Here is a 135,054-nt window from a genome sequence, read left to right as displayed (position 1 = left end):
TGGATTCAGTCTGTAGAGTGCTGGTTTATTTAGTAAAGCGTTGTCATGGTTTGTAGCGCCAAATAGCGCAGTGAAGAAGTAGCAAAGTGATCGTTCTGTACGGTTGACTTATTTACTCTTGTGTCATTTTCAACAGGCCGTAAAGAACGGACTATTCCTTTCCGTTCCTTCCAAACAGGCTATGAACAACGAAGATAGGTCAATGACTACGATTTTAACATTCACCTTTGGCAAGATATCCCGTAGGCTGGAGCGATAGAGCCGTTGGAGGTGTGTTATATAGCGAAGAATTGCGCGTAACCATTATTGCGACTCCCTGAGAGCAAATTTTTGCGTCAGCGGACTGCATAAGAGGAAAGCAAAATTTGGCGGTGGGTAACGACGCACTCGAGAGATACGAATATCGTGGCAGCCGCGTCGGAAGCTTCATTTTCGTTTGCGGTTATTCATGCGTTCGGATCCCACGCGACATGTAATCATCATCATCATCATCAGCCTATATTTAATGTCCACTGCAGGACGAAGGCCTTACCCTGCGATCTCCAATTACCCCTGTCTTGCTCTAGCGTATTCCAACTTGCGCCTGCAAATTTCCTAATTTCATCATCGCATCTGGTTTTCTGCCGACCTCGACTGCGCTTCCCTTCTCTTGGTACCCATTCTGTAACCCTAATGGTCCACCGGTTCTCCATCCAACGCATTACATGGCCTGCCCAGCTCCATTTCTTCCGCTTAATGTCAACTAGAATATCGGCTATCCCCGTTTGTTCTCTGATCCACACCGCTCTCTTCCTGTCTCTTAACGTTACTCCTAAGATTTTTCGTTCCATCGCCCTTTGTGCGGTCCTTAACTTGTTCTCGAGCTTCTTTGTTAACCTCCAAGTTTCTGCCCAATATGTTAGCACCGGTAGAATGCAATGATTGTACACTTTTATTTTCAACGACAGTGGTAAGCTCCCAGTCAGGATTTGACAATGCCTGCCGTATGCACTCCAACCAAATTTTATTCTTCTGTAAATTTCTTTCTCGTGATCAGGGTCCCCTGTGAGTAATTGACCTAGATAAACGTACTCCTTTACAGACTCTAGAGGCTGACTGGCGATCCTGAATTCTTGTTTCCTTGTGAGGCTATTGAACATTATATGTTTGTCTTCTGCATATTCATCTTCAACCCAATTCTTACACTTTCTCGATTAAGGTCCTCAATCATTTGCTGTAATTTGTCTCCATTGTTGCTGAATAGGACAGTGTCATCTGCAAACCGAAGGTTGCTGAGATATTCGCCGTTGATCCTCACTCCTAAGCCTTCGTAGTCTAAGAGCCTGAATACTTCTAAGCATGCAATGAATAGCATCGGAGAGATTGTGTCCCCAACACTCTTAACGTATCTTGCTTATATCGACTGCTTATCGGTTGATGTTTCCATGCACTATAAATTCAAGCGTTCTGGAAGGTGTACGTTTCCTAAGGGTCTGACTGGGTAATCCCTTCGCGTTCCATTAGGATCTGCTTAGTGATCTCCGGGTTTTTGCTGCAACATACACATGCCTCGTGTTGTGGTGAATATTTGCTCCGGTATGTTTTTGTCTTTATGCAACCAGCTCGAGCCTCAAATAACAAGGCAATGCTCTTTCTGTTATCGCACAGATTGCCTCTTTCTAATTTCTTTTTTCTCATTCTTGTTAGACTCCATGGTCCTTCTTGCTTCCATTTTTTGCATCCAATTTGCCGTTTCGGTTTCTCTCACTTTATTTATTATGACTCCTAGTCGACTATTTACACTTTCAATTACCCTGTACTTAGTTGCCACCTTTCTTGACCTCTTCCAACATTCTGTGTCGACGCTTTTCAGTTACAGATACTTGTGCACTTTAGCCGCTTCCATACATGTTCCCGAGACTTCCTTCAACATTACTTTCGCTCTTCGCTTCGCTGACATTAAAAGAGGCCCAACCCACGTAACCATGCACTGCCTCGTTTGTGGTTTCATCCTGGGCTCCCAAAGCCAGCCGGGCTACCAATCTTTGGTTAATTTCAAACCCTGACAAGACATCTGATTTGAAGCACAGAATGGCATTTGCGAATGCTAGCGCTGGCACCATTACCTCTTTCCAGATTCCACGCACCACCTCATATTTTTTTGGTGGCGCCAAAGTGTTTCATGTTTGATTATTGCTGCAATCCGCTTCCGCGTTATTTTCAGATTATTTTGGTGGGTGCTTGAGTAAGTCTTTCGTTTGTTTACGTATACACAGATGTATTTATATTGCTTCACTTTGGGAATGACTTGCTGCTGTATTGACACCACGTAATCACTCGTCTCTTCCGTAAATATCATAATTCCCCACCTCTCCGTGCTAAACTTAAGACCAAGCTTTCTCGCTCTGTTACCACAGATATTCGCAAGTATTCCTAAACATCTTGCATTGTCTGCCAGTAGGTGTGTGTCGTCCGCATAAATCAGCTCCGGGACTTTCTATTGCACCATTTGTTCATTACGAATGTAGGATAAATCAAACTCAAATTCACTCTTTTGCAGTCGTCTTTCTATGCACTTAACATAAAGCGTGAACAAGAATGGAGAAAATCCTTGCTTCAGTCCTTGCTGAACTCCCACCCCTTAATTAAATTTTCTGCCTTCCAATACAATTTGTACGCAGTTGGCTCTACATACAGCGTGTGTCAGCGAACACTTTCAAAAATTTGAAAGGTTGCCTGTGGCAGGTACTACAATTCTAGTTCATGAGTTGGTCTATTCTAAGAGACGGCCATTACTTGCACAGAAATTGAAAGGCATAATGAATTAAGAAAAATTCACTAATTAAATTTTTAGCTAATCACCCTACGGCGCATATGGCAATTTAGAAATTCTAGTCATAAATTCGCAAGGCTGATGCACTTGGAACGAATACTCAGGATGAAACTAGTTTCAAGATATTAATTCCCAACTTGTCGGAGAAATGCGTTGGCGCGTCTTGTGTTGGGCAATAACTTGGAACACTTGGGAGCCGGTGAAAAACAGTCACTGGGAAGGATAAACATGAACACATGATAATACCGATAAGAAAATACTGGGAAATTTAGCTTACAAAGGTAAGCGGCCACAAAACAAGATTTCTCCGAGCTTGAACTACCTGACATTGCGCCAACGTCACCTAATTTCCTGAGTATCTTCAGGACAGCTGCACAATTTGAAGTGGTAATTCAATGTACTTACGTGTAATAATAGTACGAAAAATTGAAATAGAAAGGAATGTAATTGAATGCGAGATAATGTACAAGTGGTAGGTTTCAGAGTCAAAGCGTTTCTCTCGCAATACCAGTTATTTCTACCCTTTCTAATGTCGTTTGTTTCATGGCTCACTTTATTCCTGGCGCGCTGTGAGGTATAAATTGGGTGATCTAATGACTCTTTTTTGTATTCAGGCTGGAGTAGGCCAACACATGAACTGAGCAGACGATGGGGGGAAAATCCCAAAGGTGAGTTAACGTGGTGCAGGGTGAAAATATGGCATGGCAACAGAACAAGGACGAAAGATGAAACTTATTTCGCAAAAAAGTACCTCAGGAGAAAAAACAATACCATGGTATCAATTCTTGAATTTAGATATGCAATAGATGTAATGGTATTTTTCAATTAGGATTATTATTGCATATTTGCTCATTTCTGGAAATAAAGCTGCACGGCAGCAAGCGATTTCCTTCTGGCTTATTCGTCACATCATTTCTATATTTCACGCTGTAGATATGTTAAAGTAATGAATACTGCCTAAAAAGTGAGCTAAGAGCATGACACTTTGTTAGTTGAACTTGTGCGCGTTAAAAAAAACACTCATATCACAATGACAGCGAAGTGCGCAGTCTTTAGCTGTCGACTCGGAATTAATTTACGGACCGAGTTCATCCTCTATTTGTACATGGATCACCACACATGTTAGAGAATTCGCTGGCGTTCGCATACATTTAAAATGTGGAGCATTCGCGCCGCGCACAGAATATGGTTTAGACAAGACTTTCACTGTAGAATCGACGACAACATTCCCGAGGTTCCCAACATTCCAGAAATCAGATGAAATAAGACCATTTGGAGAAAAAAATAACGTGCGATAATATCGCGCATATTGGCTGATCTTTGGTAACTTTATCATGACAGAAATATTACTCTTATAGCACCTAACAATGGACCCATTTCTTCTCGCAGCCTCTGGAAAATGACGGTAGAATTACAAAAACCTGCCGGTACATTCCAAGGGGACGACATTGGCAAATAAGGAACCAACCAGACGGAACACGCTGCAACGAAGCAGTAAGTAACCATAAACTTCTTTTCTCAACATGGCAAACCTCCTCTTTAAAAACAACATTTGCCTTGCAACGTAAGATATGCTTGCTCGTTGTATCTGTTTCTAGTTGCGTCCGACGTCCATTGTAGGCGAAGAAAGATAGGTTTATATATGGTAGTGTTAGAGATGCACACACACATATGGCGCTGGTGACACGGAACCAGGTTACCAACGCGTGTTTACATAAACAGCTAATACAGCTCTCATTCTTTGAAACATAAAACAAACCACAAAAGTTAAACTGACTACTTCAATTGTTCATCATAATGCAGCCGTAGAGGTCCCTTGATAACTCGACCAGATTTTTTCGCAGCACAAGGCACTAGTCTTCTTGTAAGCTCCTCGGTATAGGGTATATCAGTGCGCTTGGAGAGTTGTCCTCTTCTGCAGACTTAAACCTTGGCACTTCCAGGTTGGTGTCGGTAGATTAGGTAGCTGGCTTATCCTTTCTTGTTCCAACCTCTGCATTACCGGCCGCTACACGGGGAGTTTTGTCCGAGCAGTTCATACTTCGGTAAATAGTACTCTAAGGTCACTTTGCACTGGGAAAATATGTGGTCTATTCCGCCTAATTTTTCTGCCATCTTCCGCAAGAATTTTTGATAATGGAGGAGCTACATTCATCAGCAATGAATGTAGGGTGAATGTTCTGGCTTATCAGGCTCGTCCTTTTGCGCCCTATGTACCTTGCACCCGAAATCGCACCATATCACCTTCCTGCAGGACACGTAGCTGTCTTCCTGTTCTTCTTTGCTTACGCTTCCTAGGTGGCATAGGGTCCTGTAGCGCGACGTCGCGAAGGCGGGAGCGGATCCGACGTTCCATGAGCAGTTCACTGGCAGACCGATAGCCTAACAGCCCTGGCCAGAAGGCTTCGTTGACTTCGAAAGTCTTCTTGGGGATACACTTGACCACCTGAACGCCCTTTTCAGCCAACAAATTTAAACGGGAACGTGCGTGCTTGAATTCATCATACCTCTTAGCAAACTGTGAAAACTGAGTGATTTGAACTTTGGTCCATTGTCACTGGATACTTCCATGGGAGTTCCATGTTTTACAAACACGCTGCTTAATGCCGAAATGACAGTTTCTGCTCTAGTTTTTTCAATTCTTTCCACCTCGGGAAAACTGGAATATGCCCCATATGCAACTATGTATGACTTGCCTGCATACTCAAACAGGTCAGCGCCAATCCGGGTCCATGGAAACTTTCGGGCACTTATCATCATTTTTGGTTTCTGTAGTTGTTGGTAGGCAAATTGCTGACAAATGTGGCAATATAGGGCCATTGTTGTTATGTCAGAGTTGATGCCTGGCTAAAACACAAGCTACCTCGCCTTGGCTTTACACTTGCTGATTCCAACGTGGCCGTCATGTACGGGCCGAAGAAATTGCTTGAGCATGCTGCGTGGTATAGCGACCTTGGATCTCTTACACAACAGTCCGTCCCCTTCCGTCAACTCCCCAGCATATGGCTTGTATTATTCCTCCACTTGGCGGCCCTCTTTCAGACAGTTGATAACTTCAGCGAGGTTGGAGTCAAGGGCCGTTTCACGAACAAGTCATGCCATTGTTGGTTCGCTGATTAAGTTTTGCTTTAGTTCTCTAGTGTGAACGTCCATGTCACAAAGTTCTGGGTGATCAGTCTGGTCCCTGGGCAAGGCTCTTGAGAGTACATCAGGAACCACCAGCTCCTGACGAGGAACATACTGCAATTGGAAATCATTCTTCATTAGCCTGATCAAGAATTTCTGCAGTCTAAGAGGCATGTCACCAATATTCTTCTTGGCTATCGCAATAAGGGGCTTATGGTCAGTTTCTGCAGCCACATGTTTCCCATAAACGAAGTGGTGAAATTTTTCCACACCGAACGTCACCCTCAGGGCCTCCTTCCCAATCTGCGAGCCCCGCACTTCAGCACCAGACAGTAATATAGAGGCGTACGCAAGCGGCTGCCATCCAGGAGCATGCTTTTGCAGCAGAGCCACTTTAATACCGTGCTGTGAGGCATCCGAGGACACTTTTTTGGCTTTTCTGGGTCAAATAGAGCCAGTAGGGGACTCGAGCATTGCATGTTTTTATTGTGTTTCACTCGGCTTCATGGGCTCTGCTTGTGACAGCAGCATTTGTAAGCTAAATTTCCCAGTATTTTCTTATCGGTATTATCACGTGTCCACTCATAGAGGGCATTGTCATGAGTGACATCACGCATCAAGACTGTCTTGGCAGACAAACTAGGCACAAACTTGCCAATATAGTTGATAAACCCCAGCCGCCTTTGTTCATCATCCTTGGAGGTTGGTATGGGAAATACACACCTCAAGACGAGTGGGCGAGGCAACAGCAGTGACGACAGTATGCTCATCCGCACTCTGCTTTTTGCGCAGTCTTTCCTCTGCCTTGCTGATCGAGCCATCTACTGCACTGCGCTGGATGTGGAACCCTGCGACCTACAACCTGGCCTACAAGCTTCACGGAAACGCGTTCAGCACGTGGACAGCTTCTGCTTGCGCCTGGACAGCCCTATCTCCCTGGTGGAGGATAGTCATGGCTTGTCTACTTGCGCTCTAAGCGATCCGTATGCCTACGTCATCGATGACATTGTTGTGGATGTTTCTGATACCCGTCAGCATGGTCCCGTGACATCTTCGAGCCAGGATATAAAACCCGCACCATCCGCTTCTGGCTTCAGTGGGCGAGGCAGCAGCAGTGACGACAGTATGCTCATCCGCATTATGCTTTTTGCGCAGGTATGTTATCTTGAAGGAGCTACCACTGTTCGCTCAGATGATCGTTGTATGCTGTTGTTTCCTCGCCCACATGGTCATGGTTTTTCGCGTATTTCTTTGCACTCTTATGTCATGTATTGCTTCAGCACACTGCTTCTGAGCGGTGACGTTGAGTTGAATCCAGGCCCTCCTAAACCTTGTAAAGATAACTCCGAAAAGGCCACTCGTTCTAGAGGTACTTGTACTGCAGACTTAACATACTCTGGATCTTCAGACGGCAAATCTGGCGATATGGCTTCTGTCGGTGTAGATCCTAACATAGCCAATATGCTTGCTAAGCTGTTTGAAGGACAAAATAGAATGGCACAAGATATAAGCGACATTAAGCAGTTTCAACATACAGTTAACTCTCGCTTTGATGCACTTGAAAAACGTGTATGCGATCTTGAGTCCTTGTCTTCTGCTTCTCAAATTAGTACATCGAGTGATAATTCTACCCGTGTTGAAATCCAATCATTGAATGATGCAGTAAACAAACTTTTGTCTTGGAGCGATGATCTCGATAACCGGTCACGTAGAAATAATCTTATTTTGCATGGAGTTTCTCAACTGGCAGAAGAAACTAACGAAGCTTTGCTAAGTCAGGTCTCACAATTATTTACAGGACAGCTTAAAATTGAATGCCCCCCCAATCGAGCGCTGTCATAGGATAGGTAAAAGGAATGGCGATCGACCGCGCCCCATCATCATTAGGCTTCTGGACTACCGCACAAAATTGGTTGTTCTTAAGAATGAATTTAGACTGAAAGGCACTGATATTCACATAGCTGAAGATTTCTCGGCTCGCGTACGTTCTATCAGAAAAAAGTCTGTGGGAAGCTACCACTTCCTACAGGAATAATGGTCCCATAGTCCGTTTGCGCTATGATCATGCCTTCATTGACAATGTGAAATACACCTGGGACGACAGTACAAAAACCTTGATAAATACTTCTACTACTTCTTCAAAGAGTCACTCAACTGTTAAACGAGCTGGTTCACACTGACTTTTCCAAGATTCTCACGACAACCTTCGGCTTTTGAATACTAATGCCAGAAGTTTAATAAATAAGTTTTCTGATTTCGTATCCTTAACAACTACTTACTCGCCTCATATTGTCGGAGTCACTGAAACGTGGCTACATGATGAAATCTGTGACTCGGAAATATCTCCACCCGGTTTTAATGTAGTTCGGAGCGATCGTAAAGATGGAAGAAGAGGCGGTGGTGTCGCATTGTTTCTGAGGTCTGACCTCAACTTCTCTGTGCTTGAGGGGCCTCGTGAGCTTGAGACAGTTTGGTGTAAGGTTAACCTTCATAAGAAAACTCTTTTAATTGGTGTTTTCTATCGCCCTCCTGGATCAGCCGCTACAGATCTTCATACGTTAAGCAATTTCATGAACGCACATAATGCTTCTTCTGCTAATGTTATATTAATGGGCGACTTCAATGCTCCTGGTATAACATGGCCAAGCTTATCCGTATCTGGTCACGATGTCCTATTGTGCAAAGAGCTTGTCGACCTTTCACTTTCATTTGGTATAAAGCAGATCGTTGATTGCAGTACCTGAGGGGCAGCCGTTTTGGACCTTGTGTTCGTCAGTGCGTGTTTTCCTGACGACCAGTATGAGTGTGAAGTAGTAGATGGTCTGTCGGATCACAAAGCCGTACTAGTGTCAATTTCCTTAAGTGTCCCTGCATTTAATTATATTTATACTACTTTTCACGATTTCAATCGGGCTGATGATGACTCAATTACTGATGTGTTATGTAATTCTTTCGAGCAGTTCGAACAACTTAACGCGTCCTGCGATTTTAATGCATTAGTCTCGTTTTTTCAAGACACTGTCCTCAGGTGCATCCGAAGCTTTGTTCCTCTGAAAACTAAGAAACAAAACCCAACGGTCCCTTGGATGACTAGAGAATTACTTCACATGTGCCGCCGCATTTCGAGACTGAGACGCCTAAAGCGTGCGGGTGACATCCATGCTACAGCACAGTTTCTTCTTCTTAAGGATGAATATCACACCAAGGCAAAGAAAGCCAGCGATTTTTACTATAATGTTACCTTAACTAACTTATTGCACAGTAACCCTAGAAAATTCTGGACCGCAATTTTTCCTAACGTAAGTTCTAGCAATACTTTTATGGTTAACAATGTGTCCTCTAGTGATCCTAAGGTAATCGCCACCGCATTTAACGCGCATTTTCAATCTGTTTTCGCGATAGACAACCTCGAAATTCCTCCTTACAGCAGTGATGTGTATCCTCCTATTGAAGATGCCTTTGTCTCTGAGGAAGGTGTTCTTAACATGATCTTGAACCTTGACATGAAAAAGAGCTGCGGCCCAGATGGGATTCCCAATACTTTTCTGCGTCGTTATTCTCTTTGGTGTTGTCGCTACCTAACGCTTATATTCAAGAAATCACTATCAACTAGCACAGTTCCTTCGTCGTGGAAAACAGCAATAGTTATTCCGTTATATAAATCTGGCGACAAACAGTGTCTGTCAAATTACAGGGCTATCTCTCTAACATCGTACTCCTGCAAAATGTTGGAGCACATACTACACAGGCATATTTCTGACTACCTTGCTAATAACAATATTTTATCTAACTTTCAACACGGTTTTCGGCGTGGTTACAGTACTATTACTCAGTTGATAGAATTTAGTCACGACATTGTCAGTACACTTGATTTAGGTTACCAAATTGATTCTATCTTTATCGACCTCTCAAAAGCTTTTGATACAGTTACCCACTCCAAACTTTTATGCAAGCTTGACTCGATATTTAACAATTCCTCTCTTGTTAATTGGATCACTAGTTTTCTCAGTGACCGTTCACAAAGCGTTCGTTTCAGGAACACCAACTCTGCCGCTGTTGACGTAACTTCCGGTGTGCCGCAGGGTTCTGTCCTGGGACCCTTACTCTTTTTGCTGTATATTAATGATTTAGCTTCCAGCATACCTGTCAACATACGCTTATACGCGGACGACTGCGTGCTGTATCAAACTATAAACTCACCTAAAGATCATATTCTTCTTAATGATTCTTTTGACTATTTCTGCCAATGGTGTAAAACCTGGCAAATGACTATAAATTTCAAGAAATCCGTGTACATGTCATTCTGTAGGCGTTTGTTTCCATCCACATTTTCTTATGCATTTAACGGTTGCGCACTGGAAAGAGTGTCTGAATATAAATACTTGGGTCTTTTTTTTACTAATAACATGTCATGGTCTCATCATATAAATTATATTTGCAACAAAGCACTTAAGAAGCAGGGCTACTTACGGCGTACTTTGCGCACAGCTCCTTTAAATACTAAAGTAGTCGCATACAAATCAGTTATCCGGCCACTTATGGAGTATGCTTGTGTGGTATGGAATCCGCATAAGAAATCAGACACCATGAAATTGAAAATGGTCCAGAAAAAAGCTATCCGGTTTATCTACCGCCGTTATGACAGCAACTTTTCTCCGTCTTCTAAACTTTCAGAGTTAAATCTAACAACTCTCAGCACCCGTCGCAACATAGAATCCCTAAAGCTATTGCATTCACTAATTCACTCATCGAACAATTCTTGCCTTAGCAAATACATAAAATTTGTGGAACCTTCCTCATCTAGGAGATATCACCATCTTAATATTGTACCTTATCGGTCACGAACAGATGTGTTTAAATATATCTTCTTTCCTTTAACCATTGATTATTGGAACTCTCTGCCTGGTGCCATTCGCTCCCTTCCTCTGGACGATTTCTTGCTCAAGCTTGACTGTTATTGATTTATCTTTTGTGTTGTTTGTTCTTGCTTCGTGCTGCTTATATTTGCAATTTGTGTACGCTCTACAACTGTATAATTCCCCACTCCTGCCATAGCCCTAACAGGGCTGCAGTATGTAAAAAATAAATAAAATAAATAAACATGCTGCACGGTTACCGATGGTGCCACCGTTATGATGCACAAAAAATCTCTTTGTTTAGAGGCTGCGCGCACTTGCATTGACCCGGACTAGCATTTATTCAGGCGGTACACACACCGGCATATATGCACTTCTCACTAGTGCATCAACGTTGGGACGTGTGAAATTGGTTTTCTATATATCTTATGAATATTTACCGCATCCTATATGAACTCCGCGAGAGCGCATGGCTGAAAATTTGGTAGGACCTTACAAACAAGCAAATATCACTGGGACCGGGCTAGTTGCTTAAACAATGGAGCACGGGGACCAAGCGCAATGCCTTATACTCACAAAAAATATTTGTGACTACTTTCCATTTTCCTATGGCACTCAGAGGCCGCAGATATTGTGGTGACCTACTTTGGATCAGAAATCAAATAGTCGTAAAAAGTTTTTAACACCTCTACACCAGTGAGGGAGAGGATTGCTTTATATCCATGGAATTTTAACACATATTACTTTTCGTTAAAGAGAACCAGTTCTTTCCGTAGTTTTCCTTATCCTCTACTTCATTAGGTTCCTATTATTATTCTGCCTCTTCCACATTTCGGTGAATGAGGCACCTTTGTTAGATGCAAGCGACCTCGAAAGGCAGTGAGTAGCACGACTCGTAAGCGAGGATGGGAGGAGCTCGACCAAGCCCAGCGAGCCACAATAGCTAGTGGGACCCATGACTGAGAGCCCTACTCACTTGATCCTCAATCACCAGGCACGAAATAAAGTTTACGGTCACTCACTCACTCTACCTCATTAAAAGATCGGCTATAAAATCGGGAATACGTATGGCGGGTGTCCCCGAAGCTAAATAAGCACAAAGCAAAAGCGTGCACTGTTATTTATAAGGTAGAACCGAAAGTGCGTTGACAGCGTCGTAACACTTACTTTGTCTATAACATCGGACAAAGTAGTCGTCTAAACGCACCATCTTACTACATCGTCTCATGGTAATTACTCTAGCTTTCACTGCATCCCGGCGTCTTGAGCGACGCGCGCTTCGCCATGGAGGAGCAACTATACATAACATTACATACATTCCGAATGTCGCACTCATTAAACTTGTAGTATTTCTTGTTGAAGTAATATTCCTATAAGTTCTCATTACTCACATTTGACTCTAATACACCTTATTTATTTTTGGTGAAATAATTCCTTAAATTTATTGTTGATATGAATGTATTCAAGTTTAATGTTATTTACGCGTTCCACTATTGACACATTTAGTATGTATGTGAAATAATGCTATCATGAATATGTTCTTTTGGTAGAAGGTCCCTTGTAGGAATGTATGTCAGTACATTTTTGTATGCGTTGCTCACCTGTATTCAATATGTTCAATGTATAATTGTATGCTTTGCTTGTTATCCTGTATGCCAGGGCAGAAACATCGCCAACCTACGTTGCTGTAGCGTTTTGTTCCTGTCCAAGCATTTGCCCCCTTTTCTTTGCAAGAGGAACAAATGTGAAATAAAGAAGTTGTAGTTGTATCTTCTGGTTTGGCAAGGCTTCATGTCTCTGTGGAAGCTGTGTTTCAGAGCACTACCAGTTACTGAAGGATATACGTATATGTCACATGCGTTGTTACGGAGAAATGAAGCGCGAACGCGAACACTTATGTCAAAGTAGCAAATATCGAAAATTGTGCTTGAAGCAAACGCGTTTAAACCTTTACGTGCCTATGGAAACCTTCGTTAAGTAGCTCTATGGCGATAAGAATTATAGGGACTCTGCAGCAAATTTCCGCAGTCACCGTCACCGCGACGTTTAGCTGCGGCACCAAATGCGTATTTATGTAAAAAATTTACACCATCTTCACGTAGGGAAACCCTGAGTAGTATGCCAAGCAGCCATGGGGTCGACTCAAGTTCCCATTAGTTTTCAGATCGGCCTGTCGCCGCTGCCATTTCGTGGCAGCGGCTCGAGCCCTCTTTTCCGCGGCGCTGTCCACGGCGCTAACACTGGCGTTGACGCTGGCGCTCTCCGTGGCACTCATCGCGGCGTTTCGGGAGGAGAATGAGAGGAGCGAGGCGCGCGCGTCATTATACCGCGAGCTACAGTGGCGCCCCCCAGCGGAGTATGCAGCGCCGGAGCACCGGGGGATCATTCGGGTAAAACGCCGGAAGCGTTCTCCTGAAGCCGGAAGCTGGCTTCCGGAACCGGAAGCGGAACCGGAAGCAGAAGTCAGCTTCCGGTTCCGGCTTCCGAAAGCCGGAGCTTGGCCTACATATACTATACATATACATACAAGGAGAGGAGGGGGAGGAGGATGCCCAGTGCGGGTGTGGATGCCGCACGGCGGAGGGAGGGAGGGAGTGACATAGCCCCGACCGTTAGCTGCTTCTCTTCTAAAACGCTGCGAGGCGAGAAGGTGGTAAAGACCTCCGACGCTACTCGACGAGTTTCCCGTTCTCATCTCGCCGAAAACCTCTCGAGCCACCCCCAGAGGCCCTGGCAGTAGTCACCAACATTGCGCGCATTCGGCGCGAACGCGGGCGAAACGGCGACGGCGTCGACCACAGTTCCGCGCGTTGCTGGTGCTGCTGCATGTCATAGTTTATACAGCTGATAAAACTACTATCCTTACTCCGTATAGTTCTCTACTAAGTTGCTATCGCAATTGATGCTTCGCCTTTCGGGTGAAACTGCGACAATTATTTATCTTGCAGGTAATCGGCGGCGAGTACAAACGCTGGGTGTGACGAGATTTCAGAAGGCTTCGTATGCGCGGTTTCCTCGCGAGCCTAGTGATAGAGGCCACGTAATTTCAAATTTCTCAGACGCGTTAATTGATGCTATCGATGCACCAAGAAGGTTTCACTCGCCGCTGGAGCCGCTCTTCATCACGCCCCCATCTTCACAGCGAGTGGCCGCGGTCATTGTGTGAGATGTGTTCTTGTTTTCCTGTGCCCGCGTGGCACCATTCTTGGTAATTTAGTTTCTGCAAACAGAATGATGCTCCTTCTTCCTTCTTATCGTCTTATTTGTCCACGTTTGACGCAAAAAAAGTTAAATTCTCAATAAAGAAATGAAGCAGTGAAGACGCAACATCCAACAGAATTGAACACAATCTCCTCTTACGAGAGCAGTGAAAATATGCGATGTTAGACAAAACGCATTTACAAAATTCTTTAAATAGGTGTTGCCTATTAGGATCCACAGCAGTAGATGTGCCGTGGACGCACTGCGTTAGCCACATAATAGAAATCCTGTTCCCTAACTGATTACTGCTCTCGCAGCAAGGTTACCAGAATGTTACACTGCTCTATTTGCAATGCATGTTGGAAAAGTATTGCACTGCTGAATAACTCCATCATATTCTGCCACAATGCAGGGAGGCCATCCTGTATCAGACTGCGCCTTTGATGCAAGGAAGGGGAAGCTCTATTCGTGGTTCAGGAGCAGAAATGGCTTCCATGCGCGGTAAGTATACAATGATGTACTTACCCCTCGCCAGCGCCCATGCCTCTTTCACACGTGTCGCGATACTCGGCGGCGGCACGTCCCACCAATCGTTGTGCCCCTTTGTTTCGTGACTTAGAGATCACACTGGTACTGTTATTATCAGCTGCCCCCTGGACTCACTGTGGGACGGACGCTCCTTTAACCACATCTTCCAGGATCTTGACGCCAGGATCCTGAAGACGCCATGCGGTGTCCCGCGGCTACCAACACTCTGGCTCATATGCTAGTCTATGACGATGGGCATACTTGGCGCAGCAAACGCACTACTTGGCCATCGCGTCAGGCTAAAACAAGACGCCGGTGTCAAGACGCCCGTGCCTGAACATGCCGAAGACGCTCAATATAGTCAATAATGATAATATTTACATTCACTCTAGCAATATTCAGCATAGCAGACCCACCATAGTCACAGCTTCGCTGGCTTCCACCTTCATAGTAGTGGAAGGGCTCTGAATTTTTAATGCGAAAGCATTACATGGCCGGTATTTTGTAGCGATGCCTTTCCGGCACTAATGCCTTTTCGCGCTTATCGCACTTTGTCAGTGGTCAGAGCGACGGTCCGCTCGCGTTATCAACGGGATCAGCCGGCCGTGAGCGGTGGATGATAAGACTAGCATAGAATAAGTCAAAAGGCATCGTTACAAAATTGCGGCCCATGTCTCATGAGGCGGAAAATTCAGCGTAGTAGGCGTTGGCATGACCACCGATGGTTCAAAATATAATCAGAACCTCGACCTTCGGTGGAAGTCGAACCCATGACCATGGTTGGGAGTTGAAACCATGAAATTTGGTGTTAATTAAAGCGAAGTTAACTAAGGCACAGCTAATCAAGATAGAGCGAAGCAATGAATGCGAAGCAACACAGCAATGTCATACGAAGTAAGGTGAGCGGCTTTGGTAGCAATATGAATTGTAGTAAACATGAGCTGATTAAGTATGCAGGTGTGCTGCGGCGTAAGTAGACTGACATGAAGAGAGACTCGATGACCACGAGAAGGCGCGTGTGAAACGGTGGTGTTGATGAGAAGCGCTGCCCTTGGGCAGCGCGTGCGAAGGGACACACCTGTAGCGCTGCACTGCCGATCCGGGCAGCATTGCATGTGTAGCGTGCGTTGGAAAATGTGGCCCGACTATTACTAACTGTGGTGTGAGCGCGCACAAACAAACATGAATAGATCACACTGAATGACTGCAGACAACGACTGTCAAAACGCTGGCAGCAAGCGCATATACGCCACAGCGGGCGAAGGTATGTGCGGTCTATCGCTCCAACGGAAACTGAGCGGCGAATGCACAGCGCATAAAGGTCAGAGCCGTGTGGAGATAAGAGACGGTGCGAGCGAGCGACGAGCGCGGTTGTTGGCAGAGCAGAAATGCGCCCCCCCCCCCCCCCGCTCCCTCCGGCGCTCGCTTCCCGCTTCCTTGCTTGCGCGTGGAAGATTGAGTGCGTTCGCTCTCCGTGACAGCGTGCGTCCCCGCACGCTTCCGCTCGGGCATACGGCGCGCGGCGAAGATTTTATCTATACGGAACCTCACGGCGACAGCGACGACGACGGCGACGCCGACGGCAGAAATTCGGTGGAAGTGTCCATATAATTGCTATCGCAATAAAAGTCGCAAAAAGAACTGCCACAACGAGAGCCCCATACGTTATATTTACTCATTTCGCCGAAAAGCTTTCGGCGGCGTCAAGGGCGTTAGTAAAACCGACGCGGTATAGACATGCGAACCTCGTCAGATTTCATCGACGAAATAAATGATTGTTCAATGGTGTGTCGTCACCTTTACTGACAGTATACTGGTTATACGGCACTGAATATAGCCATTGTCAGATCGTAGTGGCCACTGCGGATGCGCTACCAGCATATAAGGCAGCCTCGTATTAAGTTTCGCCACCCGACTCAGGAATCTGACACAAAGGCAGACTCACACATACCATTTGTAGTAATTTGTAATAATTATGTTCAATATGCGTTTTTTTACACGTAAGCTGTTATGGGCCGTTTCGGTTCCGTTTCGTCAGCTGTTTCGGTTCGCGACGATACCGCCGTCGCCGGTGTATGGCGCCGTAACCGCTATCGCCGGAAATGCGAAAAAAGTACCCGATTTCCACCGGGATCGAACACGTGTCCGCTGCGTGGGAGCCAGATACTCTACCACTGAGTCACGCAAGCGGTTGCTCTCGGGCAGCAGAAAAATGCCCTATAAGGCAAGCGCGCAGGGGCCGACGACCCGAGCCTCCGCCAGTATGGTGGCGCGATCCAGAATTGGCGCTTGCAAACGCAGCGTGTGCAGGCGCAGACGACGATATACGATTCAGACGAGGCGCGCAATCAACGCGATCCTGAGCTGCCCGAGCTACCGAGCCTCCTCCAGTACGGTGGCGCCATCTAGTTAAGGTGCCTGCAAAAGCAGCGTGACCAACATGTAATTTGCAGTTGTAAGGCTTGATCGGGCTCAGAAGACTGCTGTGCAGAGAGAATTACAAGCCGCAGCTCGCCGTCGACGCCGCGCGGACAGTTCAGATCGTTCTCGTCTAAACGAGGCAAACAGATTGCGGCGAAGACCCTGCTGTGCGTGGTGCTCAAATTGGAGCTACTCTTGAGCCGCTCCACCAGCTTACGCTGTGACTGTTCTGCGTGTGCCGCGCAGGCCTGTGACGTTTTAGCCCTGCTTCACTGACTCGTAGTCGTACACGGTAGAATAGGCTACCCAGCGCTTGCCGGATGGTGGTGGGGCTGTTAATGCTACCTACGAGATCTCCCGACACCACCCGCTTGAGCTACGAGGGAGAGAGAGAGACGTTTATTAAATCATAAAGAAAATTGTACATGTATGAAAAGGCAACCCCAGTGGTCTTTTCGGTGAGGTGCCTAGATTAGGTCAATGCTTTTGCTTCTTACAAGATAGATGAGCGAGCTGTCATATATAGCTTTGCGGTGTTGAGGGGTCCTTCTTGGAAGGATCGAGTCATTGAGTGTGACGACTAAGCTCTGCAGCCCAGCAAGGCAGATTCTTCACTGTGAGGATAGGCAAGGACATGTCCATAGCAAGTGGTGTGCTGTGGATGGCGCGCCCGTGGTGCAAGTTTCACAGGTGGGGTCAAGCGACTTGTCAATGTATTGGGCTTTGAACGCAGGCTTGACTGCCGTGCCGGTGCGTAGACGGCGGAGTGCCACGCGTTCCCGGCGTGAAAGCCCAGGAGGAAGGGGGTCATGGCCTTCGCGCAGAAGCGCTTGTAGAGCAAGCTTATCTGAGCTACGAGGGAAATGAGACAATATTCAGAACAGCAGCGTACGCGCGCCTAATTAATGCCATGCTTGAACCACAGAGAAACATATTCAGGAACAGCGAAACAGCATTTGCGTTTGCTTCTACAGCTCAACCGCACGTTTCTTGGTGCAGAATAGTTTTATTTATTAGTAAAACAAGTAGGATTGCGAGTGATCTTTACAGGGGTTCATCAAAGCTATCCTCTGTGCAGCGTGCAATTTCCTAAAATAGATGAAAGACGCATTGTGAAATAAGGAAATCTTTATTTTCATCTATGTAAAGGCTTGTACCGGGCTTCTTGCGCTTTCTTTCATTGCTATGGCACCATGTAAGCAGCATTAGTTCCCGTACAAAGCTCTAGCAGACGGCATAAGCATAAAAAAAGTACCAGCATGTGTCACGTTTCAGATCTTAGGGCGCGGGCTCAGTGTACAGAAACAATGGAAACGCCAGCGCACCGAGTCAACGTCTGATTTATTTCCAGGCATTACAGGAAATGATCGCAAAGCTCTGTGCCAGGCTGCACAGTACACGAGGCGGTGGCGCCTACCGAGTGCATTACCTTGCTGATGTAGCGAGCGGCCATCGTTTCTGTGCATTACAGCAAGTGTCATTTTGCTAATTAAACCTTATTAAAAACTGCGTGTACAGCCGAAACATGCGGAATTGGTAAATGGGCAACACTATATTCAAACAAACGCTATTCGCTTTTACAAACATGGGGTAGACAACACACGACGCATCTCACATACCTTACATACAATACGACGAAGATATCTGATTTCACAGCGTTTCCCTGTAGAAACTTCTTCCTCGCTCACTGGCTATCATCATCGTAATCGTGACTGTTCCATAAAAACGCCATGTTTGCTCATCGACCGCTCTTCCTGTGTGATCCTTCGTGGGTTTCTACAAAATGGTGCCGAAACCCGGGAAGGACCACACAGGAGCGCGTGAGCGCGTTTGAAGAGACTAGCTGCCATCTTGGACGTTCTGGGCTGAGGTGCACCCTGATAAACGCATGTCTGAGTCTCAAGTTTTTGTCGGCTGTTCCGTGTGCCACGTACCATATATGGTGCCGTGAAACCCGGGAGCTGTATTAATCAACGACCGAACAGCCCCCAGTACCGACTGACGACGAGCCCACGCATGGATTCAGCGGGAAGAGCGGAGTCAACGCTACCGACAGCTCTCATCCATCCACCGACAGCCGCCAGCTACAAGGAGGCCGAGCTGATTATGGATAGGGCACTTATCAGAAGGACGGTAAGCCTCATTTTTGACGATATCGACACGGCGCTCAGTGAGGTCACAACGGCTCAACTGCACCTCATGAGCAGCCGGCTCGAAATGCTTCATGAGAGGCTTTGTTTCCTTGATGGAAAGATTGAAGTGCTCACTCCTGATGACGAAATATATGAAGAATATACCTTTCAGGTAGATTACATTGATAAACTCGTTACACTGAAGTCTAAAATCAGATTTGCTATTTAGATGACACAGAGTGAAACAGTGAAGACGTGTCACAGATATCTGGAAAGGGAATAATCATCGTATTACTCTTGTGCCTTGACGCGTTGCAAAACATACAACCAGTAAAAGATTGTAAGACCGAAGCTGCAAGCCATGGCTGCATTGAAGAAGGTAAACGAAAGAACGGCCTAAAGACAGGAATCTTCAATGACATGGAAGTACCTACTGAAGACAATATTGTCGTGTCTAAAACCGGTAGTAACATGGTTAGAGATTTGTATGACGGAACCGATGACAGCTATTCACTGATATCATCATCTGGGACTTCGGAGATGCGTCCAAAGCACAAGGTCGAACAAGTAACTCTTGTAGCCACAAGGATACCGAAAGAGCCTTCACACCAGTGTCCAAGACATGAGAACGGATCAAATAGCAACACGCGGTTTGACAATGTCTGTGATGAGTAGTGCAGGAGTTCACGAAGACCTCATTTGCACCGAAGAGTCACGATGCCATCCAGGAAAAGGAAAGCATACTCATTGTATTGATGACCACGAAGGCGCATGCATGAACCGAAGCGAAATGAATTCCAGCCAGTACCGACGCCGACAACAGGTGGTCCATCGTCACTGCGCAATCAACGTAGAAGAGCGTCTGCCCACAGCCCTATCTTCCGCTGTCAGAACTAAGCACTTAACTCTCAAAAACCCTACAATGCACAAACAACCAACGTGCGACCATTAAGACTACTAATGCAAGAACAACGAAATGCAAGAACAACGATGCAACCGAGATCAGATATCATCTGCGCAAAGTCAAAGAAGTGCAAAGACAGGCCAAGGTATCCATTTCGCCGAGTGATGTGCCGACGCTGGACACCTCTTGACGACGTCCACATTGTTTCAAGGTAGATCAAGCAACAACCACAGAATACTAAGCGCCAGCTACTGACGTTCAACGTTGAGCAACGTCGTCTAACACCACTACGTGTGCACGCAAGAACTGACACTACGAAACAAAGTGCAACTGTGGATTCGGTAAGACAAGGACAAGGCACAGACCCTGCTGAATACCGACCACAAAGCGAATTTACACGAACCAGTGAACAACGCCGCCCGTGCGAGGTTTCCTTTACCTTATCTGGCCTGCTGGAACTTCCCGGTTGTTCTGATATAGTGTAACCGGACTGTCTCTGTGCCAAGGGCACGAAAATAACCCTTCATGTCGCAGCGGGGAGTGTGTAGAAACTTCTTCCTCGCTCACCTGCTCTCATCATCGTCATCGTGACTGTTCTTCCATAAAAACGCCATGTTTGCTCACCGACCACTCTTCCTGTGTGGTCCTTCGCGGGTTTTTACATCCCCATTCCCAGGTCTTCTTTCCTCCTTTTTAAAAGCACAAATACACGAACGACTGCGCGTTTTCTATGCAATTTGGCCTCAGCTGAAGGACAGCAATGCCACGTACACAGAGGCGGCCACAACATAGGCTCCCTGCCAGACGCTCGCCGAGTGCCTTCTACGCACACTGAACACAAAGGCGTGGGTGCAAAGTGTGCTTCGGTCGTTCAGAAGACTTAATTTTCGAGGTACGAGTTCCTGGTTATTGAGCTCCTCGACGTTATCTTTTGTGCGTTCTTTCGGTGCAAGCAACACACTCCCGTGTTATCGCTGCTGGCCATGGCTCGTAGCGTTTTCAACAAGCGTGAGTAGCGAAAGAAGTTGAATGTAGTTGGGGGTCCATAAAAAGCGTCACAAGCTTGGCCCCGTAAGATCCAGATAACGCGAAAGAACTGTGCCACAGCGGCCAACCTTCTTTACGGTTCGACCTGTCTTTCGCTAACGGCGTCACAGTGACTGGTGCGGCCAACGTGCCCTGGAGGTCCCGAAATTGGCTCTGTATTCTGTGGGGCCATATAAAGCATCACAAACTTGTCCCAGTAAGATTCAGTACACGCCAAACTGCTCCACAGTGGCTGTTCTGTCTTTTGCTAACTGCGTCATAGCAGTCGTTGTGGCCGGCACCCCCCTAGGACTAAATTGCCTCAAATTCAGCGTAGTCTGCCTACCAAAATTTCTCACATTGCCGTTTTTAAATACCACAGGAGTGCCGCGTTGATGGACAGCAGGGACGTAAGAACGCGAGAGTACAGAGCTTGTGCGGCCTACAGAGACAAAGAAAAACAGCACGCCGAACCACCTAACGCTCACATGCGCAGCTGACCTTGCTTGCAACGCTGGCGTTCTGGCTCATGTGCAGCGTGTCATTGGCTTGTCGCTAGATAAGGAAAGAAAATTGAGTCACAAAGTATAACTTCATTTATAAGGAAAGTTTTCTCGTTTTAACGAGAAGGAATAAAAAACGCCACACCTTCAGGAAACACGCAAAGAAATGAAAAAGAAATGTCGCAGTTTCGCCCGAAAGGCGAAGCATCAATTGCGATAGCAAATTAGCAGAGAGCTATTCGGAGTAGGGATAGTAGTTTTATCTGCTGCATAAACATGGACACATTCGCTTTCCAACTGAATTTACAAGCGTGGTGTCATCGCGCACAAGCAAACATGAATAGATCACACTGAATGATCGCAGTCAACGACTGTCAAAACGCTGGCAGCAAGCACAGCCGCCGCAGCTGGCGAAGGTTCGTACGGCCTATCGCTTGAACGGAAACTCAGCGGCGAATGCACAGCGCATGCAAAGGTCAGAGCCGTGTAGAGATAAGAGGGGGTGCGGGTGACCGCCACCACAGCCAGTGCAAGCGTAGTTGTTGGCAGAGTAGATGCTGCTCCCCCCCCCCCCTCCCTCCTGCGCTGCCTTCCCAGTTTCTTGCTTTCGCGTGGGAGATTGCGTTGCCAGATCCCCTTGCGCCCGTTGCAAGACACGCATTTGGTGCCGTAGCACAGCGTCGCCCCGCCTCCCTCCCTCCCATACCCCCCCCCCCCGGCCTTGAGTGAAAGCGCGCGGGGCTTTCACTCGCGCATACGGCGCGTGGCGACAATGTTATCGCCCTTGGAGTCTATACGGAACCTCACGGTAACGGCAACGGCGACGGCGTCGCCGACGGCAGAAATCCTGTTTATGTATCCATATAATTGCTATCGCAATAAAAAATTACACCATCTTCCCGAGGGGAACCATGGGCTGATGCGGAGCATCGCGGTCGTTATAACGGCGTTAATTACGTTGTTATTACGGTGTTATTAACGTTGCTAACTTGGTGTTATTACGTTTTATTACGTGTTAACTTGCGTTGGTCACCATCACATCGCGTGAACGCCGTGCTGCTGCTCGACGTTCTCGAACCGACGCTGCTTCACGTTGCTGAAGCTCAGGAACCGCTGCTCGACGTTCACGAACCAACGCGGCTTCACGTTCTCCAAGGTCGGGTTCCGCCGCTCGCTTCGTACGTTTACGTTGAACTCAACGGTCCCGAACCTCAGGTTCTGCTGCTCGACGTTCACGAACCAACGGGGCTTCCCCTTCTCGAAGCTCAGGATCCGCTCCTCGACGTTGACGTTTCGAAGCGGCTTCGCGTTCTTGAAGTGTGGAATCCGCTACTCGACGCTGACGTTTCGAAGCGGCTTCGCGTTGGCGAACTGAATCTGGATCCGCTGCGCGTCGCCGACGTTTACGTTCTGCGTCGCGAGCTCTTCTCTGCGCAGCCTTGTCTTCAGAGGTGCTCGCGGTTCTGTTAATGAACTGGCTGCTGCTGTTCGAAGATGTGCCAGACAGTTCGTTGACAGATTCGTTGGCGTTCATTCAGCGCATCGGACGGCGCAGCGTGACTAAACCGAAGCAGCAACTGAGGCAACGGCGCATGCACCGGGTTTATATAAGCAGCTGGCGCAGAGTGGGGGCGGAGAGAGAGAGAGGCACGAATGCGCGCGCTATCGCGCAGGTGGCGGATGAAGACACGGAGGGAGAAGCGCGTTATCGAACAGATGGCGTGAAGAGGGGGAGAGGAGGAGAGGGGCGTTATCGCACAGCTAGCGTGGAGAGAATGAGGAGAGGTGCGGACGGACGCCGACGCCGACGCCAACGCTGTCGCGGGACAGGCTGCCACTAAAAGATGCTCCGCATCTAAAAGAAAATATTGACCACGCCACCACCTCTCAAGTGAGCAGCCCTATTCCGCACGACATAAAGGCTGTGCAGAGGCTTCTGCAGACCGGCTAAGTTTTGTGCCAATCTCATTAGTTTGCAGGGGTCACCAAAACGAACTTCTATATTGTAAAACGGGGAAAGGGTACAGTTTGCTTTTTTTAAGAAGCCATAATTATCTCAAAGCCAACTGTTACTTTATTTGACAGTATTATGCTTACACATTTTGGAAGACATGATCCACATGGGTTTGTTTCATTTTAGTGCTTGTCCTCACCTCACTTATTCGCACTTCAATGCTGCTGCACAACAGGGCGTCTCTAGCAATAAGTTTTTGGCACGCTTTAAGCTCAAAGATTCGCGACCTATATAGATCAACCTTGGGTCAGGCGCCTGTTGCCTTTACCGGTCTGCAGCAGTCACCTGCCCAAACGCCTGATGCGCGCTCTCCAGACTGGTCATGATACAGCATGCACATGTTTGCTATATTTGTATGTGGAAGGTGTAAATGATTTCATCGAGATAAACATTGGCTGGAGGGCATGGTGAATGCGCAATATTTCCTACAAGTTGTGATTTCTCCGCTAGCTAGGCTCTGTGATCTGGCACTGCTGTCGGTATGAAATACTAGTGCGTACTCTGCATCGGCCGCTTGACGTGACGCAAACGAAAGAATGGAAAATAAAAGGAAGCGCTCGAATACGGACACTGTAGTAGTTCTTTAGACAAACTGTGTCTGCAGAAGCAGTCTCTAAAATTAAAAATTAAATTATGGGGTTTTACGTGCCAAAACTACGATCTGATTATGAGGCACGCCGTAGTGGGTGACTCAGGAAATTTGGACCACCTGGGATTCTTTAACGTGCACCTAAATCTAAGTACACGGGTGTTTTCGCATTTCGCAGAAGCAGTATCTGGCTATCGCTTCTGACATTGAGCTCAGTTGGGTACAAGACTGCCGTGAAGACTCGCACGCCTGCTTGTCAAAGAACAGATGTGGCTGTTATCTCCCCGAGGTTAACAGCGGCTCAGTACTACTCTGATTTGACGTTTTTTCGGAAGGGAAAACGACCACGCCTGTATATTGAAAAGCTCAGGCAAGCTTGTCGAATGCACGACTATAGCACTCCTGTGGAAAGTACACATCGAATGTTGCAGCTATACCGCAATGTGCCTCATGCGTTCGGAGCTCGCCTTCCGGACAGGAGCGAAAAAAAAAATACGATTTGATTTGCACAGCTGGCTATCATTGCACTTTGTTACACGACGCATCTGCCAAACGAATCACTTTCCGGACGGTCATTTTTAGGGTGGCAATTTTTTTTGTCGTTATCGCCGTATTCTGATTAAATGGTCGCGTTATTTATTACCTAGCAACAAAGAGAAGTTGGTCAATGATTGGCCGGCTTTGCTGCAGTCCTATCCAGGGAAAACGAGCATGATTGTAATTGAAAATACTAAGTGTAAACTGTAGGTATTTATGTAAGCGTTCAAAGAAGACCTACTCCTTAAGAACGCTCCCACATTTTGTGTCACTTCGCCGCATTCATATTTGACCTTCCCCACACAGCACGTTCCAACGTGGAGGTGGCTGCTTTATGTTGATGATTCGGCTCGGCTGGCAGGCCGAGTTAAATAGTCCATTAGTGCGCAGTAAAATTCCCGGGTACAATGGGAATATTGTAGAATGCTTCCGACGTGACATAGTTTGCATCTGTTTATAATTCATCAATTACTTAAACTACGAACCACTGGTGCTGCAGTAGAGCTTCTTGAGGCAATTTCCGAGTCTTTAAAGGTGACCGACAAAAGTACGATAACCGCCTTTCATGCGAGTTTTAGCCTGACCTCAAATGTCTCTCGCTAGCAATTTGCGATAGGCTCTTATTGACTACAATGTTTTGTCCTCGCCTATATAGCCTACGTCCTGTAAATCAGAACGCGTGAACTCGTTCGAATGTGTCTTTTTTGGTCAAGCTAGATCTGACCGCGACTATGCGTTGCATGATAACGCTACATTAATAGGAGTCAAAAAGAAAGGGCGGCGCTCTCAACATCGCCGGGGAACTCGGAGCGGACGCCGACTAGTGCGGACGTCACCGCATCGAGCTCCACAGTTTTGATGCGCTTTTCTGGGTTACCTCCTCAGCACCCGGGAAAGATTGGTATCATTGCATTGACGAAATCAAGCGGCACCAGAAGACATCACAGTTTTGGACCTGGGGCTGTTTTTCACGCCGCTACGACTCTAAGAAGACTTCCACCCCGTAGAAGCACCGCTAAGCCTACCAACGAGTAGAGAAGCGGCAGCTGCAACGCGGGAACGCTGATGGCGTGCTTGCAACAGACGGTGACAACGGCGACCGCCTCGACAGCTGCGGCGGCGGCTGCTGCGGTGCAGGGGAACCAGACGAATAGCAAGACATCGATGCGGCTAGCTGACGCCTCCAATCCTGAGCGCGGCAGAATGGAATACCAAGACGCCGATACACCGGAGCAAGGTAGCCAACGCGGCCCCCGAGCGTCCATGCAAAAACGAGCCAGAAACCCAGCCGGTGACGAGGACGGCTGGCAAACAGTGCTAACGCTACGCCAGAAGAAAGCCTTGGCGCAGGGCAAGAAACTGAAGAAAAACGTCAAAGAAAGCAAAGGCAAGACCAGCCAGCCGCATCAATCAAAGCCGACACCCACCGCGAGACGGAAACCCTTTTTCCGGAAGCTACCACCGCTGCCGAGAGAGGAATTTAAAGTGGTGTTTCGTCCGCATCAAGAACTGCCAATGAAAAACCTAACAAGCCCACAACTCGCTCAAGCTGTGATCACAGCCTGCCGAGGTCAAGTAAGTGGCGACAAGTTCCTCCTGAGACTAAAACCAGGGTCCAACATATTCATTGTGTCGACGCCGGAGGAAACTACGGCAGACCACATCCGTCGCATAACGAGCCTAAACGTTAATGGAAGAATGCATGCCGTTAATGCATACGTGGCCACTGGGGAAGGCACCGGCAAAGGTGTAATACACGGCCTAGCGTACGTGGCCACTGGGGAAGGCACCGGCAAAGGTGTAATACACGGCCTAGCGTCTCACACCCCTGCCGAAACGCTGATGGCGAATCTACGAATCCGCACGCAAGGAGTACAGATACTCAGAGCACGAATGCTCGGCGATACCAAAACCGCAGTCATTACCTTTTACGGATTAATCAAACCACGATACGTATATTACATGGGTGGTGAGTTGGCGTGCTGCCCATATAAGAACACTATTCAATTTTGTAACGCGTGCCGACAGACCGGGCACCGCACAGACGTACGCCCACAGCCTGATCTGCCAGTCTGTCGCACGTGGGGCACGAAAGAACCCCAGGCGGACCACGAATGCCTCCCCATCTGTGACTCTTGTGGTGGGGAACATTTAACAAGAGACAAGGAATGTAAGAGAAGACTAAAGCACCAAGCACGTCCCCGTGCCTCCATCAAAGCACGTAGTAAGAACCCTTGGAAAGACACACCCAAGCAGCCACCACCAGGACCAAGATGGCTCAGCTCGGATGACTCGGAGGGCGAAGAGGAGAAATGGCCTTCGCTACACAGAGAACACAAGACAAAAGCCAGAGGTGAATCACGATCGAGATCCCGCACCAGTACATCAAATCCAGCCAACCCGAAGAGGTCCAAGAAGGCATCACGCTCCCAGTCCCGGTCAAGATCGAGCACAGGAGACGAGGACATAGATATCCCCCGCCCAAAACCCCACTACCCGCAGCTCAACCCTAAGCCCAGGGCTCCAGGGAACAAGTCGGAGAACACAGATCACACAAAGGTGAGCTGGACGGGGATGGTCAAATCCGGGGCTCCCATTACATCAAATCCCGAGTACCAGAGAGTCTTAGCAGAAAATAGCATGCTCAAACAAACCCTAGAAGAAGTCAAACAGGAAATGGCCGCCTTCAGAGGACAGATTAAACAAATGGCTAAAGTAGAACAACCGAAAACCACAGTAGCGGAAGAAAATATCCCGTCGTCTCAAAATCCGATAGAAGCGATGCTACAGCAAATAATGCAGCAAATGCAGGGAATGCAAAATTTCCAGAAGCAACTATACGACGATTTTAAAACATTAAAAAAGCAAGTCGACGAGCTCGCCACCAATAAAAAACACTTGAATCGTAAGCGTGCAGCAGGTAGCCCAAATGCACCTACCCTTCGAAAAGCCAAAAACGGAGTAGTCTCTGACTCCACGGATGCGGAGGGTGGCACAGGCCATGGCCACTAATCAGGCAAAAACACACGAAATCGTTGAAATTTGGCACTGGAATTGCCGCAGCTTAAAAAAAAAGGCGGCGGCCCTACAGTGCTACATCGACAAGGCGATTGTTAAGCCGGACATTATATGCCTGCAAGAAATTGGCAAATGCACGGTTAAATTGCGCGACTACTATACACTTCACAACCCGGATTATCCCAGGATCGCGACGCTGGTTAGCAAAGAGATCGCGTCGACCGTTAGGTACCTTCCTAACGCTCAAACACAACACCATATAGTGGAAGTCTTTCCAACTAAGAGAGGACGCGCCAAAACCCAAATAATCAATATCTATAGCCCACCTAAAGAGAGAGGCACGGATTTTGCGCCTATAATTACCCACGCCATGGGAAACATGGAGAGGAAAGACAGACTAGTTCTCGTGGGAGACTTTAATGCTCCACACACAAACTGGGTATCCAGAAGAGATACACCGAAGGGCAAATTACTCCTTCACGCCGTAGAAAATACAGGCCTACAGCTGGAAACGCTGCCCTCGGCACCTACTAGGACAGGGAACAGCGTAAGCGCCGACACGTACCCAGACCTCACTTTTTCGCTGAACGTTAGAGATGGTCACTGGCAAAACTTACAGGAAAACCTGGGGAGCGACCATTTCATAATAAGCTTTTCCACCACCACTCCCAAACTCAAACGCGACCTCGGTTCCGCATCTATGACGGATTGCCTGGCATATCGCCAGTACCCAGTTCCCTTAAACCCGCCGGCAAATGCGGAGCAATGGGCGCAGGGCCTTAAAGAGGCCTACGAAGCCTCTACCAAAAAATTACATTAACGACGGAAAACCCAGTGGTCGACCCGCACCTTCTACATTTGTGGGACTGCAGACAAGGACTTACCAAAAGATGGAATCGACAAAGACTAAACAGAAAATTAAGAATGAGGATCGCAGAAATCTCGGCCCAGGCGAGCGAATACGCACGTAAACTACAAGCACAAAACTGGGCCCAGTTTACTGATTCCCTTAGCAGGACCCTATCGACAGCGAAAACCTGGGCTATCCTAAGAAGTATGATAGATCCAGAAAACACAAAGACCACAACTACGCGAACCCTCAGAACACTAACCGGCACATACCAAGGCGACAACGACAGATTACTTCAGGAACTTAGGCAGCGATACTTTGGAACAAAAGACCCCGATTATGTCACGCGCGGTTACTCAGGTATAGAAAACAATGCGCTAGATGCCCCTCTAACTAAAGCAGAGCTTTTTGCTGCCGCACAAGCCCTTAGGAAAAATTGAGCACCAGGGGAAGATAGGGTCACCAATCCCATGCTCCGCAATTTAAGTGACGAGCAGCTTGAGCGCTTAGTACACTATTTCAACGAGCAGATCTGGGAGACGGGGCACCTTCCACAACAGTGGAAAGACGCCACCGTCATACTCATCCCAAAAGCAGGCAAAGCTCGAGTCTGCAGAACTTACGTCCGATATCCCTCACATCATGCCTAGGGAAACTCTGAAAAAGTAATTCACACGAGGCTCACGAATCACCTAGAAGATCGTAGCCTCCTATCAGACTACATGTACGGCTTTAGGCAACACCTATCAACTCAGGACGTATTTCTCAGGCTTAAAGAGGAGGTCCTAAGCAATATACCTACGGGAGGAGAGCACGTGGTAGTCGCGCTTGATCTCAAAAGTGCATTCGACACCATGTCGCACACGCTCATACTTGAGGAACTAGAAAGAGTAGAATATGGGGAGAAAATGTACAATTATATACGCTCCTTCCTCACAGACAGGAAAGCCATGATAGGAATAGAAGACATTAGGTCAGATAAATTCGACATGCCAGGTAAGGGTACCCCTCAAGGGGCCATCCTCTCGCCCCTTTTATTCAATTTAGGCATGAACAGACTAGCAAGACGGCTAGAGCCAATTCCAGACTTAAAATTCTCGCTGTATGCGGATGACATTACCCTGTGGGTGACAACAGGCCCTCTAGGGTATAAAGAACAAGTCTTACAAGAAGCGATACAAACTTTAAATGATTTTGCAGAACAAAGCGGCATGTCCTGCGCGCCAGAGAAATCAGAATGGGTAAGGCTACATGGCCGAAACTATCGGAAAGATCAAAGCGTTAGCCTATGGTTAGGTAACAGGGAAATCCAGCAAAAACAAAGAATCCGGATCCTAGGCCTATGGCTACAAGAAAACCGCAGAGCGGACTTCACTATCAAAACGTTAAAAACGACCACCAAAGAAATAGCTCGCATGATAAGTAGAGTAACGACGAAAGGCAGAGGTCTAACCGAGGCGGAGGCCATCCGACTAGTGCACGCGTTTGTACTAAATAGGGTCACGTATAGCCTGCCGTATCAAGAGCTCAGCCCTAGCGAAACCAAAGTGGACGTAATAATACGTATGGCGTATAAAGCGGCACTAGGACTCCCACCCAGCACATCCAACGAGAAGTTACAAGCGCTTGGACTCCATATTTCTTACGAGGAACTGAGGGCAGCGACTATGCTGGGGCAAAGGTAACGCCTCGACCGCTCTAGGGCAGGGAGACGGGTCCTTGCAGATTTAAATTTCCCAATTCGACCCCATTACTGCGAGGAAGATCTCGTTTCTGTTCCCGAAACTTTACGAGAACAGCTGATAGTTTCCCCCATTCCGAGGAACATGAGTCCACTCTACCATGGTGCAAGGCGCGCGGCTAGAGCGAGACAACTCACTAAAAAGTTCAGTGGACACCGTGATGTTTTTTAAACGGACGTCGCAAAGTCCCATCATGGTCACGTTCTAACGGCAGTAAACTACTCCACGCACTCAAACATCAAAATCTCGGTCTCAGTGCGCACCCATTGCACGAGCACAGCTGAAGCAAATGCAATAGCTGTAGCAATCAGACAAGCAGACGCAAGCGGGATCTCGATAGCGGTCCTGACAGAAACGCAAGCAGCATGCCGGATGTTCATAAACGGACGTCTACCGCGCATAACCCTCAAGCTACTAGGCGAAACACTAGGTGCATCACACGGCATTACATGGTGCCCGGGACACTCGGGAGTCCCAGGAAACGAACGGTCGAACGCACTAGCTCGCGAACTAACGAACCGAGCAGACGACGCCCCAAGTAAAATAGCAAAGGACCACACCCGCACGACATCCTGGAGCACCAGCGTCGCGAACGACAAATTTACGCGTTTCCGCATCCACGGCTCAGAGTAGGAGACGCTCAGAAGTACCGAAAAATCCAAACTCACACCTTTCCGCACTTGGGACTGTGGCACGCAATGTGGCCAGCAGTATATGCCAGTCAATGTCCCTGGTGCGTGGGGCGGCCTTCTCTTCCCCACATTATGTGGGAATGTATATGTAGGCCACCGAACCTTAACTCGCCCCTGATACTGACCTCACTAAGGGAGCCCTGGGAGGCCGTCCTCGGTCGAGCTGACTTGGAGATCCAGAAGGGTCTCTTAGACCAGGCTGAGCGTACGGCAATGGCCACTGGAGTCCTGGACTAGGGACCCACCCTACCGGCTCCCTTGCCTCTCCCTTTTTTTTATTCAATAAAGTTTTTCATCATCATCATCATCTCAACATCGCCATTTATGCCTGTAGTCGCCAGCCTTCGAAAAGAAAGACTGTGGCGTCGATGGCACTCTGCGCTAATGAAAACAATGGCGCGCGTCAGGGACCAGAAATAGGCATCATAAAGAATAGAAGAGCACAAGGGCCCGATGAAACAATGGCGACGGCGACGCCTATATTTTTATTTTTATTTATTTATAGATACTGCGATCTGAAATCAGATCATAGCAGGGTGGGTATACATAGAAATATGCAAGCATGTAAACACATACAAAATTCATCAAATATGCAGGCATTCTTCAAGCACTGGTGAACAATACATAAAAGATACAAGCGAATATACAAGCAAATAACTTACATAAATTCATAACATTTGCAAGCATTTTTCAAACATTGATACGGAATTCTGCGTAACAATCTCAGAATTAAGATTATTCCAGTCTGTTATTGTCCTAGGAAAAAAAAGAATATTGAAAAACGTTATTCCGTGCATTCAAGGGGGTTATTGATAAAGCGTGCCTTCGTCTTGTGTTATAGCCTGATGAGTAAGCAAATAATTTGGAAGTGTTAATGTTATGATGGCCGTTTGCAAGTTGAAAGAGGAACTTTAATCGGCAGATGCGGTTGCGCACAGTCATCGGGGGTAATCCACTGTGTCTTACGAGCTCACTAACAGACGCACGGCCGTATTAATTGAAAACAAACCTAACTACCTTATGCTGTACACGTTCCAGTTTTTTAATATTGGTTAAAGTGGATGGGTCCCAAGTAATTACGGCATATTCCAACAACGGACGAATGTAGGAATTGTGCGCCAATAAACGAACACTAGACGTAGATGATTTTAGTGAACGCCCCAAGAAAAACAGTTTACGCAAAGAATTTGCAATAACAGTATCAATGTGCTTCGTCCAAGAAAGCTCATTGGTTATCCATAGCCTCAAATATTTGTACTCTGTTACCTCTAATAGAGATATGTTGTCAACACTATATGCAAATTGAACAGGTTTTTTCTTATGTTTAATTCTCATAAAAACAGTTTTTCAAAATTAATAGACATTTGCCATTGTTCGCACCAAGCAATGACCTTCGCCAGGTCATTATTTAGACGCACCTGATCATCAACAGAAGATATTTTTTCATACGAAATACTATATTCTCTCAAGTTTTCAAGTAGCGCAACAGAAGAGTTTGGAGGCCTATAAAAAACGCCAAGGATGAAGTGGACCTTGTTTATCTATGCTTTGCAAAAGACAGCTTCAATATCTTGCGCATCGGGCATTCTAAAAAGTTGTGTTGCCGATTTATACAAAATGGCCACTCCTCCACCTCTTCTGTCGCGGTAACCCCGAAAAACCTTATAGCCCTTAGGAACAAATTCACTGTCAAATATTTCACTGCTCAACCACTTCTCCGTAAGCATGGCAACGTCCGCGTCATGCGATAAAAGCATGACCTCAAGTTTTGCAGCTTTATTGACGACATTACGACAATGTATGTTGAAGATTTAGAATGCCGGACTGGTCTCGTTCTGGTGTCATTTATGGTTCTTCGGGATTTTATATCGTTTGTTTTTTGCATTATCCCATCCAAACATATCACCGTTAATGTTTAACTTATCAAAAACCAGCTTAACTTTGTCACCATTTTTCTTTTCCTGTGATGCGCTTTCCTATAATTTCTTTCTGACATCCCGAATTCTTTTCGAGTAGTCCTCGCTAACTGAATATTCTGAACCTTTCAGTTTCGGGCATGCCTTCATTATTAAAGTCTTCTCTCGGTAATCGTGTAGATTTATGATGACAAGACGATTCCTGCTTGATTTCCTACCTATTCGGTGGCATCTTTGCATGCTCTCTATCGTAACTCCAAGTTTTTCGCTAAGAATGTCTTTTGTTATTTTCTCCGTAAGTTCAGCCTCCGTTTCCCCTTCTTCTTTTATGCCGTAAATAAGTAAGTTATTCCTACGGCTTCTATTTTCCAAGTCTTCGGTTTTATTAAAAGGTGCGACACAGTGGCTTCAAGTTTATTAATTGTGGACCTCATATGCTCTATTTCTGTTTTTACGGTGTTGATAGTTGCCGCCTGGTCTTCCTAACTTTTAATCCTCTCGGTCAAGCCATCTATTTTATCCTCAAAAGAGCCCTGTTTTGCAAGAATGTCACTGACAGACGACGTCAGGGAATTTTGACTCAGTAGCATCTGCTGGAGCATTTCCCTATCAGTCATGTCTGGGCCTGAGTTTGCTTCAATATCACCGCATTTTAAAAGATCGTCTTGGGAAGAAAAAAGGTATGCACTAACACTCTTTATACATAGTGGGCTGGGCAGCAGAAACAAAAAGCGGTTGCTGCTACGATAGCAGTAGGCAGATAAGTCGTTACTAACCTGCGCAATGAAGCAAAATGGGTTCTTGAGCATTGTGCCTGAGGTGCTGCTGCCAAGCCCACTGGTTGCAAGCCGTGATTGGAAGCTTCTTATATAGGCCATGATGTCCCCGTGATGTGACGTTGCTGTTGATGGCGCAGACGCAGACACGCTGACGGAAGTCATGATGAGGTCATTGATCAAGCAAAGATCAGCTCGTACAGGATGCTCGTAGCCAACGTCATTTGCTTTAATTATAAGGAGGAGATCGGCAGAATCCCTCACCGAGGTAAAACGGTTGTGCGGGCAGCAAGAAGGTCAAAACCTGCGCAATGTATACAGCTCAGAACTCTTTCGCACCGATCAGGTGGTCGCCATAGGTAATTGCTGCGCTCTATTTTGCCGATTTTCGGCAGATTGATTTGCAGAATTCAGGACGTTCATATGAGGAACCGGGACTGGCCAGGAGGCGCTACAGGAGTTAAGGTGTGCAAGTACGCTGTCGCCGTCCAGTTGAGATACCATGCAAGTTCTACAGCACTTTGAAAGATAACAGACGGGCGCCTGTATCAACATTTGCTATAACGCGTGGCGCCCAGCTAAGCTACCTCCATGGCCGCGCGCGTTACCAGGAGCGCATAAGCACATTCGTTGCAAAACGCCGGTTTTCAGTCAGGTCAGGAGCTATCCACGTGTGCCTCAAGACCAGTGGTGAACTTGCTGATGCGAAATCGCGGTGTGGTACTGGGCCTCTTCGATTATGCAATCCCGGACTGTCCGCAAACCGTCCGCGGCTTCCGGTCTGACTATCCCTGACAGAAGAGTGCGTCACAAGTCACATGATCCAGCTGTCTGGGACTGTCCGATATTTTGGTCGAAGCACCGCGACCGGAAGTCACTCTTCTGGCTGCCGTCGTCTGCTCTTTGCTACTCGTAGATAGCCATTCTCAGACAGAATTACAAGCAGCCAGCCGTGTTGTTTTCGCACGCATCTCGTTTGCAGAAATGGCGGGCGATTTAAATCTCGCTTCTGCTTTCATTGACGAGCTCGCGTTCGACTCGGACGACGCTTTTGAGTTTGAGTCTGATGAGGATGAGGAGGCAACCGACCTTTTCGTCGCCTCCGTGACATCTGCGCTCCTACCAAGAGACGAAAGGAACCGAGTGCCATTGTACGTGGAAAGCGTCGTGTCGCATTACATGGACTTTGAATTCAAGAAGCTGTTTAGGCTGTCGCGAAGTACGGCTGCAACTCTCACTGCTGAGTTTGAAGCTTCTGCGCACTACCCGGAAGGCAGTCGCGGAAGGCCGAAGATCTCGGCCGAGAAGACAATGCTTATCGCGCTAACCTACCTGGGCACTCAAGCGTCAATGTACAGCATTGCTGACAAATTAGGCGTGAGTGAGTCGACAGTGCACAGTGCAATTTGCCGCATTCTTTGGTTCCTGCTCTCCATCAGCGCGCGAGAAATTCACTGGCCGGATCACGATGAAGAAGCGCGGAACAAACGCGCATTTCAGGCCCTATATCGCCACCAAGGACGCGGAACTGGCCTTCCAGATGTAATCGGGGCCATCGACGGCTGCCATATCTGCATTGTTAGACCCACGGAGCGCGAGGAAGAAGATTACTAAAATCACAAGAAATTTCACTCCATCATCCTCCAGGGCATCTGCACTGTGGACATGGTGTTCACCGACGTGTTCGTCGGCTACCCTGGGGGAGCCCACGACGCTCGAGTGCTGGAAGAAAGCTTCTTGAGAACGCCACGGCGAAGTGTGAAGGTATGAAGTATAATATTTTATATATTCATAATTAAATTTTTGAGGTTTCATATGCCAAAGCATCTTATTGTAAGGCACGCCGTAGTGGGGCATTCCGTAATTATTTTGACCACTTGGATTTCCTTAACGTGCACCTAAATCTAAGTAGGCGAGCGCTTTTGCAAATTGGCCCTATCGAAAAGTAGCCGCCGCGGCCACTGGGCTACTACGATGGGCGTTTTGTAAATTGATACTTGTAAGGTTCTTATTACGCTGTTCGTTCAGATCTCTCTGAGAAAGAACAGCCCTGCATGACTGCTCGTTATGTCTTTCACGCGTATCGCTGGAGCCGTAAACAAGCACTAGTGCGTGCATTGGTTCTTTGTTCATAGTCAAATAGTCTATCAGTAGGCTTTTTTATGGAAACCATGTGTTGGCATATTTTCAGCATGCCTTGCACATCAGTTAGATGGCATACATATTATGCAGATATGTTGTTATGCCATTATATGAAGCATTACAGGTATTCTTGCAGGAGGCTACATCTTGGGTGATGCAGCTTATCCACTGCTGCCCTGGTTGCAGCCACCCTACCGACAGTGCACGGGAGAGTGGCAGCCTTGCATGCAGAAATTCAATGCCATTCACAGTAGGCAGAGGGCGGTTAACGAAGGCATGTTTGGGATTCTGAAGGTACGATTCCAGCGTCTGCCTACATCAATATTGCGTCAATTTAAAAGGCAGTGGAGATTGTCATGGCAGCCTGTGTATTGCACAATATCAGCATGAAATGGGCTGACGAAGTGCAGGATGTGGAAGGAGTAGATAGTGGCACAGATGTTTCACCGACAGATCCAATAAATGCGCAGCGGATGTCCTCCCTGGCAGTCAGGATACGGGACACCCTGGCACAAAGTTTGTGAGCATGTCACCTGTTCGACATGATACGGGGTCTGTTACAAAAGTAGCCGAGATTTTTTTTTTGCGAAAACCGTATGGATATGAAACAAGCGCACTTGCATCAGCTGACATTGAACCTTCCTACGCATGCGCGAATTTTTTCCCGCCTATCGATAGCGTCAGTCGCTGGGACACAGAGTATGAGTGAGGTAGTGCGCAATGCTCTCGTCGGGTTTTTTATTGCTACTAAAATGGCGGAGCGACTGGAGCAGCACTACTGCCGCACATTTTTGCCAGGAACTGGGTGACAGCCAAGTGGAAACCATTCGGGAGATTCAGACGGCTTTCGGTGACGATGCTATGAGCAGCACACAGATTAAAGAGTGGTACAACCGGTTTAAAGACGGCTACACATCGGCGGAGAGCGAGCCACGCTCCGGTCTGCCATCAACATGCCGAAATGACCAGGTCATGGCCGAAGGGAATGCTGTGGTGATGCGGAACCGTCGTGTGACTATCTGAGAAATTGCGAAAGAGGTGGGCATCAGCACTTTTGCCGCACATTCCATTATGACCGAAGATTTGGCCATGAAGAGAGTTGCAGCAAAATTCGTGGCGAAGCTGCTCACGGTGGAGCAAAAGCAACTTCTTATTGAAATTTCACAGGACATGTTGGATTCCACAAACAGTGACCCCGACTTGATGAACACCATACTCACGGGTGACGAGTCTTGGGTGTACGAGTACGACCCGGGAACCAAATCCCAGTCCTCACAGTGGCAGCATTCCACGTCACCAAGACCACAGAAGGCCCGCCAAGTGCACAGCAACGTCAAAGTTATGCTGAGTGCTTTCTTAGACTCCCACGGTGTGGTACACCACGAGTACGCACCACAGGGTCAAACAATTCCCATAGAGTACTACACGGATGTCCTCCGTCGCCTACGTCATGCTGTGTGGCGCAAGAGACCGGAGTTTTGGTCAACAGGAAATTGGCGCATCCATCACGACAATGCTCCTGTATATTCCTCGCACTTGATTTAGTCTTTTTTGGCGAAAAAACAGACTTCTGTAGTTCAACAGGCTCCTTATTGACGTGATATGGCCCCCTGCGACTTCTGGCTGTTTCCCAAGATCAAGAGGCCATAGAAAGGAGCGCGATTTCAGACAAGAGAGGACATTATGGCTGCCAAGAGAGCTGAGCTAAACTCCATTCCGAAAGAGGACTGGGAGAAGTGTGTGGAGTCCCAAGGAGACTACTTTAAGGCTGATTAGGTTTAGAATGCTCCAGTTATGCGTTTTTGTTTCTTCGGCCAAAGGTCGGACACTTATCTAACAGACCTCGTAAAAGCCCTAGCAGAAACTTGTCAAAGTGTTCACTGTAATGCTCAGAAATTTTGTTTGGCAAAAAGGGGAGGGCTAGTACAATGCTACTATCATGTACCTTTACTACGTTTCATACATAACTTGCAACACCACGAGGCACTTCTCTTGCTGCTTGCATCAGCTAATAAAAGATGTGTGATAAAGGCTGTGTGACCAGAGGCCACAGCTTATTACTTGATCCCTCAGCCAAAAAATAGTACACCGCATACTTGGAAGCACAGAGGTACACAAATTATATTTGATTTGATGTAACCTTGTGTCCACAAGTTGTAGTTCGTAGAAAGTGTAACAGATCAAAGAGAACTGCAGTGCGAGTTTTCCATGACTGCACTACTTGCGTAGCTTCTGCAGCATTGTCTGCTATGTATAAGGTGTCATTTGCATAGCATTCTCTGTTGTGAAAGAAAATGCCATGGTTATGTTATGTAGCTTTGTTCATTTGTGTACCAGTCAATCAAGTGACACCGCACCAGAATGTTTGTGAAAAATACATTTTATTATGTCCATCATATGCAACATTACTTTGAACTTGGAAGGACTGCACAGCTTCTACAAATCTTTTCCAGAGGCGCATCGTTTACCTGCAAGCATGCCACTAAGGTGTCAAGTATAGTGTACTGTGTTAATATCACCCTATGCTTCACCTGTGATGGCTATTGTATACAATTACACTCTACTTATTGCAACATCACGGTGCTCACACCCACAATAAAGCCTGTAAGCTTACATGCATACAGTAAAGAAGGTGCGCACGTTATGGAACCCCCGGTAATATAAATTCACCCGGAGCCCTCCACTACAACGTTCCTCATAATCACAACCTGTTTTGGCACGTGAAACCCTAGAAAGAAGAAGACAATGAAAAGAATGGAGCCAGCTTGTTTAACCATGAATTTCTTCATGCATATCTTAGACGATGTGTTTGATGTGTTTGCTATGTATACACCAAATGTACTTGGGCGAAAGCTGTCTATGTCAATGTTAAGCTTGTTGCAGTTCACATGCAGTATGCCACACATCTCTTAGAAATGAGTATGACTGTTCTCTATGTTGTATTGAAAGTAGCCCTGCCTGCCTTGTGATGACCATGGAAGCTTTTCAAACTAGTCATACTCCTTCCTGTATTTATGCAGCGGGTGTGGTTTTCACAGTATTCTGTTGATTGAAGTTGAAATGAACATACGGCTTGTAAAAACGAGCTGATAGAATTTTTGTTATTGCATTGCAAGAAATATGTTCACTGTAATATGCATTGCTCTAACATCGTCTTGTGTGTTTTCTGTTTTATATGCGATATAAAGTATTTATTAACAAGAGAAATAAATAAATGAAACAAAGAAATAAAATGCTGTGTACTATTATACTTCATCAGGCCTGAATGCATCCTAAATATGCATGTCAAGCAAGTATACTTTTGCCTAAAAAATATTAAGACCTCTATTTCTTTAGGAACAGTTCTTCTTTGCCTAGTCTTCGGACACACCAGGAACACATTTCTTTTCAAGAGCGGTGGCCAGCATCGAAAGAAAACTGTTGCGCTCCTGAAGGCACTTATTGCGGTTTGTTTCCGCCTCCTTTAGAGCAGCGAGGCGTTCCTCGTTCCTTCTTTGTCTATTTCTCTCTGCTGCCTCTAGGTTTGCCAGGACGCTTGACAGTAGTGCCGGGCCGTTGCTTTGGCGCCTTTTCTTGGCCTGAGGCGCTGCTTGGGGCTGCTGTTGGGATGGTGGCTCCTCCTCGATGTCGCTTTCCATCCCCTGGCTCTCCTGGGAACAATTGGCCTGCAGCTGCTCACTGACCCCACTTGTACCAGCAGCAGGCTGAACGCTAGGGGAAGCAGGATACATATTTTTTAGGATGTCTTCACAAACTCAAACTCTTATTCATGTGGCAAACCGAAATGTTTATCTGTGAAGTTTTGTTACCTTTTCTGTGCTTCATAGGTTTAATAGCTAATGAATCATGCAGTGGCAACCTCATTATGATTATAAGAGGACTAATTTCCGAGGAGCATATTTAAAAGAATTAATTGGCTAGTAATTTATACTGTCAGTTGTATTGCATCAACAACTGCCATAGCATTGTAACGCTGCAACAATGACACACATTTGAATTGTACTAAGGGTGCTGTGCTCACTTGTACCTCGAAGCGCTACAGCAACGGATCTCTCCTTCTGGATCTGACCTCTATTTCTGCATCATCCAGCAAATGTGTCTGTATGATTTATATTTCAGAATGTTCTTTAGGGGATATTACTCTATCGTAAACTAGAATGAATGGTGACTGCTCGGTGAAATGATGGCGAATTGCAATTTATGAAACATAGGGTGTCTGTTAGGTTTCCTCATAGCAGTACAGGTCTGCAAGAAGCACCTCCTGCTTTTTCGTTTTTATTTTTTAGTTTAAACACACTGTTTTTGAAGAATAAGCTTATAGTTCCTGCAGCCTGTTCAGGTGAATTACCTCAAGAGGCAGATATTACTATCACGATAAATCACATTGTCCTGGTACCACACGAAAAATATTCATATTCACCTATCTGATTATCAATTATAGTGAACATACTGCCATTGTGTGGCTGAATCCGAGGCGTAACTGAGTCATGTCCCCTTAATAAATATACTAAGACTGCAAACACTTTTGGGATACTGGTTCTTAATACGTGCCATGGAATACATTGGTATATCATTTCTGTTTGCCAGAAGCATTGCGCTAGCATTAAGGGGCAATGTGACAGAACTGCATCGTATGTCACAGTACAATTTAGGGGAGGACATCCTGAATGTCGGCAAGGCGTCACGGCGGCTGGAATTCTATTTCAAAATAGCAACATGTATAACATGAAAGAAATAATGTAAAAGTTTGTCAGTAGGTATTTTTTATTTGCTACCTTTATGACATAATTTATTATGCATGTGTGTGATGACCACTTTTCAAGGTGGTCATCACATGTAAGTCAACTTATTAATAATATTAAAAAGAAACCTACCCAATTCTGGTCCGCACCTGACCCAGGCCCAGTAGGTAGGGAGCGTTTAGCATGTGACTCTGGTCAAAAATGTCGCTCAGTTCCCTGTGCGTGGGAACCATATGCCGCAGATAAAAGCACTAAAAGTTCATTACAGCACACTGTTGGTGCATTTTGATGACACTGTGATGCAACCCCATTGAAACCTGTATGCTGTATAACGGGATATTTGGCCATGGGCAGTAATTATAGGAAAGCACAATATATTCAATTAATTATGACACAAACTATCACATTTCTATTATACGTGCATTTAGAGAAACCTGTGCTCGTAATCTATTGGTAGAATTTAGCCTCTTAACAATGCTTGTGAAGCCCAGAAAAAGTGCATTCTTTTCCTATAAATATTCTTTTTAAAGCTATAATTGATTTAAATTTATAACTTCAGCTAAGGGTCGTCATGACGTGAATTGCCAGGTATACACACTTCAATGTGCTTCGTGTTTTAGTTTATGAACAGGGCTCGCATCACTTTCATTCACTCCTTGACAATGTCTAATGGTAAAAAAAAAACATTACATATAGTCCATCACCAAATTTGTCGTTTTATGGAAAGTACCAGTTTGTACTGTAATATTTACATAAAGCATGCAAGCAGAATCGGCACACCAGACTCCGTCCAGTTAGCAGCAGAATTTATATAAACTGTTATGAAGACGAGTTACCTGTGCCTCAGCAGCATCGCCACCGGCATGAGCTCGTGCTTGCTGTCCTTGGCCGAACGCTTGTGAGTGCTACCCGTTCGCCTGCATCCGTTGCCAATAAACCTCTTAGCAAGTGGTGGAGGTGCTGGGTTTCGACCACCCTGGAACTTGGAGTCGCACTCTACCCCCCATCATGCCCGAGGACGCAAGCGGGACTCCTCCAACTCCTCCAACGGCGCCGCCCACCCTGGTTTGTGCCGGCGCCTTACGTCTGCGAGATCCCCCTATCTTCTCCGGCACAGATGAAAAAGACGTTGAAGATTGGCTCTCTTCATACGAACGAGTAAGTGACCATAACCACTGGGACGATGCTACCAAGTTGAGAACCGTAGCCTTCTATCTCTCGGGCGTTGCGAAACTGTGGTTTCTAAACCATGAAGGCGACCTCACTTCGTGGTTGGTCTTCAAAACCATGTTTACCCAAGTTTTCGGTGGGCCAGAAGTAAGAAAGCTCCGTGCAGAACAGCATGCGGAATACCGTGCAGAATATAATGCGCTACACGTACCCAACAAATGGGCAACGTGTTTTTTTTTTCGGTGCCTAGCCAGATGTAAACACCACGCAGACGGTGTCAGGAGCTTTTTTCACATTGATCAACAAGGTAGTAGTTTGTAATTGCAACAAACAAGCAAAAATAACTAAATGAAACGAACGTATGAACAATACTACACTATCCGCCTTAAGCTGTGAATAATAAGAATTAAGGAATAAACCCTACGCTGCTCGCGCTCATTAATTGAGCTCGATGTGCGTGACAACTCACTCTTCAAAGTCGCAGACGCGGTGGTCGTTGCCGGACTTGTTGTTGTGGTGCCGCACCTTGAAGAAAGCGCGTTTCAACACACGCCACTTGTTCTCAATTTGGGCTGGCATCACAGGGACACTCGGGAACTCAGCGTTGAGGATTTGGCTCAACGCTTCCCATAGCACACGCTGTGATGTCAGTCGCATTGCGTGGTCTCTTTTGAAGATTTTAAACTGTTCGATGAGCCGCAACACCTTGGCTCGAGGCCAGAGTTCCTCAGCGCCAGCACCGTCGCCTTCGCTCTGCCCACCCGCAAAATTTACGCATACGCTGATTCCTCCCGAAAAAAAAATATATCGTGGTGACACACTAATTGGGGTAAACAACGCCTTATAAGAATTGCCCTACCTTCAGTGACATAAACAGGCAGGCCTTCGGGCAACACTGGCATACCGTCGCCGTCACAGACAGGGTAAACGTTGCTCGCTTCCCCGCCAACCACTATCACTTGAGCCATTTTGCTCTTTCAAAATGGGCGCCCCACTCAGCGTCGTCTGCTAGCTAATTGCGCTTGTCTGAGCAAACATCTGCTGACAGCTCCAAAAGTCCGCGGGCAGTCCGGAACTTCCGTTCCGTGAAAAAACGAACGCGCTTCCGACAACTCTCGGACCAGTGGGCGGAGCTTCGGAAGCTGTCCGAGCAAAATCGAATGTGGGACAGCAGTCCCAAGCAGTCCGGAACTGTCAGGGACGGATAATCGAAGAGGCCCACTGAAAACAATTTCCTCTAACCACCAGGCCAGGTTTTGCGGGGATGCTGTTGACACGCGAAATTCTAGGGCTGGTGGCCCATAGGTCATACTCTGCTTGAAGCGACTGATCTAGAGGGAGTGGTAAGTAGAGTTGCATGTCTCTTAAGAAAAGACGGTGGAAAGCGTTTGCCTGAAATTTGCAAGTGGGCCAACCTGAAGTTTGGGGGTTGGAAATGAATGTAAATTACTGGAACAAGGAGGTGGCTTGTTTTCCGTTACGAAGCTGAATCATGCAGCCAACTAACGAATTTTGCGCGTAGATTTTGTCCATCACGCGCATTCGATGTAGAGATATGACAAGGGATCAATATTAAAGTGAAGCTTTCTTTGCCTAACGCCCCGGGTTTTGCGTCGGCTGGTGATTTGCGATCACCAGCGGTGATCACCAGCGTCCACCTGATATCTACTCAAACAAGGGTCTTGGACCGGCAATGTTGTATGATTGATCGGACCTCTTTTCTGCCAAACAAACCAATATATCATGACATACAAGCAGAACATAATTTGTCGGACCATTGGCTTCTCTAAAGCACACAGACCTCTCTACTTAAAAAGATTGCAGGACTTCAGCGGCTTTTCAATTTTCATAGTTTTATTATATTTAGGCTGCACGATTCTTGCGTCATTGGGCGTATGTTACACTGGGTATACGCTAAAACAAGAGGTATAGAAGTGGACACACGGAACGCCTAAATGTATTATATGTTTGTCTTTATTCTCTTACATACACATGTTGTCAACATTGTTCTTCTACGAGCATCATGTATCGCGTTCACGTCTCACAATGTGCATTCGCTTGATCGGGTAGTAGCATTTCACCAAATGTAGCTGATGAATGGAGCAATTTATAGACGTAAAACTTGCATGACATTAATGCTGTTTATTTCATTATAGTGCTTGTCCCCACCTCACCTATTCGCGCTTCAATGGTGCTGCACAACAGGGCGTCTCTGGCAATAGGTTTTTGGCACGCTTTAAGCTAAAAGATTGGCGACCTATATAGATTGACCTTGGTTCAGGCGCATACTGCCTCGGCCGGTCTGCAGCACTCATCTGCCCAAACGCCAGATGCGCGCTCCAGACTGGTCATGTTACAGCATGCACAGTTTTACTATATCTGCACTTAGAACGTGAAAATGGTTTCATCAAGATAAACATTGGCTGGAGGGCATGGTGAATGCGCAACATTTCCTACAAGTTATTATTTCTCCGCTACCATGGCTCTGTGAAAAAAGATTAACACTCAAAAACAATTGAATGGGTTCGGATTAGTTACTATGTGAAGGAAAAGGCTAAAGGTTGATGGTCTAAGTCATAGTCATGAGTATGACTAAGGCGTTCGCCTTAAGGAGTCTTAGGCGTAGCCAAATGGACTCCTGAGGACTCATAACATGAATGTCATGACATGCGCGTCATGTAGGGCATGAAGCAGCCGCCTACGTCGTGGTGCTATCATGTTCGTTACGTAAACTTGGTAGGCACCGCGCAAACAGTTTCGCATAACATAGATTTCGACAGGGCGTGGGATCTGCCGGTTTTTTATATTTTGTAGTCAGCTGGACGCTTAATTGGTCACTATGTCTTTATCAGTTTTGCTGGGGGACGGCGCGCGCACATGGTATACAAGTACGAGTGTACGAGTGTTTTAAGAAACACGGCTGCCGTTACGCTGGTTTGCCGGTAAGGTGTGGACCGTACGTTACCACCATTCCCGGCGCATGAGGGTTTGAAAGACGACGCTAGTGATGGTGGGTGATCGGCCTGTGCATTTAGTATGTAACCCTGTACGCTTTGTTTCTACTCTCAAATCGTCCAGGTCGTGAAACAGGCCGTATCAAAGGCGAGCTGCGAAGGTTGAATGGGTTTGCCGAATCACATGATCAACATTCTGAGAGATCAACCTTATTCATGGGGCTCACATACTCGAGCAGACATTCATCCCTGGGTTGGATGCGACGCCTCAAGTCGCGCCGCATGCATCGCCCATAAAGAGGATGCAGGATCTCGTGCTTGAAAAGCGTCCTAAACTGTCCGTGCTATGAGTTGCACACTGCAGACGATGAAAGTGAACACCATTGCACACATAGCTGGCAATCGTACAGTATTAACTTACAAACTCCATGAAACGCTCGATTTACGTAAATTCCAATGCGTGCGTTTGATCATCAAAATACTTTTAATCAAAATCACGATCGTGTACTTACTGTTCTGTGCTGGCAACCTTGTAATTCGTCAATGCGATTCATGAGGTGGACTTGCGTCTTTTGTTGCCAGCCTCCCTTACCCTTTGCTTAATGTTTCATTCAACTCAAGTAAAGACACACCAATGAATGTCTTTGAACGGTTCTTAGATATAGATGACACAGACGATAATTTTTAAATTGTAAGGGCAAAAAGAGATTGCGCGCACATACAGCACTGGCGATTGCCACTGTATCGATCAAGTAATGCAGTCGGATATAAATTTTGTATTTTTTTCTACACTGTATTCTACGCCAAAGAGCAGATTAGCTATTTCACATATAATGACGTTGTAACATAACACTCAAAACACCAACGCGGCGTTACAATGAAATTTTTATTGCAACAAAAATGCGAACAAAGTTTGATAACACGGTGATGTTAAAATGTTTGCGAACGTAACAATTGTACGATTCAGATGTGCGTTATAAAGCTCCCTCTACTCGGAAAATTAAAAAAATTAAATTATGGGGTTTTACGTGCCAAAACCAGTTCTGATTATGAGGCACGCCGTAGTGGGGGACTCCGGAGATTTAGACCACCTGGGGTTCTTTAACGTGCACCTAAATCTAAGTACACGGGTGTTTTCGCATTTCGCCCCCATCGAAATGCGGCCGCCGTGGCCGGGATTCGATACCGCGACCTCGTGCTCAGCAGCCCAACACCATAGCCACTGAGCAACCACGGCGGGTTCCCTCTACTCGGAAGGGCGATAGTAAGTTTTAGCTTTGATGTGTCGCAAGATTTAATTTGTTGTTCGTGAGGCGATCATTCAACAAAGGTACGACATCAAGCATTGTATTTGTAATCAAGGCAAGAAATTGCCTTGTTGACGACGTCCTTTTTTTGTTTTAGATGCTATATTATTATGTGTTCCTGTGATGACGCCGGTATACAGCGGCAGTACGCAGTGAAATTTTCGCTGGTGGACTAGAAGGCTTGCCAGGTGTTCCGCCGTAACGAGCTAAGTGATAAAGCCTGCTATCTGAAGTGCTCGTTCACACGTTGTTTCGTTTTTCCGGAACCGTCAGGGACACGGGATAACGTAGTTTCATAAATCACTCCATTTTAGTATGGCGCAGGCTTAGCGGGATAGCATGAGACCAGGTGCCTTCTCGCGAGTTTGTCCGGGTAGTACATTCCGTCGTTTAACGAAAGATGCTGGCAAGTTCGTTCGGCTTTCAATATAGTGGGCGTCTTCAAAACTGATCTCGTACATGCATAACTTTTTTTCGCTAAAAAGAACTGATAGCAAGCCGTGTGCTTTAGCTAATTTTGAAATCCTGTCTGTATCCACTGCTTATCCCGACAATTATACCAACGGTAACACAAATTGCTAGCATTTTGGTTGCTTTTAAACGATTATATTTTTTGTTGCCCTTACCAGGAAGTTACACTGGGGACGTACCAATGGAGACGAATTACAACAAATGATTCAGGACCTTAACCGAGAAAGTGTAAGAGTGGGGTTGAAGAATATTATGCAGAAGACAAAGATAATGTTGAATAGCCTGGCAAGGGAATAAGAATTCAGGATCGCCAGTCAGCCTCTAGACTCTGTGAAGGAGTACATTTATCTAGGTCAATTACTCACAGGGGAACGTGATCATGAGAAATAAATTTGCAGAAGAATAACATTGGGTTCGAGTGCGTACGGCCGGCATTCGCAAATCCTGACTGGGAGCTTACCACTGTCGCTGAAAAGAAAAGCGTACAATCATTGCATTTACAGGTGCTAAAATATGGGGCAGAAAGTTGGCGGTTAATAAAGAAGCTCTATAACAAGTTAAGGGCCGCACAATGAGCGATGGAAGGAAACATGTTAGGTCTAACGTTAAGAGCCAGGAAGAGGACGCGGTGGAGGCGTGCCTCATAATCAGAACTGGTTTTGGCACGCAAAACCCCAGAAAGAAGAAGCGCGGTGGATCAGAGAGAAAATGGGGATAGCCGATATTCTAATGGACATTAGGAGAAGGAAATGGAGCTGGACAGGCCATGTAATGCGTAGGATGAATAACCGGTAGACCATTAGAGTTACAGAATGGATACCAAGAGAACGCAAGCGCAGTCGAGGACGGCAGAAAACTAGGTGGAGTGATGTAGTTAGGAAATTTGCAGGCGCCAGTTGGAATCAGCTAGCACAAGACAGGAGTAATTGGAGATCGCAGGAAGAGGCCTTCGTCTTGCAGTCGACACAACTACATAGGCTGATGATGATGATGATGATGACCAGGAAGTTTCACTCAAACTGCTGTTTAAGTGCATCCACGAATCGGCGGCCCTTACGAGGAAGTCTCACGCTTATCGCTGTTGAAGTGCATCAACGAAGCAGCGGCCGAGAAACATTCCTATCACTACCCGTTTATCAGTTTGCCATCTGTAAACCCTTGCTCCGCCGCAAAGTTATTTACCGCCCTTCTGGGTGCGGCCCGTGTATTAGTAGCCGATAACACTCAGATACAGAGCCCTAGAGGACGATAAGTGTTTCCTTGACAACATATGTGCGATGATATGTGTGTTTCTTTCGTAAGTCGGTACACACTGGGCGATTCGTTTTGTCACACGACGGCTGCACAGGCAAGCTGCCGGTGGAATAGAAGAAGCCACGGTTACCTCCAATCAGTAGACGCTACATGGATGTAATCAAGATTACAGCCACTTTTTTGATGTTCGTCATCTGTGTGAGTGCCATACCGAAATGTAAGTGCTTGGGTCGAAGAATTAGTCAAATAGTTTGGCTTAAGCTGTACATTTCGATTTAAGACAGTGCTGTTCCACTTGTAATTAATGGCCAGGAGAACACATAAGGCTTTATTTTTATCTATCAGGTCTGGATGATATGTTCCAAACCTTGTGCTTGATGTTTAGGAATGGAGTATGTTGGCCGCCAGAGACGAGAGCATGGCAAGGGATTGTGATAAATGCTGCAGATCGCAGCATTTATCACAGTAATCTCAGGATACCGGAATAATTATGAGACGGCTGAGTAACAACTTTATTAATCGAAGGGCTGAGGAGTAAGAGAGGTTATGCTACGTAGGCGGACGGGCTGTGCTTCTCGATGAAGTCTTCAGCTCCTGACAGGACCCATGTCTGGATGTCTCGGTAGGTGCCGCTGTAGTTTCTTATAAAAAGAAATTATAGACATGTGCACAATATGTTATGAAAAAGTAATTGCAATTGTGATTATCACAAAGAGATACTGTATATACTTACACAAATTATGTGACATCGTCATCCCACAATGACACGTTAGAATGGGCAAATCTGGTGTCCATGTTTACATCGGAAGGCAACGTTTATTTAGTTCACGTAAAATAATAGTGTGTGATCTTCTCGCATGTGATAGAACATGTGCTATGGATCTGGACAGTATTCATGGTAATTTGCATAGGGACATAAAACAAGAAGGCTTGGTTAAAGTTCTTTCCCATGTTCGTGGCATACCGTGCACGATAACACTTCCACACGAGATAATTTATACATGTTCAATGACTCGTACAGACCAAAATTGCGTCGTTGTTTCTAGTCCATCCGAAACCACCACATTATTTTATTTGCCAGCGTGGTCGCCGCAAAAGCAGACAGACGCAGTTCACGTTCTCGTTGAAAAGGCGCCGCTGTAATAAATAAGTAGGCTTTCAGATTGCACTACTTTTTTCGTATAGTCGTTGAATTTCAAACAGACAGGCTATTTTAGTGTACAATGCGCTACTAAGATCAGTGCTATTTTTTACAGCTTAAGCTGTAATCATCTACGTCTAGTGTTCGTTTATTGGCGTACAATTCCTACATTCGTTCGTTGTTGAAATATGTCGTAATTATTTGGGACCCATTCACTTTAATCAATATTAAAAGACTGGAACGTGTACAGCATAAGGTAGTTAGCTCTTTTTTTTTAAATTCATATGGCCGTGCGTCTGTTGGTGAACCACTGCGTCTGTCATAAGACGCAGTGGATTACTCCCGGTGACTGTGCGCAATCGTATCTGCCAATTAAAGTTCCTCTTTGAACTTGTGATTGAGTGAGTGAGTGAACTTTATTCGGTCCACAATAGACGCGAGTAAACTCGACGTCACCTGGCTAGGTCCACGCGGGGACCATCTTTCAACTTGTACACGGCCATTGTAACGTTCACACTTCCAAGTTCTTTACATACTCGTCAAGTTATAACACGAGGCGAAAGTATGCTTTATCAATAACCCCGTTGAAAGCAACGGAATAACGGTTTCAAATATTTTTTTCCTAGTACAATAACAGCGTGGAACAATCTTATTTCTGAGATTGTTACCGAGAATTCCTTATCAATGTTTGAAAAATGCTTGAAAATGTTATGAATTTGTGTGCGTTATTTGCTTGTATATTTGTTTGTATGTTTTTATGTATTCTTCACGAATGTTTGAAAATGCCGGCATATTTGATTAATTTTGTATGTGTTTACATGCTTGCATAATACTATGTATACCCACCTTGCTATGATCTGATTTCAGATCGCAGTATCTATAAATAAAAATAAAATAAATAAGCTGTTATGGGTTCATTCCAATAGTCGTTTCGGGTCGCGATGATGCCGCCGCCAAAGGCGGATGCCGCCGTCACGATTTTGCAGGCAATGCGAAAAAAGTACCCGATTCCTGCCGGGATCGGCGGGAATCGGCACTGAGAAGGAGCCAGATACTCTACCACTGAGCCGGACAAGCACTTGCTATCGGGCAGTGGAAAATGCCCCATAAGGCAAGCGCGCAGGGGCAGACGACCCGATCCTCCGCCAGTATGGTGGCACCATATAGGTAAGGTGCCTGCAAACGCAGCGTGCGCAGGCGCAGACGATGAGATGCGATTCAGACGTGGCGCGCAATCAACGCGATCCCTGGCTGCCCGAGCTGCCGAGCCTCCGCCAGTATGGTGGCGCCATCTAGTTAGGGTACCTGCAAACACAGCATGGCCGACATGTAAGTTGCAGTTGTAAGGCTTGATCGGGCTCAGCAGACAGCTCTACAGAGAGCAGTGCAAGCCGCAGCTCGCCGTCGACGCCGGGTGGGCAGTTCAGATCGTTCTCGTCAAAACGAGGCGAACAGACTGCCGCGAAGACCCTGTTGTGCGTGATGCCCAAATTGGAGCTACTCTTGAGCCACTCCACCAGCTTACGAACTGTGACTGTGCTGCGTGTGCCGCGCAGGCCTGTGACTTTTTTACTGTTTTTTTTCAGCACTCCATGAAATCACGTCAATGACCGTACCACATTAGCAGGCTTCATTTCTGAAAAGCTTAGCATTTATGATACAGAGCGGTAGACCATTGAGCACGAACAAGTAAATTCGACACACGAAGGGCTATCTTCCAACTATATAACCTACCGGCCTACCGGCCTCCTATGCCTACCCAACGAGGAAACCCGTGTATCCGTCTGTCACCTAAGACGAATCAATACGAAGAAATTAATGTATAAAACAAAATAATTTCTAAAGGAAAACGTTAGCGATTGTGAGTTTTGAATCGTACGTCACGCTCAGACGCCGAGTGCCTCACCCACAAGGCTAAACGCCTACGCTTTCAGTAGGTTAATATGTATGAAACATATCAATGTGTTGTACTGGCGCTACAAAACAGATGTCAAAGGAGAGCAGTTTCTATGAAGGCTTTATTGAAAGATTCGGTGACGGTTGAATAAAAGCCATCGCGAGGACCACATGTAGAGCCGACATGAAGCATTGTAGACATCGGGAAGATGCCGACATTGCGTAAATTTATTTCCAAACATGCCACGGCGCCGGTGCGTTTCAGTGGTCCCGGATTGCGCTTTCCGTTGGCGCGTTCCTTCCCCGACCGTAATGCAACCGATCTCTGAGGCCTCATGCGATTCACGTCGTGCAACACACACAAATACGCAGTCAATGAGTTGATAAGAATGCTAAATAGTGATGAGGGGCTTTATGGGTCTCATAATGGCTGATAATGGTTCGAAGAGTATGGATACGTGTTTTAAAGAGCGATAATGCCGATAATGGTTAATAAGCACTGGTAACAGTTGATAAGGGTCGGATCGAGTCCGATGAGGTTTGTAAGGACCGATAATAGTTAAAGAGGGTCGGATCATGCCCTATAAGGTTGATGAGGACAGATGAGGATTGATAACGATCGGATAGATTGCGATAAGGTTGATAAGGACCGGTCAGGGGTGATAAATGTCGGATCGAGTCTGATAAGGTTCATAACAAACGATACAGGTTGATAAGAGTTGGATATAGTCCGATAAGGCTGATAACGATGGATAAGGGTTGATAACTGTTTAGACTGGTCAGATAAAGTTTGATAAGATTGATAATGACACCGGGCTACGTTGAGATGAGCAAGTGGCACAATGCTTGCATCCTGGTGCAAGCCTCCAGTGTTATATACCACGGAGAAGGTATATTCTTGCAGGCGTAAAGCCCAGCAAGCGAGTCGCCCCGTAGGGCCCTTGAGCGCGGATAGCCAGCAGAGAGCGTGGTGATCAGTGATGACACAGAATGACCGTCCGTACAAGTATGTGCGAATCTTCGCAAGTGCCAACACAAGAGCGAGGCTCTCGCGCTTTGTGATTGAATAATTTCGCTCGGTTGGTGATAGAAGTCGGCTGGCATAGACTATAACGTGATCATGTCCACGCTGCCGTTGTACTAACACTGCTCCTTGCCGTGACGACTGACATCACTTCGAACTTCCGTTGAGGCAGACAAGTCAAAGTGGGCCAGGATTGAAAGAGCGGTAAGGAGTGTAGTGGGATGAGAAAAAAATGCGGCATGATCAGGACCCCAAGAAAACGGGACGTGTTTCTTCGAGAGGTTGATAAGGTGACGTGAAATGGTCGCAAAATTATTTACAAAGTGCCGGAAATAGGAGCACAGCCCTACGAAACTACGAACGTGCTTTGTAGACTTCCGGACAGGAAAGTTCGTAACTGCGCGAATTTTGTCCGAATCAGGTCGCACGACTATGGCATCCACAAAATGTCCAAGGACAGTGATTTGACGGCGAGCGAAGTTATATTTTGAAGAGTTCAGCTGAAGATCGGGCCGGTGGAACACGTCAAGGATCGCTTAAAGACGATCGAGTTGCGTGTCGAATGTGGGTGAGAAAACAATGACGTCGTCCAGATAGCACAAACAGGTGGCCCACTTGAACCCCTGAAGCAAATAGTCCATCACTCGTTCGAAGGTGACCGGCGCGTTAGAGAGACCGGAAGGCATCCCCTTGAACTGATAAAGACCGTCAAGGGTAACAAATGCAGTCTTCTCTCGGTCCATATCGCCGACTGATATCTGCCAGTGGCCGGACCGTAAGTCGATAGAAGAAAATAGATGGCACCGTATAGGCTGTCCAGAGCGTCATCAATACGTGTCAAAGTGTAAACGTTGGTTTTTTAATGATTTTGTACAGGTGGCGATAATCTAAACAAAAGCACCACGTTCCGTTCTTCTTTCGGACAATATGACGGGAGAAGCCCAGGGACTACAGGAAGGCTCGATAATGTCCTTTTCAAGCATCGTTTTAGTTTCTGTTGGATAACTACTCGTTCCGAAGCAGATACATTATATCGACGTCGGTGAATAGGGCTCGCATCGCCAGTATTTATGCGATGGGACACGACGGAAGTTTGACCTAAGGGTCGATTGTCAAAGTAAAAAATGTCTCGATAGCCTTCAAGAAGGCGGTAGAGGGCTTCAGCTTGAGCAGGTGTAAGGTCAGAGGAAACCATCTTCTCAATGTCGACGCCCCTGCTCTGAGATGTCGTCACTGTATGGGCTGAGCTGTAGCTATCTTCAACTCTGAAGAGCTCGACCTGATCATCCTGCAGAGGGCTAATTACAACCAATGAAATCCTCTGTGGCAGGACTTGCTTGGTTAGCGCGGAATTGATCAGGGGAGGGCATGTGCGGTTGCCAGTAATTGTCAGCACACTGTGCGGAAGGGTAATACCAAGTGTAAGCATAAGGGCCGGAATTAGTGTGACCATGTAATTGCCGTCACGTACAGCTGGTGTGGAGAACAACACGACGTGGGTCACAGATTTAGGTGGTAGGCGAATAAAAGCCATGTAGCTGAACAGCTTGAAGCGGGTCCAGAGGGTCGGCAAGAAGATAGAAGTCAAGGCGAAGTGAGCCGGACGAACAGTGGATGAGGGCAAAATAACTGGCGAGAAAATCGAGACCGGGAATGAGTTCATGAGGGCAACGCTCGAAGACGGTGAACAGAAAAACAATGTGTCTCTCAGCAATGGTGAGTCGGGCCGAGCACTTTCCAACAATAGAGACAGTCCCTCCGTCGGCGACTCGTAGAGCTTGGTTCGGGGCAGGCATCAGAACTTTCTTGAGCCGACGACGAAGAGCAGCACTCATAGTGGATACATGCGGCCCGGTGTCAATCAACGCGCACACAGGAACATGGTCAACAAGAACGTCCAAGAGATTCTGGTTCGTGGGTGAGGTCAAGCGACTGTCGTCAATGCAGCTCCACCTGCGGCAGCGGTACTGTCTAGTTTTCCGGTCGGGAGTGCTGCGAATAGGTTGGAGAAGGAGCACGCTCGGAATGAGGTGAACGAGATTGACGGCGGGATGGAGATGAGCGGGCGTAGCGGGGTCGTACCAGAGGTGTGGCAGGGTCATGATGGGTCAAGCATAAAAGGAGCGAATGAAAAGGACGAACTAAAGGGACGAGGGTGGTAGCCGGAAGAATAGTGTGTCGGAGAAGCCCAGCGGCTGCGGCAGTAGCGAGCCATATGCTTAATGCGCCGGCAGTTGAAACAGATCGGCTTGTCGTCCACGGTTCACCATTCGGACGGGTTGTGCTGTCCATAAGAGGAGTAAGAAGAGCAGGGTGAGAACGTGAGTAGAGAAAGAGGTTCCGAGCGCACCGAAAAAAGGGAGTGCAGCCCGACGTTTGACAGCTCTTGACGGACGACGGCCTGGATTAAAGAGATCGTCGCCGGAGAATAATCAGGTGACGGGAATGAAGGGGCCGCCGCTTGTGCTGCTTCGACCACACGACGAATGATGCGGGTTGAGTTGTCCATCGCGAAGGGTGGTGGAGGAGGTCGTCGCAGGATGACGTAGCAGCTGTTTTGGGAAGTCGCGTGGTGAGCTGGGATACCCGGCGGCTTTTAGCATGCTCGAGACGGCGGCACTCCTTGAGCAACGCATCGATGTTGGTGACGTTGGTACACACCAGTAAATTGAAGGCGTCGTCAGCAATGCCTTTGAGGCCGTGATTAACCTTATCGTCCTCCGACATGTACGGGTCGGCCTTCGTACAAAGGCTCAAGTCGTCGAAAATGTACGACACGTAGGACTCGGTCGACGTCTGCACACGTGTGGCAAGGGACTTCTTGGCATTGTGTTGGCCAGAAAGGGCGCAAAGCTTCTCTTTCAAGAGATCCTAGCTCGAGATCTCCTGTTCGTGAGTCCATGGCAGTGCAGTGCCGTCGAGGTAGAAAAGAACGTTTGGAAGCATTAGTCGGATCCAACCAGTGATTGGTGCTGACATGTTCTTAGAAGCAGAGTCAGTCGTCAACATCATGACGGCCGAGTCCTGCGAAAACGCCAGGATCCCGAGGGGGGAAAATGATAACCCAAGTCGGGGCTGCAGGCGTAAAGGCTTACGTAGATTAAGTGCCGCCAGCAACAGCCGAGGTTGCGTCGTTGCGACCACAGCGAAGCTCCGTGCCGGGTACAAGGAACGTCCACCTCCCCCAAATAATGTTACGTGTAGCTGATGCCCAAGGTTATATACAATTTATTTACACGGAAGCCTACGGAAGCCAAGATGGCGACGCAATATCAAGCGGGAACACGTCGTCTTTCTCCTCTTCAGTGCAGCCACACCGTGGCGGCTTTTCAGTATCAGTATTCGGGTGTGCCACCTGTACTCCTTGATTACTTCGTATAGCTGTCCACTAATTTGATATCGCAATCGATTCTTCACATTTCGGGCAAAACTGCGACTTTTTTCGTTCCTTGATGTTATTCATGATTCTCCTTGTCGTGTCTTTTCATAGTAGATACGATAATGCATTTGTATTTTATTCTCTATGACCATGCAAAAGTGAGTGAGCGCATATTCTTGCCGTTCATGCCTAAGTTATCTCCTTATTATTAAGGCGGCGGTTCCACTCCGGCGGCACAAGCCCTCTGTTCTCAGTACTATTCGAGCAGCCGTGGCGGCTCTTCAACTTAGGACATAAAGTTGTGATATATTTAATAAAAACCTTAATTATTGTAGATTCCAACTACATATAATATAAAGAAATTGATTAGTGCGGTTTAGAAATATAATCTTCAAGAACAAGCATGAGATACATGGTTTTTGCGAACTGTGTCTCAGTTGTGACCATATTTAGAAGGAAATACCGTATTTACTGATGCAGCTTGTTCTGTAGCTTTACGACATATTTATCTGTTGCCTAGACGCACGAAAATAATTTAACATTTTTTCTTTTTGGATAATTTGCTTTTGAAGATTGCCAAATGTCGCAAACTTCTGTTGTAAACAGCCCGGTAACTACACGCTCAAGGAAGCTAAATTTTGTATAAATTAGAGTTCAAGCAATTTCCATTTCGGACGCTAAATTTCATTCATGTACCTTTATTAGTTTTAAACCGCAGCCTCGTAGCTTTAGTACCTTCCCGAAAAACGGGCAAAAGTAAAACCAGAATTCTAAATATTGCTTCATTTTGACCACATTATTAGGAAAACTAATAAGGTTACATGTATGAAATTTTGCGTACTAGATAGAAATTCTTTGAGCTCTAAAGTTTCGAAAATTTAGCTTCCTTGGGCGTGTAGTTGCCGGGCTGTTTGCAATAGAAATTTGCAATATTTGGCAAACTTCAAAAAGAAAATTATGCAAAAAGTAAAAATTCAAAATTATTTTGCCGCGTGTAGGAAATAGATAAATATGTCCTAAAGCTACACAGCAAGCCGCAATGCAGCAAACGCGGTAGTTTCTTCTAAATACGGTCGCAACTGAGACACAGTTCACAAAAACCATGGATCTCATACTTGTTCTTGAACATTTTATTGCGATAGCAATTATATGGACACTCAAAAGCAGATTTCTGCCGTCGCCGTCGCCGTGAGGTTCCGTATGACGTCATTTGGAGATGAAATCGTCGCCGCGCGCCGAACGCTGTATGTGCGAGTGAAAGGGCGCGAGGCGCGCGTCTTTCACGGGGAGTGAACGCACGGCGGAGAACAAACGCGCGTTCTGCGCCGTGCTCGCTTAAGGGCTGCAGAAGTAGGCGTCTCTTTTCTCCTTTACAATCACCATATATGTAGAGCAAACGCGCCTTCTTCAGACGCACGAGAGGCCGTTGGGGAGGGGGAGGGAAGGGAGGCGACGTTTAGCTGCGGCACCAAGTGCCTATTTATATCAGAGGCTCCGGCAACAGTCACCAACGCCGCACGCATTTTGAGCTAATGCGGGCAAAACGCCGATGGCGTCGACAACAGTTCTGCGTGTTGCCGATGCTGCTGCATGTCCAAGTTTATACAGCTGATAAAGCTAATATCATTACTCCGTATAGCTCTCTACAAGTTTGCTATCGCAATTGATGCTTCGCCTTTCAGGTGAAACTGCGACAACTTTTATTTCTTAATCGCATTCGTAACTTTCTTTATATAATATATAGTTGGAATCTACAAGAATTAGGCTTTTTATGGTATATACCACTACTTTATATCCTAAGTAGAAGAGCCGGCACGATTGCTCCAAAAGTACTGAAAACGGGGGGCTCGAGCGCCGGAGTGGTACCGCCACCTTAAAGGCCCGAGGCAAGAAAATTTTGCTCTGGCTAAATTTGCTATTATTTGGTAGTTTATAACGCTGAACCAATGAATGCAATACCGCAGAGCTGGTAATTGTAGTGACACTTTTCGATGCTGATCCCGTGGGCGCTGTCAAGTTTGATCACGTGGTGACTGCGTTCATTGCTTTTATTGCGATAGCAATTATATGGACACTCCAAAGCAGATTTCTGCCGTCGGCGTCGCCGTCGCCGTTGCCGTCGCCGTCGCCGTCGCCGTGAGGTTCCGTTTGACGTCAATGGAGATGAAATCGTCACCGCGCGCCGCCGAACGCTGTATGTGCGAGTGAAAGGGCGCGAGGGACGCGCGCTTTCACGGGGAGTGAACGCACGGCGGAGAACAAACGCGCGTTCTGTGCCGTGCTCCCTCAAGGGCTGCAGAAGTAGGCGTCTCTTTCCTCCTTTACAATCACCATATATGTAGAGCAAACGCGCCTTCTTCTGACGCACGAAAGGCCGTTGGGGGGGGGGGGGGGGGAGGGAGGGGACGTTTAGCTGCGGCACCAAGTACCTATTTATATCAGAGGCTCCGGCAACAGTCACCAACGCCGCACGCATTTTGTGCGAACGTGGGCAAAACGCCGACGGCGTCGACAACAGTTCTGCGTGTTGCCGGTGCTGCTGCATGTCCAAGTTTATACAGCTGATAAAGCTACTATCATTACTGCGTATAGCTCTCTACAAATTTGCTATCGCAATTGATGCTTCGCCTTTCAGGTGAAACTGCGACAACTTTTTTCTTTATCGGTCTTTGTTGCCTCTGTGTTTACAATGGATGTGTATTACGCCGGTGCAGCTTAGCAAACCTCAGTTTCGGGAGATATCATAGACGGTCACTGGGTGTACGACACGAAGCTTTGGCCACAGCTTCAGAGATCATGGAAAAGTGCTTTCGGAGCTGATTAAACTACGTCATAACGGCGCGAGCAGCGTATATGGTGCTTGCACTAAAAGCGCAAAATATGTATTCCAACCTATACAAACGTGCGGCTCATGAATTGAATCAGGATTAGCGTGTTTGGCTCGTCGTTGTTTATTTGGTAAATATATTTAACCAGCAGCTTTTCATGTTTCTGGCCTAGTCAAGTTCCCCGGTGCGTTCACTATCTGAATATTTTCTGCCTAATCGTTCGCGGGTGTGCTCAGCTCCATTACGTTTGTTCCTGCTGCGCACAACGCTTGAAACTTAGATGTTCTGTACCTTGTAATACCTTGTAGCAAAGACGTATTATCGCTACCTACTCGCTTACTCTTGTGGACCGTCACGAAACATTAAGCTTCGACCATTTTTGTGCAATCGGTGTAGTACCGTCATTTATTGTGCTATATAGTGCGCATATATTCATGTGTGAGATCATTCACTTATTCTTGACACGTTGGCGAAAGAGTGGGCGTTTCTGTGCCAGTTGGGGTAGATGTGTGTAGATACTGTGCGCGAAACCAACTATGATAGGAAGCGGCGCTACTTCCTTTATCAGTGTTTAACGAGCGGTACTCACTCTTGCCGACGTACCGGGGCTGAAGCCCTTTCCTTGAAGGTTAGCGATACCACGCTGGCGGATGCGCAAATTTTTGTATCCTCGAGGAAAGCCGTGCATCTCGAAGTGCTGGAAACACGTACGGACAGTCGCAGTAGCGGTCCGCCAACTTGGCCACACATACTCATTACATTCCTTAATATGTCAGTCACTATTTTTGCAGCCAACTGCTGCGCACGTCTTCCATCCCCATGATTCAATCCAGCATGACTGGAGCACAGTGCGTTAGCGAAAACTCAGTTGCATTTCCGACAGCTGATCGCACGGAAGCAAATTAGAAGCGATAATGGTTTCGTATTCGTGCGCGGTCGCTGAGGTGACGTACGGCGCACCGCCGAAAACGCCATCTCGTTTCTCTAGAACAAACTGCTCCGAGAAAAGGATCAATAGTTTTTTTTCTGTTAGCAGCGTTTTAACAGCACCTAAGGAGACGATGCGTGAACCTGATGGTGTGGTTACGATGCGAGCTCCAGCAGATTTTTTTTTATCCTGCCACTCGCATTTCAGACACCACATTATGGTGGTGTATATCGCTCATACATATCTACTTTGTCTTAGCCTAGGCTTTCTACGCGGTGCGAGATATTGTTGCAGTTGGCTTGGTAGCTCGATCGAGCTACCAAGTAGTAGCCGTTATTTTTCTGTGTCGCCTACTTATTGGCTGGCAAGAATGTCATGTTATAAATATGTGGAGTACGTTGAAGTGTAAATTTCATAGGCACTTGCGCAGTTTTATACTAGTAAAGAGAATCTATAACAAAAGTTGAAAGGAGTGTTATGTGACGTACAGTTCGCCATCAAGTTTATTCTCGCGTGTTGTGGTGGGATATTTTTCTTTCGCCGGAATAAAGACCATATTTCCTCTTTTACACTGAGTGGACTAGCTGCATCTCAATTATCTTTCGTGTCGCAATTACCGCAGTATCTTCAAAGACTGTCTTTTGAGATCAAAAAGGTCCCGTCGTTTCTATTTTACCCTAAACCATTCTGTCTGTTTGCAGCCTTACGGAAAATTATAAGCAGGAACAAAAGTAGCCTCTCAGAAAGTCTTAGCAGTCTCACAGTTATGATGAACATTAAAATTTCGCAATGGAATATACTGCCAACGGAAATTGTAGATCGGGGCATTACTATGTAAAGCTCGGAAACAGGCACACCACTAATATTTCTTGCATTTGAGCTATATATCCAGTTCGTATCGTACGAATGATACGAACTGACAAAGAATGAAAACATACTGTAACTTGTTTTGCTATGCATCACTCTCCGTCGCAAACGCAAGGAAATCAGCGCGAATGTGCATAAAGTGTCAAGGCCTTCAGCTTAGTTTATTGACCTTTTATTTGTGTTATTTTCGTCGTTACTTAATGCCGCGGTCACCAAAAGGAGTCCTGGTTCTTGCGTTATTCAACTCAAGGTTAGCACATATATTTTATACACATGCAAAAAGAAATAATTGTAATCAGCCTCGACCACCACAGCTTTCTAGTAACATATCGAGTGTATGTATATGTATCGGGGTCATTACAACTAGTTTCAAATTTCAGTGCTGCAGATCAACGGGATTCCGAGAATGGAAAACTGCCGACGTCACTCTGCCAATTCGGGGGTAAGTAAGCTACGCCGTATCCAGCGTTGAGGTTCGACAGAGATGAGAATTAAAGGCTAAATTTTGTTGTGATGGGAATTATATGGACACTCCAAGTAGATTTCTGCCGTCAGCGTCGTCGTCGCCGTCATTGCCGTCAGGTTCCGTATAGAGTCCAACGGCGATGAAATCGTTGCCGCGCGCCGTATACTGTATGTGCAAGTGAAAGCGCACGAGGGACGAGCGCTTTCACGGGGAGCGAACGCACGGCGGAGAGCAAACGCAACTTCTTCCGTCGCGCGAAAGGCCGTGGGGGGACGGGAGCTGCAGCACCAAGTGCATATTTTATAAAAACATTGCGAGGCGAGAATGTGTTAAAGATTTCCGACGCTGCTCGACGAGTGTCCCATTCGGATCTCGTCGAAAACCTCCGAGCCGTCCCCAGAGGCACCGGCAACAATCACCAATGCCGCGCGTGTTCTGTGCGAGCGTTAGCAAAACGCCGACGGCGTCGACAACAGTTCTGCGCGTTGCTAGTGCTGCTGCATGTCCAAGTTTACACAGTTGATAAAACTACTATCCATACTCCGTATAGCTCTCTGCTAATTTGCTGTGGCAATATATGCTTCACCTTTTATTGCGATAGCAATTATATGGACACTCAAAAGCAGATTTCTGCCGTCGGCGTCGCCGTCGCCGTGAGGTTCCGTATGACGTCAATGGAGATGAAATCGTCGCCGCGCGATGATAAGTGGTTCTTGAGGGAAAGGGAAAGGTTGGCGCTATCTTCTGCAGCATTCTGCATGATCAAAACATCGCCGCGCGCCGCCGAACGCTGTATGTGCGAGTGAAAGAGCGCAAGGGACGCGCGCTTTCACGGGGAGTGAACGCACAGCGGAGAACAAACGCGCGTTCTGCGCTGTGCTCCCTTAAGGGCTGCAGAAGTAGGCGTCTCTTTCCTCCTCTACAATCACCATTTTATTGCGATAGCAATTATATGGACACTCCAAAGCAGATTTCTGCCGTTGGCGTCGCCGTCGCCGTGAGGTTCCGTATGACGTCAATGGAGATGAAATCGTCGCCGCGCGCCGCCGAACGCTGTATGTGCGAGTGAAAGGGCGCGAGGGACGCGCGCTTTCACGGGGAGTGAACGCACGGCGGAGAACAAACGCGCGTTCTGTGCCGTGCTCCCTTAAGGGCTGCAGAAGTAAGTGTCTCTTTCCTCCTTTACAATCACCATATATGTAGAGCAAACGCGCCTTCTTTTGACGCACGAAAGGCCGTGGGGGGGGGGGGGGGGGAGCAGGGAAGGGAGGCGACGTTTAGCTGCGGCACCAAGTGCCTATTTATATCAGAGGCTCCGGCAACAGTCACCAACGCCGCACGCATTTTGAGCGAACGCGGGCAAAACGCCGACGGCGTCGACAACAGTGCTGTGTGTTGCCGATGCTGCTGCATGTCCAAGTTTATACAGCGGATAAAACTACTATCCTTACTCCGTGTAGCTCTCTACTAAGTTGCTATCGCAATTGATGCTTCGCCTTTCGGGTGAAACTGCGACAACTTTTTGTAGAGTAAACGTACCTTCTTCCGACCCGCGAAAGGCTGTGGGGGAGGGGGGGGGGGGCAGGGAAGGGAGGCGACATTTAGCTGCGGCACCAAGTGCCTATTTATATCAGAGGCTCCGGCAACAGTCACCAACGCCGCACGCATTTTGAGCGAACGCGGGCAAAACGCCGGCGGCGTCGACAACAGTTCTGCGTGTTGCCAGTGCTGCTGCATGTCCAAGTTTATACAGCTGATAAAGCTGCTATCATTACTCCGTATAGCTCTCTTCAAACTTGCTATTGCAATTGATGCTTCGCCTTTCAGGTGAAACTGCGACAACTTTTTTATATGCAGAGATTATCAGGCCCCTGTACACAAAACAGACCAATGAGGCCTCAGAAAAAAAAAACGCAGCGCGAAGCTTTCCGCTTTATATTCTCTAGGCATCATTCAGCTGAATCCCCGACTAACCTAATGATTACACAACGGGTTCGAACACTGCCGTTAGGCTGAAAAATTAAAAGGCTAAAGTTTCTCTTTGTACTTAAGAATAACCAGTTGTCACTTGATCCTCGGGAACGCATGCATCCATTGACAATGCAATTGAAGAGATAGCGAAACCGTCGAGTATTTAAACCCGTGCTTCCCTAGGACAAACCCTCTAATATTCCTTGTTTGCGAGCAAGATAAAGGAGTTGAATGCATTAACCACATCCCTTCTTACGAGCACTGAAATTGGCGGACCTGCTGACTCCAAGGCAAGCTGCGTTTCAAATTCGATTTTCTCGCTTTTTTTTTTCGCTTTGATGCCCGGTAGTTTTAAATTCTGACAGTTTCTTTTGTTGTTCTATTAGCGAGTTGCATTTTCTGTACAGCTAGTGTGTATTTTTTCTATGTACCTGTGTTATTTGCTATTTGGTACTTTTCAGCACGCCGTAGATTATTGTTCCAAGGGAAAGCCTGTCACTTCATCCCTCTCTGCCCATTCTTGAGTGCCATTAGCGTCTGCGTACCACCATTCACTCTTCTTAGGGGCATCCTTGTCATATTGTTGTATTGGGGGCGAGGACATAGCGTGGCGCCGCCACGCGGAGTCATGCGTGTGGCGTGTAAAGTTGGATTGTTCCGCGAGCCCCCTCCTGCTCAGCCTGCAGCCCTTTTCGCGTCGTCTTTTGCTTTATCCCCCCCCCCCCCTTATTGTACTTCTCTTCGACGAAATCAGTAAAATTCTGCTATGGCTTCGTCACTGACTGTACGATGTGTTAAATGTGTTCCATAAAATTAACTTCCTTAAAAGCCTTAGACATCGCCCCGATTGCCGGCGTCGTCTGCTATGGCCACCTATATTGACACCATGAAGCTTTTGCTTCATGAAGCTTTTGTCTTTTGCTTTTGTAAAACCTAAGAAACTGTTGCGTCGAATTCAAACTAAGCATCAATAGGGCTTCCGGTAAAGAAACATATTTTTGCTGCGTGAAAGGCATGCATCGTGCCCACCATGTCATTTTATTCATTGTAGGTTTGCATCGACAAAGGGGCCGCGGTTGACACGACAGGTAAATTGCGTTAGCACATTTATATTCCTGTTTAGCACCGATGGAACACGACTCAAGTGGTTTCTCTATTTGTCAGAAACAACCCAACGCTTTGAGCTGCATGCAGCCGCGACCTTTCTCACATGATTTTATGCTTACAAACGAGAGCCACATGTTCGTGCGCGCGTCATTCAGAAAGTTTAGCTTTGTTATTTTTCAAACAGGGGTTCTCTCTGTGACGTTCCACCTAAAAAACATTTCAACGCGAGAGCGTTAAGGGCCCCGTGCCACAGAAAATCCGGCGTCGGTGTAGCCTTCGGCGTAAGCATCGGCGTCCATGACATCTGTGACTGGCGGAGAAATTCATCCTGAACTACCCCGACTACTCAGGCGCTCTGCGTGGCACAAGGGGTCGGCGAAGAGAAAATGAATTTCTCAAAGTAAAATTCGTCAGAAAGTTGTGAATAACGACTTAACTACAACCTACAGACTTTATAGCGTCGCATTGTAATTTTAATGCACGAGAAAACATAATTCTGTTATGAGGAAACTCAAACACAAACCCCTTTTCCAGCATTTCTACCATAACAGCGGCGCACTCAGGCAGGATACATCCAAAACCCCTTCCAGATGGCGCTCGCCACCTTGGCAGCGTAAAACGGTAGCGGCTCGCAGAGGCGAAGGTAGAGAAAAAAGAAAGCTACAGTTGCCGAGAAGCCTGACAAGCATTCAGGGATCTTTGAACGTTATCGCGTTCCACTCTTAAAGACGAAGCTTGAGCGTCCTCCAAATTTTTACATGTTCGCCATTGTGACGACAAGCACAGGTTTGTCTGTGGTACTACTTAACTATTTATATGTTGTTTCTTATTGCTCGAATGATATACGGTTGTCATACGGTGCCTTTTCGATCGCAATTGAGCTAGATCGGGATTGAATTTTCGACGATTCACTCCCTTCCGTAACTTGCGCGGAGGGGTCAATCGCGATCGAATAATTTGGTCCCGATCGGGCTCGCTCACGCTCAAAAATGCACCCTGTGACCCGCGGCTCAGGGCGCGAGGCATCGCTTTTTCCACCCTGCCGCGAAAGAAACAAATGTTATGCTGGCAGTTCCCACCCACCGAACAGTGCCCAGCGACTGAAACGCGATACTATGAGCGCGTGGCTTCCGGCACTTCTTGCGCCACCGGTGGCCTCTGGGACACCGAGCTGATGCATTTGTGCATCGCATGAAACGAGAGTCTTCGTGATGCATTATGACTGCATTCGCCCCATCGTTGATCACCTACTGCTCACCAGCGGCGTAAAAAGCACCGGCACCGACGCGCTCTAAGTATTGCGTATGACTCACTAACACTGTACGTACGTCTGACGTCGTCTGCTACTCACTGAACATTTGCGCTCCGAGTCGGTACACAAGGTCTTCTTCGCGGAAGTTCTTGCTGCAAACAGGAGCTTGTGAGCTCGGTTCCTTACCCATTCGAAGCTTTATCAGTCATTAGTCGCGCGATTTCTTATCCTTGGTGTAAATGTGAAAGCTCACGCCCTGTTCGTTCACTTACGTAGCGCACTGCGGCACGGAGCAGTGAAGTACCATGTCGCCAATAACTTTGAGCGCACTTTCCCAGATTGTGTAGTCTCTAGGTGTCCGCGCACAAGAACGTCGTGCCAAACAATGCTATTCCAAGTGAAAAACACTAGGTAAACATGGCTAAAAAACGCGTTCCAAACATCCGCGTCCATTCGTTGGAGCAAGGTGGGATCACGTGATCCAAATTTGCACGTCAAAACGATTGCAGCGCCCGCATCTCCAGTGTTGGGCCTTGCGCCCATTACCCTGCTTGGAATACACTAATTGCATTAGGCAAATGGACGGCCTCGCGCCGCGTTTCTTTGAGCTTCCGTATCAAGTCCTAGTGCGATAAGACTATTGAGCCCTGCGCGCCGTATGCTGTTGGCGGGACGAAAAGCGGATCTTTCGAAGGCTCCCTAACGCATTTCTGTGCACAACCTTTCGGCACACAAACTCGACGATGCCGAGCTGTCCGTGTTGAGCCTAAGTCTCAACTACAACTTGGCTCCTGAGCCGGATGTAAAAAAGATAGCGTGCGCTGTGGAAAATGCAGTCATGAGTGTCGAGCCGCCACGCCGCAATGAGGCACGTACCCGTGTCGTCAGCCTGTTCTCCCAGCTACACCGGCATCAAAAACTGGATCCTCTGCTGCCAGGAGAGCGAAAATCCCTCAAAAGACTGCGTGACAATGAGGACATCGTAATAACCCCCGCGGCCAAGGGAAACCCCACAGTCGTCTTCGACAAATGGGACTATGAAAGGAAGATGCGAAGTATTAGATCCCAGGTTTATTACATCCCAGTACGACTATCGGCTAAGTGTTAGAAACATGAATTCATCCCTCCAGATCCAATCAGAGGACATCGCCGAAAAATCTCACAGTTATGCCTCTTTCAAAAGCTCTATTACAATTTCCCGCATTTACGCGACACGCTTCTTTTGCCGTCCAACGGTACTTCACGCCGTCTCTCATACAACCTCAGTCTTCAACGTCTTCACGGCTCTACTATATCCTTCAACAACTCTTTCTTGCCGGTAGCTACTACAGAATGGAATCTTTTACCTGACCACGCAGTAATCGTTTCGAAACATACTAACGAACTTTCTGAGTATTGATGCCTAACGTATTTGTCTTATTCTTACTGTATAGCACCTTTTTTTCTTTTTTTCTTTTTTTGAGTGCATTGGTTATTACTTTGTTCGTTGAGCGTCATTGCATTACACCTTCTTTACCCTTCTGAATGTTATTGTTATTGTTTTTATTTCAGTCATGACTGTTTCAACGTTTCTTTTTCTTAAGTATGCTTCCCCCGCTTATGTAATACCCCAACAGGGGTCTTTAGCGTCAGTAAATTATGATGATGATGCTCTAGGATGAGGGAACGTACATCCCCCTGAGTCGTGATCCACTTCACAGCTACAAAGGCCCTTGACAGAACAATTGTCCGACGTGTCCCACTTTGTTCCTCCACAGCACAAGTATGTTTAGTTTTACGTGCAACAATAAATCCGCGCCCGCTCTATATAGATTACCCAAGATCCAGAAAGGAGGTGTCCTGATGCCCCCAATCGCCGAATTCACCCGTTAGCCCTTGCACAGGCTGTCCAATTACCTTCATCGCATTATCTCCCCTTTGGTCGGCAAAACTTGAACGCACGTACAGAACTCGTACGTCTTGATTGGAGAAATTCGGGTGTCCATCGACGAGACATTGCTTTTCAAGAGCGTGCCAATAGTCCTTGCCGTCAAAGTTTGCACTGATGCGCTCAAGTCTGACACAACTCGACCGGAAAGAACACCAATTGACGTTCCAGACCTAAGCAGACTTCTGCAGTTCTGTCTGAGCAATACCTATTTCACGCTCCAGAAAAACATCTTCAAGCAGGTTCATGGAACGACGATGGGTGTTTCGATTTCAGTCACCGCAGCGAACTTGACAATGGACTCACTACAGTCTCACGCCCCCTCCAGCTTCACAGCATGTGGATCTTCCTTCGGTACGTGGATGATTGCTCCTCCGCGATTAAGAAAACGGCTTTGAGTTCGTTTCTTTCCCATCTCAATATAAGAGAACCAGCCATATAGTTCAGGACAGAGGAAGACGCCGACAGCCAGCTGTCTTTTCTAGACACCCTAGTAAACGCGACGGTAACAGAATGTCGTTCCCGACCAGAACTAGAGAAAATCAAAAGGCCGAATAATGAGAAGGCCGAATGCGAGAACGCTGAAAAATTGAAATGCCGAAAAATCAAAATGCGGAAAAGACATAACGTCGAAAACCACGTGATAAAGACGCGCTTTGGGACTACTACTTGTTCGTTTCCCGCCATGTCATTAATTTCCACTGACACGACCCTGTTTAACTCGTTCTGCCAAGGCGCCAGTATCAGTAGGTTAAACTGATGTAAAATTTTGTATTTTTATAGCTGTCTGTAAAGCTAGGCATGTCAGTCGGAAAGGACAGCTCTTATGGGTCAGCAGAAACAGAACAGCGTTGCCGAGTGTTCAGATTACAAGAGCAGCAGCAATGCGCTTCGTAATCATCTGATTGATTCGGAGGGAAATGGATGAAGATGCGGTGGTAGTGTGCTCCCAGAAGGGAAGAGCAAAACTTAGCTGCAAGGACGGTTATGTTTACCTGCTTGACAAGAAAGTTGGTTATAGACACTATTGGAGGTGCGAAAAGCGATGCGAATGCGGCGCTAGATTGATTACCGACCGTCTTGTAGAAGGTACTAACAAGGTCATCTCACGACCTGACCAAGCTCAACTCACGATCATGAACCACGCAAGCCATGCACCGGATTTCTTCAAAGTTACAGTTCTTCGTACTCAAGAACGAATCAAAGCTCTGGCGGCGGCCTCGGGCGAGGCACCCGTGGAGATCGTGCAGCAGGTCACGGTAGATGTACCAGCGTCTTCAAGGCAGCATCTCCCAAGGGATGAAGCCTTGCGCCAGATTGTGAGATGGAAGAGGAAAGCGGACTGCTTTCCAATATCTCCAAACAATATCTCCTATCGTCGGCGCTATGCCGACGATGGGAGATATTGGTTGGCGGACACCACGTAAGCGTCTTCCGGCTCATCACCACCATGAAAAGGGAGGAAGCAAGAGTCGAAGACGACACCGAGGGAGCGATCAGAGGACAAACCCACCGCTCACAAAGCAAGAAGCCAAAGTTACGCGAAAATCGTTTGGCAGCTGCTCTGGGCAACCGAGACAATGTGGACGTTCAAAATTTTCTACGAGGAATTGCGCACAACTTATCTCTCTGAAATGCAATAAACAAGGAATTGTTCTGCTATGGGACGAGAAATGCTGAAATATATTTTTGTCCTTTTTTGAACGCTTGAACCGTGCGAAGGGAATCTTTCATGGCTATTAGAAAAGAGGGCGAAAGCGCATGCATATGCGTAACCTTTACTTTGCCGAGATACTTTATCTTCTACTAAAGCTAGGTGATGCCGGCATTTTGATGTTTTGAGTTTTCGGCATTTTACATTTTCGATTTTTTATAATTTCGGCTTGTTGATTTTCGGTGTTTTAAAGTTCGGCATGCCGATAATTCGTCATTTTAATTTTCGGTGTTTTCAATGCTACCCTATTGAGGAAGGACACACATTTGGCGTGTACCTCAACTTCAGCTAAGAGCACGCGGCCTGTCACACGAAGTCGGCAGTTGCCTCCCTTGTACGCCGTGCAGAAAAACTTTGCTCAACCTCAAAGGACTGAGCAGCTGATCTGGCTACTACATGCCATAACCTGTCGTCTTCAGGCTGCCCCAGATCGTTTATCCAAACTATCCAAAATCGCCTAGCTTATACAACGCCACAAGAGCCCCAGTAACAACAGGAAAAGAAAACGATTCCAATACCATACGTCCCCGGCCTAAGTGAATGCCTGCTGCGAATCCTGCTGCGAAGTCGACGTCGGACATGTCCCTACGTGCAAGCTCAGACACGCAATGGTGACGGTGAAAGATACGCTCGTGAAAGAGAAGTTCCCGGAGGTCGTGTACAGGATTCCTTGCGCTGGTTGTGAACAGGTGTACATTCGTGAAACGGGCGATGTAGGGAAAACACTACAGCAGCAAATCTATGACGTCAACAACAAGCACGTGGCAACAAACGTGACAAGCGCTTTGTTTCTCAAAGCGCTGGTCTGCTGCGCGCGCTCCGCGGGGAAGAGGGAACTAGCAGAGCGTAGAGCCCGCTCCGTAAGCACACTGGCTGCCTCAGCGTACCACACATGAGCAGTGGTACCTACGCTCGCCCGCTGACCCGTTAACCCACTGAGATATAACTCTCTATAGCCTCCATCGGCACGAACAGTGGCATGCCGTCGGCGTCATATCCAAACGCGGCGCTGGTTCGCCGGCAGCCGAACAAGACTCGGAGGTGTTTCACCCCAAAAGATTACCCCTGTATACTGCGAGAGGTCGCAGCAATGAGGCCGCTTGGCGACCATTCGAAGTGGATGACCCTGATCAAAGACCTGAAGCGAGCGTGCAGATCTTTCGCAGTAACTCCAACCTTGCTCGACAGGTGGCGCGGCAATGTGCTCCGCTCTTTACTCTGCTCGTCCGAGCGAAGGATCGCTGAGATAAACCTCTTCCTTGTGTGCGGCGCTTCGCTGCCATCTCCGCTCGCCCGCTGGCCCGTAAACCCGCTGAGCTATAACTGTCGAATAAAAACGACAAGGATCGAGCAATTGCGCAGTGTAAACGATAACTGAGGTTACCAAACTGCAGAAAGTCTGCAGGCGTACTCACTGCTCGCATCAAATCGAGCCCTGCCTGACCTTGCACACAATAGGACAAAAGAAAGAGCGGCGTCTACTTCAGTTGCCCGCGCTCGAACATCGGGCAGTATGTAAAACAGGGCGAGAGCGTTCATGTGGTTTGGGGGGATGACTGGAACAAATGCAGAGTGGAGTCAGATGACAACGCCAGCAATGACCGCGTACTCACGTGCTCGGTCATTCTTATACGCATTTCAAGTGTGTGCTATCGACCCAAAAAGTTGATGGACCGAGATGTGAAAAAAATCTGAATATCTTCGCAGTCTCAAAACGCAGCCTGGTATTCACATTTCCAGCCTCTACTGGTATATGCAAACATATTGTGATGTATGCTTTTACTGGCTGCTTTTAAACCTTCTCAGATATTTAGCGTTTTCTGAGATCCCGTGGTCCGTAAACTTCTTCGGTCGATAGTACGCTGCACGCCGTTTCGCTTTACCGCTGTCACCGCGATTATAGCGATTGTTTTTCGTAAATTCATAAGCATTTATATGCCTACCCAAGGAGCAAACCCATTCGTCCGTTACGTAAGGCGCCGCTTTCAAGATAAGGCCCGCAGCAGCGAGAAAATTGAACTTCGTGTTGCCTCTCACTTCAACGCGAATTAAGTGATGTCCCCATCGCATATCGCTTTGAAGATAGGGTCCTTGCGGTTGATAGGGCCGGTGCGGTTGAGATAACCGCCGCCGGAGTACAGTACATCAGAGTTCATAGTGGTTCGATGAAGATTGATAAGGCGCTAAAGAGTGATATGAGCTTATAATGATCGGTACGTCATCAGCGCACCCAGCACTGCCACCTGCAGTAGTGTGCTTGCGTCATGATTCACCTTGCGCCACCCTCCACAGCAGTTCCTGTCGACTCAGCACTGTCGGTTTTACAGGTTTCATAACATCGATAATGACACCGGGCTGCGTGGAGATGAGCAAGTTGCACAATCATTAGGCATTCTTCCACAACTCACAGAGGATTTTCTGCGTGAACATTTTTTTTGTATTAGCCCACATCACGGAGAAAGTAAATCACCTCTTTTATAAGTAGGCGAGTAATTTTTACGCCACAATGTACCATTTGAAATGGGATTTCGGATTTGAGGTGAAATTTTTAGTATAAATTAAAGACAGAGCTTATAAACGAGAAGCCCAATGCCCTTACAGATTGTGTGTAACCTGTGCGTATCGTTACATTGAGAGTGGCATGACAAATTATCTCTTTGTTTCAGGTATTCAATATTGTACTGGTCGTGAGGAAACTGATCAATGGTGGCGGTGGAGGCAGCGTGAATTTATACAGTATTATACAAATCTAACACTACACTTCGGACGAGTAGCAACGCAACAAATCAATGTTGGATATTTCGCTCCGCCTGCTTTTTTTTTAATCGGCGCCAGTGAGTGGACTGAAACTCCTGAACACCTAATAAGAGTGGGTTGTGCCATACTCTGGGTAGATCTTTTCTTTTACACAACTTCACTTGGAGCGGAGTGTTGTGCTAGCTAAGGGTGGGCGAGAGAGTGAAAAGCACTCACGTCGTGGCGCGAGAATTATTTGTGGAACTAAACGAGCATTGTACTCCGTTTGGCACGCGAAGCTTGCATTGGAGCATAACAACTAACTCTTGCCTAATGCTCCCCCCTTTTTTTCTTTTTTTATAGCGCATAGCAGGCTTGTGTTGGTACTTATGTGATCGTAAGCCCCTAAGTTACGACTTGGAAAAGGATGGATCCCCTTGTACTGTACGTATTACGTCTGTTGCTGTTCTCAGCTTATTGTGTTTTCAGCGCCCTAAAAAAGGGACACTTGAGCGTATACTTTAAAAATATCATTATCTTAATTCAAGGAACGAAGCCCAGTGTGCAATTTGTCGCGATGTGTTCTAGCGCTTCGCTCCCAGGAACATCTAGATCCTGTCCCCAGTGGTGAGGCTCGCGTAAGATATGCCTCCTAAGCAAAACCTACCCAACTAAGCTCACTCAAGCAATTTCACTGGTAATACAGCGAAAAAATGCCCCCAGTCATTTTATAAACCTATAGGAAACAAACTATTCAGCTATTTGATATTTAAAACTCGACAAGACACAATACTTTACAAAGCAGGCAGTTTCTCACAATGATCAGTCCGTTCTTTTCTTTATGACGCGAGAGGTTGTGTTTCATATCCTCAAATTTATTCTTACTGTGTTACTGTGTTACTTACTGTGCTATCTTTGTTTAAGACGCCCGGACAGAAAATCGGCGTATGCAGCGGTGGTTTCTGCATAAGTGCTGCGCATCCTTGGACCCTGCAAGAGCCAGCAACAAATGGAAAACAGAGAACAACTCAGCAACCACTAGTTGGCGGGAAAGGTGACGTTTTTACTTTAGTCAACATTTATTACCCGTATTTTGATGGATAATTACACAAACAGAAGTGAATGACTACAGAGTAAGTATTGCAATTAGGAGAGTACGAACATCTATGACAGATACTGTCTTGGTATTAAATTTGAATGCACTTAATAAGAGATAGTGCCTTGATTACATCGAAAATAAGAAGAAGTTGTTGCAGGCTAGTTGAAAAGATAGTATTTGTCAAAAAGAAGAAAAACCCAATATATATATATATATATATATATATATATATATAAAGCAAGAAGCAAACGCCTTCAAGCTTTCGTTATGGTTATAAAAGAAATGAAAAGGCGGTAAATTCAGTGGTTTGAAAAGACCATTCACGTTATATATTGTTACGAAAAGTTGTGAAGCAAGGGTTTATTTTCCAGGAGATTGACGATGATCGGAGCATGATCGTAGTGCAGTCCGGCCTCTCAAGCTCTTCGTTCTCTTCGTCTTCCTTCCTCTCTTTTTTGTACCTGGCTTTCGTGTCCGTTGCACATCCCCCCAAGCAGACGAAGCCCGTGGGGCAAGTCAAGATGGACAAGCAGGGTAGAAAGGCTTCAGGCGAGCAATATGAGTCAGCTGAGTTCTGCTTGATCGCCGACCATTGCGCAGGACGCGATTTATTACGTAAGTGAGGTCGCTCAGGCGGTCCACAACTACAAATGGGCCTGAATATTGTGACAAAAGCTTTTGGCACAATCCACGCTTGCGTTGCGGTGTCCAAAGAAGGACCAAGTCACCTTTTTTAGAACGATACTTGTACGTGACGGTCGTCGTATCGCTCTTTCGAACGACTTTGCGAGGCCAGAGTACGAAGACGAGCTATTCGACGGGCTTCTTCGGCGAGACACAAAATCTTCGATACAGAATCGTCATTGTGCAGAACGAAGGGTAAGAAAGTGTCTAGAGGGCTTCGCGGTAACCTTGCATACAGGAGATAAAATGGGCTATAGTTCGTGGTTTCGTGTTTCGCCGTGTTGTATGCGTAAGTGATGAAGGGTAGCACGTCGTCTCAGTTATTATGATTGGAGGAGACGTACATGGCAAGCATGTTGGTCAGCGTTCTGTTTGTTCTTTCAACGAGGCCATTGGTCTGTGGATGATACGGCGTGGAATTACGGAAGTGTGAAGTGCACAAACGAAGTAACTCTTCAATGACATCAGCAGTGAACTGGTGACCACGGCGCTGATAATGACACGTGGTGGGCCATGACAAAGGACCAAGGAACGCAGCAGGAAGACCGCCACGCAAGCAGCAGTTGAAGTATGGCTGCAGTTTCTGCATACCGTGTAAGATGGTCTACGCAGACAATTATCCAACGGTTCTTGTTGTTGGATAGAAGCAAAAGACCCAAAAGGTCAATGCCTACTTGCTCAAACGGCGAACTAGGCGCTGTCAATGGACGAAGGGACCCGGGGCTGCGGTGGTCGGTCGCTTGTGACGTTGGCACGTTTCACAACTAGCGACATAGCGCTTGGTTGTTTCGTACATCTTGGGCCTGTAAAGCGCTCCTGCGTGCGGTGTAGCGTTCGTACGAAGCCGAAATGTCCGGATGTCGCATCGTCATGCATGGCGCGTAGAACGTCGGAGCGGAGACTCTCGGGGACTACAAGCAGAAAATGTGCTCCATGCCCGGAGTAATTAGTTTTGTAGAGCAACTCATCACGGACAGTAAAGCGACCGCTGCCTTGAGAAGTACGGGCGGCAACAAAATGCGGATCGAGGGTAAGATCATTCCCTTGTTCTCGCTGAAAGTCGGCCGCGTCAGGGAACGTAAAAGTAACAGCAGCGAGACAGTCGTCAAAATTCTCAGCATCGCAGTCGGTAGTTGCAAGAGGAATCCGAGAGAGGCAGTCTGCGTCAGCGTGACGACGGCCACTCTTGTACGATACCACAAAGTCGCATTCCTGGAGGCGCAGCGCCCAACGTGCGAAGCCACCAGATCACGCAAACCGACCAGCCAGCATAAAGAATGATGGTCGGTGATAATCTTGAACGCTCTACCGTAAAGTTAACACCGAAACTTCTGTACAGCGAAAACAGGTGCCAGGAATTCTTGTTCCGTAACCGTATAATTGCGTTCAGATTTGCTCAGGTAACGGCTGGCATATGCGACAACATGTTCGGCGCCACTGTGACGTTGTACAAGCACCGCTCCTATACCGATTCCACTATCATCAGTGTGAACTTCATTCAGGCAAGATGGATCGAAGTGATGCAAGAGGGGTGCTGACGTTAGTATAAACTTCAATTGAGAGAATGAAGCGTCACACTCTGGTCTCCAATTGAAGGCCGCATCTTGTCGCAAAATACTTGTTAATGGGTAAACGATGTCGGCAAACCGGGGAACGAAACGACGGAAATACGAACATAGCCCAATGAATGAGCGAAGTTCTCGTGCTGACTGCGGTGGCTTGAAGGAGCTCACCGCTTCAAGCTTACGAGGATCGGGTCTGACGCCATCGTTGTCGACTAAGTGTCCCAGGACCAGTGCTTGGCGTTCGCCAAACCAACATTTTTTTTTAGTTTAGAACCAGTCCAGCTTTTTCGATGCAGTCGAGAACAAGGCTGAGGCATTCGTTATGTTCTTCAAACGTGCGGCCAAATATTACAACATCATCGAGGTAACACATGCATATCTCCCAATGTCATCCGGACATTTCGGCATTTAGGACGAAAGACGGGAAAATACTAGCTCGCACAGATGAACAAGCTAACATACTCTATCTACGAAACACTAGTGATGTTGACAAGATTCAGTAGATTTCAAATAGCAGTGCTTAAGCAAAAAAGCCGCATCCAAAATGATGACACACTGTGATGACTTGAATAAGATTGTCGTCTCTGAGAAAGTAAAAGGTTTCACATGTTTTCACTTAAACATGCAATCCGCACGTAATAAAGAAGATGAATTAAAAGTGCTATTGCAAAATTTTCATTTGCAGTTTGAAATCATATTGTTAACTGAAACTTGGTTCGAGTCAGAAACTGATGTCATAATGGATGCAGACTACACAACATTTTTTTTTAAACCGGACAACCAGACGTGGAGGTGGTTTACTAATGCACATAAAGCGATACATTGAGTGCGAATTGCTCGACACGTTTTCTTTTATTACCGATGACACTGAAAGCCTTGTTGTGAGGTGTAAAAAATTCGCCTTTGCGGTGATGTACCGACCACCTGACGGAAGTTTATCCACCTTCTTTGATCATGTTGACAATTTACTTAATTATGGAAACCAAAATAAACTGACACTTATCCTTGGTGGTGATTTCAACATAGATATGTTAAAGGTATCAACGTCACAGCACAATTTTGAAACAATATTGCAGTCACATCGCTTCACTAATGTAATCAAAGCGGCTACACGTATAACGCCTAATTCAACCACACTACTTGATCTTCTTATTACTAACCTAGATCCAAATGACACGTTAGGAGGCGTTCTAACTGCACCCAACAGTGACCACTTGCCGATTTTTTTGCTCAACAAATCTTACCAAGCTATCAGAACAGGATCTTCTATTGATCGCAAGGTTCGAAACATCAATCAAAATACATTAGAAAATTTCCGCACTAGATTAAATAATATAGCTTGGGATATTGTATATACCTCAAAGACGTCTGACGAGGCATACGAAGCATTCCTATCGTTATTAAAGGAGGCCTATGATCAATCATTCCCTTTAGTCTTTAGTTTCAATCAGAAAAGCAAACCGGTCACGAAAACCTTGGATAACAAACCACTGCCTCAAAATGATAAAAAAGAAAGATAACCTTTTCAAAAATTTTTGACCACACGTAATCCGGCTGACTGGGAAAACTTAAACTCCACAGGAACGAAGCTAACTCTCTGCTACGTAATGCAAAGCGCAATTACCTGTTCAATTTTTTCCACAATGATCATAATGTAAAAGGAGATGTTGTATGGAGGAAAATCAACGAACTTTTAAACCGGCCCTGTGCACTTCAAAAGACGACTGAAGTAATGTTAAATGACAAGCCTATTTGTGGTTGCAACCTTGCAGAAGCCTTTAATGACTTTTTTGTAAATATGGTCCATAGCTCTTACCATCCTGATGCTACAAAAACGGTCCCCAGAAGCATAAACAGCTTGTATCTTAAACCAACTAATGAAGTAGAGTTTCAGGCGATATTCGCTTCATTAAGCAATACCACGTCATGCGATATAGATGGCATACAAATAAAACCTATTAAATACTCACTTGACCTAATCTCAGCACCACTTACTCATATCTTTAATTTGACTATTTCTACGGGAGACTACCCTAAAAAGATGCAAGTGTCCAAAGTGATTGTGATTTTTAAAGGGGGGGGGGGGGACTAACACAACTTATCGAACTACCGCCTAATTTCTATTCTGCCCGTATTTTCTAAGGGCTTGGAGAAGATAATGCATGCCCGAATTTCAAACTTTACTACAAAATTCAATCTAATAAACACCGCTCAATATGGCTTTCACAAGAGGAGGTCCACTGAACAAGCGCTCTTAACTCAAAAAGAAATCATTCTAAGAGCCTTTGAAGGAAAGGAACTGATAGCTGGCTTGTACATCGATTTTTCAAAAGCATTCGACCGTCTAAACCACAGAACATTGCTAAATAAACTGCAACTTTATGGAATACGAGGCTTGCCTTTAACACTCATAACTTCCTATCTATCATACCGCATGCAAAGTGTTGCTATAGATGATACTTTATCTACACTTAAAGCGATAAACACTGGGGTTCCCCAAGGGAGTATTCTTGGGCCATTGTTGTTCAATTTTTATGTCAATGATATCACTTGCATAAACCGGAAACCAACATACATTATGTATGCAGATGACACAACATTTATTTCGTCATACTGATTGCAAATTGCTTCAACTTGACATAAATGAATGCCTTGAAAATTTGAGCACATGGAGCATTCTCAACTCATTGGAAATAAATGTTAACAAAACCAAAGTCGTTCTTTTCCCTCCAAGACAATCGACCAACGTGCTAACAGGAAATCTTGTTTTTAACAATTCTGCTGTGGAGGTGGTTGACTCAATTAAAACACTTGGAGTATACTTTCATAAAAACATGTCTTGGGATACCCACATCAATCATATAATTACTCGGGTATCAAAAGTTGTCGGCATATTAGCAAAATTCCATTTCTTTCTACCGTCTAGTGTTAAATTGTTGATCTACTACGCGCTGTTTGCCTCTCACTTGAATTATTGCTTGCTTGTTTGGGGTAAAACAACCTTAACAAACATATACCGCCTGCATACGCTTCAAAAGAAAGCCGTTCGACACATAGCTGGTGAGCCTTTCTACGCCCATACAAAACCCCTTTTCAAGCGCTTTAACCTTATCTCCGTTCCAAGTCTTTACGCATATACGCTGGCAATAAAGTGCACACAAAATATTATGACCCCTGACAAGATGCTAGAGTCTATTGCTCAGTTAACATTGAGGGCACGCATTTACCCTACACGTAATACAGATATATGGAGCGTGCCGTATTCTCGAACATCTTATGGTACGCAGATGCTTCGACACACTCTTCCTGTTCTCCTGAATTCTCTGCATGAGAACAAGATTAACATAGAAAATGTAAATAAAAAAGTTTACGTGCTTTTTTTATTATGCAACCGTAGGACACCTTGAATTTATATTATCTATATTTTGTATAATTGTCTCAAATCACATTGATTTACATTACGTGCTTTGCATTTTCTTTTGCATCCCATTAATATCACGGTAATATTATTATATTACAGTGATATATTACAATATATTACTGTGTTATTCTGTCTTGCATCTCATTATATTCCTATCACACTTGTATAATTGCAACTAAAATTGTATAACTATGTGCTTTTTTACCTATGTGCATTTTTTTTCTCTTTTTTCTTCTTCTGGTCATGACTGCTGTCTGCCATGTAAAAGGGGGCCTGAGCCTTTGTCAAGTGAACTAGTTTTCACCACATTGTTTAAGAAAATCTATACCAAGAATAACATCGTGCGAACAACGAGAAAGAACAAGGAATTCTAACACAAACACTTTCCCAGCCAACAAAGCACTCACAGCACAAACACCAAGGGGATGAAGCCACTCGCCGCCTACTCCACGAAACGTAATACCATCGTTCCAAAAAACATAACTTTGTGGCCTAGACGGTTTATGAAAGCGAGGCTCATCACAGACACACTTGCCCCAGTATCAACTAACGCCATGGTCGGTATTCCGTCAATCAACACATTCACTTTGTTTTTGTGCATCACAACAGGCAGAGGTATTTCTTGCAAAGACCGTCCGGCGACCTCACCTCCATTGCCCACGGATGCTTGTTTCCCGGTGGTGGTGAGGAAGAACGGCGCCGAGGGGACGGTGAGCGACGGGGACGGTTACTTGGTGGCGTCAAACTGCGCTCAGATGCTGGCGAATCGCTGCGTCTGGTCGCGTTCGAGAAGCGGTCCGTTGGAAGCATATCGGTCGTGCGCAAGTCATATGAAGTACGGGTTCCGGGTGGCGAGAACATCGGTGGTGTCCTTCGTGATTGACGGCCTTGGCGACAATACCGAGCTATACGGCCTGTGGAACCACAGTTGTAGCACACGGGAGGGTCACGGTTGACATCTTCCTCGAAGTGAATGCTAGCCTGCTGCGGCCGGCGAGAAAGTTCGTTGTCATGTGGATAACGTGTCTCTGCTGCTCGCTGAAATCCGTTATATCTGTTATAAGCCACGTCGTGGTAGTAGGGTCGGTGCTGTTCTTGGCGCGGCCTGACAGAAGTCACAGGGCCTCGGGGGTAAAAAAGCGGCTGTTCTCGTTGTGGCTGAGCGTCATAAGTAGGGCGTCTGTCGTAGAGACGTGGCTGCTGTCGGGGCGCGAGTTCATAATCCTCGATGCCCCTCGTCGCAGGATACGAGGAGAAGGATGCCACGTTTGGCTCTAAATCTGTTTGTAGGCGGACGCTATGAGTGCCTGGGTGTCTCACTTGCGCGTGCAGGCTGAGTTCGTCCCGAACTATTTTTTGGATCGTTGATGCAAGATCGAGGGGCTGGTTGCTCTCTATGCTTGCAACTGTCGTCACATTGGCTAGCTTCCCAAACTTCGGCGTGATGCGCCTCGTCTTCAGTTGCTCGAAAATGCGACAGTGCCGAATGATGTCAGCGACGGAAGCCAAGGTGTCTTTTGCGATGAGGAAACTGTAAACATCCCCAGCAATTCCTTTTAGGATGTGCCTGACTTTGTCTTCCTCAGACATTCCAGCATCTACCATCCTACACAGTTTTATTATTGCCTCAATGTAGGTCGTGCAGGTATCGCCTGGCACTTGCGCGCGTTGCAGTAGCGTCTGTTCCGCCCTTTTCTTTTTCGTCGCGGAGTCGCCGAATCGTTCTTTGATTTCCGCAACAAATCTGCCCTATGTTGTTAACGTTTCCTCGTGATTGTCGAACCACACCAACGCAGTATCTGTCAGAAAGAACGCGACCTTCGAAATCTGAAAAGCGCTGTTCCACTTGTTGGCGGCACTCACCCGGTGATAATGGATGAGCCATTCCTCGACGTCTTCGTCCGGTCTTCCGGCGAAGGGACGCGCATCTCTCAGTTGCTGAACAGAACTGGTCGGCGCAGCAGTTGGAATGGGCCGTTGCTTGTCTGCATCGTAGGACATATTCAACTCCGGTGTATTCGGTGCGAGTCCACCAAGGCGACGGCTCCATCGAAGAACTTGTGGTTCAGCCTCCGTATTCGGGTGTAGATTACCCAGCACCTTCCATCACAACTGTTACGACGAGTTGTGAAGAAATGGGTTTATTTTACAGGAGATGGACGATGATAGGAGTGTGATCGTAGTGCAGTCCGGCTTCTCAAGCTCTTCGTTCTCTTCGTCTTCCTCTCTTTATGTACCTGCCTTTCGTATCCGTTACATTATATATATATATATATATATATATATATATATATATATATATATATATATATAACGTGAATGGCTCTTGGGAAACGGCGACCACTTCGGTCCACCGCTTCCCAAGTGCCCGTGAACAATTCATTGCACACTGCCTTCAACCTTGTTTCGAAATTCTCGCGGCGGTGATTAAGCAAAATATTCATTCGGGGCATCAAATACAGTGCATGTGCCACGGTAAATAAGCCGTTTCCTCATATTCTTTTCATCCCCTTTCTAGGAATTTGACACTAAATTGTTCTATACATCTGTGTCGTCCCAGACAGCTGAAAGCAACCTTGAGGTGTGTTTGAAATCACTAATACGTGACAATACCAACGCGCCACCAACATGGCAATGCACTACACGCACTACCATCTTCATCTCTGCGTTTAAACACAGAAATGCATTGTGTTTACCATAGCAAACAAGAGTAGATGATGAAGATATTAATCTTCTTGCAGGTACACGGAGACGTAGTTTTTCGCATATAACCGTGGTATTTAAATTTAAAAATTCTTTTCAAGTTCATAACATGACAGTAAACCATCACAAACCACCTTGAAAACCGATTGTATCCCATAGTTGTGGTCGGGTCTCAGGAACATATATATTGTTATGGTAGGCAAGCAGACAATGTCGACGACGGAGAAGAGGACGAAGTGCCGTTCGTGGAAACAGCCTCTCTGTAATTTCAGCTGCTGTTTATCTATCGCCTGTAAATACACCTTGTAAATACTTTATACTCGTGACATTTTTGGTGAGAGGTGCTGGGTACGCGTCTTCGCCACGGAGCGCCGCAGCGGACGTCTCGCCCAGCCTGGGAACATGCATCCAGTGGCAGGCACCGCGTCTGCAGCTACATCGCCGACTACGCAGATCCAGTACGTTGCTCTACCTCAGCCGCAAGACCCCGCTAAGTTCAACGGCCTCAATGGTGTTGACGCAGAAGAATGGTTGAAGATGTATGAGCGCATCAGCAAGGTGAGCAGGTGGGATCCCACCATAATGCTGGCCAATGTCGTGTTCTACCTCGACGGAACACCGCGAACGTGGTATTACACACACGAGGAAGAGCTAACCAGCTGGGAGTTGTTTAAAGGGAAGCTGTCCGACGTTTTTGGCAATCCAACCGGTCGACAGCTAGCCGCCAAGCAACAACTCGCCACGCGTGCCCAAACTGCCACCGAGTCGTATGTCTCCTACATTCAGGACGTCTTCGCCCTCTGTCATAAGATCGACATGTCAATGCCAGAGGCGGACAAGGTTGGGCACATTATGAAGGGCATCGCGGACGACGCATTCAACATGCTGGTCTTTAGAAACATATCGACTTTCGACGCCATCATGAATGAATGCCGCCGTTTAGAGGAGGCGAAGAGCCGCCATATACATAATCAGTTTACACTGCTTCCAAATACTGCAGTGACCTTTTCTTGCACCGACCCAACCGACCAATCTTGCTTGCCACCACCAAGTAAAAATGTGAGCCGCATTGTGCGCCGCGAACTCGAAGCAGCGTTTCCAGTCTCGCCTCAACAGACGTCTTTGACCAATACCGCTGAGACAATATCGCTGATCCAGTCCGTGGTTCGCCAGGAGATCGCTAATATGGGTCTCCCCTGCGCCTGCTCCTTGAGTAGTTCTGACACCGGCCCTGCTCCTATGCCTCGGTCCTATCACAGTCTACCCTCCAGTGCCCGTTATCCCTACAGTGCCCGGAATCCATCGGACTGGCGTACACCTGATGACAGGCCGATCTGTTTCTGCTGCGGCCGAATCGGTCACGTTTCCCGTCACTGCCGTAGCCGTTGGTCGTCCCCGCCTCGAAACACGTTCTGGAAAACAAGTTCGCCCCGCAGTTCTTCACCCCGTCGCTTCCACGACGCTTCCGACGCCGCTACCTCTCCTCGCCGCTATACTCGCTCGCCCTTGCCTCAACGTCGCCAGCCACGTGCGCTCCAGCTTCACCGCTCGCCCTCGCCGACCTACCCAGGACCATCCCAGCCGGAAAACTAGGCAATGCGGCACCTTGGGGTAGTGCTGCAATGTCGAATTCACCGCAAAATTCTCCTTTGACGCTGTTTACGAGAAATAACCTTCTTGACGTCCACGTTGATGGTACACCCGTCACAGCACTCTTAGATACCGGAGCGCACATATCGATGATGACCAGCCGCCTCTGCCGCCATTTAAGCAAAGTTGTTACGGCTGCCGTTACTCGGGTCGTACGAATCGCCGACGGCAGCACGGTAGCCGTGATCGTACTGTGTACTGCACGTGTGAGCATTTCCGGCCGCCAAACTGTCGTCCTTTTCACTGTGCTTGACCAATGCCCCACATGACCTCAACTAGGCCTCGACTTCCTCTCTGCCCATTCAGCGCTCATCGATTGTTCCTCAAGTACTGTGCGTCTTGACCTGCCTCTGCTGGACGATCCTCCGACACCTCGAGAAAATCGCCTAAGACAGACTGATTTTGTTCCCGTTCCACCACAGGCCCTGACATACATTGAAATGTCGCCATCTACGCCAGTTCCCGATGGTGATTACATCTCCGCTCCTATAACTGCCATCGTTCTCAGCCACAAAGTTACTGTCCGGCATACAATATTGAGAGTCACAGACAATCGCACGTATCTCCCTGTGGTGAATTTCGGGCTCACAAAACAAATTCTGCCTAAAGATATCCCCCTGGCTACGATCACTGCTTTAGAAGTTCACTGCGCTGAGACTTTTGCCGTCTACGCGTCCTGTGAACCTTTCCGGTCTGCCACTTGTACTGACCACGACATTGGGAAAATGATCGCCCCGAATCTCACACCTGTGGAGGCTGACCAGCTCTGCTGTTTATTGGTTTCGTACAAGGACATATTCGACCTGAACGACCGTCCCTTAGGCCAGACGTCACTTGTCAACCACCGTATACATACAGGCGATATTCCTCCCATCCACCGGCGACCCTACCGAGCTTCAGCTTCGGCGCGCCAAGTCATCAAAACGGAAATAGACAGGTTGCTCGCGAAAGACATCATTGAGCCGTCGTCAAGTCCATGGGCGTCACCTGTTGTGCTGGTCAAAAGAAGGACGGCACATGAAGATTCTGCGTCGACTACCGGCACCTCAACCACATCACGAAGAAGGACCTCTACACACTACCTCGTATAGATGACGCCCTTGATTGCCTATACGGGGCACAGTATTTTTCATCCATCGACCTACGGTCCGGATATTGGCAAATCGCTGAGGACGATCTCGATCGTGAAAAGACCGCCTTTATAACGCCTGATGGTCTTTACCACTTCAAGGTTATGCCTTTTGGGCTATGCAACGCTCCGGCTACCTTTGAGCGTATGATGGACTCATTACTCCAAGGATTTAAGTGGTCGACTTGTCTCTGCTACCTAGATGATGTTATTGTGTTATTGTGTTCTCGCCCACATTCAGCACACACCTTGAGCGCCATTCAGCTATACTTGCTGTTTTTCGCAAGGCCGGTCTACAGCTGAACTCGAAGAAATGTAACTTCGGCCACCGTGAAATTACAGTCCTTGGAAGTGTCATCAATGCGTCTGGCATCTGACCGGACCCGGAGAAAGTTAGCGCCGTGAAAGAGTTTCCGGTCCTACAGTCCGCAAAAGATGTCCGAAGTTTCGTGGGCATTTGCTCTTACTTCCGCCGCTTTGTTGAAGCTTTTGCCACCATAGCACGCCCTGTGACAGATCTTCTGAAGAAAAGTGTGCCGTTTTCATGGGGAGACTCTGAGGCCGCCGCCTTTTCTCGCCTTACCACCATACTCACCACCCCGCCGATTCTAGGACACTTCGACATGTCAGCCCCTACAGAGGTGCGCACCGATGCCAGTGGCCACAGCATCGGTGTCGTCTTGGCACAAGTTCAGCACGGCCGTGAACGTGTTATCGCGTACGCTAGCCGTCTTTTGTCACCTGCGGAGCGGAATTACTCTATTACCGAGCGCGAATGTTTGGCACTTGTGTGGGCAGTAGCGAAATTCCGTCCCTATTTATACGGCAGGCCCTTTTCTATTGTAACGGACCACCACGCCCTCTGTTGGCTTTCGTCCTTAAAAGATCCCACAGGGAGGCTCGGACGATGGGCTTTGCGGCTACAGGAGTATTCCTATTCTGTAGTGTATAGGTCTGGTCGCCTACACAATGACGCTGACTGCTTGTCCCATTACGTTGTCCACACGCCCGCCAACGCCGTCATGGATGCTTCCGCAAGTGTTCTTTCCATTTCCCAGCTTTTGGACATGGCCCACGAGCAACGCCTTGACGATACCTTGAGGACCCTCATTGACCGAATGGAATCTGCTCCCACTGATCCATCGTTACGGTGGTTCGTCCTCAACGACGCGATATTGTACCGCCGCAATTTTCACCCTGACGGTCCTCCCCTTCTATTTGTCGTTCCTCAACACCTCCGCTTAACCGTGCTTCAGCAGCTTCATGATGCACCTACTGCCGGACACCTAGGGGTTGCTCGCACTTACGACCGCGTGCGCCGCCGCTCCTATTGGCCCGGCCTCGCACGCTCCGTACGGCGATGCATAGCTGCTTGCAAGCCCTGCCAACATCGAAAAAAGCCAGCAATGCCTCCTGCCGGGTATTTACAGCCGATCGCCATTCCAACTGAGCCATTCTTCCGCGTGGGTTTGGATCTCCTTGGCCCTTTCCCCGAGTCCAGCTCTGGCAACAGGTGGATCGCTGTGGCTACTGATTAAGCGACGCGCTACGCCATCACTCGGGCGCTTCCCACGAGCTGCGCGACTGACGTCGCCGATTTCCTACTCCGGGATATCATTTTAGTCCATGTCGCCCCGCGACAGCTCCTTACCCACCGTGGCCGCACTTTTCTCTCCCAAGTCATCGCCGATATCCTACACTCCTGTTCTACCAAGCACGAACTCACTACCTCCTATCATCCCCAGACCAACGGCCTTACTGAGCGGCTTAATCGGACCATCACTGACATGCCATCGAAATACGTTTCACCCGACCACAAGGACTGGGGTGTAGCGCTACCCTATGTCACGTTCGCCAATAATTCGTCACGCCACGATACTGCTGGGTGTTCCCCCTATTACTTGCTCTTGGGTCGTAACCCTGAATTACCATTTCACGCTTCGCTCCCCTTGGTACGGAATTCCCGGAAAGAGTATGCCCGTGACGCCATTGCCCACGATGACCACGCGCGCCAGCTTGCCCGTACTCGTTTGTTGGCATCGCAGCAAACTCAAAAGCACGCTTACAATTGCCGCCATCGTGAGACATACTTTTCACCAGGTTCTCTGGTACTACTTTGGTCCCCTTGCCGACGAGTGGGGCTCTCCGAGAAACTCCTTCCGTGCTACAAAGATCCTTACCGCGTTCTACGTCAAGTGACCAATGTCACCTATGAGATCATCCCAGTGACATCCATCGGGCCACCCGGCTCCACATCACCTGACGTCGTACACGTCTCTCGGCTTAAGCCCTATTATGCCCTTACCGATGGCCCCGTCTGAAGCATCGGGACGGTGCTTTTTCCCCCGGGGGTTGTGTTACGGTATAGGCAAGCAGACAATGACGACGACGGAGAAGAGGACGAAGTGCTGTTCGTGGAAACAGCCTCTCTGCATTCTCAGCTACTGTTTATCCATCGCCTGTAAATACACCTTGTAAATAGTGTATACCCGTGACAATGTATATTGTACAGACGAATGAGCTTGGCCGCGGGTACTCGCAATCCGAGCACTGGGGGAGGAGACAACGAGGAGAGAATAGAACAACCGGCCCAGTGAACGGGTGTTCTTTCTGTTCTCTCCTTTCCAATTGGCGCAGCCGAGAGGGCAGTCGACCAACAAAGTGCCTTGAAGTGTTCCAGCCTCAAGTGTTTCTCGCGTGGTTCTTCATCGTGCCGGGTTCCTCCTGTCCAGGAACGCCGTACACGCTTCCTCAGGTATGGAGCCCGCCGCTCTACCACCGTCGCAAGTACTTACTGCACAGTCCGGGGACGGCGTACAAGCATCCTCGGCGGCTCTAGGACAGGGATCTATCGATGCCCTCGTCCACGCCATCACCAAGCTGACACGACAGCTCCAGCGTATGATAACCGCCTTGTCATCCGCCCACGGTTGCGTCCTGCCTGGAAACGCCTTCTACGCTTCATTGCAACCGGCTTTCATGAAAATACCAGCGTTCCGGGGCTTTCAAGACGACGTCATGCTTTGGCTTGAAACTATCAATGCCTTGGGAGATCGTCATGCTTGGCCAGGACAAGAAATATGGCTGATTGCGAAAAAAAACGACTTTGCGGTGCCACCAAGGCATGGGACAACTACGAAGGCATCAAGCAGGGGTCTTGGCATGAATGACTGCTGCTCCAATAGCTGCTTTCGGCCACCTTCCTTGTGCCGGTGGCGAGTCCGACCACCGCATTTCTGCGCACGACGCTCCTGCAAGATACAGCTTCGATGCTGTGCCAGGTGCACCCTGTGGTCCTCCGGCAGTGAGGTCGGCCGCAGACCCCCTGTGGAGGCTGCTTTTGCCGCTACATGTGAACGCTAACTCTGCGTTGGTAATTGACATGACACATTCGTTACCAGAGGTCGAGACCACTTGCTACCCACAGCATTCAACCACGGGGCCTCCAAGCTCGCCATTGGATGGACACGTGAAGGCGCCGTCTCATCGGGTGAAGCCATGGGCTCCATCCAAGCACGTGGGAAACGCCCGGCGAACCACCGCTTCCCATGTGACCTACCGCAAGTCAGCCTCCGTGGTCAGGATTTCCGAAAGCTATGTTCAGCATAGAACGACGGCCATGGGAAATGAAGTTCATCATCACGAGCACCCGCTGTCTTGCTCAGTGGACACCGCGGGCCTGTCATCTTCTTCCGAGGTCGTGGCTTCTGGCTGACCATCACCTCGTATCTCGCCCTCAAGCTTGGACAGCTCTACTGCACGCAACGGGTCGCCGAGCTGCGATGATGGAGCACTAACGCTCCAGGACCACACACATATGTCCTCGGATTCAAAATACGCCATACTTCTAGACCCGTCCGACCAAGATTTCCGGACTTCACAGCACTCATGGTCGGATGCGGAGACGTTCATGCCTCGCCTAGCGCCGTCTCGCTCAAGGTTGCCAAAGAGACCAACACGGCGGTGATCACCACTAATGAAGACCTAAGCGGATCCGAGATCATCATCATTGAAGACCTGCTCATGCGGCCCCGATGTTCCTATCCTACGTCTTTCGCAATGCAGATCGAGGGCGCGTGCGTCATTTCCTGTAGATGACATGAATACTGGCCAGGATGGCGGTTCAGCAGGCGGAGTTTTAACAAGATCTACTGCGTAGAACACCTGGAGGAGCCTTGATCTGTCAGTGGCCACTTTGCAATAAGCGCAAGTTGCATCGCATACTAACACGTATACTAACCTCCCCATTGAAGACGCCACCTCGTACATAACCCCGGTGCATTGCGACCGACCGCATCAATGTGACCAACAAGGTTCTGTGCTACAAACAGCGGTCAGTGTCAAGGATCTCTTGTCGTGGGTTGTCAACTCCGACGGGCTTATCGTCTCAGAGACCAGATACCAGAGCGCAACAGCCTGTGCCGCCCGCCATAGAAGCCGGTTGCGCGCAGGATGGCTCACAAATGACGACTTAAATACCTGGTTAAGTTCCAAATACACCGGAAACTTGCAGCGTGGCCGGGTGTAAAGAATTGAGCGTGGCCACTGGCACTCGCAAAGGCGGGCACTGGGGGAGGAGACGACGACGAGAGAATAGAAGAGCCGGCTCAACGGGTGTTGTCTCTGTTCGCTCCTTTACAATATATATATATATATATATATACATACATACATACATACATACATACTTACATACATACATACATACATACATACATACATACATACATACATACATACATACATACATACATACATACATACATAGTGTACCGGAGCACATCGGCACCAGCTCTCTGCCAGTGTGGAAGAAGACGGTGACGATCGTTTGGTTCGCGCTATGTCGATTTTCAACTGAGCCAGCTTGTTTAACCACTTCGTCTAGTACTCTACCAAGTCTACCTGAGAACACGCTTGTTGCATTTGGTGGAGGTGCGGGGTCATCCCTTCAGCGTCTTGGAACTCCGCAGCCGTTCGCTACCATCTGCCTTCACAATGACCGAGGACGCAGGCTCCTCGCGAGCTGCTCCCGCTCCCACATCTGTCATGTGATCTGCGGTGCTTCGTGAGCGTGATCCTCCAATCTTCAGTGGCACTGACAGTCACAACGTAGAAGACTGCTCGTTTATATTTGTCTAAAATAAGTGGCTTGTGTGCCTAATTCGTAGGCAAAGTTGAAAGTGCGAGGACTAATTGCGGGCTTTGGAGAAAATTGCTATGTAAGTTATCCGGGAGCTTTAAAAGTGTATTTTACTAGCAATGCACAATTTATGGCGCTGCCCTGAGAGAACAACCGAGAAAGATTTTAGCTATAATAGGAATGGAGGGTGGAGGGGACACTATAGCCAATGGCCTGGCAAAGGGAATTGTGTGTGAATTGAAATGCTGCCTTTGTTACAATTCCTTCAGGAGTGTTGGAAAGCGTTTTATTCAGGCACGATTTTAAAGGGAACAGTCATATACGGGTAACGTTTTCAAGTATGTGAATAAATTACAGGCAGCTAACATTGCTCGAAATAAACCGCTTCGCTGGAAATGGGGTTCTCATTCTGTAATGTCGCACATGTTTGCTGTAATTTTTATGCCTTCATTTATGCTTACTTTTCCATTCCTCGCTAGTTTTTCTCACTGTGACTTTGGTTGCATGCTTTATGTAAGTCCTCCGTAATTTCTCTGTCCTTAGGAAGCACTTCGGCATTGCCTGTGTCTGAGAGCCTTCCGGAGGTAAGCTGGACGAAACGAAAGAAGGTAACTTTTCCGCCACACATGCCGGGGCTAAATATATATATATATATATATATATATATATATATAATGAAGGAACGTATTGACAATATTATTTTATGTCAGCCTTGCAGTAGGGTAAAGCAAAAACAATTTTCTCATTGCGAAAAAGGTGCAGTTGTATTCTCATATACCACAGATAAAGGAGCAAAGGCCGGCCGGTAGAGGTTGATTCTAGTCTCCTACTCCTCACCAGGTTTAGGGTAAGAGAGAGCTAGATGGCAGGTGCGTATGTTGCAGTGCAGTACCCACGCTGTTCAATACGCGGACGATCCCTATGAAAGCATTACGGGCAGCAGCAGTGCATCCTCGCAAAACGTTCTCGTACAATCGCATTTCGCACAGTATTCAGCCCGGACATGTCTAAGCCCGTGTAATGAAGAATGTTCAACGGATATTTCATGGTGCGTTGCGCATACTCAGCCTGTAGCCGTGTACACGATACCTACTCCATATTGCGGTGGGAGTCCAGACGGTCAACAGTATGCTTCAGCGTCCTTCTCTCAGCCGCATATTGAGGGCACATGCAAAGTATGTGGTCTATAGTCTTTGGAGTGTGCCAGACGCAGCAGTTCGGGGTGTGTTCCCCTCCGATGTTTTCAAGGTATCGGCGAGTGTGCGGCACGCGAAGCCGTACTTGACGGAGTAGCGTTCCATGACCTCTACGAAGCCGAACGGGTAGCCGAAAGCGAAAACAAGCGTAAAGTCTGTAGAGGCGATGGTGCCGATGGTCGGGGTCATCAAATTGTCGTTCAGTGGAAGTTTTGATGGAGATAGTGAGCAATGCTTTGATGTCATATGGGGGAAAAGGTAGTGGTTATAATCTTTTCACCATAATGTTGCGCTTTATCAAACTCAAGAAACGTGGTTGCGTGACTGGGCCCGGCAACATCAGCGAGCGAAAAAGAATGGCGACTAAACTTACCGATGTTTTGTGTTCCCTGAAACCTTGCCTTCAATGTGTTCCCACGAAGTATAGGAAATTACAGGAATCCAACTCACAATAACTTTTAAAAGAAAAGAAGAAAATAGAGAAAAGAAAGAACAGCAAACAACTGAAGTTTGACAATAGCATAATGGTGCTCTAAGCTATAATTTGTTCTCGCAGCAAAATAGCATATATTGTTTTTGCATATATGGAAAATATTTACACATCAACTTGTTCGCCGTATCTTATTCTACGGTGGGGTACATTTTAGCGTGGGACAACATTCGGCAATCCTGTAGGAGAAACATTTTTGTGTTTGAACTTGAAGTTCCAGAAGTGCCGTAGACGGACATTTAGAATAAATATAAACTTGAGCGAGGTGAGAACAAAACACAAGAACAAGTTAGTGTTGTTGAAAAACAGTCATACTCGACACGATTCAGCATGCTCTTCTAGATCTCAACAATTTGGCGCTATCAAAGCGCAGAAGAAAATAAGAACAACTGTGCATCCGTGCTTAAGTGTGCAAAGGCATGTATTATTATTATTTTTGCAAATGATGTTACAAAAGACCTAATGTTTATTAACAAGGAAGTGGCGCTTCTGATTCTAGTGCATATACTAAAAGACCGAGCCACGTTAAATCGTTGTCAAAATGGCTGCAGCTTAGCTCATCTAACCCTGGATATGCAAAACGAAAGCTTGGTTTAGCCTGGTTAAGACTTGATTTCACTTGTTCACCTTTCATTAGCGTGTGAGAACAGAAGGACTCGGAACAAGCAAGCATTTATTCGGCGGGCAACTAAGCTGATGCTGCGGCCATGATGTCGAGCTCTTCTTCTTCGGACGCGAAGCTTACTGTCCACTACATGGCTCTCCTCCTAGCGATGAAGGAATTGCCGTCGAGCGGTTTATCTGCTTGAGGTCGCGTTGCCAGCATCCATGTGAGCTGGCTTCAAACGGTCTATAGATATCGTCTCTTCGCGTCCGTTAATAAGGAGAGAGAAGTGCTTAGAATTGCGCTTGAGGATTTTAAGAAGACTTTCGTAAGGTGCTTGCAGTGGAGTGAAAGTGGCATCATGACGGATGAAAGCATGGCCGGTATAAAGTAATGATGGGCTCATATAAACGGTCTTGCAATCCTGATGAAGCGGCGGTGGTACGACAGTAGCCATAGTAGTTCGCATGCGGTCGGCCTAAGAGTGTAGCTCAGCTGATGTCGGTTCCGAGGCAAAGAAATCGCCGGGTACGCGAAGTGTCTTGCCGAAAATCAGCTCTGCGGATGAAGACTGTGTGTCTTCTTTCACCGCGGTGCGAAGACCAAGTAGAACCAGAGGCAGGCGCTCTGTCCGTGGAATTGTTGAGTCCTGCGCACGCAGTAACGCCTTCAGTTGACCGTGAAAGCGTTCCACCATGCCATTGCAACTGGGGTGGTAAGCCGTATTAGTTCGTATGCGTGTTACGCCTGGAAGGCGGGAGAGAGCCCGAAAGAGGGACGATTCGATTTGTCTCCCTCGGTCTGTCGTTATGGCGTGTGGCACGCCATAACGAGCCATCCAGGTGTGCACAAGAGCCTGTGCAGCAGATTCGGCAGTGATGTTGCTTAGCGGCGTTGCTTCCGGCCAGCGGGTAAATCTGTCGATACAAGTGAGTATGTAACATTGGTTCACTGACGGTGGTAGCGGACCCACAATGTCGACGTGAACTTGGCTAAAACGAATGTCTGGTGGTGGAAAATGACCCGACGTGCTAATGGTGTATCTTTTGACCTTGGCATGCTGGCATTGGATGCACGACCGCGCCAAGCAACGGACATCAGAATTCATACGGGGCCAAAGGTAGCGGGAGGTGACAAGACGATGCGTAGCTCGCACTCCTAGGTGCGATAAGGAGTATAGAGCGTCGGAGACCTGTCGTTAGAATTCTTGTGGGACATACGGTCGTGGCCGATCCGTAGACACGTCACAAATGATGCTATAGTCGCAGCCAGGTAGCAAGACCTCTTCGAAGCGCAGGGAGTTGTTCGCAGTTCGGAGTGTCAGAAGTTAGAGGTCTGTGCGCTGAGCAGTAGCTAGACGCATGAAGTCGATGCCGGAACGAGCGACTTCAGCTGCGTTGATGTGAATCCGTGACAGGGCGTCAGCAACGAGATTGTTTGTACCACTGATAGGCCGAATGTCGGTAGTGAACTCGGCAATATAGGCAAGCTGGCGAATTTCAAGTGATGTGTGTGAGGAATTGTTGGAAGTAATAGCATAAATCAGTGGCTTGTGGTCGGTGAGAATAAACAACAGGCGACCTTCGAGGTTATGACGGAAGTAGCGGACTGCGAGGGAGATTGCCAGGAGTTTACGGCCGAAAGTGCTGTACCGAGTTTCTTGCACTGTCAGCTTCCTCGAGAAGAAATGTACGGGCTGCCAAGCGTTGTCAACCAGCTGTTGAAGAACAGCGCCAACGTCCACCATAACGGAAATTGGCGCATCCGGCTTCGGGTGCGCTAGAAAAGTGGCGGAAGCGAGAGCATTTTCGGCAGTGGCAAAAGCACTTTCGGCAGCACTCGTCCACAGTAAAGGCGTGTTTGCTTGGGTTTTTTTTAGAGCAGACTGTGCAGCGGCTGCAAGATGGATGCACAACGAGGAATGAAACGGCGGTAGTAATTGATGAGGCTCAGAAATTGCCGCAATTTCTTTGTGGTCGACGGTTGCAGGTAATGTTTAATGACTTGAACGCGCAGTGAGACGGGCTGGATGCCACGTTGATCAACTCGACGCCCGAGGAAATCGAGGGAATCGACGCCAAACTCGCTCTTCGAGACGTTGATAACGAGGCCGTATTGACGGAGACGTTCGAAGACCTTACGTATGTCGGATTCATGTTCCGCAGTGGTGAAGTCGTGAATGTGAGGAATAGGATACCGTTCGGGAATCGTCACTTTGTTTAACGGGCGGTAATCTCCGCATGGCCTCCAATCACCTGTCTTATTTGGAACCATGCGTAAAGTGGACGGCCAAGGGCTAGCAGAAGGCCGAACGACGCCCAATTCAAGCATGTGATAGAATTCCTGTTTTGCCATTTTCAGGCGGTCAGGTGCTAAGCGGCGGTGTCGGGCATATACTGGTGGGCTTTCGTGCCAGTGTGGTGCGTGACCTTGTGCAGGATTGAGCGATCAAGCGAGGGGGATTGAAATAGCTCTGGAAATTCTTGTAGGATGGTGGACCAAGGTGTCGATACCTGGTTGTGTGCTTGTAGGAGACGCAAGGGCGGTGCAGTTGTGGTAATGCCTTTTACCGACAGGTTTGTCGTGGAGTCCAGCAGCCGGCATAGGCGCAGGTCTACAACGAAGTTGAACCTCCACAAAAAATCGGCACCGATGATGGGGCCGCTGACGTCAGCGATGTTGAATAGCCATGGAAAGGGACGCTGCAGTCCGAGATGAAGAGTCCCTGATTTCTGGCCATACGTTCTAATAATAGAACTGTTGACCACAGTGCGAAAGGACGCGTCGTGGCGATGTCGTCTTCGGTCGTCAAAGGTAGGCGGAAGCACACAAATTTATGCGCCAGTGTCTACAAGCTAGCGAATTTTCGTTACGTGGTCGGTGACAAAGAAAAGACGGCTTGACGTAGGGCCAGTAGCACTTGCCGTCATCAGTGGCTGGCCCGACCGTTTCCCGAAAAGTTACACGGTGAACGGCACGGGCGTGCACGAGTGCCGTATCGGGCGTGGTACAAACAAATAGCGGCATTGGAATAGCGGGAGTTGCTTTGGTTGGGCGTGAGATGACGTGACTGGTCTCGACCCGCAGAGAAACGCAAGGTAGCTAGCACAGTAGTTGATGCACTTGCGAAGCAAGCTGTGCGTTTGAAGTGCTGAGTTCGTCAAAGCGCTGCTCTAACTGTAACGGACTCGAGACTGGCGTCTGACAACGGTCGATGGCAGATACGAAAGGATGGGAAGCATCTATGATCCGGTCTGCCGTTGTTTCTAAGTCTTCAATCGACGTTGCCGTAGGTGAGGCACATAAAATCATCCGTACCTGATTCGGTAGACTCTGAAGGAAGAACTCGCGGATGATTTTTGCGTCCGTTGAAGATGTATTGCCTCCGAGTAGCAGGGTCATGTGGCGAGGCAGCTCGGTCGGCTTTCGGTCGCCTAGTTCCTCCAATGAGAGAAGCTGTTGAATGCCTGTCGACTCGGAGTCAGTCGTGCGTCATAGTAACTCCCGTTTCAGGATGTCGTAGGCGTTGTCATGAGCAAACCGTCGCGGAACAAAGCTTTGGTGGTCGGGCTGAGCGCACTCACGACATAGTCGTACTTGACCGTCTGCGATGCGATGCGGTGACGGCGGAACTGCGTTTCGATGTGAAGAAACCAGAGCTCACTATCTGCGGCCCAGAATTCGGGAAGCTTCAGCGTGGTGATGGAAGGTGTGGCATTGTCTTGGAAGTTTGATTCCATGACGTCGAAGAGAAGCGACGGGACGAATAGTTGCGGAAAGCGGGAAGCGTCCGAGGTCACCAACTTTTAGAACAGACGGACTCGGAACAAGCAAACATTTATTCGGCGGGAAACCAAGCTGATGTTGTTGTTGTTGCCTCAAGCTGTTGCTGTTGTTATTGTTGCTCACCTGAGTGGTTGATGTTGCGGCCATGATGTCGAGCTCTTCTTCTTCGGACGCGATGCACACTGTCCACTACAAGCGTAACCAACGTTGTGGTCCCGCTTCCGGCGTTTTGCGAGCCGAACGGCTCGCTCTTCCTCAGTCTCCTCAGTCTTCCTCTTCCTCAGTCTTCCTCAGTCTCAGTTTCGCGCGCTTGGCATTCGGGACCCTCTCTAGTTGAGCAGTTTACCGGGTGATATCCAAACCTATTCCTCGGAACATGATGCCAGGCAAGGACGACGAGAGGCGCACCGCGCGGGCTAAAGCCATGGCCCGGAAGCTGGAAGAGAACCCCATGGTCCTCTACGCGGACGCCTCGCTCCGAAAACACAGTGACCGAGCAGCGGTGGTGGTTACCTCAAAAGACAGGCTGATCGTCAGCGCGTCCCTGAAGACAACAGACCCCGCAGTTGCCGAAGAAGCGGCCGTGGCCCTCGCACTCACACAGCAGAGCGTGGACACCGTGGTCACCGACTCAAAGACAGCCTACGGAAGCTTCCGCAGGGGGGTAATCTCCTCCGCGGCCCGAGCCATTCTATCCAAGTGCAAGCCTCCGGGAAGAGCCATAGAGCTCGTGTGGGTCCCGGCTCACTCGCAGGTAGCAGGCAACACCATCGCTGACTACCATGCCCGAGAAATGTCAATCCGGGCAGAGCACGAGCCGGAAGAGCTACCGCACCCGGTTACCAGCTTTCGGGACATTACCCGGATGTACTGAGAGGAAAGGTGCAGACTGCCAGAACCGCACCCCAAACTCACCAGGCAACAACAGACCATCCTGCGTCGAGCGCAGGCGGGATCGCTTGCGCATCCCGTACTGATGAACCGCATGTACCCCGCGGAACATGATACGCTCTGTCCTTTTTGCAAAAGGGAAAAGGGCACCCTGCCGCATATCTTGGCCGAGTGCACAGAACTCAAGACCCCCCCTCCTACCCTTCCCGCCAACACCCCCAATCCCCAACCCCTTGAGCGATGGGAGACCTTGTTATCCAGCCCCGCCCTACCGATTCAGCTCGAACTGACGGACAGGGGCCAGGAGCTGCTGGGAACATATGGGTCCCGTAACTAGGGAACCACCCCGTCTGGTACCTGTGGGCACCACCAATATATTTTGGGCCTAATAAATGTTTATTCATCATCACGGTGTGGTCAGACGCCGCTTGCCGACGACGGCTCAAAGCCTCCCGCCCTCGCGCAACGCTCACAGAATGCGGCCCGGCCTCGCTCTCATCCATGACCAAGCTCGCACTGACTAGGCGAGCGCGGCACTCTTCTTAAGGTCACCCCGAATTCAGCGTTGTCCCTGCCTTTTCTGGAATTTCGTCACCCGGCGTCGCTCAGCGTCGCTCAGTGTCGACGCTGAGGGAGGCACCAAGGCGAAACGCCGTGCTCGAGACGCACCAGATCTCGAGCCGTCACCGACGACGCCGAGAGACGCAACGGAAAGAAACGGAGGTAAAACACTGAATGTGTGTGTATGTGTGAGGGCGGGCTTTAGCCAGGCGCGCGGTGAATCACGTGGTCAGGCGGAGACCCAGCTGCCGAGAGCGCGTGCGCCAAACCGGCGGCGGTGGCGGCGGAGCTCAGCGCGGCCAGTCACGTTGGCTACGTTGCAGCTGGGGTGAAACCAAGGTCAAATTGCTGGCGATGGTGGAACTCGACTCGACGTCCCTAAAGCTTCCGCTTTAGAGCACTACCAAGTGTTACGAAGTTCCCGCACTTAACTGGACTTTATATTCATGTAAAACAACTATGAGAGTGTAAAAATAGGGTAAATCAGTAGGTATCCTCTAAATTCCAATTCTAAAGCATACCAATTTTGTTTTCGGCAAGTTTACAGGCAAATAAATATTTATTTATTTACTTATCATACTGTCCTGGCTCTAGGTATTAGAAAAGGGAGTAGTTAAAGCAAATCACAAAAAAATGCTGCGAGATAATGATTTATAGATGCTTCTGGTTAAGCAAATTTAGCTACAGCTTCACAATATACTAAACAAGTGGTCATAAAATATTGAAGTCCCGTCAGTTACAAATTTGAAACAGCAAGATGGGACGTGAAGTTAGATTTGTTTTCTTTCTATGATAGCCTGTGAAATGAATGTAACTGCGTGTCTTCCTCTAGAATCAATACTAGTTCAAACGATCAATTGCAGACTAATCCACAATGACGGCATGCTTTCGTCTGTTTATGTGCGCTGCCTTACCCATTTATTCGCGCGTACCTATTCAACCTACGGTTTTCTTTTTTTTTTTGTGAGCATCGTTCCCATATGAGATCCGAAACGCCTTCTTATAATTTTGTTTTTGGTGGGTGCCCATTCTTTCTTCGAGTATGTTTATTAGCGACAAGACAAGTTTATGTTGAACTCGTTACGTTCTTCTTATTTAAAAAAAAATAAAAGTCGAGATTTGTGACTCGACAGCGGTCCTCGGACACCCCTTTTCATCTGTTCACATGCATCGGCCTGTCCCAACCATTATCGCTCATGCAACTCATTTCCTTCTTTTCCAGTTTCTTCAACCTGCTAAAGTGCTAGAGGAGCTGACATCAGGGTCACTTGCCTGCCTTTGCTCAATCATGTTGTTTCCCGATCCCTAATCACACGTTGCATTATCAAATATTTTTTTTGCGATTCGCTGTTTCAACACGGTCACTGAGTGGAAACGTGAACTTTTTTTCAAACTTTCTCTAGGACGAAGTCGTGTTCACCGACAGTTGCAGCCAGTTTGATGAAGGCCAAAAGAAAGTGAAGACCGAAACGGACGGAACGCCCTGCGAGGAAGGAGTGAGCGCTGGTCGAAATCAACATCAACTTAACAAGGCTTGCCTGTCTTGCGCCGGGTTTTAAAAGCCATTATTTGATTATGTGGCTGATGTACCCTACGTTTTCGAACAATTTAGTCATTTGCATGTCTATTTTTGTTCCGGAATATATATTCGATTGATGAATTATGCTGTCATTTACACGGTGCTACATGCACGGCGTCACCGCTAACGTTAGCCAAGCGTTGAAATAACATATAGAATATTGGAGTACTTAACCTATGATATTCTGTGAGCAGTGACGTGCCACACGAGGAGGATTTTCTTTCATAATTGAACTATTGAATAGTCAATGATATAAATTAGCGATTTTTTCATTACTGAACTCACGGCGAGAATTTTGATAGGAAAGTAATTATTGTGTCTTAGAACACGCAACTCAGTTGTTTTGAGTGAGCTATATGCCATGCGTAATTATTTTTTCCGCGTTATAAAGAAGGCGCAGGAAATATGAAAATAGCCACATGATTACGCATCCGTGTGCGGTGACACCAGTGGGCCGAGGCGTTGCTCGGAAGAAAAAAAAAAAAAACATTGCTCAATGCCTTTGTCCTCCTCCTCAATGCCGCTGCGCACTGCGCTGTATAGGTGAATCACGCGGAAAAGGCAGCTCGCAGTTCGCGGCGACCAAGGACGATACCCATGCCTCGCCTATCTCATGCGGCCGCTGAGCCAAGCATTCAGCAGAGTTAATTCTTTTGAGTAACGCTTCCGAGTAACGCTTGTCGTGGCACGCGGACGCGCAATCGTGCGGCTATTATCTTACTTCGCGCGTTGTCTCCATAACGCGGAAAATATATTTACGCGAGACATAGTACACGTCAAGGAACAGAATCAGGTGTTTTAAAACACACTTATTACTATTTTTATCAAAATTCGCGCCCTCGATTGAGTAATGAGGAAGTTCGTTAATTATTCTCATCTAATTATCTACAGTTCAAATATGAAAATAAAAATCCTCCTCGTGCTGTGAGTCACTGCTGACAGAATACCATTGGTTGCGTCCTCGCATATTTTATATTTTATTTTTTAAGAGCTTGGTTAACGTTAGCTGGGACACCCTGTGTAACTGGAGGGTTGTTCAAATTGTAGGATGATTGGCGCCTTGTGTATTTCTTATCTGTATTTACCCTACATCACCCGACACTAAAGATGGGAAACAAGAATAATGGAGTTGAGAGTAGAATGAGAAAAGCCACGTCAGCGGCAGAGATGTCTGTATTGCTGCAGTTATGTTTGGCAGTTACTTGTGACTGTGACCATACACATGTTGAATCAGCTTTCCGGTGAGACAGAAATAAATTTCTAATTTGGTTCCATTGTATTCTTGCCCTCTAGAAATCACACGGTTCCTGTTTCCACGGGCAATGCGTTGGAGCATTCCAAATTATGAATAAAATCTACCCAGAGGATGAAACACATGGTAAGTGTTTGGGAATCACTTAGCGTCGGTATACTTTTGCGGCTCTGTCAAAGTGCAAGAGGACGAAAATAAGAGCGCACTTTCATGTTAAACTAAATTGCCTGAAAATTAAGTTTTTCCCTTTTCTTGTTAGTACATCGGCGAGCATTCACTGAAGGCCAGATTGTTTGATTACCAGTAGACCCCTTGAAAAGTCGAGAAAACCATGGCTCTCAAGTGAACTACTTCACAGAATCGATTTCGCTTCGTAATTTTTTCCTCGAACTGAGCTGCCGGGGGACTTCTTATTATAAAGTAAGTTGCGTATTAAATCTTAGTCTGAAAACAATACTACGCACGTCAATAAAATTCAACCTAATGTTTGGAAAAGAAAGTATAGACTCTTTTAATAGCAGCTCACCTCCAAAGAAATTACTTCAACACCGGAACGTCGGCAAAAATGAGTACCGCTCGTTACACTCTGACAAATGGAGAACCGAGTACCATAGTAAGATTCTCTCACGTTATCTGCACACATTCACAAGAACTCAGGCTAAAAATTCCATACACTGATATCGTCCCAGGTACCGAAAGTAATTGAATGGCTGCACTCTTGAATCAATGCGCCGAAGCATGCCTCGCGGCGATTACACAGATAACCCACCAATGTTTAAACCTGAATGTTTAGTGACGGCCCGGAGTAAGCGAGTGACTAGCGTTAATACGTATTTGCTACAAGCTCTTAGAAAGTACAGAGCAGCTACGTTCCAAGCCTTGCGCGCCGCAATAACAAATATATCGTAACTGAGTACACCACTGAGCAATTCCGCGAAAAATAAAAAAAGGGGATAGTGACCGCACAGGGCAACTTTGCTGACTCAGAAACATGACAAGCTATTGCTTCAAAGTGTTTGCCAAATAAAGAACACGTAAGACACTGATCCTGATTTAATTCGTAAGCGGAAACGTTGAACAGCATGGAATGCATTTCTAATCCCGCGTTTGTTCCGCTCAGACAAGGCGTATCCAGCTCCGAAAGCTCTTTGTATCCTCTGAGGCTGTGGCTAAAGTTTGCGACGTCCGCCAAAACAGAGCTTTGCTGAGCCGCTCCGGGCGTTATGCACATCCATTGTAAACAAGGAGGCAACGCTGAGGCTAGCAATCGATGCGTCACCACGTGATCAAGCATGGCGGCGGCCACGATATCGCCGTAAAAAGGGTCTATATAATATTTACGGCACGTAATAAGCAATGTAATGAGTGATTAAGTCTTGGCTACGAAAATAGTAAAGTAGAACGAGCAAAATCAGAAAAAAATAAACATGATGAACACTACGCTGGAATGTCCAAGTGGCGTTTCTAAGGTCTTGTTTATTTAAGTCTTGATGCATAATAATTAAACACTCATATTTATTGCCTTGTGTGGCCTAAAATACTACTGTACCACAGCTTTGTAGTATCTCGACTGCACTACTGTTATCTTGTATGGTTATCATGTTCACACCGCAGTCTTTACGCCTCATACTTATTACAAAAGAGGGCTATTCAGGCAATATATATTTTACCTAAACTTGAACGTACGTTAACACACGTCATTAAAGCGAGGATAGTTTATTTAGAAGAGGTAATTAAACTAAAACGTCTCCTGAAGCTCTGAACTTAACTCTTTTTTAAAAGCTCTGAACTGAACGCTTTTACCAGCCAATTAACGAAGCATAGTGCGTATAATAAGAAATTTTCAATATATTGTTTTAGAACTAGGACAAAATGTGACTCTTAAAAGTTTGCCTACGTCACCGCATGTTTTCTAAATCGTTTACATTTTTGGTATGATTTATCTGTAGATACAAAATCAAGTGCATATTTTTAGAGAATTCCAAGTTATGCTTATTAGCATGCATGTGCGCATTCACGCTAGCCTATTTTATTGCGATGGTAATTCTATGGGCACTCCAATCGGATTTATGCCGTCGAAGTCGTCGTCGTCGCCGTGAGGTTCCGTATAAAGTTCAAGGGCTATAAAACTATCGCCGCGCGCCGTATGCTGTATGTGAGAATGGAAGCGTGCGACGGTGAGCCGGCAGTCACGGCTCGCGCACGCAAGGCCGGGAAGCGGGAAGGAAGCGCGCAGTCTTCCAGTCGCGCACAACGCTCCGGAGGGAGGATAAGGAGGCGGAGGGGCCGCGTTTTAGTGAAGCCGCGCGCTCCAGCGGGACCGGAAGGGTGCGAGCGGAGGTTGAAGAGGGCGCGCGTTCGGCGCTGCGAGCGCGGCTGTAAAGCCATTTGCGGCGGGAGCAAAGTCCGCCCTCCCTGTGCTTTCATGGCTAAAATCGCGTCGATGCGAGTGCCGGCACGACGCTCAATTCGCTCGCTGTGAGTTTGCACCGTCATCGAGTGAGATGCGTACATGTTTTCTTCTGCGCTCGACACAATGCTTGTTAATTTAGTTGGTATGCCTATGTTTACAAATTTATACGGCCAATAAAACTACTATCCTTACTTTGTATAGCTGTCCCTTAATTAGCTATCGCAAAGGATGCTTTGCCTTTCAGGCGTAACTGAGACTTTTTTAGACTATAGCTTCATTGGTATTTTACTACGACGATATTATTCCTATACTTTTATTCAGTGTCATGTCTGTAAATATTCTAGTTATTGGCCATGATTAGTGTGTCACACGGGAACAGGACACTGTGCCGCATTTTGGGTTGCCTTTAGTCCTTGAGCTTCTGGACATTTGTTATACCCAAATAAAACCTGAACCTGAACCTCAACTACAACCACAAGTAAATTAAATAGCACGTTTCAAATGTCTGCGCGTGAGACTTGCTTTCTGAAATACCTTTGGAGTGAAGCCCTGTTTTTGATGCGGTTTTTGTTTTTTCATAGGTAATCTATGTTCGGGGTACAAGCTGAATAGAACGGTGAGTGCTGTCAGCGCTTTGGTTTGAATATGTGGGCCGTTTCCTGGATTATAGTTGAAACAGAGTGCTGATTCCGCTATGTAGACGTTGCCAGCAACATCTAAATCGCAAATAAGTCAGCTGCCATTTTCCTGCTTGTGCGCTCCTAAATTGGGGTTTACTTAGATACATATTCTAGGAGGTCTTTAACTATTTTGGTACCGCGCCCATTGGGCATGGTTAGCCGTCTATGGATGGTTTAAAACGTCGCTTTCAAGACCTTTCGCGCCGCTCACGGACATACTGCGCTATCGGATGTGAAGAACTATATTTTACTCTTCTAAGCAGTTCGCTTTTTTTCTCGCGAGGCGGTGATTTTTAAAAGCGCTCCGAAGTTTCGCGATCGTCAAAGGAGAACGAAAAAATGTCCGCCGGCTATCGATGGTTTGAAACGCCGCTTTCGTCCCTTTCCGCGCCACTCACGGACATACTGCGCCATCGGACGGGAAAGAGAAGAAACAATATGTTTGTTTTCTAAACTGGGGTGCTATGCAGGATGCGCCGAGTTTCTCGTTCACCCGAGTTTTACCCGAGTTTGCTCGATGGCAGTCAGTGAACGAAGATAGCAAAAAATTGCAATAACAGCAGGCAAAAAGAAATGTCGAGATAAAGCCGCGTATGACAACATGGGCGCACCCTGTGCGGCACAGTGCTGCCGGGCTTCAGCACAGAGGACTGCGCAACAAAACGCGATAGCGCCGCGTATTGTTATCAACGTATTATCGCAATTTAGCAATACCGTCACTGTCCCGCTGTCTATCTGCACACTTGCCGTGAGCCGCTTGCCACGCCTTTCTCGGGCGCGTCAAGGGCGTGCCTCCTTTTCCGGGCATTATCTTTCTATCCTGCGTCGAATGCGAACAGGGCACATGCGGTGCATTCTTGCACCTATACTTTCCCTCAATCGAATACTTTGAGATACAACAAATAAAATAACCAAGATTTTGCTTCTTAAAGTATCGGTTTTTTTGTTTTGAATGCTGTAAATTTGTGATGACAAACGGACATATAATGAATTAATACATTTTGTACTTTTTTGCCGCGAGTGGCGACAGTGAGGCGAAAGCTTACAAGGGGATACATTCTAGAGGGTCACACGCACGAGGGAGTTCATGCGGTGAGCAGTCGCCAGGGGCGCTGCAGTGCTATGTTCGATAAAGTCAGTCATGACAACGATCTGCCCATTCCCTGTCTAATAGGGGAATGGCAACGCAGCGCTGCGGCATGGCTGTTCACCGTAGGTGCTTCACTGCGGCGGCTATTAAGGCCGCCGCTTTACCAACTGAAACGACCCTTTAGCCATAGAGACAGGAGCAACGGCTGTCGCTGCAAAATGGCTGTGCGGTATTCTGGGTCCGTAGTGACGCAGCACAATGAAAATGCACCAGTTTATCTGGGTGCGCGAAGTCTCCGCGATGCATTGCGAACACGAGCGTGCTGCCCAGCGACACAGTTCGTCGCTTGTCACCGCTTGCCCATTGAAGGTGCCTCCGTGCGCATGTGTGCAGAATTTGAGTGTGTTGTTCACTCCAATGTGCTTGCCGATTGCCTCTGCTGCTGAGCTAACAGCGATCGCAGATGGATATCGTAACGACAGCGCAGCAATCGCATTTTGGTGGGTGAGGGCTCTTGTGTGCAGTTAGGAAATTAGACTTCGAACGCAGGAAGGTGTTGCAATTGTTTAGTGTGCTGTGCTTGTGATGACAAAATGCCATTGCACTGGGTGTGTTGGCGCTGACCGCTGACTGTGTTTGCTGCACTATATCATTGACAGAGCAGCCATCTCAAATGACAGCTGCGATACGTTGTCGTTGGAAAACACTACGCACTGCTCAAGATCGTCGTCCACCACGGCGCATCGACGCCTTGGAAGCAGCTACAGTGACGTGCGGATAATTATTTGCTGTGCGCTACGTAGCCACAACGCAGGCAATGAACCGTGTTGTGGGGTCATCACAGCCCAAGAAGACATATGCATAAGGCAGCGAAAGTCGACGCTTTCTTTTTTATAGTGGTGCTGAGGACATCACCGATGACAGTGCGTTGTGCGTGTTTTATTTCGCCGGTCAAGATTGTTAATGCCTCTCAGTTCTGCACCACGTCGCTGTTGTCGAAAAATAAGTTGGGCGTGGCCCAACCGTGGTGGGCGCGCACAAGAGTTACATGCCTCGCTCGGGGCGTGACCTATGGTTTTGATTGACACGCGAACTCGGGCCAATCTCGTACATCGCGAAACCCCCCTCGAGTTAAACTCGGGAGCAGGGCGGCGGCAGCAGCAGCCTGTGTCATCGCATCCAGCGGCGGCAAGCGTCAATATGACCATCTGGACCCGTTCAGCTACATGACCGACGTAGAGTTTCAGCGTCGTTTTTGCCTTTCCGAAACGTCAGTGCGCTGGCTGTGTGACGGGTTAGGCGAACGCCCTTGTCTGCAGAGACTGCGTGGCGGGCATATTATGCTTTCCGAGCACAGACTGATGTGACTAGGCTGCGGAGGAAAAGTTCGTGCGATCGCTTCGGCTCTCTCCTGTTTCAAGCGCTGCTCGTCCACCGCGCCCTAGCCCCAGGCAAGGTCCGGCGTCGTCATCGGAGTACTGGGGCACCTACGAGCACCTGGGGTTCAACCCGGGCCAACCAACCTGCGTAGGCGAAGTGGTCACATTATATTGGAAGACTCAGAATGGAAGCCGGGCTGCCTTCCGATGCAACAGGTGCCGAAATCAGTTTTCGCAGTTACACGGTAAAGCTGCAGTGCACGGTCAGAGAGGCGAAGGACGTTACTTCGCCAACACGGACCGCCTCGGCCATCCGAACGACCACCTCTCCAAGCGGCAAATGATTTGGCTCACGTACTGCGTGAGCAAAAGCGTAGACATATGGCTGTTGAAGGAGATGACCGGCGACTTGTTTCCTCTATAGGAGCACACCATCGCCGACAGGACGAACTACCCCCGTAAGGTCGCGAGGGACGAGCTGCTGGCGCGACCTCCACTTGGTACCCCGGGTAGATAGCGCAAATTTATGAGTGCCTTCTTCGCGGCGAGAAAAAGTATACAATCGAAGCCGCCTAATGACAGGCGACAACTTTCCGCCAGCCGCCAAAATTACGGCGGTGTTAAAGTTGGGGGCCCATGGGTATTCGGCATGGTCTGCGCGACCAGAGGGGTGCTGCGACTTTCAAAGTCGACCGACGAAAGGCGGCGACGCTAGGCGTCATTATTGCAGCCAATGTTCAACCGGGGACCATTATTCATAGTGACGAATTGGCCGCATACAAATGTATCCCAAATTTAGTGGATGCTAACGGGGCTATGCATCAATCCGCATTGGTAGACAGTCAACCAAAGCGTGAACTTTGTGGACCCCATCACGGGTGTTCACACGCAAAAAAAAAGTTATTGTCAAAAAGTGAAGCGCTCCCTCGTCAGCGATGGGTACAGGGTAACTGCACCGATGTTGGAGTCCCACCTGGGATGCATGTGGTGGCAGTCAACATCCACGTGCGCTGCAAAGACCCTTTCGTGCGTTTGTTAGAAGCCACGGATCGCTCGGGCTAGCCACTACAAAGACTCTTTCCTGCGGTTGTTAGAAACCATCGCTCGACGCTTGCCAGTATGGAGGTGTATCGCAAAGTAAAAGAAAATAAAGCGTAGTTTTCTGACCCTTGTATGTGTGCTTTCCGGCATTCCTGTGTGCTTACACGGTAAGCGCGCGGCAAACCACTTATGCGCTAGCCGACGCTCACTTCGTCTTGTAGCTGGATGCGCGCGCTACTCGCAGCTTTTCTTTAGCGTGAGCAACGAGCGATCTGTTAAAAGCCCAGTGTGAAAACCAGGCGCACACCAATCTCTGCTCGGAAATGGGAGCGCAAGCACGTAGCGAGCCGCACCAATCCAATCTAGAGCAAAGTAGCAACGAGCGATCTGTTGGAAACCCAGTGAGAAAAGCAAGCGCACACCAATCGGTGCTCGGAAATGCTAGAGCAAGCACGTATCGAGCCGTGCCAATCGAATGCAGAAAAAAAGAGGGGGGCGAGCGTCCCCTTATGGCATAACGCGAAACGTATTTAAATACAAATTAGTCTAGTAAACATTCCGTGTACATCGTGGAAACATTAAAATGCTTACAACCCACGTTAATGTGACTAATATTATTGTACTAAATGAATTTATCTCATAACTTGCTTGTGCCTGTATTGCACTCGGTGGAACGACAAACAAGTGAAAGAAGGCACGACCATCCACCGACCGTATGATCACGTGAGCCCCAGTTTGTCGACCGCCCATATGGCAACGCCCAAGGGATAATAGCCACCCAGAGTGAATCTAGATTAACCAATGAAACTGGAGGCGTGCCGATGGGCAAACTTCGTCTTGTTACCATTTGTTCTTTGATCTTAGGGCGTCGCCAGAGCTCGTGAAGATCCCGAGTTTCGCCAAACTCGGGGCATCCTGCATAGCACCCCTGTTCGCTTTTTTGGCTCCAAGCGGTGACTTTTAAACTCTCTTCGAAGTTTCGCGACCGTCAAAGCAGAACACAAAAATGTCCGGCTCCGAAAACAGCGCGCGCGTTTCGGGAGGTAGCAGATATTCGCGATTCCGCTGCTTCTGCGGCTGATCTTATCGATCCATCGAATAGCACTGAGTAAGAGGACGCTGACTTTTCGTCGGACTTTGAGTCTGAAAACGACGATGACGCCAACCAGTCCGGAACATCGGCGGCTGTAGCCCGAAGCGCCCAACTGTAGTGCTTGCAGTAAACTTTTTTCTAGCGAAATACCTGTTCCATGAAACACTTTCATTTTTTCGCAGATAGTGTCTAACAGACGTCAATAATTTTGCATTTCCCCTAATTTTCGTAACATTTTTTTTATTAGTGGATACAAACGTGCCTTTACAAGCTTTGTTCAATTTTATCGCAAAATCTTAATTTTAACAACTGATATCTCTTTATGACATATATCTCGTTAATAAAACTTTTATGCGTGAAAAGCCCCTTCATTTCGCTTTCTGTTTATCTATTACACTTAATTTTGAGGGCAGTAGTTCCTTCAGAAAAAAACATCCGCCGGAACATAAAACTCTATTTCCCCCGCGGTAGGGAAAGAGTTAAAGCGTCCAGAAACGTAGTGGTAGATGTGCGAAGTTTTTAACAACGTAGCATTACAAAATCAGAAGGAGGAATATAACACAAGTGCTGACTAAATATAGGTTGTCTTCTTTCTAACTACCTTTGTCTCGCCGCGTAGTCTCGAAATTCTGAAGCAACGTAACACCAGCTAGCACAACATCGCGCATTGGTAAATATAGGTTGTGAAAAGGATCTCACACAAGGTTACTTGGTGCATAGCTAAGATGCCAAAAACTCCACAATGGATATCAATAAATTTAGAGAGCAGATATTATGCGCCAGTTCCTGCGTTGAGTGTCGGCGTCCCTCGGCGTAACCGAGCGAATAAGCTCAGCGAAGGATGAAAAAGCACTTCGGAGTGCAGCGGGCGATGAAATACGGCGATAGCAAAGACAGAACGAGGAGGAACGCGGAGGAGGAGGGTATGGCGAAAGTGTGAGAAGAAAAGTGTAGTGTCGCGCAAGACGTGTTCTACGGCGACCATCACTAAGATTGGGCGGCGGAGTAGCTCGCGTCGTCCGTTGACCGATGACGCCATCGATAAGGCATGCGGCAAGCTCGTCCACCGTTACCATATATGGAAACAAAGCACCGCATGAGCGTAGGTCTGTCTGCGGCGGCTGCTGGGAATCACGCCCACGCGTCTCCCACGCGCTGCCTCTCGCAATCTCCCGATAAGTGAGGCAGTCGCGTCACACTTCGCTCTTTTTGCAATGTGCAGCACGAGACCGATTATCCACCCCAGCCCATATAACGCGAAATGAAAACACTTATAGAGCTGCGCTAGAATTTCGCATTAGGGAGTATCGTAATCGTAGAGGAATTTTGTCCCTGTAATGTCATCTAGTCGCAGAATCTGTTGTTCAAATATGCTTTGATACTTACAGAAGTGAGAATATGTGCTGCACTGTAAAAATAATAATCTTATAAAGCACGTGGCAGAATGCGCCAATATAGGCGCTATGAAGAAGAATCAATGGTAAAAAAAGTACATATTTTCGTTTGCTCACCGTAGCGCGCCTTCATATTACAAGAATGACTGTAATAAGGCAAAGCCTTACAGTGGCATATGACGTGTTCCAGATAGAATAGATGTTACCCATTGGCATTCGGGCTCGCATCAGGTGTGTACAACGTTCACATGAAGCCTAGAGCACGTGAGAAAGTGCCTCTTGGTCTTGTAATTGCATGTTTGCGTTGCCCCTACCCTCCCCCCTTCCTTTCATAAAAGTAGAATGAAAGTGCACAATACTTTCGGAAGAGATTTTACAAAAACTGCACTGGTTTTATGCTATTGCAAACTCGATGTAAAAAATTTACGGACCTTGGACATGAGTAAACGTCGAATTCCCGAAATGCTTGCAACCGGAGCTAGTAAAACCGCTCCACACCACGTTGATATAAGTTTATAGAACAGTTTCCTCCTAAACTTCACGATAATGAAAGTCTACTAACTGAAAATAGATTATGATGAACGATGTTGAAAGGTTCAAAATAATCAAAAGTTTTGCCGTAGAAAAAATACTAGATTTAAATAGAAAAGATTTACTAAACTGAACATTCAAACAGGTGAAGAAGAAAAAATTGCAAATATACGAAAAGATTTGCAAAATAAAGATAATGATTTAAAGCTGATGGAAATACCAGGAAGCGTGCCGAGGCTGCGTCTATAATAGGCCCATTATAAGACCGTACGTGGTCAGCAAATTTTGATGACTGCACACACACTAGGCCAGCTGCAAGGGTTAAATATTGAATTTCCGTCTGATCTACTTGGTGTACTGGCCGGAAAACGCAACAATGGACACGTGATGGAAGGGTTGTCTACATGGCGAAAATACGTAGTTCGAGCACGTAGGGCAGGGGCAAATCATTAGAAAGTTCATGATTGTATTGCGCTTAGTGTTACACTGATAGAAGAACTTCAGGAAGTTGCTTGGGATCCCCAACAGTTAGCACAAGAAAGCTGTAGTGGACGGGTACTCCTTTTCTGGTTACGGGTTTCCGCACACTCAATGCACGGTATGCAAACGTCGACACCGCTTTTGGATGCGCTGTTAGCGAAGATACTGACTGGTGCGATGCAACTGCAAGACCACAGCTGTTCTAAAAAAGGCTTTTATGAGCACTTATGATTGTCTTTCATTCTCACTATCATTCCAGCTCCACGACTTCCTTAAGTTGCCAACTAAACACTCTGAATTTTCCTTGTTTTGTTAAACGCTTTTTTTTTTCACGGAGCATGTAAAGTTGCTTCAGGTAGATTGTTCTGTTCCCGTTTTCTTGAAAAAGCTGGTACAAAGCCTGCTGCGGCCCTTGGATAAGTATTGTCCTTGTCTGTATCTGTAAAAAACATGAAGATCTACCTGGCAGCACAAGCAACCTAAATTACCGACAAAAAAAGAAACCAGACGTGTGCGCCCTTGTAGAATGACAGCCAGATTTCCAATGAAACTTGCTTTCGAGCAGTTAGCATCAGAAATTCTGCTGCCAATAAAAAAGCGGCTTAGTACTGCGCTGTTGAGGTCGAATGCGAAATTTGTCTTCACGGCGACGGCTGCCACGTTGTATTGCGGTCGCGCAATACGACGCCTGCCGCGTTTCTAGCTCCAGTCACGCCGACCGCAGAAAATCCTTCGCACAAGGAAAAGACAAAAAGATAAACGCGCACAGAAACATAACGCGTCTTCAGCCTGCCCTCAAGTTTGCTCGCAGCAGCATGCAAGTGACTGCGGGGGAACAGCTTAGGAAGAACATGGCCGCCGAAATTAGCGCCGACCAATGAGATTCGTCGGCGGTGCTTCAAAGCGTGTCGTTACTTAAAGAAAAAAAAATTGCCGCGTATCTGCGTGCTTCGCTGCAAATGTCGTCGAAAGACGATAGTCTTCTGCCGGCCGTACTACATGAGTGCTGGTCTGATCCGCGGCCACCCGTGATGCTGTTCTCGTACCATTTCCGTCCTGGCAGGATAAATGCAATAGAGGTTTGTTTGAACAGATTTCATTTTACCGCATTATTTCATCAAGCGGCCATTTATGTTTTGCCCTGCCTCAGACAGCGCTTCCTTTATGTTGAATCGGCCGCATCTGGCTGGCATTGGCAAAATTGAGGAGGCGCTGCGTGAGACATGGACGCCATCTGGCAATACATCGGGAAACATGAGCTTGTGCAGAGGGTTTCCTTCCTCCATGGCAGAGGGCGCTCGTCGGCGCGCAGTCGGGGAACGTCGTTCGTCGGCGCGCATAGCATGGCATTTTCAGCGCAGCTTAAGAAACTAGGGTCTTTAGAGTTACGTATCTATGTATTTTCTATTAAAGGAACACACCTCCTAATACTTACCTAGTGATGTTGCGCCTCAGATATGCGTAATATTTACTTTGTGATCGATAACGTTCACAAGTATGAACAGCCGTACCAGTTTAAGTAGTGTGGGCGGTAAGCAAGTGGTCCAACTTTGGCCGGGTGGCTGAATCGGGTGACAGGCAGACAAACAGACAGACAAACAGACAGACAGACAGACAGACCAAATTTTCAGCGTTTAAATTCACAAAAAAGACTATCGTCTTTAAAAAAACACACTTTAAAATGTTGCCCCTACATGACTGGTGCGTTATTAACCTCACCCACATGTAACGTTCTTTGAGCATTTCTAAAGACATTTTACAGAGGCAGTAATTCATCCACCCGCATTTCGTCAGATCATTGGTAATAATTTTCCCCTCACCTTCAATAAATGTTATCTTTGACGGCAGCAAATTAAATTCTGCGCAGTTCCTAAAACAAAATTAGAACGCTGCAACTAATTTAAAACAGGGTATTCCTGCTGAGTCCATAGTTCTTGGGGGCAGCTTGATCAGCGTCTACGTATTACCCCCAACCTGGCTGTAACTTTAAACAAATATAAATAACGTGCATTTTTAGTTCAGCAAGGAAACCAGGGGAACCAATTACATGAACCTCATATAACGCATAAGAGATGAAGAAACAAGTAAAGGTTCATCGATCATTTTCAGCGCTTCTAATCACGCTAGGACCCTAAAGCTTTGTCACAAATTGCGCCTAACATGACGCCTATTTCCACTAAACGTACACACTTGGTATAGCACATAGTTATCTCAGTGCATTGGCAAGCAAAGCTGTTAAAACCCGTATGACAGACTCAAACACTTGTTTTAAGCCTTTTTTACAGGGACTGTTTTTATCCCACACGCATTTACCTTCACACAAAGATTTTTCATATCCTTCCCTACAATAATGTCCAAGTTATTTGAGTGGCGTCTATAATTTAGGATAAGAGAACGAACTCGATTCTTTGCGCTTAACGCTCCGGAGTACATGGATACGTAATTTATGGGCTAGGCCGCCACTAAACTCACCCACATTGAACTTTGCCGGCACCTCTACCCAGGGAACCGGGGGAAAGCAACAACACGCCTCACGCAACGCACGGAAAATGGAAGGAGACGAGTACGCAGTAATTATTTTAAAAGCGCGTAATTATACCTACAATTTTGGAACTTTCAATAAATGTCAACCATACAGTGACCCTCACTTCATCTAATTATGAAATGTCTGCTGTTAGTGCTCCTCTAAAAGAAGCGGGGAAGCTTTCTAAGTATTTCGTATAACGCGTCTAAACAGATCAGAAACGAGGGTTTAGCAAGTTTCATTTATTTTCAAATTGAAACGCCCATTGTAACGTTAGTTTATGTATGGCGCTTATAATTTCTCGAACATACAAACTTTGTCAGTGATATAGTTGTTTTTATAAATTACCGAACACAGGTATATAACGTTTTTCGGTGCTTTTAGTCGCATTGCGAGTTTCGCTTTGAAGAACTAAGTATTCAATAGTGCCATTTCCTAGAAAAATACACGATTCAGTTGCGCTTGTAAAGGAAGTCTGAATGAATATATTAGGCTGAGTTAGGTCAATCTAACATTTGTATAGAAGCATGTTGCTGCGCGTTAGTAGCGCTGAAGGACAAGGACGAAGAAGTTGTTTGCTGGCTGCTGCGGCTAAAACAGTAAACATCTACAGTAAACAGGCGTTCGCTCGGAACTGACTGCTTGCCTTTTCCTCTTGCGACAATATTATCGTTTTCTGTGTGCCATTGTACGACCTTCTTGCGTATAATTTTCCTGTCGAATGTTCCGCTGCTGCTCCTCCAAAACGAACGAGCTGAACTAATTCCTGGCTAAACTCGCTATCTGCCGCTCTGTAAATCAGCTCGTGATGGCGTCGTATGAGTGGTTCCATAGTCCAGAACCTCGGTTCTCGTGGCGAATGGCAAGTTTGATATTACCATTACGTAGTCTTTCAATCCAGCTTAACCTAATGATCTCCTTTATGTCCCTTTAAGCTTGAGCTACAAATTTTCGATGATTGATAGAGGTACATTAACTTACTTTTTGTCACGGCCCTTTGTTGCATAATAGAACTTGGCCAAGCCAAAAAAGACATTCTTCGATATCCCCTCCCCCCCCCCCCCAAAAAAAAAATTACAAGATGGCATTACTTCTTCGTTCAAGACTTCTAAAAACACCTTCCATATTCAAAATTCCGGCTAGTTTAGAAAACTTTAGGTTCTAAACCCCTTAATAAAATAACTTTATCGATTTTGGTTCTCCTGGGCAGCGGGGCAACTTTGCATGTGTTTCATATGACTTCTCTAAACTGGAAAAACATTAGGTTTAGCAATTTTGATCTCGCCCGTAAAACCCATGCACTCCGGAATATTTCTGCACTTTACCTTTAATCCGCCTGTGAATATATGTAAATTTTACCTCCGCTAGTTATTTCGTGTTCCCTTCGCGGTGTTAAAACACGCATATAACATTTTGGACTGTTCATGCGGTAATTCAGTTTCGCTGTAAAACAAATCACGCATATACCATACTGTATAATCAGTAGTGGCCACAGAATAGATGTTCCGTGTTTTAGGACATCATTTTTTAACTGAATGGCGGAATAAATATGCGGCGCTGCTGTATATACTTTGCAAATATTATGCTCGTAAAAATTGATTGGGTGCTAGATTGAAAAGGAATGCATAACTAACTTTCGATTTTTGCGTTTGCAGACGGACGGTGCGGTTATGGATTGCTCCTACTGGTGCATAGCAGGACCGAATAAGTACAGCGTTGACATCCTGGACGGGACGTTGTGTGCTGTGAGTAAACCCGCAGTTGACGGAAACGGTTAGGGTTAAAGGGGCGCTGAAGCACTATTTCGACGTGGTAAAAAAAATTTACTCACGATGACTGTTGATGGTAATGCGATTATCATTCGAGCAATGTGATGACACGAAATATTTCTGAATTCACATTTATTTAGGATACGTAGCGATGATTGTGACATTTACACATACGTTGCTTCGGCAACATGCGATATGTACCGCGGTATCGGCAAAGTTTTCTATAGCACTCACTTTCCAAGGCCACTCGTCAGCATGACAGCATGAAGACGACTGTATCGCGCAGAAACTACCATGGAATGACAAAGAAGGAATGACGTCGAGGGAACGACAATCGCGGTATTATGACGGTGGCACGGCCACAATCTAATGGAGGTTCTTAAATGATGACGATGCTATAGCGATGGCATCGTCATGACGACGACGACATGAGGACAGTCGGAGGACGAGAAGTCTATGACGACGACGGTGTTTCGACGAAGGTATCACGACGACTGATTGACAAACCAGGAATGACAACGATGACACGACTACGTCGGTATGACAGTTATAGTATGACAACGGTTGCATGGCAGCGACTGTCTGACGACGACGCAATGATGACGATGCCTTGACAACGGCAGCATAATCACGGTTGATTGACGATAGCATAATTACACAATTGACGATGACACACGGTGTCATCGTCGTACTCCTCTCGATCGTTTGAGCTCCTCCTACTTCAGTTTGAGCTGACCAATCATCCCAACAGTGCAGCCGACATACCTCCACGCTTATACTCTCGCCATCACTCATACTCCTCTCGATCCGCCGTCAATAAGTTCAGTGCTTCACACGCCAAAACATCATACTAGTTGTGAACTCCCCCCTTCTCGCTTCTGTTGAATACACGGAATAAAAAAAAACACCTTGCAAATGCGCAATATTCTGTGATTCTGAGGCTGGCTCTTAAAAGTGTACCAAGTTTCAGACGTGGATATCACGACGGACTCATGTCCCAAATCAACTAGATTTGCCATTGCATTGCGGATAAGTGACATGACATAATATTTCTGTTATTGCCACGACATTGTGCTATCGTTGGTAACCACTTCGCCGATGACGCTGCCCGATCTGCCTACGCTGAAGCACCGACACTCCTTACGCCGCTATCCTCGGATAACGGTATATAGCGCCGACGCTGCAAGAAAGCTTCGCCGTCTCGCGTGTAACGTAACGTTGGAATACTGACTTACTCTGCAGTACTCCAACCATCGCTTACGTAGCCTGGATCTACCATTGGTACTGCAGTTATCACCAAATATTTCCTGACGTGGCGCAGCACTGCCGTGTCGGCTGTGGGTCGGAGTAGCCTTCACTAATTCGTACAGCTATCGCATTGGAATGGCTGACAAAACCATGTGCGCTAACCACAGATGTCAAGCGACGATTGTGCATCTCCTGTGCCACTGTTCACGCTTCGACAAACAACTCTAGACTCCCCAGTGTTCCCTTCGGCCTTTCGACGAAGCAATGGTATTGAGCCTGGCCTCATAGATCGCCAGTCCAGAAAGCCAAATAAGCTATTCTGTAGAAAATGAAGATGACTGGCCTGAGTGCCTAACGCTACATACGTGGCACATGTATAGTGCATGTGAATGAGCTAGAGTATTGTATTGCGTCCTCTCTTTCCGTCTACTTTCTTCACTCCACCATCAACCTCCCCACGTGTACGGTAGCAATTCGTAAAGAGTTTTGTTACCCTCCCGGCCCTCCCCCCTTAGTATTCTGTCTATATTAAAGAGTAGGGATAGTTCAAATTATAACAATCAGTTGGGCCAGTCTGTATCACGCGTCACAGGGCAAAAGCAGCTCCAACTGCATGCAGTACATGTAAATAAATAAATAAATAAATAAATAAATAAATAATTAATTAATTATTAATAATTAATTTCAGTAAGACCTTTGTGGCACTTTAGAAATACTTGTGAGGCTAATTTAAAAATTCTCACCTGGTATTGACGGTCATAACCACAGTAGCAATCTGTGCATGACGAAACTAACGTTATTGCGGAAACATGTGCCCACAAAAGCCACTTAGAATCAAAGCAAAACTATAGCAGCGAGCATAGTCGGCGATCGGCAAAAAATTCGATCATCGGGTCAAGCAGCCGGCTTTTATGCATAAGTGAACGAAGGTTCTAGAGTAATCGCGGGTAACCGCGTGTCTTCCACATAGTACTCCACAATTAGAGTCACGTATACAATCAGATTACTCAAGGTTCGGTGACAACAGAGAGCCGATAAAACCATCGATAACATTGGAGTAAGTTCCAATCATGCAAGTGCGTCATGTGCTGAGCGATAACTAAGTTGTTAGTGGGTGAAATGCTGTCCCCGAGAAAGGAACAAATAATTACACGTGTCAATGTACACGTTTTATGCGATGTTATATTGTTGGATAAACTAAAACAGATGCACTGACTCACTTGTTTGTCAGTCAACATGATGTGGTTTTCTGGGTAGATGGAAACATATGCAGGGTGTCCGACGCAACTTTAGCCAAACTTAAAAAAAACACGTACATGACACGTAGCTGGACAGAACCAAGGTAATGTTGTTTGCGTCATTTGGAGAGAAGAAAAGGTAAAGGAAAGACAGGGAGGTTAACCAGGGATTATCTCCGGTTGGCTACCCTGTACCGGGGGAGGGGCAAATGGATTCGACAGGAGAGAGAGAAAGCAAAATAAGTATTAAAAAGGGGGGGGAAGAAATATAAAATAAAATCGCACACACACACACACACACACACACACACACACACACACACACACACACACACACACACACACACACACACACACACACACACACACACACACACACACACACACACACACACACACAAAACAGAACTGTTTCTGTGGGCATTGTCACGCAGTCTGCGAAGGCGTTCTAGTGTTGCACAGTGTCAACGTCCCATCCTACGTCACACAGTGTAGAGTCACAATTTGACGCAAACGCCCAAATTTGACGCCAACGCCCAATAACGCAAATCAACATCCTTGGAAACTGGCCTACACGAACAACAGCGCGAGCCACCCTGAAGGCACTGCTGCCGTCATTTGGAGTTACTCGGAATATTTATGAGATAGCCTTAAGGGCCCCGTGTCGCAGAAAATCCGGCGTCGGCGTTGGTGTCGGCTTCAATGCCGGCGTCCGTGGCGGAGAAAATCATCCGAGCCACCCCGACCACCCCCGACCACGCAGGCCCTCCGCGTGGCGCAGAGGCGCTTCGATTTGAGAAATCGAATTTCTCAAAGCAAAGTGTGTCAGAAAAATCGTAAAATATGACGTACCAACAACCTACAGACGTGATAACGTCGGATTGTAATTTGAATATACGAGAAAACATAGTTCTTTTACGCGTAAACTCAATCACAAGCCCCTTTAGCAGCATTTCTACCTTTGATACAGTGGCGCGCCGTAGTTACCTCCTTGCAAAAATATTATCCAGATGGCACTCGCCTCCTGGCAGCCGCATGCAGAGGCAAATTTGCAGAGAAAAGAAAGCAGTAGTTTCCGGGAAGCCTAATAAGCAGCCAGGAATCTTAGAATGCTATCACTTTCCACTCTTAAAACCGAGGCTTAAGCATCCTCCATTTTTTTTGCATTCTGCCTAATTGCATAATTTGTCCTAAATAATTATCCAACTTCTCAAATATAATAATTAGGTGAAAGTGACAATGATAAAATAGCAGAGCAACATGGAAAACTCCCGATACAGCTTTCTGCTGCTCAATACAGGCTACATAAAAGTGTTTTCCCGAAGAAGCCGGCGAATACACGCAAGCTTGCCGCGCTAGTGGCGGGTCGATCCACGTTGTGCATATTCGCGTGCGTCTTTCACGCTCGCGAAAACACTTTTATGTAGCAAGTATTGAGCAACAGAAAGCTGGATGGGGAGTATTAACAGCGAAGCTGTTAAAGCCGGAGGAAAAATGGCCGAAGTCCGCAGAAAACTCCGCGCCGTTGTCTAGCGACAACCAAGCCACAGCTGCGCACCACCTGGTCCAACCTCGCCTAGCCGTCGATGCGCCCAAGCAGTAGTGATTACGTCACCTCGCGTTGCCTCTTAACGGCCGGCGCAGGTGCGCGCCCGCTTCTCCCGACACAGACACAGCTCCGCCGAGCTCCCGCCAGCTGCGCGCTACTGCGCTTGCGCCGTGACGTCATCCCGTTGTGTCGTCCGCTGCGCGCCGCCCGTACACTGTGCATAGCTTTTGCCCCACTACCCCTACGTGTGCTCGCACTGCAAGTGCTTCGCGAGGCGTTCCCCGATGCCACGGACCACGAGGAAATGCTCATACACTTCGTATAAGTATCACTTGGCATTGCGTCGTATAACTTAGCATCACTTCGTATTGCCACGACCAGCTAGGAACCAATCAGCTCCGCTGTGTCTTTAGACTTGCACCACCCGTGCAAGCTACCCCGATTTTTTTTCATGTTGCTACACATTTTTTTTTCATTTACACTTTTCATCTAATTATAACATTTGAGAAGTTGAATAATTATTTAGACTAATTATACAGTTAGGCTCAATGCGATAAATAAAGTGAGTATCGCTAAGCGACGGCAAACAACATTACCTTGCTGCTGTCCAGCTACGTGGTATCTACATATTATTAAAGCTAGGCTAAAGTTATGTGGGACACCTTGTATATCCAGAGTGTATCCTTAGAAATACTGACCGGTGGGCGTTAAACCGTAGTGGGCTAGACAATGAAAGCTTTGCTTTACGAAATTGCTGTTGCATGACTAAAGACTGCGCGGCATGGGCATAAAGCACACAGAACAATTATTACCGACACGGCTCGTCTACCTGTTATTAAAGGTTAGTGAATACATCACACGATGCGTGTAGGCATGCGAGTATTCAGTGTTGTATGGATTTTTCACGGTCACTATTCCAAGCTTTAGTGCATCGCGCGTAATATTGATAGGCTTTTGTAGGTTGGAAGAATATGCTAGGTCTCGACTTGTCATACAGACCCTGTATTTTTGTTCTTATATCTTTATACACAGTTTCTCTTACCGACAAAAAAAGGTAACCGCTTTTATGGTCGTTTTCACCAGGATTCGGACGCCGACAAAGGACTCTGCATGGAAGGCAGTTGTGATGTGTCGCAATCGCCCAAGCCGGCCGTGAGCAAGGCAGGAGAAAGAGACCAGGAGCAAGTCAGGAGAACGACCGGGATGCCACAACACCAAGACCCCTGGACACCCTTTGCAGAAAAAGACGATCTATCGAGCTCCGGCCCAAATATCACGAAAGAACTTCCGCTTGTGACGGCTCTAACACCACCATCACATCCGCTTACTGACACATACAGTCATGAGAACATGACTAGAAACCCACATTTTAGTGAAATAGTCACTCTCACAACACAGAATTTTCTATCAAGAGAGATGAAGCAAGCAAAAAAATTACCTGAAGACAGCTATGATACAACACCTAATAAAAGTTTGAGTAAACTTCCTTTACCAACACAGGAAATTGAGCCTTCAGGCCATAGAACAGCCATATTACAGAAAATAACTTATAAAACGACAGCGAATCCTCATTCGGTAACAAGAGAAGGATCAGCTTTAACACATGCCCATACCATACCAATCAGTCACAACGCAGAAACTCAACCTGAAGGACCAGGTTCCAACGAAATGGACCGTTCGAGAAGATTGCCCTACGTAATATTCACAGACTTTTTTTACAAGTTTGCAACCACTGCGAGGATGTCAGAAGTGGTATCCAATGTCCACAGCAAAGGTGCTGACAATGGTACTACATGAATTGCATGGCCAACGATGACTGCTCCCACCATTTCAGTCGCCATTTATACCAGTGGTAACTAAAGCGCCTGAGAAAATAATCATTTCATGCTGCTTTGTGACGTGGAAGAGCAGCTAACATTACGACACTCAAAGCGCCGCGTGTTCAATACATTTGTTAAGGGGTTAAATAAAACCACACAAGCGAATAGTTTTGCGCATGTTGGTTATTCATCGTAATACAAATAAGGTAGCGCAGTAACAACGAGATACAAGTCGAGACAGGACAAGCGCTGGCGCTTGTCTTGTTAGGATTAATGACAGGATAAATAAAACTAGGATAAATAAACTAGCACAAAAACAGGATAAATAAATAGAATAACGACAAAATAAATAAAACGAAGCTGCTTAAAGGACCGTTTTCATACAGACAGCGATGCGGTATAACTGAGCGAAATAATGTAGCTATCTGTTATTGTACGTTGCTGCCGCTGAAACTCTGCTGCCTTTCCGGTTCTGAATGTATTTTGTTTTCATTTTCCCCAGCACTTTGGCGTCTTTAGAGCAATAGCTTTGCGCAGCCAAGCTTGGCGCATTCACAGCGTTGCTATAGGCTGTCTTCACAGATGCCGGCAATAAGTGAAACACAGGTGTCGAAAGTACGTGCCGGCGTTCTCCAGAACATCCCGCCGCCTAGCGACGATGAAAACGAAGACAGAACCCCTGCTATTGAAATAATATTTCCATTTTACTCGTTTTCATAGAAAAGGTGGCATAATTATGCAGTCTTATTCACTTGGAATCTTTGCGCCAATACCTCTTTTTTCGCGTACGGATCAGGCCAAATCAATAACAGCTAATCAGAGTCATCGCGCCACTCTTTATTGCATGCTACGAGACTGTATGCCCGATTATCGTGCGCTATTACCTTTGCAAATGTGAGTAAAAGGATTGTGGAGTACAGGAGCCTGAATACACGCGAACACACAGGAACGTTGCGAGAGCTTCAGGTAAACTCATCTGACGTCATGACTTTGCAATTTGGCAAATCATTGCGCGGAAGCCCGAAGAGTGGAAGAGCGTTGGCGGAAGGGAAAGTTCTCGACCTCTTGACCAGTAGCACTACGCTTCAGTAGAAACACATAAGGGTTTCTTGGAAGGAAAGCTTTGCAATTGAAAAATAATTGTTTTTGGTCTGGTTTCCTTTGTAGCAGGCGTCCTGCAGTTCGCTGGGTGAAAAATTATCCCTTTCATACTCTGCAGTTTATGCACAAAAAGCCGAAGCAACACGTGAACCACGTAACGGAAAGAAAGCATTAATGTTCGAAAAGCTCTATTTATTTACTATTTTATTGCACCCTCAGGACCAAAGGCATCACCAAGAGGAATGGTAAAAAAAATCTGGAATAATAAAATAAGGCAGCGAAAGACAAGTGTTAAGGTGAACTGAAGCCTGGAGCGTGGATGTCAGCTATGACCATACGAAATTTTGAGTTCTTTGCAATCGGAGTAATGGCTCCTTGAAGGGGGTTCCGCACTTTAAAAGTACTGGGGATGGAAAAAGAAATTATGACACGCTCTAGTGCGGCACTTCAAAATTGCTCCATGTGGGCGATGATCAATGCAAGATGAAATGTATGTTGGGGTTAAAACAGGGTTTTTCGCGCAGGTCGGACTTCTGGAAGTATAATTTGTGAAACAGAGCAAGGCGAAAGCACTTACTATGGGCAGAAAAAGGGGGGGGGGAGGGGGTGGTTGCAGAAAAGATTTTCATGGACATTACGCTTGCTCCCTTACAAAAAATGACTTTAGATTGTCTATATAATGTCTATAGACTTCTTGTAGACGACTTTACCTTTCTGTTGATTTGTTCTTTTGTGGATACAAAATCTATAGACTGTCTGTAGACAAAAGCTGATCAGATTTTTGTTCCTTTTTGTCTACTCACATTCTATAGTCAGTCTATAGAAAAAAGTCGATAAGATGCTTGTTTCATTTTGTACACTTTCTCTCTACAGACTACCTACAGAATATAGAAAAAAGTCGATACAGCCTGTATTTATTCTTGTGCATTCATTGTCCATGAACTGTCTATAGACAAAAGTTAAGATTTTTATCTCTTTTTGTCTACTCCCATTCTATAATCGGTCTCTAGAAAAAAAGTCGATAAGATGTTTGTTTCTTTTTGTCTACTTCCGCTCTATAGACTACCTATAGACAAAAGTCGATACCAAGTCTATTTATTCTTGTTCATTCTGTGTCTAAGGAGTGTCTATAGACGACAATCGATAAGCTGTCGATTATTCTTGTCTACGCCCAGTTTATAAATTGTCTATAGGCAAAAGTTGATAAGGTGTCTATTTCTTTTTGTCTAATACCCTTCTATAAATTTCCTCTTAGAAAAGTAGTTAAATTGTGTTTTTTGTCTATATTATCCGGCTATGCGCAGTCTATAAGAATGAATGAATGAATAAACCTTTATTTCAAGTAGTGACTTGGCAGTCGAGGTGGGAGCGTCCCTTATTTCAGGAACCCTCGTTCTTGTATCGCCCTTCGGGGCCCGGGCGACGAGTTCGCGCTGGTCGACCAGGTCCGGCTTGGAGATCGCAGCCTCCCACGTCTGAGCGAGAAGGGTTGGGTCTGCGTCTGCTGCTATTGGTTGTGTCGTTGTGATGCTTGCTCGGGTGTGCTTGCATTGCAGTAGGAGGTGCGCCAGGGTGTCTGGCACGTTGCAGTGTGGACAGGTGTAGCTGTATAGCGTCGGGTGGAAATGATGCAGTAAGCTTCCGTGGGTGAAGGTATTGCTCTGGAGTCACCTGTAGTCGGTGCCTTCGTTTCTCGTTAGTTTTGGATGTGGTGGAGGGTATACCCTGCGTCCAAGCCGATAATGCTGCAGTAGTGCTTGGTAAGTTGGCGGCATTGTTTCCGTTTCTTCCGCTGATTTGGGTGGGTGGGACATGTCGAGAATCTCGTGCGGGGAGGCCCGGTTGCCGCTTGTGCGGGCCGCGGTGTGTACCGCTTCATTCCCCTCGAGTCCCTCGTGTCCCGGAACCCAAACCATGCAGGTGTAGGGGGAGGAGTGTCGCCACGTTATATTATGTTCATCGCTTTGATGGAGATTCTGCCCTTCATGTAGTTGCGTGCCGATGTTTGAGAATCGGTGAAGATCACTATGGCATCCTCGCTTGTATGTGTGGCGAGTGCTATAGCGGCCTCCTCTGCTGTGTCCGTACGTTTGGCGAGAATTTTCGCAAAACGCCAGTGTCGTCCCCCTGTAGTCTGTGACGCTGATGGCGAAGGCGTTTCGGCCCGGTTACTTGGCAGCGTCCACGTAGAGCGCCTGCGGGTCGTTAAGGTGCTTGTGTCTGATGGCGTTTACCCTGGCGAGCCGTCTGCCTCGATGGTGTTCTGGATGAATGTTCCGAGGGATCTGATGAACTTGTAGACAATCTCGTAGCTTCGACATCACCTTTTCCTTACGTTCGCCATCGAGTTCTAGCTTGGTTGCGTATCCTGTGCCTCGGAGGACTGCTCGGCCTGTCGTTGTAAGCTTGAGTCTCTCGATCTGGTTGATGAGGTGCGCTTCCGCGAGTTCTTCCCAGGAGTTGTGAACTCCCATGCGAAGAAATCGGTCAGTGGAGACGGTTTTTGGCAGTCCTAGGGCGAGCTTCGTGGCCTTTAGTATTAGGAGGTTTAGCTTTTGTTTCTCGGCTGTCTTCAGGTTGAGGTAAAGAGTTCCGCATGTAATACGGGTGTAAAGGAGGGCTTGTACCATTCGCAAGGTGTCGTGCTCTTTGAGGCCATTGCGGCGATTTGCCACCCGTCGTATCAGGTCAGTCAGCTCTGCCACGGTGTTCTGTAGCCTAGGGAGTGTGGCGGAGCCGGACCCGTCCTTATGTATATGGAGTCCGAGGATTCGAAGTCAGTTGACCTTCGGTATCGGGACTCCCTGAAGAAGGACTTGTGGGTCCGCTGCGTCATGGCTTGGGGGCCTGCCCCGGGTGCGTGCTCCGAGTACTAATAGCTCGGATTTATCCGGGGCACAGTGGAGGCCGCAGCTGTTCAGGTATCGTTCGATGATGTTCACCGCCTCCTGAAGACGGTCCTTCCGTTTGCCCTTGCTCGCGCCTCTCGTCCACAGTGTGATATCATTTGCATATAGAGCATGAAATATCCCTGGCACGGTGTCTAGGAGGCGGGGAAGTTTGAAGAGGGCCAAGTTGAAGAAGAGTGGCGAGACTACCGAACCCTGCGGCGTACCACTGCTAGGTAGGTGGAATGTCTTGCTCCGGAGATTGGCAATTCCCACCGTGGCCGTGCGGTTGGTGAGGAAAGCGCGCATTTAGGCGTATGTTTTGGCATCACAGCCGATATCTTCTAAGTTACAGAGAATGGCTTCATGGCTCACGTTATCGAAGGTGCCCTTTACGTCTAGAGCTAGAATAGATGACTTGCTGTGTTTGCTCAAATGGTCAAGAATATCTTCCTTTAGCTGGAAGAGGACATTCTGCGTGGAGAGCATCTGGCGGAAGCGGAACATGGTGTGCGGATAGTGATCGTTGACCTCGAGATGTCTGGTGAGCCGCTCGTTGACCGTGTGTTCAAACAGTTTCCCGGCGCAGGACGTAAGGGAGATGGGGCGGATATTGGCGATGGAGATGGGTTGGTTCAGTTTGAGTACCATGGTTACCTCCGAGTGTTTCCAGGCTCTTGGTAGCTCGCCCTTAATCCAGCAGTCGTTATAGTACCGAAGGAGAGCCGCCAACGCCAGAGGGAGTAGCTGTCGAAGGTGCTTGTTGGTGACTGTCTTTGCCCGGGCTCGTATTGCGTATTAACCTAGAGAGGGCCGCCTGTAACTCTGCTTGTGTGAAAGGCCGATCTAGCTCTTCGTTCGACGCTACTTTGTACTCCCTGGTGGTGGAAAGGTTGGTGGAGTTGTTTGCGGGTTAGCTAAGCCTTGTAGCTTCGTCTGATATTCTTCGAGAAGATGATCCTCTGTGCCACCATAGTTGTGGATTTGTCGGTGCATTGTATGTGTTTGTTGGGCTTTGGTGTGGGTGTCGTCGACCAGGGCTCGAGGTATATGCCAAGCCTTCTTTGTGCTGAGCGTCCCTTGAAATTGGCCATAGAAGGATCGCCAGTTCTGGCTCGCTAGCTCTTCAGCGTACTCCTGTGCCTGCGTGCTTAATAGGGCAATTCGGCACTGGAGCTTGCGGTTGAGCTTTTCCCGTCGCCATCGTTTGAGAAGCGATCGCCGAGCCTCCCATAAGTGCAGTAGGTGATTATCCACCGCTGGATTGTCCTCGTCTAGATGAATCGTCCTAGTGTGGCCGTCAGCCACATCCACGATGCCGTTTAGCCGATATTCAATGTCTTCAATCCGAAACATCGTCCAGCTCATTCCTATACGCGTTCCAGTCAGTGAGTCGCGCCTTTCCTGCCTTGGGCGCGCGGTGAGATTGTTCAACCTCGATTTGAATAATGTGGTGATCGCTCCCAAGTGTGTCCGGGAGTCGGGTCCACGTGGCCTTTTGCACGTCTCAAGTGAACGTGAGATCAGGATTGCTGTCCCTCGACACGCTGTTGCCCACTCGGAAGGGTTGTAGCAGGTCATGCCATAGCGTAAGGCCGTGCTGCTGTGCGGCGTCGTGAACCCGTGCCCCTTTCTTGGTGATATTGGGGTAGCCCCAGGCCACGTGAGGGGCGTGTCTGCATTTAAAATGAGACGTGGTTGCCATTAACATCAAATGGCTAGACAATCATTTTCACATTTCTATACAGTGCACAGTTACTCTGCAAGTTGTTTTGGTGTGTGCTATTAAAACTTTTACCTGGTTAGCAGTAGGTTCTTTATGCTGAAATAGATATTGCATTTCTAAGAGTAGGCGGGGCCCTTCTTCATTTTAGTCAGCGCTATCACTGTTTCGTTTGGATCATTAAGGTATGAGGCCAAGTGCTAGGGAAAAAAGTTTAAAAAAGGATAAACAATACAAATTATTGGTCTACATCATAAAGCACACTTTTTAGGCCCATGTGAGCGTTTTAAAGTTTGCATTATTTTTGCTATATTTTTATTTGAAAAATTTGATTAAATGTGGGTCTCACGCCAACAGTCATAACTCTAACTCGACAAAAAAACGCAATTTTTGGCAGTGATATAGGAGATGCCCTGATCGGTGCAATGAAGCAAAATTACTGAGATCAGATCAATTATCGAGGCATAGTGATGAAATAACCAAAAGCATTTGTGCTTCCAATGGGTGCGCCTTGGTGTAAAAGGCCTCCATATCAAAACTTGGCGCACGATTTTACTTGCTGAAGTTCATTGCACACCCAATAACGTGAGAAAAAATTGTGCCAAGTTTGACAAAGCAATCTTAATTAGGGAAAAAGTTATGAATGTTTTTGTTTGAAGAAATCGTAAGAAGATGAGTTCTGAGAAAATCAACAAAAAGATTTCAAAGCATAGCGCTTACATAAGATGATCAGGAGAGCTAAAATCCCCTATATTTGTAGCCAGTTTTGTCTTGGGTCTTGCCCTTGTCTGATTTTGCTCGTGTTGCACCTCGGCTTCCTTTTTTTTTCTAGCCTGCTTTGCAGTATTACAGGTATTTGCTGTACGTCTCCAGGTACGTCGCCTTGTACTGATTGCCAACAAACTTCAATTTTGTGCGTCTTTGCGCTCTAAACTTCCCCATTCAGTGGCTGCCAGTAAGAAAAAGTAAGCGAGAGAGAGTAAACACATCCATCACACGATCCGCTGCTCTTTAGCTCGCGTGCAGCCTCCATAACGTAAACAACAGTGAAACACATTGCACGTCCACCTGGTGAGGTGCTTATTATTTTAATTGATAAATAAAATGTTGAAAATGCTATTATGGCATTGCTACACTTTTTACGTGATACGATTCTTAAATAACCAGCAAATAACTGCAAACCAGGGCGTTTTTTTTTTTGTTCCACAGAAAACTGGCACTTTCAGTTTCGGTTTCGTAGACGCCGGGTGGGTTTACATTTTTTTATGTATCTTGTGAAAGAAACTGCGTAGGAAGATACTTTTTTCAGCAAGCTGATGGAGAATAAATTCCTCATCTAACAAAAAAGAAAACCAAAAATTGACATTTTGAAAAAAAATTGCAATTTTGACTTGGCCTCACACCTTAAGCAGAAAGTAAGCACGTTCACTGCAAATACCGCGCTTCAAGTAAAAATCTAAAACACAGACACTTTCGCAATCTATACAAAAAAACCATCAGGAACGGGGGCTTACCGCACTGAATTCGTGGACTTCATGTTTGCCTTCGTGATGCACTGATCTATAATGAGCATCTCGCTACCCAATAGCTTCTGAATGGTTTCCTGCATGCCACGTTTTTCATTTACCTGTGCCTCCGCTTTTGCGAGCTTCCGCTGACACGAATGAAGTGGCTGCTTCACACTGCGAAGTTGGGCCTTCACCCTTTGCAGCTCTGAGGCAAAGCAAACGGCGTGCTCTGCTAGGCACTCTTCAATAGCACTACCAAGGCGATTCACAGTTCGTACTTCATCTGCAAAGAGTGACCAAGAACGAATATCGTAATGAGAGTGATGCCAGTTTGCCTGCGTAGTGAGCAAGTAGCATACTCCAAAGGTGTGTACCAGACTTACCGTGAATTTCTTCTTCAGCTGCATCGTCTGCAGTTGCGACGGCCGCAACTTCGGCTTCAGCGCAGTTTGAAGATACCGCTCGCTGCCTTTTTGCAGGTGGGCGCCGTGTCGGGGCATGCGAACGTTCTTTGGGCTTAGACAAGTACACAGGTACACCTTGGAAAATCCTCGAAATGGCGTCTTCGACCAGTTTGGGTCGATCGCGTGGCAGTGACACAACGTTTTTATTCACTGTACGTACGTCTGCACGAATAATGTCTCCGGCATGAAAATGTTTTTCGCACACGCGAAAGTAATTCTATTCGAACGCGAACCCGGCAGTCTCTTGTTGCGGGATTGCTCGCTTCCACCTGTCGCGTAGTTCCGGGTTGGCTGGTTAACAGAATAGGGAGGCATTTTCGTCGACGCCCTTGTATCCCGAGCGGCAGCCTGGCTCACAACAAGTGTTAGGCATCACTGCCATGGGGAATTACGAAGTGTCGATGTCACTACATGGAGACACATGTTCAGACGAAACAAAAAACAACTACGCACAACAGCACGCCGCGCCGACACTCCGCTTTCCGGCGGCAGCGGCCGCTTTGCCCGTCGCCCTTCTAGCGACGCCAGCGACGCAGCGCGGTAACTGCGGGCGCTATATGAAGCTCTCCCATAGCGTTACGCGGGAATTTCATCACCAGGAGAAAAGTATTGAAGGACCCCGATATTATCTAGTCGCACAGACACAACCACAGCCAGTGCCCTGAAAACTTGTTCTTTGTCAGATTATTCAGGAGCTGGAAAGCCCTCTGTATAGTCGTGAACAGATGAAATGAATTGTGCACGTGGTTTTTTTTTTTTTTTTGCCATCCTCAAGCGCCAAGTTTAAGTTTACCAGTGAGAAAGTAAGAAACAATGTTCTGCTGCAGGGACCAAGAGAAATAATTATCGGGCTATTTAAAAATCACCTCGTGCGTAGCTACAAACTTTGTAATGCCAGCAGTCATGTAACTGCACTATATAAATGAATACTTAGTGTATTTGCCTAATTAGCGAGAAAGTTCGAACACATCACCTGTATTGTGACGTCCGCCATATCTTTTAAATTGGTTCCTAAAAAATGCATTGTCATCTTGAGCGTTCTATTCTTTAGGGCTTACCGCCAACCTTCGGAAGCAGGTTAGGTACACAGAGGTGTGCTTGTAGTAATTTTCTGACACCGGAGGTAATAAAAAAAGTGGAAAAAGAGAATTGTATTGAAATTGGTACAACTTTTTAGCAGTGCGAGATATTCAGCAGCATCTTCCAAATTTATTATAAAACTATGTTCACCTAGTAGTATTCACAGCAATAGCAAGATTTAAATGATAACATACATTAAAAGCATATATGGATCATTAGAAGCGAACAGCTTCTTCACAAACTAGGGACTCTTCAAAGTATAAAAGCGCGTGTACTAGGAGAAGGGTAATTCCACCCCGAGTGTCCCAGACGTGTCGCTCTACCATCTGAGGTACAGTTTAAAAAATAACGTCTCTTTACCACCTTTCCCAGAGTGATTTTTTAATGTATAATTTCTGAAGAATTTTTTTTCTATCAGACGACGTGCGTTTGAAGTTTGGTCAACGGAGATTGTGCAAAAACTCTATATAAGAAATATTTTACTGTCTATCGCTGCGCAAAGTCCCCTACTGAACCTACAAGGATCCGGCTTCAGTATGTACATATAAGCCTGTGGGCCACTTCAGTCAGAAAAAAAATCCCTCAGCTGTCCGTAACTCTGACAAAATCTAACAAACTGGCAATTTGTTCCTGCCACAACTATTATACGTTTATATCAAACCTATTTGATTCGAGTGTCCAAGAGATGTATATTACACTGAACTTATTTTGGTACCAACACATTGTAGGAAGCTCATGAAATACTAAAGCTAACAAACAAAAGTTTCTGTTTTGGTTAAGATTCGTCCACAATTTTCGCAATGAGGCCCTCCTAAAATTATTACACCAGGGGCGTAGATAAGCTTGCTTGTTGGCGTTCGATTTGCGTTGTTCTTCAATTTTGACTTTTGTTTTATGCAAGCTATAAATTTTTGAAATTGACCCGTATGCAACTCTCGACATATTCTGTGCTACTACTGAACCCTAAAGCACAATGATTACTTCGCTTCAGACAGCCGGCAGGCGCAATATTGTAGTGTGATAATATCTTCCTCAGCACGTGATGGATCGAAGGAGCTATTATAAACTTATATAAAATTACCCTTGTTCTCTCCATTTGTCATACTTGGGAGAGGGCGCAAGGAGTCGAGAAGTAAGGCGAAAGCTCTCACTGTTGACTTCTTTTATCACGCCCTGTCTTTTTTTTTGTTTCTGTATCACACCTAAGAGCGCGTGATAGAGAAACTTTAGTACACGTTCTGTTTATCCTGGACAAAGAGTCGAAAGCAATAAAGCAGTGGCGCAAATTTCCAGCAGCAGGCTTCTGTCAAAGTGTGGTGAAATGGTGCGTATCGGCAGTCAGGGAAGCGCCTGAGCGAGCTGAACTGACTGTAATGCCATATTGATGACAGTGCAAGAATAATATGAATGTGTGCAGGATATGTGCAGTGCGGGAAGAAAGTTCCCTTCATGTTTTTTTTTTTTTTCTAAAGAGCCGTGTCCAATCTGAAGGAGTGCAACAATACAGTGTAGCAAATTTTCGCGAGTTATTCCACCAGTTGTTAGCGGATCCAGCTCAAAGTGCATGCTGCCACACAGAAATGGCTTGAAGACCCGGGGGGGGGGGGGGGGGTTAAGTTGTTTTTTCCTTCACGAAATGGCAATGGAGTGGCGGAGTTGGCCTCACAAACACCCGAATATTACGATGGCTAGGCAAAGATCCTGGTAGACTTTGTCGTCGCTGTAACAGGCGCACTGACATAGCAAAAGGAGTTTTATTGCGACAGCAATTAGATGGGCACCCCAAGCGCATTTCTGTCATTTCTGTCACCATCGTAGTCACCGTGACCTTCCGTGTAATGTCCAAACACGATGACATCGTCGCCACATGCCGTACGCTGTAACTGCGAGTGAAAGCTTGCGAGGGTCATACGACAATCGCAGATCAATCTTGCGCGCGCGAGGGAGAGAGGCGAGCGGGAACGCACCGTTTTCTGTCGTGCATGTGGCACGGAGCGGGGGAGGCGAGGATAGGGGGGATGCATTCTACTCCGGTGGCTGCTCCTTACGACGCGGCCGGCGCCCCGTATCTTGAAAGCGATCCGCAATGTGGACAAAATACGCCGAATGCCGGTACCTTCGTATGCGCTGTGCTTTCGACGTTTAGTTCGCGTTGAAGTAAGAGACAGAACGAAGGTCACTTCACTCATTGCTGCTGCCGCACTTCCTCACTCCAGCGTCTTGACAGCGAGTTTCTGTGGTCATCGAGCGAGAAGCGTTCATGTTTACTTGTGCGCGGGTGACCGCGTGCTTGTTAACTTAGTTAGTAAACGAATGAGTAGCAGGCCAGAGCATGCTCGCTTAGGCCGACCTCTCTGCCTTTCAAATAAATTCTCTCTCTCTAGTAAGCGAATGCTGGCAATATGGCTGATAAAACTACTTCCGTACTTGCAGCCCTACCTCGTATAGCTGTCGACTAATTCGCTATCGGAACTGCGCCTTTCTTTAGCTCTTCACTGCTGCCTACCACAACTACTGAGGAAACCGTACCGAAAACAGCGTTGTGTATCGTTTTTGTACGAGTTAATATTTTTCGTGATTCTTTTACGAGCTCAAAAAGGTTGTCATTGCGCTTTTCGGCTGTTTTGCTTTTTTCTCTGGCTTGTTGTAGTGCCCATTTCTAGAGTACATGTAAGGTTTCTTAGAATAGCCTTAAAGAATTGTAACATGATGACAATTGTCCTCAGAATGTAGACATTCTTGCAAGAGCTAAGGAGAGGCAGTATTTTTTCGCCTTACCTGGTTTCTTTTCTCTCGCAAAGGTTACAATTTGCATAGACACATAATACACAAAGCTGTACATTTGATATATGTGTTGTTTTTCCGCGAAAGGGAGCGCGGTAGATTGATAAATTGAGTCATAGAATGACTCACGAGTTGTTTTGCGAGAAAAGGAGCGCGGTACATTGATAAATTGAGTCATAGAATGACTCACGAGTTGTTTTGCGAGAAAAGGAGTGCGCTAGACTGGTCGAATGACTAATAGAATCGCTCATGCGCCGCGCTAAACACAGCTGCATGTTTTCAAACAAATTTTGTACAAATCAAATAGTTTACCGCCGAAATAGGTTTTTTTGTTTCCCTCCGCAGATTTCTGTTTAAAAGAAACGACGTCACATGAATTAGCTCAACACAGGACAGTTGGCTAATATCCATAGCCATCTGCGCTGCCATTGCTGATACGGTGGTTGTCGGCTACGTTCGCTGCTAAATTACGTAATAAACTAACAAACACTGTCTATAAATAGCCTAACTGCCAGATATATACTTATGCAAGCGAATCATTCCTTCACTCAGCCGAACTCATTTATTTGGCTCTTTTGACAGGGCTTAAGCGAATGGCTGTCCTTAGTGCTCTCGCCTCCGTCTTTGCACTCGAACGAACTTTCTCCGTTGTGCTCTTGCGCTACCGAGTGGTAGAGTGCGTTCATCACCTAACATAGCTCCGCGAGATGTTGAGTGCTCAGAAATTGAAACGCATTACTCGCAGCGCACGGCCACCGCAAAATTTTTGCAAAAGCGATGAGTGCTGGGTGAGCGCTGTTAAACCGAATGCAGTCACAATGCCTCCCAAAGGCTCTCGATCGCTTTCATCGTATATAACAATGCATGAGCTCGGTGTCCCCCAACGGCCCATGTCGGCACTAAATCGCCACCAGCCACCAGCTCTGAGCTCGATGCATTCACGTTTCGAGCAGATTAACATGCTCATCGGATTAACTCTATCTTAAATGAAGATAATTCAGATAGCGCGCGAATAACGAATCATCAGAGCAATCACCTATTGCAGCTTTATTAGTTTTCGTTATAGATAGTGGCATTTTATCTATGTATTACCACTTTGTGTTAATACGTAGATAATGTGCCATATGAACCTGTCATGAAGCGAATCCTACCGTTGATTGCACCAGCGGTCATCATGGTTGTCTCACTGTTCATAATGTAACGTAAACATTTTAAAGGCTTACGACATAAGTGAACTTTTCAAACTACCATGTAGTGTACATTAACGCACAAGAAAAGCCAGCAAGAATGTTGTCACCATTCGCAGTATCTAAGTCCGTGACAGAAGCCCTAGGCCCTGGCTACAAGCTTTCCAAAATGTCCAGTGGCGATTTGCTGCTCGACCTCCGAGACAGTGTTCAATGCTCAAAGCTGTCAAACATTGTGTCGATTGGGGACATTCCTGTCTCCGTCACATCCCACCGTTCGCTGAGCCGCTGATCTCAAAAAGTCGCTGATCTCAACCGAGAGATCGAAGAGCACTGTCAAACGCTGAGCAGGCAACAATGAGACGAGGTATGCAACGCCGCGGACGGCCAACTTCACAACGGCGAGACATGGAAGCTCCTCAAACACCTCCTAGATCAAACGAAGAGTAAATCCAACCACCGAGATAGCCTGCGCAGGCTCCTCTACACGGAGATAAACGCAACGGACCGAAACAGTGTCATTCAAAACTGAGAAACAAATACCTACCTCAAAAATTCACAGTCCAGCAATGGGAATATCTGGGTGAGCCGAACACCGCCCTAGAAGAACCCTTCAGCATGGCCGAAATCAGAACGGCGCTGCACGTACTCAACGGCAAATCCGCGCCGGGGCCATACAGAATCACAAATAAATCCGAAAGAAACCTAGACGACAAGTTCATCGACAAGCTCACCGAGTTCATCAACGGTTGCTGGAAAGAAGGCAATATCCCACTCCAATGGAAGACATCCAAGGTCATCCTCATTCCCAAACCCGGAAAGCCCCCGAGCCTCGAAAAGCTAAGACCGATCTCGCTGACGTCTTGCATCGGGAAGGTCATGGAACACGCCTTCCTCAACCGCATAAACGCATACCTCGAGGAGACACGCGCATATCCACACACCATGATTGGTTTCCTCGCTCACCTCTCCACACAGGACGCCACGCTACAGCTCAAGGAACAGATTCTAGACGACCGAACCCGGGGCACCAAGGCGATCGTCGGCCTCGATCTAGAAAAAGCGTTCGACAACGTGGCGCACTCCGCCGTCCTAGACCAAATCTCAAATCTGAACCTGGGCGTCCGAGCATACAACTACGTCAGGGACTTCCTCACGGACCGAAAAGCCACTCTCATTGCCGGAGACATGAAAACGGAAGAACTGAACATGGGCAGCGAGGGAACGCCGCAGGGATCGGTCATATCCCCCCTGCTCTTCAACCTCGTGATGCTCGACCTCCCGCGGAAGCTACAAGAAGTGCATGGCGTCCACCATACCATCTACGCCGATGACATCACGATGTGGACTAGTAACGGAAGCGACGGCCAAATAGAGATCAAACTCCAAGAATCCGTACGCAAGGTAGAACAGTTCCTCGCGGGGACGGGTACCCTCGGTAGGTTATCCCTCGGAAAGTCAGAACTCCTGCTATACCGTCCCAACCTCAAGGGCAACCCACCCAAGGGATACGGCGAACCGACACAACACGGAGAAATCAAAATCCACACACAGGAAGGGATCTAAATCCCAAAGGTACGCAAGATCAAGGTCCTAGGTATGTTCAATGAAACGAACGGAGTTAATGACGAGACTCAACAAACTAACGACCAAGGTTAGCAACGCCATGCGCCCAATCCGGCGGATCACAAACAGAAGAAATGGCATGAGGGAGGAAAGCGCCATCAGGCTCATCCACGCTTTCACCATCAGCCATATTGCCTACGTGGCGGCCTTTCACAACTGGTCAACTAGAGAAAGAAACAAGATTAACGTGCTCATCCGAAGGACATTTAAGCTTGCCCTCGGCGTCCCGGACTCCGCCAGTCCGGGACTCCGCCAACTCCTCCTCGAGCTAGGACTGCACAACACGCTCGAGGAGATCGCCGAAGCAGAACGCATATCTCAGCTCGAAAGACTAACAGAGACCGACACGGGCCGATACATCCTCGATCGACTGGGCATCGCGCACCACAAACAACGCTGACACAAAGCGCAGATACCCAAGGAAATCCGAGAAACCACACACGTTGCAGCCATCCCTCGGAACGTCCACCCTGACTTCAACAAAGGCCGCAGGCTAGCAAGAGCTAAAACCCTCCTCCGATCGTACGGAAGGGACGCGCGCTTCGTTGACGCCGCGGAACACCCCGATGGTAGTCGCTTCACTATCGCAGTAATAGACACCAACTCCAAAACTGACAACGGGTGTAGCGTCGAAACCCAACATGCAGAGGAAGCCGAGGAGGTAGCCATTGCCCTGGCCCTCTCGAATCCGGATTGCAACACCGTCCTGAGCGACTCCCAGGCGGTGGTGAGAAACTTTGCCAAAGGACGCATTTAACCTAAAGCCATCAACATTCTTAAGAAAATACGCACCCCCAAGGACCACCCGAGTCGTATCGTATGGCTCCACGCCCACGTCAACACGGGTGACCAGGCACCCCCGAACCTCAAGGTCTAAAAATATCAGCCGCGCGATTTTCGTAAAGGAAGCCGTGGATGTGGAGGCCGGATCAGAAGGGAGCCAGGTGTCAAAGGGTAATAAGGAGTGGCGTTCAAAGAGAAGATAGAAGAGTGAGTATCCGGCAGTTTCGTGACGCACTGCGTTGTGACGAACGGAAGGGCAACGTGCCAATCATGGTGGTCATCGGAAACGTACATGGAAAGCATGTCGGTCAGTGTACGGTTGAGGCATTCGGTGAGTCCATTGGTTTGACGGTGATATGAGCTCAAGTTGTGATGATTAGTACATGATTGAAGTAAATCGTCGACCACACGAAACAGGAAGCAGCGACCGTGATCTGTGAGTAGGTTACGTGGAGCACCATGTTGGAGGATGACGTCGTACAGTATGAAGTCGACTACATCTGCGGCGTAGCTGGTTGGCAACGCTCGAGTAATTGCATATTGCGTGGTATAATCTGTAACGACTGCAATCCATTTGTTCCCTTTCGTGTAAATTGGAAAGAGACCGAGCAAGTTCAGGCCCACTCGACAAAACGGCTGGCTTGGAACGTTAATTGGCCGAAGGAGACCAGCAGGTTGAGTCGCAGGTTTCGTGCGACGCTTACACAGGTCACAAGATGTTACGTAGGAGCGAACGGAACAATGAAGGCCCTTCCAGAAAAAAACGTCGTCATATCCGATCCTAAGTTCTGGAGACGCCTAAGTGCCCGGAAGTGGGGGCGTCATGAAACTGGACGAGGTCATCCCTGCGCAACCTGGGTCTACTCTGGGTTTTTCTACTTATGGTTTTTGAGCAGAAATTGGAGGGCCTCTTCCGAGATCCTCCCTTTGTTAAAATTTCGCATAGCTAATTTGCTATCGCATAATATGACTCCCGCTTTTGTACCCGCACA

The 135,054-nt window shown here is 47.0% G+C and overlaps 2 protein-coding genes across 3 annotated transcripts; one reads left to right on the top strand and one right to left on the bottom strand.

The window, feature by feature from the left end:
* The first annotated feature begins 47,755 nt into the window (after window positions 1–47,755).
* LOC119445701 (uncharacterized) lies at window positions 47,756–120,514 on the top strand. Of its 2 annotated transcripts, none has more exons than XM_037709985.2 (10): window positions 47,756–47,900; window positions 60,127–60,188; window positions 71,283–71,363; window positions 71,844–71,973; window positions 88,854–88,894; window positions 97,242–97,334; window positions 98,711–98,795; window positions 101,664–101,698; window positions 112,950–113,039; window positions 118,182–120,514. In XM_037709985.2, exons 1-10 carry the CDS (start codon window positions 47,834–47,836, stop codon window positions 118,893–118,895), a joined length of 1,398 nt encoding a protein of 465 aa, XP_037565913.1. In that variant the 5' UTR covers window positions 47,756–47,833; the 3' UTR covers window positions 118,896–120,514. The 2 variants fall into 2 exon arrangements, with proteins under 2 accessions (XP_037565913.1, XP_037565912.1); XM_037709984.2 differs by having other exon boundaries at window positions 88,854–88,918.
* A 2,702-nt stretch (window positions 120,515–123,216) lies between these two features.
* On the bottom strand, window positions 123,217–123,558 carry LOC119444677 (uncharacterized). The gene has a single exon (XM_037709042.1). It carries the CDS (start codon window positions 123,556–123,558, stop codon window positions 123,217–123,219), a length of 342 nt encoding a protein of 113 aa, XP_037564970.1.
* Between the last annotated feature and the right edge of the window lie 11,496 nt (window positions 123,559–135,054).

Source organism: Dermacentor silvarum, chromosome 3, assembly GCF_013339745.2.
Source record: "Dermacentor silvarum isolate Dsil-2018 chromosome 3, BIME_Dsil_1.4, whole genome shotgun sequence".
NCBI lineage: Eukaryota > Metazoa > Arthropoda > Arachnida > Ixodida > Ixodidae > Dermacentor > Dermacentor silvarum.
The sequence above is the reverse complement of the archived record's forward strand: the minus strand, read 5'-3'. Positions and strand labels throughout refer to the sequence as shown.

What these genes read in the sequence shown, in the direction of transcription:
- LOC119444677 (XM_037709042.1), bottom strand. Translation starts at nt 123,558, where the DNA reads ATGGTACTCAAACTGAACCAACCCATCTCCATCGCCAATATCCGCCCC.
- LOC119445701 (XM_037709984.2), top strand. Translation starts at nt 47,834, where the DNA reads ATGGATGTAATCAAGATTACAGCCACTTTTTTGATGTTCGTCATCTGT. An exon ending in ACCACTAGTTGGCGGGAAAG is followed by an intron (nt 71,974 to 88,853) that starts GTGACGTTTTTA and finishes CTCTGTCCTTAG; the next exon opens with GAAGCACTTCGGCATTGCCT. An exon ending in GCTGGACGAAACGAAAGAAG is followed by an intron (nt 88,919 to 97,241) that starts GTAACTTTTCCG and finishes AACTTTCTCTAG; the next exon opens with GACGAAGTCGTGTTCACCGA.